Source organism: Trichosurus vulpecula, chromosome 3 (genome assembly GCF_011100635.1).
Source record: "Trichosurus vulpecula isolate mTriVul1 chromosome 3, mTriVul1.pri, whole genome shotgun sequence".
Classification (NCBI taxonomy): domain Eukaryota; kingdom Metazoa; phylum Chordata; class Mammalia; order Diprotodontia; family Phalangeridae; genus Trichosurus; species Trichosurus vulpecula.
The window spans coordinates 405,155,356-405,271,269 of NC_050575.1; the positions used below are offsets into that span (position 1 = coordinate 405,155,356).

Below are 115,914 nucleotides of genomic sequence, written 5' to 3' on the forward strand. Positions count from 1 at the left end.
CAGATTTGAACTCAGGTCCTCCTGACTCCAGGGCCGGTGCTCTCCTCACTGCGCCACCTAGCTGCCCCTATATGACTGATATTTCAGGTGGATCCTGTGTGTAAAAATGAGGATTTTATAAAAGACTCAAAAGACAAAATACACAAGAATTAGGTACTACAGGATACTCTATGTTGAGGTAAGACCAAGAGATTCTGTTAAGGATGTGCTCTATGAATTGTCAGACTTATTTGACTGTTACAAAATACCCAACGAAATTCAGACAGGGGATAGTCCTGGGAAATGGGCTTACAATTCCTTATCTCTGATGGACAAGCTCTGTACTAACCTTGTGGCCACACTGAGTTATGAAGATGGTAGCAGGACAGCTGAAATACAAGCCCAGAACTGTATCTGGGTCATCACCTCTATAGTAAGCTAAACCAAGATTCTTGCCACCAGAATCAGACTGTTCATGTGAGAATAGCTAGGGTGAGCTTCCTTAGATCAGATGGTATTGTGTCGACGGGGAGAAGGCCTAAAGTTGGATATACTGTATTGGAGATAGTCAACCAGAATTTCACAGAAGGCTTAGACCCCTGGGAGACAGATACAGACAACTACCCACCAACAGTACACAAGATTGAAATTAGTTGTTGTCCTTCATTCTTAAAGAGGACCAAAATGACATCACTATGCTAGAGTCAAGTTACAGTGCGTCCGACTGTGTCTGATCAGACCAATGTCTGTGTGGACATTTGGGATGGAGTCTCTAAATTTGCACATCTCATGTTTCTTGTGGGTCTATGAATTTGTCTTAAAAATATAAATATTTAGATAACTATATTTCAATATAATTAGTTTCTTTCATAATCCCTTTTATGTATTTGAAAACATTAAGAATAATGTTCTCAGAAGAGAAGGATTTACCAGACTGCCCAAGAAGTCCGTCACATGAAAAAGATTAAGAACCCCCACTCTGGAAGAAAATGATCTAAAGTTTTCAACGGATAAGCATGGACAACATTTCTGTCAAGTATGTGGGTCATAGGGTATCATAACAAGGCGTAAATACTGACTCAGACTAGATAGATCAATAGATCGATTGGTCGATAGATAGATAGATAGATAGAACCATTTATTAGTCACCTACTGTGTGTAAGGCACTGTGCTAAGTACCGTAAATAGAGGTGCAAGCCAAAAAACCAAGCAATTTTTGCCCTCTAGTAGCTTACATTCTAATGAGGGAAGATGACACGTAAAAGTAGGGGGAGGTAGTGGTGAGAAGTTTAGAGAGTGAGGAACCAAGCCCAGAGAAGTGAACATGGCTGGCTTGGGTACTTCCTCAGATGGAGGTTCCAAGAAATAACTCATTAATCTGAGGAGGCAGCAGAGACATCTTCCAGGGTGAGAAGACAACTTGGAAACAGGTAAGAGAGAAGTTGTCCTCACTTGACCGTGTTCTTTCAAAGAACCTTTGAGAACTAAGGATTTTCCTAGAATTGGGGAGTTATTACTCCAAATTTGTTAAAAATTTGAATGGCCTCATTCAAGCATCTATGACTAAAAAAGCACAGAGATAGAAGGACAAGAAAGGTAGAGATGAACTTGTTTATTGAAAGCTTTAGGAACAGTCCTGTATTAAGAGAGTAATGGTCACATGAAACCAGTGATGAAACCAAAAATTTGTTAGCAGAGGCCTGAGCAGCAGTAATACCCATTAGCCTATAAGCAAGCTGTAGTTTCTAGTTTTAACATGAGTAGTAACTGAGAAAGACCCTGTGTATGGAGTGAATTGGCAAATTTTGTTGTTCAGTCTTTTCTGTCATGTCTGACTCTTTGTGACCCCATTTGGGGTTTTCTTGGCAGAGATACTAGAATGGTTTGTCATTTCTTTCCTCAGCTCATTTTACAGATGAGCAAACTGAGGCAAACAGGATTGAGTGACTTGCTCAGGGTCACACAGCTAGTGAATGTTTCAGGCTGGATTTGAACTCAGGAAGAGTAGTCTTCCTGACTACAGGCCAGTGCTCTAACCACTGCACCATCTAGCTGCCATTACAAATGCAGTCTTACAAAAATCCACAGAGATTCTGAATAGTGCTAAGGTGGATGCTGTTTTTCCAGATGGATGGTGGCACTTACCAACTATAAATTTGGCATACATGATTAGCCAGGGGAGACTCCCTTTGCAGAAGGCCATGGGACACCCAAACCAGGACAACACCTGAAGAAGGAATAAAAGCAGTCGGTAACAATCAAGGAGCTGGATCGCAAACAATTGAGATCACAGCTGAAGCTTAGGACTTCCACCAGGGAGCGAGCCAGCAACATGTGTGAACATCGTTTCGTTGAACCAATCTTCTTTATCTGACTACATGAAGCGATGCAAGCCAGGAAGTGAGAAGACTCAAGTGTCAATCTCTCAAATGTGTTTTACTGTTGAGATAATGGTAGAAATTGGAGAGAAGAGTATCAGACTGTCATCGATCCCACATATGGTACCTGAAGGTAGTTGGTGCTTCCTAGGGCATGTTGCTCTCTGTCCGTGAAAGCTCTACATGATGACTTTGGACACAGTATTCAAGAAAGGACTCTACAGCTAATAAGAAAATTATTTTATTGGCCTAAGATGGCAGCAGATCTCAACTCCAAGTGTGAGGCTTGTGTTTGGTGTGTGCAAAGAAAAATGCATGCTGCATATTTAGGGAACATAAATGTCAATAAATCTTTAAAATGTCTGCATTGAATTTTTGCGTCTGAAAGGAAATAGCAAGTACATGTCTATGTTGGTAATAACTGACCACTTTATAAGGTCTGCATAGGGGTATCCAATCAAGAGCAAGAAAGCTTCCCTGGTTGCTAAAGTATTGTGGGAGAGAAAGTGATTTGTTTTTTAAAAAATTCTGAGCCTCTAAAAGAGCATCATGCCCCTAGACCAGGGGTGGGGAACCTGTGGCCACAAGTACAGCCCGTTGACAGAATCCAAACTTCACAGGACAAATCCCCTTAATAAAGGAATCTGTTCTGTAAAACTTGGGCCCAATCAAAAGCCCACACCCAGGGACCTAGAAGGCCACATGTGACTCAAGGCCCCGGGTTCCCCACCTCTGCCCTAGACTATTAATATTTGATGTGTGGTAGATAGGTAACCCTAGCCTAATATTTCTCTTGAAGAAAGCAAAGAGAAAGTTATCTAGCTATGGCTATCTTAGATCCCACCTGCCTCTTTCCTGGAGGTCAATGGTGATGTAAACATGACCACCTCCTACTCTCCACAAAGACAGAAATCAAAGTCTCCTTTGGACACAGGGTGGAATAGATCCCAGATTCAATATCTATCCAGGTCACACATGGGCTAGCTGGTCTGTATTAGATGTTCCATCCACACATCTTTCCACATTTATGCTTTTATATATAAGTATTTACTGATAGGAATGCCTGATTAAAAAAAATATGGAGGCCATTATTCTAGGATATCAACATCCTTTGAAATACTCAATCTACCATCTGATATATTAGCTCCCAGATATAAGTGCCTATAAATTTTATGAGCATGCCAGCTAAGTTCAACATCAACAAAAATATTAAGCAGTACAGGGCCAAGCATAGATCAGTGGGGTACTGACCTCCTGCCACACTGACGCTGAAGCATTAACAACTACCCTTGGAGTCTGACCATCCAACTAATTCTTAAGCCATCTAAGGGTATTATTGTTTAGGCCGTGGCTCTCCATCTTCAAAAGAATAGTTTGAAATACTTTATCAAAAGCTTTGCTAAAATCTACATAAACTATATCTACAGCATTCTCCTCATCTATTATTTAGTAATCATGTCAAAAAGGAAATGAGTTAAGTCTAGCTTGACCTGTCCTTGAAGAAGCCATTCTGGGTTCTTTATAATCATTGCTCTCCTTTCTAGATGTGCACCAATCATCTCTTTAATGAACATTTCTAGAGTTTTCCCAACAGTCAAACTCACTGGTTTATAGTTTGAGTACTGTTCTTTCCATTTTGAAATCCGGATATTTACTCTTCCCCAATTTTGTGGTACCTCTCTTGTTTTCTATGATCTTTCAAATATTTTTGATGGTGGTTTAACAATAACTGGCAGGGTTTTTTTTTAGGACCTGAGGACATGGTTCATCTGGGCCAGGTGACTTGAATTCATCAAGGGCTCTCTTATCTTGCAACTAATTTTGGGTATCAACTCCCTGTTAGTCACTTTTTGTTCTGTTTTTCTCCTTTGCAGAAAAAAATAGCAGTAAAATAAGAATTGGGCACCTTTGCCTTCTCTCTGCTTTTAGTTATTATTGTCCCATCAATAGACAGAACAAAGGCGCTATCCATTTTTTTGTCATCCTTTTTTTTTTTCTCCCAGCACAGCTAAACAAATTCTTTTTTCTTTTCCTTAGCTTCCCTCACCAGCTTGAGCTCATTATGTGCTATAGCATCCCTGTTACTGTTTTTTACAGGACCATGACATGTTTTTATATTTATTCTCTGCTGCTTGGTTTTGCTTTCATATTCTGTGCATTTCTATTTTAATATATTAGTTGTTGGTAAGTTACTTGCTAATCCACACCAGTCTTTTCAGACAAATCACATTTTTCTTCTGTATTGAAATTTTTTTCCTTTGTATCTTCAGAATTTTATTCTTGAGCATCATCCATCCTTTCTGGACTAACTTCCCCTGTACCGTTTTAATCCATTGGGATCCTATCTCTCTGTCCTCTGAACTCTGTGAAATTTGTTTCCCATAAACCTAGGATACACATCAGACTACATTGAGATTCCCTCTCATTTAACAGAGATAGTATGACCGAGTGGTCACTTCCCTTTAGGATTTCTGTCATTTCTACTCAAGCAACTAGTTTTTCTCTATTGGTGAGAATCACATCCAGAATAAAATTTCCACTTTTTGGTTCCTCCACTTTTGAAGTATAACCCAAGGCCCAAAGCTTATTGATAAGGGATTCTCTCCTCATTGGAGGAAATCAAAGAGGGCTGTGCTGGCTTGAGGTCCGGGGTAGAGTTGGGGAGAATGGGAGAGATCCAGGCTTTTCAAGCTCTTCTGGCTTCCAGCTCCGAGAGAGAAGATGGATGATATTGACCTTACTTCAGGTTGCTGAAGGGAGAAAAAGACTCTGGGAAGAAACCAACATGGGAGGAGCTGGCAGTCTTCATCATGTCTCTATCTCCAGCTTGCTACACTAGAGACTTTGGGGGAATTTCTTCTTTGGATAGGATCTGAGACTCTCTTTGTTCAGCTGGGTTATTGTCTATATTGTCCAGTATATATGCTTGAGTATATACTTTCTCTTATTTCTGTGTGTAAAGTCTCAGTGATCCCATGTTTTAACCTCGATTGACCTTTGAGTCCATGAAAAGCCAACCTGCAGGAAATGGTAGTGTACCTGCTCATTAATCCCATCTCCCTATGACGTTGTAATGAGGGAGATGCTGAGGTGGCACAGATCCCATCTCTTTATTACAGGTACCAATCAAAATACTTTAAAGTATTTTTATCCAAGGAGGTCAGGGCATATTTTCCCTATAAATGAGAGGGGCACTTTAAGAGGATTAATGGGACCCTCCAGCAGGACAAAGCCTCTGGCAGAAGGTGACATCCACAAAGTTATCAAAAGGGGAGGATGATCATGAAGAATCAGCCACCATGTGGAGCCCCTCCTCCACCTTTGCCTTGGCAACTGCAATTGCCAGGAACATCAAACCCAGTTGATGGTGGTATTAAACAGGGATTTCCTTTCACTGACTGTTGATTAGAATTTTGGTGGGAGGTGAGGAGCAGAACTGTGAGATTCTTTCTTTCTCTCTGCCTTCACGACCCTAGCCAGGTTGGAGATTGCAGAGATAAAGAAGATAAGAAAAGGAAAGATTTTTTTTCTTTTTCTCCTGGTTTTGTAGAAATTTGTGGCATTATGAACTTAGACACTATAATTTGAAACTCGCATGTAATAGTGTTGCTGTAAACTTCCAAATTATGGTTTAAAGATTTTGCTTACTGCTAAAACATCTTTGCGTAAGATTTTTATTCCATTTAGATAAAAAGGATTTGAGAAACTTTTTAGAGAAATGTCTGTTAGCAATTTCATATGGAAAGTATTTTATCAAGTTATAATGTTTACCAAATAGAAACTCTTAGAAGCAAATTAACAGCATGAAATTATTTGAGTATAGGGTACTAGTATTCTATCCTTGAAGGACCATTGAGAGGGCATGTCCCAATCCTTAGGGCCTCTTGGGCTCCAAAAGGAGGGGAATAAGAATGTGAGATCACCACCATGAATCTTTGAAAGTGAGCTAACTGAAAGCAGTGGTGGGTTCTAAAATTTGAGGTGCTGGCAGCTTTTGGCCCTTGGGAAAAGGGAGATTTTTGAATGCTACGATTAATAATTGTAAATTCAGATTTTATTTGATTTGTTTGGAGTTTGTTCTGAAACTAAATTATAATGTGGTCCTGTTTAAAGCAAGATGTGTTCTCCTCTTAGGATAATTGCAGTAAATCAGAATTTGATGCAAAATACATTTGATATTTGGCACTAAGACAATTTACTTGGAAACTGCAGGGATCAGGAAAACCTGAGTTCAAATTCAGTCTCATTTATTGGCTGTGTGACCCTGGCCAAGGCACTTGACCTCTGTTTGCCTCAGTTCCTCATCTGTAAAATGGGATAAAAATAGCAGGGTTGTTGTAAGGACCAAATGAGATGATGATTATAAAGTGCTTAGCACGGTGCCTGGTACATGGTAAGCACAATATAAATGTTAGCAATTAGTAATTTTTATTAAATATAAGTAGTGTATGCTGGGTTTTAAATATGATTGACACAGAATGCCAAACTGATAGATGGTGATTTTCTATATAAGAGGATTTGGAACTGTATTCAAATGAACTGATATTATTTGACTGGCAAAAAATATGTTTTGTGTTATATTTTAAAAATTCATAATATTATTTATATTATTTCTAGGCTTTTAATTTTTCTTATATTGTGAAATTTTGGAAACCATTGTATAAGAAATGCTGTTTACTTGAAAAATGACACCCAGAAAGTTTCACAATTGTATCATTAAGAAGTAATATCTCTTTTAATCTGGATACTATTAGATTATGAATTGAGCTGTTAAAGAATATAGTCACAATGTTTGAAAACTGTTAAATATTTATTTGAGTGTATTTTGCTTTAAAATGGATAGTAAGAACTTACTGTTTGGGGAAAATAATAGCCTTTTAAGTTGTCTTTATGTGAAGTTTTTAGGACTTTCTATTTGGGCACAAGATCCTATCAGATCTGTTGACTAGTGTGTTGTAAAATGCTAAAATAATGAAATTTGAAAACTAGGACCACTCCAAGTTGACTTGGGGGACTTATAGGTTTGCTTACAGTAAAGGGTGAGATTATTTGATCATCACTTGTGTGGCAGGTTTTGATTCCATTGAAATAAAAAAGATTTGAGAAACTTTTTAGAGAAATGTCTGTTAGCAATTTCATATAGAAGGTATTTTATCAAGTTATAATGTTTACCAAATAGAAACTCTTAGAAGCAAATTAACAGCATGAAATTATGTGAGTATAGGGTACTAGTATTCTGTCTTTGAGCGACCATTGAAAGGGCATATCCCAATCTTTAGGGCCTCTTGGGCTCCAAAAGGAGGGGAATTAGAATGTGGGACCACTACCATGAATCTTTGAAAGTGAGCTAACTGAAAGCAGTGGTGGGTTCTAAAATTTGAGGTGCTGGCAGCTTATGACCCTTGGGAAAATGGAGAATTTGAATGCTACCATTAATAATTGTAAATTCAGATTTTATTTGATATGTTTGGAGTTGATTCTGAAACGAAACTATAATGTGGTCCCATTTAAAGAAAGATGGTCCCATTTAAAGCAAAATTATTAGATCATTTTCTGTTAATAAATAGTATGTGTTGAAGTTACATGTTTGTACCAACTCAATGACAATAGACCTCAGATTCAAAAATTTCATTTTGTCTTAGGGGTTAATAAGCAGTACAGATTGGAAGTTTATTATAGTTAGCATTTTTCTGTGGTTTTAAATCAACTATCCTGTACTCACTGTATGTATGAAACTACAGAATGTGATTACTCTTAATTTATAAATGAAGGGTAAATAAGATGTCCTTATTTGTGCTCATTGTTAACTGTTGTTGCAACATGATAAAAATAAAAATAACTTATCCTTAAGCTGTGATGAATTGAATTTTGCTATTTGAGGTAAAATTCTCTTGGGACTGTAATTTGATATTATGCTAAGCTTTGATTTCAGGCATAATTGCATTATCAGCAAACCAACAGTCCAAGAGGGGATTCTGGAAAGATGGCAGAGTAGGCCAGAAAATTCCAAACTCTCTAGATTTCCTACACAAATAAGACAAAAACTTCAGGGTGAAAGTAGAGTGGCAAGGATTGGGACAGAGCAGTGGTCCATGTGGGACCACTGAGAAAAGATCCCAGGAGAGACTCCAGAAGGGAGATTCAGCCTGAGTGAAGTGCAAACATCTCCTGGCTATCTCCACTGAAACAACAAACAACAAACCTTAGGGGCAGCTGAGTTGGGAGGTAGCCTCAGCCACAGGAATTCTCACCTCACAGACAGTGTTGGGGGTCAGACATCTAAGCAGGGGAAGATTGAAGGACTCTCTGGTGCCTGCAAGAGACACCAAGCCTAGCTATGCTGCAACTGAAAGTGAGAAGGAATCAGCACAAGCTGGTGAGTACAGAAACAGTGGGGCAGGGATGCTGCTGGCTGGGAGCACTTACAGGAGAGCTAAGTTCTTGGTTTTGGTTCCAGGCCAGAAGGGACAACTGAAGGTTACAGCTACTGGAGGGTCCTCAGGGAGCAAGAGCATTTTCAGCAAAGTGTGCCGGGGAGGTAAAGGAGTGTAGAGGTTGGACCTTGAACAAAGCTAAAAAAATAACAGTAAGAAGGACCTGAGTCCAGAGGCCCCATCCCTTAAACTCCAGGGCTGGAGGTAATGATAATAACAAGCTGCTGAAAATAAAAATATAACATTTAAAAAATGAGCAAGCAAAGGAGAAAGAACCCAACCGTAGACAGCTACTATGGGAGTAGAAAAGACTGGGGTTCCTTTTCAGAAGAGGATACTAAAGCAAAAAAAGCCTCTCCTACCCCAAAGAGTAACATGAAATGGTCACTCACCCAAAAAGAAAAATGAAATAAGAGAGATTGAGAAAAATAAGAACAAACCAAAGAGACAAAGAAAATTATGAAAAGAAAGTCAGCCAACTGGAAAAGGAGATCCAGAATGTTAAGGAAGAAAACAACTCCTTGAAAACTAGAATTGGGCAAAGAAGAAGCAAATGACATTATAAGAGACCAAGAAATACTAAAACAAAATAAAAAGAATGAAAAAATAGAAGAGAATGTGAAACATCTCATAAAAAAAAAAACAACTGATCTGGAAAACAGATCAAGAAGAGAAAACAAGAATAACCAGATTACCAGAAAGCTACAATCAGAAAAAAGAAACTTGTTAAAATAATACAAGAAATAAAGAAAATTGCCCTAAAGTTTTAGAACAAGAGGAGAAAGTAGAAATAGAAAAAGATCCACCAATCATCACCTGAAAGAGATCCTAGGATTAAAACCTACAGGAATATCATAGCCAAATTCCAAAACCCCCAGGTTAAGAAGAAAATATTATGAGCATCAAGAAAAAAAGACAATTCAAATACTGCAGAGCCACAATTAGAATTACAAAATACCTAGCAGTTGCTACAGTAAAAGACTGCAGGTTTTGGAACACCATATATCAAAGAGCAAAAGAACTGGGGTTGTGGTCAAAAATAACTTACACAGCAAAGTTAAGTATAATCCTGAATGAAAAAAATGAATATTCGATGAATTGACAGACTTTCAGGATTTTATTGCAAAAAGACCAGAAATTAATAGAAAGTTTGATATGGAAGATCCAGGATAAATATAAGGTAAACATCAAAGATCAATTACAAAAGATTCAATAAGGACAAACCGTTTACTTTTTATATGTGGAAATGTAGACTGTATGCTTAAGATTGTCATTAGAAATTGGGTAGTTCAAAAGAAAGACTGAGAAAGAGATGAGTATGATGTGATTCAAAAAAGCAAAATCATGTAGGAAAAGGTAAAAAAAAGAGCAATTATCTCATATAAATGAGATGTGAGAGGAAGAACTGATATAGAGGAATCAAGTGGGGGTGGAGGGCTAGTAGTGCTGGAGCCCCACTCTCATCAGATTTGGATTAAAGAAGTAACAACACATAGATCTAGAAGGGTATAAAAGTCTTCTAAATTTATAAAGAAATAAGAGGGTGAGGGAACATGATATGAGGTATGTGTAGAAGGGTATGTAGATTAAGATTTTGGAGGGTGGGGGAAGAAGAAAAGGGAGGGACCCTTAGAGGAGTGGGTAGAACAAGGAAAAGGAGGTTAAGTGGGGAAGATAAGGGAGAGATTTTTTAAAAGGGTGTGGAATAGGGAGGTAGTGGTTACAAATAAACTAGAGAAGGGAGAGGGTAAAAAGAGAGTCTGAGAAGGACAATAGTAAGAATAAATGGGATGGAGAGAAATACACAAACAGTAATTATAACTTTAAATGTGAATGGCATGAATTCACCCATAAAACAGAAATGGGTAGCAGAATGGATCAAAAATCAGAATCTGACGATATGCTGCTTACAAGAAACACATTTAAAAATGAGAGATATACACAGAGTTAAAATAGAGGGCTGGAGTAGAATGGATTATGCCTCAACCAATGCAAAAACAGCAAGGGTAGCAATCATGATATCAGAAAAAGTCAATGCTAAAGTAGATTTAATTAAAAGAGATAAAGCAATATCAATACTAAACTTATAGCACCAAATACTATAGCAGCTAAATTTTTAAAAGAAAAATGAATTACAGATGGAAATAGTAGTACAATAACAGTGGAGGACTCTAATCTTCCCCTCTCAGAACTAGATAAATCTAACCAAAAAATAAATAAGAAAGAGGAAAAGGAAGTGAATAGAATTTTAGATAAGTTTGATATGATAGATATCTGGAGAGAATTGAATGGAAATAGAAAGGAATACACCTTTTTCTCAGTGGTACATGATACCTTTACAAAGATTGACCCTATATTAGGGCATAAAAATTTTATATCTAAAAGCAGAAATATTAAACACTTCCTTTACAGACCATACAGAGTGCAGTAAAAATTATATTTAATAAGAAATGGAAACAGAAAAAACTAATTGGAGACTGAACAACCTAATCTTAAAGGATGTATAGATTAAAGAACAAATAACGGAAACAATTAGTAATTTCATTAAGGAAAATGACAATGATGAAACAACATATCAAAACCTATGGGATAAGCAAAAGCAGTAATCAAAGGACAATTTTTGTCTCTAAGTGCTTGTATCAATAAAAAAGAGAAAGATCAGACCAACGAACTGGGCATGCAGTTAAATAAAACTAGAAAAAGAACAAACTAATCTCCCCCAATTAGACACTAAATTGGAAATCTTAAAAATTAAAGGTGAAATTAATAAGATTGAATATAAGAAAACCATTCAATTAATAAATAAAACTAGGAGTTGGTATTACAAAAAATCAATAAACCACTGGTTAATGTAATTTTTAAAAGAGAGAAGAAAACCAAATTACTCGTATTAAGAATGAAAAAGGTGAGGAAGATGAAATCAAAGCAATTATAAGGAGTTATTTTGCCCAATTATATGCCAATAAATTTAACAACTTAAGTGAAATGGAAGAATATTTACAAAAATGCAAACTGCCCAGATTAGCAGCAGAAGAAACAGAATATCTAAATAGACCTATTTTAGAAAAAGAAATTGAACAGGCCATAAATGAGCTTCCTAAGAAAAAAAGCAACAGGAGTAGATGGATTTACAAGTGAACTTTATCAAACATTTAAAGATCAACTAATTCCAATATTAAAAAAAGCATTTGGAATAATAGGCAAAAAAGGGTCCTACCAAACTCCTTTTGTGAAACAAATATGATAATGATACCTAAGCCAGGAAAAATAAAAACAGAGAAAGAAAATTATAGACTAATTTCACTAATGAATATGGAAACAAAAATCCTAAATAAAATACTAGTTGAAAGATCACAACAGCATATTACAAGGATTATGTATTATGATGAAATGGGATTCATACCAGGAAGATAAGGATGGTTTAACATAAGGAAAACTATTAACATAACTGATTATATCAGTAATAAAAGTAACAAAAATCATATGACAATATCAATAGATGTGAAAAAAGCATTTGATAAATTACAACACTCATTTCTATTAAAAACACTTGCAAGTACAGGCATAAATGGACTACTGCTTAAATTGATAAGAAACATTTACCTAGCATCATTAGCATGCATTATTTGTAATGGGGATTTAAAGATCAGGTGTGAAACAAGGATGCCTACTGTTATTTAGTATTGTATTGGAATATACAATATTAGATTACAAAAACCAATATTAAACCAATATTATTTAATATTGTATTGAAAATCTTAGCAATAGCAATAAAAGAAGAAAAATGTAATCAGAATAGGGAATGAGGCAATAAAACTATTTCTTTTTACAAATGATATGATGATATGTTTGGAAAATCCTAAAGATTCCCTAAGAAGTTAATTGAAATAATAATAATCTTGGCAAAATAGCAGGATATAAAGTAAATCACATAAATTATCAGCATTACTATATATTATCAACATCTCTTCCTGCAGGAAGAGATGGTTAGAGATACCTCATTTAAAATACCTCTAGATAGTATAAAATACCTGGGAATAAACCCACCAACATAAACCCAAGATCTATATGAACAAAACCGTTAAAAAAAAAAAAACTTTGTAAACAAATAAAATCAGATTTAAATAAATGGAGAAATATTAATTGTTCATGGGTAGGCAGGGCCAATATAATAAAAATGACAATTTTACCAAAATTAATCTATATATTCAATCCCATCCCAATTAAACTACCAAACAATTATTTTATGAAGCTAGAAAAAATAACAACAAAAACCCATTTGGAAGAATGAAAGGTGAAGAATACCAAAGGAAGTAATGGAAAAAAATGTAAAGGAAGAAGGTTTAGCAGTATCAGATATTAACCTATATCATAAGGCAGTAATTATTAAAACTATCTGATACTGGCTAAGAAATAGAAAGGTAGATCAGTAGCACAGAGTAGATGTACAATCTACAGCAGCAAACACAGATAGTTACCTTGACAAGTGTCAAGAGTTAAGTTTTCGGGATAAGGATTCATTATGTGGTAAAAATTATTGTGAAAGGTGGAAAGTAGTCCAGCAGGAAATAGACAAATATTTTATATTATTTACCAAGATAAGGTCAAAATGGATACATGACCTAGATATAAAGGAAGATATTACAAGAAAATTTTAAGAACGTGGAACATATAACTTATGAGACTTATGGATAGGTAAACAATTTATGAACAAACAAGAGATAAAGAGTGTTGTGCAATGTAAAAAGGATAATTTTGATTACATTAAATTAAAAAGTCTTTGTAAAAATTTTAAAAATGTAGCCAATATCAGAAGGAAAGCAGAAAATTAAAAAAAATGTTTATAGACTGTTCCTAAGATTAAGGTCTCATATCTCAAATACATAAAAACTTTTTTAAATCTATAAGAATACAAGTCATTCCCCAATTGATAAATGGTCAAAGGATATGAACAGGCAGTTCTCCAATGAAGCAATCAAAACAATTTATAGTCATATAAAAATGCTCTAAATCATTATTGATTAGAGAAATGCAAATTAAAACAGCCTTAAGATATCATTTTACACCTATCAGATTGGTTAAAATGATAAAAGGGGAAACTGACAAATATTGGAGGGGAGGTGGAAAAATTGGGACCTTAAATCATTTTTGGTGGCTCTGTGAGCTAATCCAACTATTGTCGAGAGAGATTTGGAATTATGCCCAAACAGTTATTAAACTGCCTGCCCTATATCCTTTGATCCAGGTATACCACTATTAGGTCTGTTTCCCAAGAGAATTAGAGAAAATAGAAAAGAAGATACATGTTCTAAAATATTTATACCAGCCTCTTTGTGTTGGCAAAGAACTGGAAATTGCAGGGATGCCTGTCAATTGAGGAATGGCTAAACAAATCATGTATATGTTTGTGATGGAATATTACTCTGCTATAAGAAATGATGAGCTCAATGATTTTAGAAAAGCACAGAGAGACCTCCATGAAATACTGAAAAGCAAAATGAGCAGAACCAAGAGAACATTGTATGCAGTAACAGCAGTGTTGTTTTAAGAACAACTTTGAGCAACCAAGTCATTCTGACTATTATGAATACCCAAATTAATGTCGAAGATCCTATGAAGGAAGATGCTATTTGAATCTAGAAAGGAATATTGTTGTGGTATAGTAAACAATGAGCTGGTTGATTTAGGAAAACATGGAGAGACTTGGACTTATGAAGAAAGATGCTATCCACCTTCAGAGAAACAGATAATAGGAGGAAATAAGCATAATACAGCCTTACATATGTGCGTCTATATTTGTATATGTGTCTATTTTTATAGATATATATGTATCTGTGTGTATGTATACATATATATGTATATGTGTATTGTGCATATATATGTATGTGTGTGTGTGTGTATATATACACATCCATCTCCACACTTAATTTGTGGCCTTCTTTAGGGTGGGGGGGGAGAGAGGGGGAAAAATAAAGTAAAAAGCACATAGCAGAGAACAAAAGAAAACCAACAAGGAAGCAAAAAAAAAAAGCTGGTCAGCTTTGAAAACAATGTGTAGTATTTATTACGTAGGTTTTCTGGAAATGGAAATTTGTTGTTTTATATTGAATCCTCTCTTATGGTCTGACATGCTTTTTTTTTCTTTTCTCATTTTGTATTTAAGTGTAAAATTAAAAAAAAATTGCAAAAAAAAAAATAAGCCAAGATTCCATTATTCAAGAGAATCTATGGGCTGTCCAATGGGAGTGTGGTCTATGAACTGCTACAGGTGAATGAATGTCTTTGTCTGGCAAAGTTGAGGGGACAACCCTGTGTAGGTCAAGGCAGGATATTCTTGACTTGATTTCCCCGTCATACTATTTCCTTTCTAAACAGAAATTTTTCCACCCTGGTTAATTCTGGACCTGGCTATGATATCCTGTGAATAATGTGGAACTTTTCCATATGATTGGCTGTTAATTATGGAATAATCACAAACCTTAAGAATGAGGACATTTTAAGGATATTGGGCATAATCGTGAAAGGATTGGAAGAAGGTACAATTTGGGCCAAGGATATCAAGGCACATGAGTCAATTCAGGAAGTTTTTCTAATTCTGCCTGAGAATTTTGACCACAGAGATATACCTGAGGAATTGCCAGTAGGGAGTTATTCCTGGAAATTTCAGATCTGCCCATCCTCTGAGGATGAGGACTTGCTTAAAGAACTGGGAGCCCTATTAATCAAAGGAAGCATTCCTCCAGAGAGACTGAATGTCACAATTAAATCCAGGAACTCTATTTCGTCTGCCAGTAAAGTAGAGGACATAGCCCTTGTGAAAGATACCATAATACGCAAATTACCATTTACTCTGGATGTGAACCGTGTCCCTAGGAGAACAATCCTAGGAGACTTGGGTCAGACAGGCAAGAAAGAGCCTGGGACCCTGAAGGCCCCTGAGCCAGACTAAATAAGAATGAAATATAGTCTAAAGGAGGTAGCTGCAAGGGCAGTGTAGAGGCCAATACAAACTTTAGCTGAGATATTTGAGGAGGAATGAATCCAAAGATCCCTGTGCTACTTCTATCTCTAATACTGCACAGCAAAAGGGAAAAAGCCTATTGAGTTCCTCCTCATCAGTGGAGCAATGTGTGTAAAGACTGAGAATGTAGGAAAAATTACATTGTAGAGGCTGTCCCTGGGTTTGGTATGTGACCCTCATGCATCTGAAGCCATCGGATCCATGTAGACACAGAAACCACTGCCCCAAAGGGCCGAGGTATTCCCGAGCATCGAGGATCAATATAATCCACGGGGCTCTGCCTTAGCAGTTTCCAGGCCTTCTTGAGTCTGGGCTACAGAAGCCAAGCAGGACAACATTGTCACCAGTGCAGAGCTGCAGTCACAGAACCTGAGACAATCAGGTAAGAGACAGAGCAGGCTGCACCTCTATTCTCCTTGGAGAGGTAGAGGACCAAGGAGGGCATGAAAGCCTTCCTTCACTTTCATCAGGTAATCATCAGAGTAATAGATCCACCTTGTTATAATAGTGGATTAGACAGACATATTTATAATGGAAATACTGGCAAAGTGAATGCAGCCTTGGTCAAGAAGAGGTTCAAACCTTCTGATTCAGCTTCAGGAAACTGGAATAGGGTTAGAGAAGGAGGACACATGGGCCCTCAAGGACAATGACCTCATCATCAATTCTTATGGGTCTATTCCACCTCAACTCATTGGAGCTTGTACAGAGGTGATGGTAAAAATTGAGAATGTTGTCCCGAACAGTGGATCTCAATTTACCTTCCTTTTCCAATCTTTTTTATGATAGGTATTTGGGTGAAATACCTTTAAAGCCTATGATAGGAATTGCTGGTTTGAGAGATAAAGACTGTCCGTACTTAGCATGGCAGCTAGGTGGTGCAGTGGACAGAGTGTCTGGAGTTCAGAAGACTCATCTTCCTGAATTCATTCTGTCCTCAGACACTCACTAGCATATGACCCTAGGCAAGCCACTTGACCCTGTTTGCCTCAGATTCCTCACCTGTAAAATGAGCTGGAGAAGGAAATGGCAAACTACTCCAGCATCTCTGCCAAGGAGCCCCCAAGGGGGTCATGAAGAGTTGGGCATAACTGAAAACAACAGAAATTGATGCTCACTGGTTAAATTGATGTTGGAATACTAATTACTAAGGCAATCAAATAGGGGAAATTATTATTGGTGAGTGATATTGAGGAGAATGCCATGGAATGGAGGCCTGAGTTGGTGGTATTTAGGGAATCTCTAGAACCCAGAAGGGGGAGATGAAGCCAGTTGTACTCTGAGAACCCTATCTACTAGCACAGGCATGCGGGTCATGTTGTTGTTCAGCCCTGTCCAATTCTCTATAATCCTGTATAGTGTTTTCTTGGCAAGGATACTGGAGTGATTTGCCATTTCCTCCTCCAGTAGATTAAGGCAAGTTAAGTGACTTGACCAAGGTCACACAGCTAGTAAGTGTCTGAGCCCTTATCTGAACTCAGGTCTTCCTGACTCTAGGCCCAGCACTATATATACTGAGCTCCCCTCTACCTCTAGATTGTCAATATATATATATACCTATTCTAAATGGATTCCTGTTTGACTGCCAGGAGTCAAATATAATATAAGCATAATTGCTTTAGAAGTAGTTGACACTTGCATAGCTTTTTAAGGCTTACAATAAATTTGGGAGAGAGGTAGTTTTGTTATCCCCATTTTAAGGATGATAAAACTGAGGTACTAACAGGGCAGTCGGCAAGCATTTAACAAGTACTAATTATGTGCCAGGCATTGTGCTAAGAACCAAGGGATTTAAGCAGCATAGCGTATAGTGGGATAGACAACATGAATATAACTAGGGGCTTCTAAGCAGTCTATGGCACAGACAGAAGGATCGTCTGAAAGGGGAGTCACCAGGAGCTGGGGGAACCAGTTGAGTCCTCTTGCAGAAGGCAGGGCAGAGGAGGGGTAGAGCATCCCTAGCCTGAGGGACAGTCAGAGTCCTTCACGCAGATAAGAGATGGAGTGGGAGAAGCAGGCCAGCATCCCTGAGGTGTAGAGCGTGTGGAGGGGAGTCAGGTGTAGGAATACTGGGAGGGACCAGGTCATGAAGAGCCTTAAATACCAATCAGAAGACTCCATTTGATCCCAGAGGTAATTAGGTGGGACGGTATGATGAGGTCAGATCTAGACTTTAGAAGAAAAAGTGACTTGTGTAGGGTCACATAATGTTGGAGACAGGATTCAAAGCCAGCTGGTCTAGTATTCTTTCCATTATGTCGCATAATCTTGTAATTATAAATTCATATTTGCCTAAGTAGTTAAAGAAGCATTGAATGTCAGAGCTCTAAGGGACCTTACTCATCCCCAACTATAAACCTCTCCTTTAAAAAAAAGGAAGGTGTAGCCCAGGGAGCGTAGGAAGCTTGCCAAAGTTGCATAATTGGCAGCACAGTCAGAATTCAGATCAGGAGGGGAGAGGCTGACATCCAGAGTTACCCAGTCAGGGCAAAACACAGCTATCATATGGCATATAGGTGATGAGGGTTTATCAGATACTATTTATTATCACGGGTGCTGGAAGCCATTTGGTTATGTCAATTAAAAAAAAAAAGAGTGACAAAGGCAAGATGCCCAAGAAAAAGGGAATTCTGAAGGGTCATTCTGGGGCTTGAGGGTACAAAAAAATGATGCTTGTGAACCCAATCAAGGATGATAGGATTAAGAGGGAAAGCACTACGGAAGGTTCTAGTTTGGATTGAGGAGATTACAAATGCCTTTAGGCAGTCAGGGAGGGCAATTTTGGCTTAAATTTTGTGTTGGGAAGACAAGAATATGGAAGACATTCTATTGTTGCTAAACTTGTCTAACCTGTGGCTCAGCTTTGGGCTTACATAGAACAGGTCCAATTTGGGGGCAGCCCTAAGAGAGCAAGAGTTCTTTGGCTCATTATGCCCCTACTCAGGATATATTCTGGGAAAATCACCTAATATCATTCATGTCTAGGTCTCCACAAAAATGAGCAAAAGAGAACCCTAGCTCCCATACAAGCACTCAAGGTAACAATGGCATTGGATAGAGGGTAGCTTTTATTTCACCCCACAGAGGATGACTATTGATAATCAGTGTAATTCTCTTTCCTCCCTGGTGAGTCTTACAGGGCACTCACAGTCTTCCCTCAGACTTGTAGTTACACTGTGTCATTTGGACTCCTCCTCCAGGAAGTACATTTTAGGGCTGCTAGTCACTCGGTGAGTGTCGATTATTTACTGTCTTCTCCTCCTCAACCTCTGCCAAAGAATCTCTGAACCCCTGGAAGGCAACTGGGTTGCTTGGCAATCAACCCCTTTGTGACTTTACCTGTACTGTCTGAATTTTTTTTTAACCTGGCATGTAAATTAATTGGTATAAGGAACAACCCAATGAGGAAAACTTCCTCTACCAATGTGTGTCAGCACCTTCTCTGCAAATTATAGTCTTTGAAAATTGCTGAGAGCATTAAGAAGTTAAATAACTTGTCCAGAGTCACATAAGGCAACTCCCAAGGTTGGCAAGGTACAGGGAGTCCTGGATCAGGTCACAGAGGGGCACTCAACCCTTTCAGCTCCATGCCTCTCTGTTGCTCTGATTGGTGAATATTTCATAGTCCGCTCTCTCTAGGGAGCGGCGGGCCAGGCTTCACCTTACACTGCGGTCAACTTCTCATCTACTGTCCCAAGTATAGATTGAGCATTTATTAAGCACCAAGTCCTGTACTAAGTGCTGGGGATGCAAATATAAGCAACAAAACTGTTCCTTCTTTCAAGAAGATTGCATTCCAGTTGGGGAAGAGAGAACATAAAGGAGAAGGGATAACCCTTTACTTGCCTTATAATAATAATAGCTAGCATTTATACAGCACCTACTATGTGTTGGTTTGTGACTTGCCCTTGACACTTCCACCTCCTGCTGTACCTGTCTCACCTGTGAAGAGGAAAGAGAAGAGAAATCTTCTCTCTGATCATGGCTCCCATCTTCTGAGGTTACCTGTACCTTGAAGGTAGAGGAAGGGAGAAGTCAGCTGGGATTATGACTTCTGTCTCCTGCTTTGAAGATTTGACATCCATCTCTCTGAATCATCTCCAGCCCCTCTGGGCTGAAGAGTGATGTTGTACATTCAGTGATTAACATACTCACACCTGGTCATACCTGACACATCCCAGTGACTCTGAGCCTCTGTAGGTCGTCATTCAAACCCTATTCCCCATTCCCCCACCACTCAATTCTTTATTTCCATGCCTCTCAACCCTTCCACCCCAAAGTCCTAACCAAACACTATCCACCCCTTCCACTGTGCCCTCTGGAATGCCTGTTCCGTAGGTAAATTTGCCTTGATCTTAAGTCTCTTCCTTTCCCACTCCTTCCATCTTCTAGTAAACACCAAGACTGGCTCCCCTCTGATGACACAGCCTCCCTGGCCACCCTTTCCAGTTGTATTAGGAGGGCAGAGTTTATAATCTCAAAGAGGATCATAAACATGTCTGAAAGGTTCGGAACCGCCGGATATAAGAAACTCTCAAAGTAGAAGGTAGAAGAATCAAAACATATATTTAGGCTCCACAGTAACCAACCCATGAACCAGCAACCCCATTTTGATATATTGATCAAAAGCTTCCAGGCCCAATAAGTACGCCTTGAAAGAGTAACCAGGAGGCTACAGAGAAGCATGATTGCGTAAAGCAAAATCATGCTTCCCCCTCTATGGTAAAAAGATTACCCACTGGCCTGAAGTCTTTGTTCAGCTTCCTCCCGTAGGTCAGCTCTGCTACTGGCAGCTCCTGCTTCGGCTGTGGCTGTGGCTGTAGCTGTGGCTGTGGCTGTAGCAGCCTCTGGCTCCAACGGGAGCTGCTTTTAACCATCCAGCTTCTGCGGGGGTGTAAGGTACGCCGGGGAAAGCACAGGTTCTTTCAATCTGCTTAAGCAAGGTGAAGGGGTTGACCGGGAAAGCACAGGTTCTTTCCATCAGCTTAAGCAAGGGAAGCAAGGTGAAGGGGCCGACAAGCTTACTCCAGTCCAACATACAAACAGCATTCAGTTCAGGGGAAAAAGCCAAACTAGTCAAGGGCACTTGTTGACTAAGTGCTAAGGAGCCCATTTTTGGTTGCCAACACACCAGTATAGGCTGTACTTTCACTTATTGGTTGAGGTAGGGGAGTTAGAAACCTCCTGGTTCCTCACTGCCACTTCCAGGTTCTCCCTCTCTCCCATCTCTCTAACTTCTCTTCCTCTGAGGTCCATAAAATCCACGTCTCCTACCCAATCAAAATCCTGTTAGCCATTGTCTATGGACTTCCAGGACATTCTTCCTCAATGAATTCAGTACCTGGATCCCAATCTCTCTTCCCCAACTCTTGCCCTCATATCAGAGGACTTCCACATATGTATTGACTCTCCCTCAAACACCCTAACCACTTCATTCCTCAACCTACTCACTTCCCATGAGCTCCTCCTTCACCCTCCCTCAGCCACATGCAAAGATGGCTATATCCTCCATTTTGCCATCACTCACAGATGCACCACCTTCATGTTCAAGAATTCTGAAACCCCTTTTTCTGGTCATAATATATGGGTTTTCCACCTCTCCTTTGCCCTCTCACACCAAACCCTACTCTGTCCACCCTAGGACCTCCAATCCCTTGCACCCCCTCAGCTCTCTCCCAGGCCATCACTCCTGCACTAGCCACTCTCTCCTCTTTTCCCCATCTCGACCCTTTGATGAACCAGTTCAACTCTATACTATCCTTTTCTCTTGAGTCTCTGCCCCCCTTAGTATATCTCTAATTGTGTCCAGCCAAGCCTCTGCCTTGTAAGACTCCCATCATTGTGGTTAGTTAGTTAGTCATCAAGCCGACCTATATCTAGCCCGGCTGTGTTTGTTATTGCTTACAGAATTCTGGTCTCACTTGGGAGGATGTGTAATCACGTGCCCTATATACAAAAGATTAGTAAAATAGCAAAGTAAAAGAACATTTTTAGTAAAATAATAAAGTAAAAGAGGTGAAAAAAAAAGCAAAGTAAAATAGTAAAGTAAAGGCAGGTATTGCAGAAAATGTCGACTGCGCCTCTATCTGAGATCACTTTTCTTTTACGTTGTAGTGTACAGTTATTTGCTTGTGTTTCCCCTTAAAACGTGAGCTCCTTCTTTGGAGTTCTGAGGCTTAGTATGGCACCTATCGAGTAAGTAAGTGATTAATAAGTGTCTGTTGACCGACTGACTGTGATTCGGGAGCATGGCTGATACAACTTATAGAAATGCAGTAATCTATCAGTTTTTAGGAGTGCCTGGAAGGTGGGAGAGCCGAGTCACAGGGCTGGCCGGGAAGAGCTGTGTCCTGTAGCTCAGTCCTCCCAGGCCTGGAGGCTAGTCCCCGAGACACTGTGAATGGCAATCACTCAGTCCTACTCAGAGAAGTGGTTATAAGGAGAGAGGGGGAAAGATACAGAGAAGACTTTCTAGGGGTGGAGAAGCAGGGCTTGGAGGGGAGAAGGGGAAGGGCTGGAGAAAACGACTTCCCTCTGGGTGAACAGCACAAAACTACTCTCAAATCAGCTGTGTAATTCATGGTGGAAAATAATAGTAGTAAGAAAAACAAATTCAGTTGAGTGGGAGGGGGAATTAGTTATTATAGTGGCACAGATGGATGTTATTAATGCTGCTTCCATCTGGCAGTTTCCTATTTTAATTATTTATTATGCTTGTTAACTAGGAGCTAAATTCATGCGCTTCTTTCACTCTTGTAGACAGAGCCCTGGGCCTAGAGGCAGGAAAACCTGAGTTCAGATCTGGCCACAGAGGCTTCCTATCTGGCTGTGTGACCCTGGGCAAGTTGTTTACCTCTCTTTGTCTCAGTTTCCTCATCTGTAAAATGGGATGATAATAGCAGCTGCTGTGCAAGGTTGTTATGAGGATCAAATGAGGTAATGACTGTAAAGCACTTAGTGCAGTGCCTAATACGTAGTAAGCACTGTATGTTAGATATTATTGTTATTGTTGCTATTAAAGTGTGTTTGTTAAATTTTTGCAGCCTCTAAATTTTAGCGCACTAGGTCAAAGATCCTATTGCCCTACACTATTTCTAGCTCTGATCCTAGGTAGCATTTCTTTGGTGTTTCTTAGGGCATTTCCCTTGTTCCTGGAGTGTTTCCTTGGATGTGTGTGTGTGTGTGTGTGTGTGTGTGTGTGTGCTGGGCAGGGGGGGGGAGTCTCAGGCAGCTGGCTACACTACAGAGCTGTCCAAGGTCCTAAAAGCATTTATATTTGCAACTAGGTAGTATATTGGGTAGAATGATGGACTTGGAGTGGGGGGAACACAACTGAGGCTCAGAGTGGTTAGTTGACTTGCCAAGGTCACAGAGTTTAGCAGAGTCAGGATTTGAACTCAGGTCTTTTGACTCCAAGTTTCCAATGCATCCCATTGTCTTCCTCTTTTTTAAAATTAAATTTTACTTTTTAATTGACAGAAATCTATTTTTTTCCTCCCTCTCCACCTCTACTTTATTGGGAAAGAAAAAAAGGAAAACAAAATCTTTGAAACACATTTGTATAGTTAAGCAAGACAAATTCTCTGGCCATGTCTGATCAATCAAGCGCCTACTATGTGCTAGAGCACCGTAGTAAGTGGCTGTCCAAAAAATAAACATCTCCTTCTGTACTCTGAATGGATCGCCTCCCTCTCAGGAGGTTGGGAGCATGCTTCATCATTTGTCCCCCAGAATCACAGATGGCAATTGTGTCGATAAGAATTCTTTTAGCTTTCAAGGGGCTTATTTTTACAGGGTTGTTGTCATTTGTTCTCCTGCTACTAACCATTTCATTCTTCAGTTTATACAAGTCTTCGAAATGGTTTCTTTTTATGGTATTGAGTGTGACCTCAGTCCCAAAGCCCTCTGCTTTGGGACTCTCTCCTTATTGGTGGAGATCAACGCCTGGGTGGGATAACCTTTTGGTTCTGTTTCCTTTAATTAATCAATTAATCAGTAAACATTTATTAAGAGCCTATTGTGTGTCAGTTACTGTGTTAAGTGCTGGGGATAAGAAAGAGGCAAAAGACAGTCCCTGCCCTCAAGGAGCTTATATTCTAATAGGAAGAGAAGCCGAAAGGGGATGGGGAGCAGTCTGGAGGCATTGAGGAACAAGAAATCTGGAGGGACAGAGAGGAATAAAGCAGTGATCATGGCTGGCCTGGAGGCCCTTCTTTCAAATGGAGGTTCCGGGGAGGAAACATCCAGTCAGAGCAAGAGGCTGCAGGGCAGAGGGATTTTCTAGGCTGCTTCCTCACTCTCAGAATTCCTATTATCCTTCAAAGCTCAGTGTGAGGGCAGCTTTGTTCATGAATTTCTCCAGTTCTTAGATTTCTCTTCTGTGAGCATACATCAAAGACCGGGCCTGGAATGAGTAAGACCTGAGTTTGAATCCAACCTCAGACACATACTAGCTGTGTGACCTTGGACAAGTCATTTAAATCTGTTTGCTTCAGTTCCCTCATCTGTAAAATGGGGATAATGGTAGCACTTACTTCCCAGAGCTGTTGTGAGGATCAAATGAGATAATATTTGCAAAGCACTTACCCTGGCACATAGCAAGCACTATATAAATGCTAACTATTACTACTACCACTACTAGTACTGCTGAAAACTACTAGTACTGCTACTACCACTGTCACTACTACCACCACTACCACTATTATTACTACTACTACTACCACCACCACCACTACCACTACTACTACCACTACTTCTACTACTACTACTACTACCTCACTTAAAATTCTCAACCAATGGCTCAGTGTCCCCACAGCTCTGGACTTACAAGATGGGGCTCGGTTTCTGGGTTTCTGGGTATCCTCTGAATAATACCTCTTTGGCTCATTTTGCCCCAGTCCAGATTTTCCTCTAGGTCTCCTGAATATGCATCAGAAAGCACGTATCTACGCCTCCACAGATAGAGTCAAAAGGGCTCCCAGCTCTTATGCAAGTTTTCAAGGTAATCGGCGAATCGGTCGATTTTATTAAATCTATTTTTATCAAATGCATTCTTATTTATTTGTTTATATTTATTAAGTGCCCACTATATGCCAGGCACTGTGCCAATGCCTGTGGATGCAAAGACAAAACCAAAACATACCCAAAAAGGAGTTTATACCTGAATAGGGGAAAGACAGCAGGCGTGCAGATGGGTATAATTGAAAAACGTAACCTTACGTAACCTAACGTAAGATCAGGAACAGGTTTCATTCTACAAAGCAGTGCAGAAACTCCAGAAGACTCACAATAGCCTGTAAATCATCTAAGTCTTTTTTTCTGGTGACTTTGCTTTATCCCTGGGGATCTATACCACCCTCCTCATAATGGCATTCTGTGGTTTAAAAAGAAAACTACACCATCGGAATGATTTCTGGTAGTAGCAGAGGGCAAAGGCCAGCCACAACTTTTGCTCCTCCATCTTACTCCTGCTCCTCTTCTCCCCAAAGGCTGGTACTGCCCAGGAAGTCCCTCATTTTCTTTCTAGAATATTAAGTGCTGGAACTCTTGAAATTGCCACATGGTTGCCCCTCTTCTGGGGCCATTGTAATGAGCTGGTGTGCCTGCAGCATGCCCCTGTTGCTTGTAAGGGAGGCACTTTGCAAACCCTGATATGTTTTCTGAATGTGTGAAACATCTATTAAGCACTTACCATGTGCTGAGGACAGAAATAGAAAAGTCAGAAAGTCTCTGTCCTCAAGGGGCTCACATTCTAATGGGGAGACAACTCACAGGGAAGGTTTCAGTTGCAAGTCAGATCATAAAGTCCCATAGTCCTTAGCATGTAGTGGCTGCTTTTAAAATGTCATTTCCAGTGATAAAATATAAGTTTCTGATATGAACCACTTGACAGTGCCAAGGACTTGGATGACAAGAACTTTTTTTTTCCTGGGTCTTCAATAAATGGGACTGTCCCACCTGCAGGAGCAGTGGCCGGGCTGCATCCCCACAGAGGCTGCTTCCCAGGAGGATGGCTGAGTGCCCTGGGCTGGAAGCATTGCTATTCCCAAGGCTCTCTGGTTCAGGGTCCTGGGCTGTCTCATTAGAGTCTGACTTCCCTAGCAAACTAGGCTGACCTACCACTTCTGTGAGTGCCAGTTGGTTGGCACTTGGTAGGGATGGCTGGTCTCATCTCCATAGGAGTTGCTTCTTGGATCATGGCCAAGAGGGCTGGGCTAGAAGCAGGGCCAGTAGTCTGGGGAGGGGGGTGGGGTGTACTGCCAATCCTAGGGTTCCTGGGCTTATCTGCCTCTTGGTGGCAGTTGGTTAGCAGTTGTTGCTGGTGATGATAAACATTTGTAAATGTAGACTTCCACCCAGCTCTTGTAAGGGTTCTCTGTGTCTCTAGTGTGAAATGGCATAGTCACACGCAGTCACGGAGCTGAGAGATGTATTTGCACTTTCCCTTGAGTACACACAGAGGTCAAATTCCTTTAGTATTTATTTGTAAATTTCCTGGAAAAACTAGAGGAAGCTAGGTGGCTTGGTGGATAGAATGCTAGGCCTGGAATCAGGACAACTTGTCTGCTTGAGTTCAGATGCAGCCTTCAGATTCCTACTAGCTGCATGACTCTGGGCAAGTCACTTAACCCTGCTTGCCTCAGTTTCCTCATCTGTAAAATGAACTGGAGAAGGAAATGACAAACCACTCCAGTATCTCTGCCAAAATGGGGTCATGAAGAATCAGACCCGACTGAATGACAAAGAAAAACTAGGACAAAAACACTTAAAATAAAATATAATCGCAACATCATTGTAGTTTATACTTCAGCCCTGTTGGTTAATCTAACATCAGGAGAAGATTAGATGCTTTAAACAAGCAGTTTAGAATATTCATGCTCCTTTAATTATAAATCCAAACCTAAGTAGACAGGATAAGCTTTTGTTACTAAACTGAATTTGGGCTGAGACTCAAAGAAATTAGATACTCTATGTAAAAGTCCTTGAGAAACCTTGAAGAGCTATTTTTATTTATTTGTTCTTATTCTTCGGATAATAATAGCTAGAATTTCCATAATGCTTTCACAGGTTTGCCAAATCTTTTACAAACATCTCATTCGATCTTCATACCAACACTGGGAAGTAAGTGCTATTATCACCCCCATTTTATAGATAAGGAAACTGAGGCTGTCGGAGGTTAAGAGAGCTGGCCAGTCACAGAGTGAGCAAGCATCTGAGGTGGGATTTGAACTCAGCTCTTCTGACTCCAGGTCCCGTGCTCTATCCACTGAGTCACCTAACTTCCTCCTGCCCAAATCAAGGGTGAAAATTCAGTCTCTTATAAAAACTTTAGAAAGAAAAAAAAGATTTCCATTTCCATTCTAAATTTCCCCCAGCACCGGTAAGCAAACTGAATGCTAAGAGAGGGCCAATTCTTTGCTCTACCATATTATGTATAGTGTCTTCAAGTAGGGTGTATGGGGTGTTCCAGGAGGACTAGAACCTCTGGTGTGAGGGCTGCCATCCCCTTTTCCAGGCTGCTCAACCACCTTTGGTGTCCACAGGATTCACCCAACTCTCACCTGTGGCTCCAAGAAACTGCAGCATGTGCAGTGGCTACACCCCAGTAAACCATCTCAGCTGACTAAACCGAGTTGAGGGTAATTGACAGACCTCAAACCCACTGGTTAGTTAGGGGGATGCATACCCCAAGACTTCCTCTGCAGAATGGGCAAATGAGGAGCATTCATTCCAATGGCCACGAAGGTGGCTGAAGTACGTGCTGTAGAGCGCTTAGAGCTTGGTCATCCACTGCAACCTGGGCCATTGCTAGCTGCCCTGACTTTTATCCTGCCATTGGACTTTGATGACTCTGGAAGAAAAAATGAGACTGATGACTTGGTGCAACTCTGTCTTACTTCAGTCCAGTTCACCCACGAGTCAAGCCAGCACCTGTCACGTCACTGGTCCTCTTTGAAAACGAAGAGCAAACAACAAACATCTTCATGTAACTTAAGACCCAAGCACACACCATTCTGTATACTATACTTGTGAATTTTCTCTGGCAAAGCTATTATTATCTCTTTTTCTTATCGTAAAAATACTGTCCCTTTCTACTACTTGTAGTCATTTATTATGCTCCTTTTTAATATTCTCAGTATCAAACAGTCCCACCGTTTTATTTTCACCAGTAAATCTCACCTTCTCCAAACTGTATGGTGCCATTTGGCTTTTTAGAATCATAATGCCTGCTTTTTGGCACTTGGTACATCAACGGGGACTTCAGGAGGACGAGTGAGTAAAGCAGAATAATTACCTCACTTGTTTCTCCACGTGATACAATTTAGAGAATTATTAATAGAAGCATTTATCTTTTGTTGCAACAGCAAGGCATTGTTCACACATCCTCTACCACACATAGCATCATGTCTAACACACACAATGCCATCAGCTTCTTTGGGGATGATTAAAGATCAGTCACCAAGTCTCAGACCCACAACCAAACCACTATATGTAAAAATAATTTTGAGTGGCCTTGTCCTAGACTGCAATGATCTCATGTGCTGGAAGATACCCTGTGGGAAATGGTGCTGATTTCCCCAGGCAGTATGGAATGGGTGGAGAAATGGAAGCAGATCTTCCATTTTACTAAACACACATTCTGGCACAGCCTTTCATTCGAAGATTTCAAAGCTCTCCAATCTTGTTAGTTACTTGGGGGAAAAGGAGGCAAATTAACAACAAAATGGGAGTTTTTGAATGCTTAATGAAATGAATTGGTGGGAGGAGAGAGAGAGAGAGAGAGAGAGAGAGAGAGAGAAGAGGAAAGATGGAGAGGGGAGAGACTAGGAGAGACTGAGACAGTAGACAAAGACAGATAAGAGAGGAGAGAGTATATGACAGAGACAGAGAGAGAAACAGAGCGAGATAGATAGAAACAGAAAGACAGAGATGGAAGAGAAGGTGAGAGACACAGAAGAGAGATAGAGAAGAGAGAGAGAACTAATTGGGGAAGGAAATCTTTCCTTTTCATCATCATTATAAAAAACCCGCTATTTCAGAGAAAAATTAAAAAAAGACACTTTGTACAAACTGTTTGTAGCTTATACTCTGTATAATATTTAAAAACTTGAAACCTAAAGTGCCAAATGGCTAAGTGGACTAGAGTGGATTAGAGATTGGAGATAGTATCAACCTAAATAAAAGCAAGTATGGAAAATATTCTGCAATGTGGAAAAGTCTGCATGAAATAATGCAGAGTTAAAAAGCAGAGCTACAAGTCACTGTATGAGTATACAAGTGCCAATTCTAGTCTGTACCACTCCCATGGGCTTGGGGAAGTGCCCCCTCCCCCAGCTCTGTAAAAGGAGGGGACTGGACCATATGACATCTGAGGTCCCTTTTAGGCTTCAGGTTGAGATCCTGTGATTCCCCACCCCAAACATGAGGAAATTGGGGCTCAGAAAAGGAGTGAAGGAGCTTGCCCAGGGCCACCGACTGCTCAGTGGCAGAGCTGGGGCTTCCACCCTTTTTCTTTTTGTGGACTTTCCACAACCCAAAACAAGCATTTCCCATCCCCCAAACCCCATGGACGGTACTAAAATCATTTTCCCCATAGAGCTAACAATATCCTTAAAAGAGAGTCTGGTTTTTTCCCAAAAATCTGTGCTCCCCAAGTGAGCTCTTCAATTAAAGGTTTGCTTTTACATGTTGAGGTCAAGAACTTTTAGAATGGCCACACTCATTCTCACAGGATCCTGCTTTTGCATAAAAGTCATAGGATCTTCACTGGAGAAGGAAATGGCAAACCACTCTAGCATCTTTTCCAAGAAAACCTCAAAATGTGATTGTGAAGAGTCAGATACAGCAACTAAAAAACCCTGGTAGGATGATAGATCGAGAGCCATTAGAAGTTGGAGAGACCGGCTAGAGCAACCACCTGATTTTACAAATGAGGAACTGAATGGAAGCAGGATGGCGTCATTGGTCTAGTCTAGTTCCCCATGGCAGGTGCCAGCTCTGTCTTCTGATCAAGGACGTTTTCCTTAGGAATTCTCCGTAAGGTGTTCTGGGTGCTTGTAAAGTAAAATTTAGACTTTCCCCTCTGTTATAGTAATCAGTGTGGGGCTTTTTGCTGTTCTCCTTTGGAATGCCAAGGTAGTTAAATACCTTTGAGGAGTCTTGCCTTTCAAATGCAATGGCCAGCAAACTGGGGTTTTTCCCTGTTCTTTGTTTGAATGCTCCTCAGGTATATAAGATCCAAGGTTGGCATTTGACCTTTGGGGCTCACTCATGGAAGGAGTGCTGAGACTCTGGGTAAGATGTTGTTAACTGCCCCCTGGCTTTGTAACCCAGATAGATGTTGGTGATTCTCTGTTAACTATGAATTGTGATTTGAATCAGACAAGGTCTGTCGATTTCTGTAATTTGTTTGTATTTGATCTGAAGTTCAGGGTGCTGGCTTTTCCTACTAAACCAAGTGAATGATATTTGTATGTTGGATTAAAGTAAGATTGTTAACACCTTAAAGTTGCTTTCCTTAGTTAAACAGATTAAAGAATCTGTGCTGGCAGCTCTTGTTGCTGGTCCTGTTGGATCTTACACCTCAACAGCTGCTGCTAGATGAATTGTTACTACACCCTCTCACCCGGCTTTCTAATTTCTTTTATTCCAAGACTGACTGCATTCATAACAGTGAAGGAGAGGGTACGTGAAGATCAATTAGTTAACATTTCAAAAAGACCCTTCCTTTAGAATAGTATTTCCCAACCTTGGTAAAATAAATTCTAATTTCTCTAGTTCTCCACCCACTGAAGCTTTTGGTGAAACAGGGGCCTGTGGACCGAAGTGGGCAGAATGGGCCAAAGAGGGCCTAGAATAGGCCAGAATTTAGAAAGATGGAGAGGAAAGGGAAGACATTCTTGGCAGAATGGACACAGTAGGGAAAAGGTGTAAGGCATGGTGAGGGGAAAATGATAACTATTTTGTGCTGGGGTGTCATGGGAGACAGATTTGGGATGGTAGAATAGGGAGGGAATCAGCCAGATTTCATGAGTTAAGAAGGGAAGGCGTGGTAAAGGAAGTTACGCAGAATGAATGAGAAAACACTGTACTAAGTCCTGGGGATACAAACAGAAAGGCAAGACAGTTCTTGCCATAATGGAAGAGATCACACTTATGGGAGGTTTTAAGGGCAAGTCAGCTGGAAAAGTCCTTGGGGTGCAGGAGCCAAACAGGTGGTGATTCCTCTTCTTTCATGTTGCTTCCACTGATAAAACCTTATCCATTTCTGATGTTGAACCGCCAGGGAATGTCAGAGACTTTCTTTTCCTTGTCTTTTGTAGCCGAGGTCTCCTAGAAGGCTTGCAACAATTGCAGAAGCAGATGCCAGGCCATATCTCCCTAAGAGATGATTCCCTGGGTGATGGTGCTTTGGGCTGGGCTGGAAGCAGGGGCATTCTGCTCTTCTTGAGGTCTTTAGACTCTTCCCAGCAGCTTGTAAAACAATTTCCCTTTAAGAAATATGATAGGTGACAAAGTCCTAACTGGGGTGATCACAATGCAAACCAAAAGAACTGACTGGAAGAAAAAGTGAAATGGGAGAAGCCGCAGGATTTGGAGACTTATGAGGGCCAGGGAAACAGCTATCAAGAAAGACGAAGATCCTATCCGCTGTTGAGAAACAGGGAAGACAAGGAGGGTGGGCTTTGACAAGGGTGATGTTGGTTTGGATAGATTAAGATCAAGGTTAATAATGGAGTATATATATATATATATATATATATATATATATATATATATATATATATATATATATATATATATTTAAAATATTTAGCATTTCCCCCCAATTACGTGTAAAACCTATTTTTAACATTTGTTTTTAAAATACTGAGTTAGCAATGGATTATTCTAAAGGAGATGCTTAGGTAGGCATTTGGCAGAAACTAGTCGGGGACATAAATTTGGGAATTTTCTTTGTTTTTTGGCAGGGCAATTGGGATTAAGTGACTTGCACAAGGTCACACAGCTAGTACCTGTGTCAAGTATCTGAGGCCAAATTTGCACTCAGGTCCTCCTGACTCCAGGGCTGGTGTTCTACTCACGGTGCCACCTAGCTGCCCCAATTTGGGAATTTTCTACATAGATGATGGCAAAAAGCTATGAAAATGGATGAGTTGTCCAACAAAAGAGCAGAGATGGAAGGTCTGAACTTTGGCAAACACCCAGGTAAGAAGTGGCAGGCCAGAAAAGGAGCCAACAAAACATGCAGAAAAGGGAAGAAAAAAAGCATTGGGGTAGTAAGGTACCAAGCAGCCTCCTGGAACGAAGGGGGAGGAGGTCCTGGGAGCTCCTGGTCACTGATGCCAAGTGCCGCACACAACGTCCAGGAGACTGAGGACCTAGGGGACTGAGTGACACTGGACTTGGCAGAAAGTGCCCTGGAGCCCTTGGGTTTCAGGTGGGAGAGACTTCCTGACCTAAGCCCTGGATGTCTAGTGAGGAAGCAGGTACAGATCTATTGTGTGAGAGTGTTGACTGGGAAACAAAGGAGAGGATGAAGACAGGATTTGAGTGAAGTGGGGTCAGACTAAGGCTGCACTTGCTCAGCCTTCAAGACATCTGACCAGGAAGGAGGGTGCAAAAGATGCAGGAGAGGGGCTGATTGTTGGAGCAGGACCCCAAAGGAGGCGAAAAGGGCTCCAGAATGTAAGAGAGCCTGCGTAGCTAATCATCATAGCGATTTATAGAAAAGATCTCATTTAATCCCTAAACAACGCAGGGGGGCATTATTTCCATTTTACAGATGAGGAAACTGAGGCAGAGGTTAAGTGACTAGCCCAGGGTCACACACCTAGTGAGGATGGATTTGAACTCAGGTCTTCCTGACTCCAGGTCCAGCGCTCTAGTTACTAGGAGAATGGGAAGGGATACATTTAAAATGTGTGCGTGTGTGTACATATATATACATATATATACACATACATACATACACATACATATATACACACACACGCACATATATACACATTTGGAAACTGGCTGAAAAAGTTAATTTGGAGAAAGCGAAGTTTAAAAGCAAGAGCACTGAACCGGCCAAGCAAAGGACACAGCTTATGCAAAGGTTCAGAAGAAAGAGGTGGCACGCCCTGGGAACGCAGGGGCATGAGGGTTGGGTGGGTCCACTCAGTACCGCTGGAAGGCAGGATCCCCTTCTTTTGGCTCCAGCAGCAGCAGCTGAAGCCAGGTCTAAGACATCTCCCCCTCCCCCTCCCCGTCTCCGTCCCCGTCCCCCTCCCGGATAAATACAAACACACATACACATGGAAACCACAGTAGCCCCGCCCTCCCTCAGCCGCACGTGCGGGAGCCACGCGCCCGCTCGGCCCCGCCCCTCGCCTGCGCCAGCGCCTGCGCCCTTCCTGCCTCCTTGAACTCCCTCCCCCCGCCCGCCCAGCCAACTGGGTTCTAAGGTCACTAATTAATCACAATGACTAATAAAAGCCATTGGCTTGCTCCCGTGGGGGAGCCGATCTCGAATTGTCCCTTCCCATCCCAGGACGGCTGACAGGGTCTATCGGCTGGCAGAGCCTCTGCCACCAACGGGCCTGGTCAGCTCGGCCATTTTCCCCCTGGCCCCGGGGAGGTCGGGGATAGGAAAGGAGCGGGGAAGTGGTGCGCAGGCTTCCTTAGGCAAGGGTCGGATTTTCTATTGCCTTCTCGAGAGTGGTTCCCCCCTCCGACAGCGAGTCGGTTGGTTTGGCCTGCTCGACTCGGATTGGGGGAGGTTTGATGTTGAGGTTCAGGATTGGAGAATATTCCCTCATGACGTAGAGCCTTCTCTCTAGCCGTCCAGCCATAGGCTCGCTTTCGGGACGTCCCTGGGGGAGGGGTTAGAGGCAGTTTCCCTCTGGATTCAGTCAGCTTCGGAGCTTCCCCCCCTTTCCCTTCACACACATCCCTTGGCCGGGCGGCGCGGGGGTGTCCGGTGGTTTCTTCCCGCTCCCCCCTCGGTGGCCTCCGGTGGTACGGCCCACGCTTTAACCGCGGCTGCGCGCGCGGCCGGCCCCGCGCTCGGCGCTGCTAGAGACCCGGGCCGCGGCACTCGCTCGGATCTCTGGACCCCCTCTCTTTTTTCCAGCCGTCCCGCTTGGTACGGCCCGTGTCCCGGCGCTCCCTCCCCGCCCTCCCCCTCGGGCCGGAGGCTCTTGGTGCGGCCCGGGAGAGAGAACCAGGTCATCTGTCGGTTCCTGTGAAAACAAAAACAATCGGCGGCGGCCACAGCAGCAGCAGCAGCAGCAGTAGTAGTAGCAGCAGCAGCAGCGGGCCGGGGGCGAGGGGCGAGCCGGGGCGTCATGGAACCGGGGGACGCGGGCAGCCCGGGGCCCCGTCAGCGCCGCCGCCGCCGCTGAGCCTCCCCAGCCGCCGCTTCAGCCGCCGCCGCGGCCGCCGCGAGGAAGACGCTGAGGCCCCGGAGCGGGCCCCCGGGCCGGAGGGGACTGGGAGGGGACTGGAAGAGGACGCGGCCTCGGGACGGCCCGGCATGGATCAGTGCGTGACGGTGGAGCGGGAGCTGGAGAAGGTGCTGCACAAGTTCTCGGGCTACGGGCAGCTGTGCGAGCGTGGCCTGGAGGAGCTCATCGACTACACGGGCGGCCTCAAGCACGAGATCCTGCAGAGCCAGGGTACGAGCGCCGCGGGGCGCCCGGCGGGGGCGGGACGGGGACCCCGGGGAGGGGTTGGGGAGGAGGAACTGCGGCCCCTGGGCCGCCTCTCTAACTCTCCATGGGGCTCTGGCGGTCCTTCCCAGGGGCCCTGCCCGGAGCCCGCGGGCTCCCCCTGCCCAGACACCCCTCGGCCTTGGGGAGCAGGCCCGGGCTCCTCCTGATTGCGTCCCCCTAGGCCTCAGTTTCCCCATCTGTAAAGTGAAGGATTTGGCCCGCCGGGACCTCCGCCTTCTCTTCCTGCTCCAACTTTGTCACCTCGGAGTCACCTCCGGTCGGGGTCTCTCTTCCCTCCTAAAGATGGGTCAGAGGCCGGACGGAGCCGGAGCTCCGGTTCTCGTCCTCCCTGTTTCTGGGGAGGAGTGTCGGTGCTGAGCTGGGCAGCTCCCGAGCCCTTTGGTTATACGATAGTCCTCCTTTTTCCCTCCTCCTCCCCTGGTCGCCGGCCTGAGCCGGAGCTCTGCCCGCCAGCGCTCCGCCGTGCTGGCTCGGCTTGGTTTGGGTCTCTTTGCATCCAGTTACTGGGAGGTTCTGACCCGTTCTAGGTGAATCCTCTGCCCTCTTTTCCCGTTCTAGAGAGAGCTCAGCGCTCAATGCCTCGGGTCCCTGATGGGCCTTTTGGCAGCGCGCGGACCGGGACCTGGTAACCCATCCAGTGGCTTCTTCCTCCTCTTCTCTCCCTTTTTTCCCCCCTCTCAGAGGGCTCCACGTGGAATCCGTCCCCCAGAGCTCCTCCGTTATTGGGATTTTCTAATCGCACTCTCCTCCTTTCCCCTCCTTTTCTAGCCGGAGGTTAGTGTCACTTGCCGCTGGGTCTTTAATCCGCTTGTAGGGAGTGTCCCCTTCTTCTTCCCTCTGGATGCATTGCGCTACCTGGCCTCTTCCTTCATTCCCATTAGGTCCCACAGACCAGCACCGCCTGGGTCTCTGCAGCCCTGCTATGAGCAGCTCCTACCCCTGCCACTGATCCCCAAAAGACTACTCGGAGCTCCAAGGGAAGGGATCACAGCCTGGCCTCTGCTGGCCTTTCCTGGCCTTTCCACCTGGCATCTACAGCCTGTGGCCCCAATCCTTCCAGGGGGACCCGGGCTTCAGTATCCCTAGGCTGGAACCTTTTGGCCTCCTGGGTCCCTCTCCTCCCACTTGACTCTCCCCCTCTCCATACGAGTGTTATTAACCTGCAGTCATGTCTGGCGTTGAGGGGACGGGTGGTTGAAGTTTTTAGTCCATTAAAGGGCTTCAGAGGCTGAAAATGGCTTGGAAAGGGCTGGCTTCTTGGAACCCCTTGGATAATGGCATGTATTCTTTAAAGTCAGTGACTGAGCTCTGAAGTTTAGTAAAGCGAGTAAACAGGAGGGAAAGAGGGATGGTTTGTGTGGAGAGGTGCCACCTGGAAATTAATTGTGTGAATAATAAGGGCCCATCCCCTCCTGTTTTAAGGAAGAGACCAGGACTGGGTGAATGGGAGATTGAACCGATTGTCTTTGGAGGAGTGGTCTCAAGTGGGTTGGTGCAGGTTGTCTTGAATAATGGATGGTGTTTGCAGTTGGTTTTTCTTTAGAAAAAGCAAAACATTTGGGATTTTTATTCTTGTTTGCTAGCTTAACTGTAGCTTTTGGGGCTCCTGTGGAAGGCTCTCATTGTGAACGGCAAAGGCATGATGATCTTTCTTCCAGGAACGGGCTGAATTAACTTGGGCTCTTGGCCTGCCAACAGAGCACGTGAGGAAATGTGCCCTTTGCCCATTCGCTGCAGGTGTTAGGGGGTAGTGCGGGGTATTTTCTGCCCAATCACTTTGCCTCCCAGAAAGCAGTTTTTCCCCCCAGAGTACTCTTTCCAAAGAATGTGTTGCCATCAGTTATGCTGGTAGATAGAGATGGTTAAAAGAAGCCAGAGTGCACCTGCTTTGTTAATGTTAACTTCTTTGAAAGTGGGGCTTGGTCAGGGCGGTTTGTTCCTTGTGGATCTTGGCGATGGAGCCACATGTAAATGAAGGCTCCAAATTAGTGAGGGCTTTCTGAGTTGGGTCAGCTCAAGCTTGTTTGGATCAAGGCCAAACTCTCCTGATCTTACTCCCTACTTTCCTTGGTGGGGACAGGGCAGGTTTCTAAATTTTGTACTTCTTTTCGAGGCTTTTGAGCTAGTCTAATTCAGGAGCTCTGACAGCAGACTTGGGTGGGGTGTGAGGGTTCCTCACTAACTGGTAGCATCTAATCTTATGTCTCCTGGCCTTGCCAGCCCTCCTAGTCTCCAATACTGCTTTCCAGGAGTGCTAAACACATTCTGACTTTTTTGATAGTTATGTTTTTAGTTATTTCAGTCGTGTCTGACTCTTCAAGACCCCATTGGGGGTTTTCTTGGCAAAGACACTGGAGTGGTTCGTCATTTCCTTCTCCAGCTCATGTTGCAGATGGGGAAACTGAAGCAAACAGGGTGAAGTGCCCAGGGTCATATAGCTAGTGAGTGTTTGAGGCTGGATTTGAACTTGGGAAGAAGAGTCTTCCTGACTCTAGGCCCAGCACTCCATCCACTGAGCCACCTAGCTGCCCTAGTTATTTGTAAACTTGACTTGTTTCCTTGCTACAGCCTGTGTACAATTTTGTAGTAGTGTTGAATTTTCCTTCTGGGGCAAGGATCTCTCTTTTCCCTCTTTGGAATCTGTGTGTGTGTGTGTGTATTTGTGTGGTGCTGTGTGGTGGCAAGTATGCCACAGGACGGGTAACAATATGGTTAACTTCTGGCTCTGTGTGGCTGTAAGGCCACCTGCTTTTGACCTGTGGAAAAGAAGCTGTAATAGCAACCTTGTGCCCTGTCTGCCCCTACACCTGGCTTCATCATCACAGCTGTTAGACGCCTTGGACAAACTGGGTAGTAGTTAAGTGTTTTGAAATTCCTTTTGTGAGGCCACCATGGAATTATTCCAAAGTTGCAGCATCACCCTGCTTGGCTAACCCTGTAATAAGAGTCAGGTGGGGTGTGAGGAAGTCTGGGTTGTGTTTTGTGAACCCAAAGCCATTTCAGCTTAAATTGATGTTGCTGGACTCAAATAAAATATCCTGAGGTGGAAGCAAATTGTGGAGCTAAATCCTGCGAATAATATTATACTGTCCTGCACCGTGGCATTTCCAGGAAGGTTTCTATAGGGATCTTGCTCTGACTCATCAGATTATTGTCTCTTAGAACAGTACTTGATGTTTATACAGCCAGAAGTTAACCATATTATTACCCGTCCTGTGGCATACTTGCCACCACACAGCACCACACAAATACACACACACACACAGGTTCCAAAGAGGGAAAAGAGGTTGGTGACTTAGCCCTGCCCCAGGTCCCAGTGACAGGTGATAAGGTGCAAGGAGCACGAGATCTGACCTTAGGTGACCATGGTTCCAACCCTGCTCTGGGCCTCGGTTGGTCAAGTTTGCCACTGTGAGTCTTGGACTCTGCAAGGCAGGATGTTGGGACTCAAGATGATTTCTGAGGTCTCTTCCGTCACTAATGTTCTGTGGGAACACACTCAAGTTTTTTACCTCCAGGGTCTTCCCACAGAGAACATCCAGATGTGCAAGTGCCTTCTTTAGCTTTACTATAACTATGTAGATGGCTTTTTTTTAGGTGGGACTTTATGCTGTCCTAAGTTGAGAGTTCTCTGTTTTATTTATAACTTCTGGATTTAAGATGATTTAAATTAATCATTGATTTTTATTTCCCCAATCGTATAATCATTTCTCCCTTAGGTTTTTGTAGTATTACAGGTTATTTCCCTAATTAGCACAGCCAGGTTCCAATTAGTGTGACTAATGAATCCCCCCAGCGGCTGTATTATTCAAATTCATATGGTATTTTTCCATTGGGCTGGAACCAGTTACTGTATTTTATATAATTAGGACTTCGATTAGTACAAAATTGAATACATCTGATAATTTCCTTATTGCACTGATCAAGACCTAGCAGAATCTAATTTAAGGCATGACTCTTGGCTATCTTGGCCCTCTCTGCTGCAGTGAGTTTGCCTAAGAGGGCTGTGCTGTGCCATGTGTTGGGGGCCCTCCTGGAGCTTTCTGGGTATCTTAAGGATACCAGTGGCGGCCCACAGGCCATCTTGGAAGTTTTTCCTCACTTATCTGACCAGACTGTGACCTTCTGGTTTCATTTATATTGACAATGTCCAGATTTGCTGACTCCACTGCCTCAGGTAGTACTTGTATTGAGAGCCCCAGGAGCTCACTTCATGGTTTTAAAAAAAAAAATTCAACTGCATTTTATTTTCAGCTCTGACTTTTCTCCTTCCCACTCACTGCCCTCCCCCGCTTGAGAAAGCAAAGAAAATAGGACCCCTGTTATAAACCTGTATAGTCAAGCAAAGCAAGTAAATGTCTGCAGCAGCCAGATTGATCTGTCTATCTCTGCCTTAAACTGCCCTCTGGAGGCCTTTTCCCTTCTATCTGGAAGTGGGCTAGCTAAGGTTATCTTTATGGATGGTGCCCAAACTGGGATGCTTAGTGCCCTCTGCCTCTCTTTCCACTCTTTGCCCTGTCACTGAAGAAGAGGAAGGCGCATTTAGTTGTGTCTTTGCTTCATGTGTTCCCACAGCCGAGCTCATCCCCAGTGGCTGGCCCATTGGTGACAAGCTTCTGTTGGGACAATACTTAAAAACCTTTCTAAGTAACCTTGGGCCCATTATGAGATGTTAGAGTAGGATTTTTTAAAAAAGGAGTTTAAGGAAAAGGTAGCTAAGTGGCACAGAGTGTGGAACTTGGAGTCAGGAAGACCTGAGTTCAAATGTGACCACAGACACTTACTAGCTGTATGATCCTGGACAGGTCACTTAACCTCTGTCTGCTTTGGTTTCCTTATCTGTAAAATGGGAAGAATGATGCCTACCTCTTGTATCAGTAATTAAGGTGAGACTTTTTGCTGTTCTTCTCTTAAGTGCCTTTAATAATTCTGGCCTTTGAATGGGATGTTGTCTTGGAATGTTTCTCCATGTTAAGACAATCAGGAGTCATTGACTTTATGTGGTGGAACTAGGGATTAACTTTCCCACACCCTAAAAGGGATTTTTCACTGTTTTTTGCTTGACTGCTTCTCAGCACTGAGGTAATCAAATGCCCCAAGGGCCTTGATAGGGTATATAAGATCCTAGCTTGGTGTTTGACTGTTGGGGCTCTCACTCACTGTAAAAGTGGTATGTGACTCTGGGCAAGCTGTTGTAACTGCCCCCCTGCCTTTGCTAACCCAGATGTTGGTTTTTCATTTGGTCTGTTTATAATGTATGTTTGTAATTTATTTATATTTGCTCTGAAGTTCAGGGTACTGACTTTTCCTCCAGAACTAAGTGAGTTATACTTGTATGTGTGATTAAAGTGAGCTTGTTAACCCCTTAGTTACTTTCCTTAGTAAAGCAGATCAAAGAACTTGTGTTAGCAGCCCTCCTGTGTGCTGGTGTTATTGGTCCTACACAGCCACAGTAGCTACTAGCAGAGTTGTTGCTACACCTCTCAGGGTTGCTGTGAGGATCAGATGAGATATTTCTAAAGTGCTTTGCAAGCCTTAAAGCATTTGTTTATTAAATAGGGAGAAAATCAAGATGGCTTTTTCCTTGAGAGGAACCTTTTAAATGTCTGGACAATGTTTCAGACATTTCCCAGAATATACATATTCTCTGCTATTCATTCATACGACTAATAATGAGCCCTTTGCTTTCTTTCCTCTTGAACACCTTACTGGATGCCATGGTGAATACAGAGATGCATAAATGATACTACCTGTACTGTGTAACTGGGGAGGTGGAGGCAGAGGGCCCCCAGAATGAGGGCAGTACATGATAGAATTAAGTGCACAGTTGTTAGCATAAATGATTACTGGGAGCTCAGGGAGGGTGCCTGGGCATTGGCTGGAATGATCCAGGAAGCCAGTGAGTCAGTCAGCCTTCCTGGAGGGTGGTGGGGCAGTATTGGAGGAGGCTAAGCAGTGGGGCTGGCAGAGTGGCAGATGGAAGCGGGCTTAGTGAGTGGATGCGAGTGGGGAAAGAAAGCCTAGGAGATAAACTCGCAGAAATGCTTTTCCATCATGCCATTGACCAAAAAACAGCAGGAGGTGGGGGAATCAGGAAGGGCTGCTTCAGTTTGGGGGAAAAGCACGATGAGCTAAGTTGAGTTTGAGGTAAGTGCAGGTGTTAATGTCCAGGAGACCGTCAGAGATCGTCAGGTGCATCTTTAGAGTCACAGGTGTAGAGCTCAGAGGTACGCCAGCCCCTTCCTTTTATAGATGAGGAAACAATACCAGAGAGGCCTTCCAGATGCTTTGCTCCATTTGGAGGAGGGCTAGAGATATAGATTTGGGAGGTGAGAGTGAGGGCTGTGACAGAGAAGGTGGGAAGCAGAGATTCTTGACCTGAGGTTCATTGAGCCCCAGGGATTCCTGGTTAGAATTCAGGGGAATGCCTGTGAACTTGGTTTTTTAAAAAATATTTTGTCACCTATTTTAGCGTAATTGAGCCGATGTATTTTATGCATTTAGAAACATGATTCTGAGAAGGGGATCCATGGAGACAGACAGAAACACACACACACACACACACACATTGAGAGAAAAACTTGAGGGGCTGAGGACAGACCTGTGCTGTGCCCTCAGTAAAGAGAAGGCAGAGGGATGCTGTTGAGGAGAAAGTTAACTCAGAAATTAAAAGAGGAGATCCAGAACAGTATGTCAGAAGGAGAGTGTTCAGTAGGATCCAAGACTTTTTGATTTGGTGATGAGGAAATAACTGGCCTATTGAAAGAGCAGTGTCTGCAGTGTCAAGGACTGAAGGCAGATTGGAAGGAATGGCAAGGAGCACTTAGGAAGTGAAAGGTAGGAGAGACGGAGGACTTGGTTTGAGGGGGAAGGTTGGAGGTTCCTCAGGGTTGGGCAGACATGTGTATTTGGAGGAGAGGAAGGAGCCAGTGAAGAGAGGGAAAGGATCCAAGCTGATTTGGAGAAGAGAGTGTAGGTCTGGTACAGGAGTGTACATTGGGAGGACAGTGCAAGAGAGGGGTAAAATGGAGTAGGAGGAGTTTGAGACAAGCCTCCTCATGCCCCTCCCCTTCCTTTTTTGGGGAGGGAAAGATAGGAGGAGGACATAATGGGAAAATCCGGCTGTGGTCCTGCTCATGAATCAGCAGAGATAGGTGGAAGGCTGCATAGTTGCATGGACCTAGACTGGTGGCCCCTGGTTTGGCACAGAGCTTTCTAATCCTAGAGGTAAGGTGGTTTGAGAGGCACGGTGCAGAGGGTGGAGGGTGTGCCAGCTTGGACATCAGGATTGCATTTATTGTGTGTTGATAGTGTAGACTGTAACAAATGATAGAGAAATGTTAATCATGCAAATTAAACTTAAAGGTGTGTTGTTTCTGCAGTTTTTTTTCTGGAGAGTCAGCTAAACATTTCCCAGGACATCCTTGATTCAAATTGTAGTAATAATAGATACTAACAACTTAAACTTATATTTTTAAAATTAGTTTTGTAATTTTTCCTTATTATTAAAGGTTTTATTGATGCCTTCCGTCTTCATTCCCCCCCCCCCCCCCTTGAATTCTCCCTTGTGACCAAAAAGAACAATTAAACAAAAACATGTAATCTGGCCAAATCCCCACCTTCCTTGTTTAGTAAGTGGTCTTTGCCTCAGTGCTTGAGGGTGGAGTGTATTTTATTATCTGGTCTCTTTGTTGGTTTTTCTGTTTTTTGGGGGTAGTTGGACTTTACTGATGTTTTCTTTTACGTTGTTGGCATTGTGCATATTGTGCTCATCTCTGCTTATTTTGTTCAGCTTCAGTTTGTATATATTTTATCCTGTTTTTCTGAACTTGTGTTTGTCCTCTCTTACTTTATTTTTAGCTGTTTTACCCAGAGGAGGGGGAATTTACTCAATTTCAAGTTCATTACCGCCACTGTGGTTCACTTTGGTGTATATTGGACTTGGCCTTCTGTCTTTGCCTTCCTTGGGATGAGTAAGCCCATAGTGATCGTATTGATGAAGGGATACTGATGATTCAGTCACTTTACCTGCAAAATTCCTGTGGAATCTCCAGAGGGGCTGGGCCATTTCACAGCTTCACCAGGGGTCGACCCAACTTCTCTGGCACAGTTCCACTAGCATTGATTAGTCTTATCTTTTGACATCTTTGCATGGTTTGAGGCAAAACTAGAGTTGTTTTCATTTTCATTTTTTCTTAATAGTGATTTGTGGCATGTTTTCATATGGTTGTTTATAATTTGCAATTCTCTTGAAAATTTAACATACTTTGACTCCTTAATGTGAAGAGCTCTACTGTTTTGTATATAAGTTCCAATTCCCAATGTTTTGGATAGGTGACTTTGGTGATAAATGATGCAAATATTTCCCCTTCTACAATTTCTCTAATTTTACCTTCATTGATTTTATTCTTGGAGTTTTTTCCCCTTAATTTAGTCAGAATTGGCTATCTTCCAATATCTTGTCTTTCATTTGTCATTGGTCATTAGATGCAGTTGTGAAAAAGGCCTGATTGTCCTTTTCTCTTTGTGTGACATTTATGTGTGGAGGTAACATCCATTTTGAGTGTATTGTACACAGTGTAAGATGATGCCCTAAGCATGGTTTTTCCAGAAGTTTATAGTATTCCATTTCTTGTCTCAAGAGGAGTCCTTCCCTAAGAAATGCGTGTTCTTGGGCTCATCAAACACTGGGTTGTTGTTTTGGTCCATATCTATTTTTCCCTCATCTAGTTCATTCTACTCTTCTGTTCTTTATTCATCCATCTATCTGTGTCTCTTAGTCATTGTTGGCAAGATTCTGGCCAGAGTCCTGCTCAACAGGCTCATCTGGCACCTGGAAGATGGTCATTTATGCGAGAGCTAGTGTGGCTTCAGAAAGGGTTGGGGAACAGTTATATGGTGTTTGCTGCCCAACAATTCCAGGAGAAATGCCAGGGGCAGAACAGAGGTCTATACACAATGGTCATTGATCTAACTGAGGCCTTTGATGCTGTCAGTCATGAGGGCTTGTGGAAAATTAGGTTAGAATTTGGTTTCTTGGAGAAGTTCATTGGAATCATACATCAGTTGCATGATGACATGCTTGCCTGGGTTCTGGATAATGGACGGTGCTATTGAGCTTTCTCAGTCACCAGGGGAATGAAGCAGGGCTGTGTGCTTGTTCGTTTGCTTGCATGATGTTTTTCTGTGATGATGTCAGATGTCTTGACACTGACAAATGACAAAATGGTACCAAGTTCAGCTACCACATTGATGGTAAATTGTTTAACTAGAAAAGGCTACAAGCCAAGACTAAAGTGGAAGGAGAGTTGGTGTGTGACTTTCTGTTTGCAGATGATTATGCACTCATCGAAGGCTCTGAGGCTGAGATACAAGAGTATGGATTGATTTTTCTGCTGCTTGTGCTAATTTTGGCTTAACAATCAACACCAAGAAAACAGTTTCTCCACCAGTCAGCACCATGCCATCCATACGTGGAACCATCGGTTACAACAAATGGAGAAATTTTGAATACTATGGATAAATTCACTTACCTTAGCAATGTGCCTTTCAGGGATGTCCACATAAAGAGGAGGCCGATGCATGCATTGCCAGAGCTAGCTCAGTGTTTGGGAGGCTCTGAAGGAAAAGTGTGGGAGAAGAGAGGTATTACACTGTCAAACTGATAGGTCTGCAGAGCTGTGGTGCTGACATTGTTGTATGCCTGGGAAAACTGGACTGTGTACCAACACCATGCCAGGAAACCGAATACTTCCATTTGAGTTGTCTTAGGAAGATTCTGAAGATCACCTGGCAAGATAAGGTGCTAGACGCTGAGGTCCTTTCTTGAGCTGAACCTCGAAGCATTTGAACTCTTCTTCAGAGAGCGCACCTCTGATGGGCTGGCCATGTTGTTCGATTGCCGGACATGTATTTGCCTAAAAGACTATTTTCTGGAGAACTCACACTCACAGAAGGCAAGCATTCACATGGCTGTGAGAAGAAGCAATATGAGGACATTCTCAAGGTTTTTCTGAAGAACCTTAGGAACAATTGTGAGACATGGGAGACACTGGCCCAGGACCACCCTGCATGGCGTACCTGCATCAAAGGTGGTGCTGTGCTCTGTGAGCAGAATTTACTATAGCTCAAAATGAATGTGAGATGTACAAATTTAGACACATTCCCACTTTACCTTTTGGAGAGTCTTCTGAGGTCATGTTGGTCTGCTCAGCCACAGTCAGACACACTGTACCTTGACCCCAACAAAATGACAACAACATAAGATGTCATTTTGGTGGTCTTCAAGAACAAAAGATGACAAAAAACTGTCTGGCAATCTGTTTCCCAATACCTAAAGGGTTTTACGATTACTGCTTTATGTTGTAATTTGAGTCCTGGTGATACTATTCATACTTTTTCTTATTATTCTTGAAATTCTAGACCTTTTGTTCTCCAAGTGAATTTCATTTTGTCTTGATAATGTAATCATGCTATAGTACCAAATCTGTAAATTAATTGAGGTAGCATTGTTCTTTCTATTATAGTAGCAAGGCCCCACCATGAGCAATGAATATCACTTCAATTTTTAAAGTCCTCATTTATTTCTTGTACAAAGAGTGTTTTGTAGGTTTATTTACATAAATCTTGCAGATGCCTTGCTTTGGTTACGAGATAATTTTAATGCATTTTGTAGTTATTTTGCCTACAATTTCTCTTTGTATTTATAGAAATGTTGATGAGTTCTATTGATTTATATTGTATCTTAAGGTATTAATAATCTTAATAGTTTTCTTAACTGATTCTCTGCAGTTTTTTTCCCTAAGGATTTCATGTCATCTGAAAATGTCTTTTTTCTTTGAGGTTCAGACCCTTAATTTTGTTCTCTTGTCTTATTGCTATGACATTTCTATGTCAGATAATAGTAAGGGGTGTGGGGCCATTGTTGTTTGACCTCATGTTTACTGGGAAAGCTTTTAGTGGTTCTCCTTGGCAAATAATGTTAGTGCTTGGTTTTGAAATTTATGCTTTTGATCATATTCAAGTCCTGCCATACATATGCTTTTTAGGATTTTTTAGCAATTGTATTTTGTCAAAGCAATTTTTCCTGTAACCATTAATTGAAGAAAGTACAAACCTTTTGTGTTCCAGGCTATTTTCCTTTTTTTTCCTCTCCTTGTTCCTTCAGTTCTTAGAAGAGAGAGAGAATGGGATTGAGTGGGGTGACTGAACACAGCTGTAAAACAGGAGGCAAAGCCCACTGAATTATTAGAGTTTGGGTGGTGAGCCTGGCTTGTGTAGGAGGAGCCCAGCTTTTGACTCTTTGATGTGGTTAAGTAGGAAGACTAATCCTTATTAGCTGAAGGATGATGACATTTTTAGAAGCATTTTTAAACAATGAAAGGTGCCAGCAGGTGACCTGGAGAGTTGGAGTCTTTTTCAGAGATGCTGCAGTGAGCTGTAGCTTCATGCTCTTGAGATGTGGACCTGGTTAAAGCCTCATGTGGAAGTTTAAAGTGTATTTTGAAAGGTTTCCTTTTACAGACAATATCCAGAATAGGGCCTGGGGAGGCCTGGAGGCCCTCAGGAGGGCCTCACCCTTTAGGTCCCAGGACTGGTAGGAGAAGGATCTTTGAGATGATAGGATTTGAGTGTGTAATACAGACTTGGGTGCTTGGACCTCCTTTTGAAGGGTCAGTGTCATTTGTGTGACCAGTTAGCATGGGTACCGGCTCTGTGGTCCTGGGCAACAAACTTAGCTTCTGCTTGCTTCAGATAATGACAGCACGTGCCTTCCTCCCAGGGTTGTTGTGAGGATCAGTGAGATCATAAAGCTCAGTAGACAACATACAAATGCTTGTTGCCTTTCCTGCCCTGCAGCCTCACGATACCAAGTACCATGGAAGTATGGCAACCATCTTCTAACTTGGATCCAGCAATGTGGGAGGTGCTGTGATCTCATTCGCTTAACAAATACAGAACAACTTGCCGTGTAGTTGGTTGGAGGCATCCAGGCCGGGAGTCTCCTTCTGTGCTGACAGATATTGGGGCATTTTACTTTTTTACTACCTCTACCGGGAATGGGGCCAAGGGCTTGTTTATAGGTGTATCAGCTTTAAGGCTGATCAGGCATTTTCTTCACTGCCCTTTGAAGGTGAGAAATGGAAACTGAGATGATTTGTTTTTGCTACATGAAGTGAGTTCAGATTTTGGTAGAAGAGGAAGTTGGGTTCAAATATGGGAATGCAAAATTTTGTGGCCTGTGAATTTCATTGATCTGTCTCCATAGTAATAGAGACAAAGTATAAACATGATTTTTGGGCAAAACAGTTGTGGGAGAGCAGAGATTTTGTAGTATTACTGACTTGATTTTTGGTTTTCTTTGGAGGACCTTTGAGGAGAGTCCAAACTTCTTGAAAAAGTGACCCCAGGCAGTTTTGAGGATATTATCCTTGTTAATATTGTAGTATTTCCTGCTTAGGCTTGCGTAATATAACTCTGACTTGGGCATAGCATTATCCTAGTCTGGGTTGGAAAACCTGTGCTGACACCTGACACTTTTTTTTTTGTAGTCTTTGATTCCCATCATTGGTCTTAAAGCTCCCACAGTCCTCTTGGGGCAGGGCTCCTAGCTGCCTGTGATCTGACTAGTCTTCCTCCATTCCTGAAGGAAGGCCCTTTGGTAAATAAGGGAGCTGGTTGTTGAAGAGCTATGGAGTTCTCACCTGTGCAGTCACTCTCTTGTGGGGACATCCGTGGCAAGGTGCCAAACAAGGTAAGGAAGGAGGTGATGAGTTGGGCTGGTTAGCCTGGAACAGAACCAGGGTGAGTATGCATTATTTTGTGTATAGAAGTTTTCTATTCCACATTTTGAGCACTATCCTAATTTAGATGTCATGTTAAAATGGGCATATACACCCACATGTGTGTGAGGCAGGATGTCTAAAAAGTCCACAGGTGGCTTACCCTCAAAATGGCCTCTTCCTCCACTGGGTAAGGAAGGAGGTAGTTTTTTAAATTAAAAGCTCTGGGCTTATGGTCTAGTGAGTTGAAGTTTTTCTCTTGAAGAAAAACCTAGGCAGCTAGATGGTAAAGTGATTAGTTCTGGTTTTGGAGTCAGGAAGATCTGAGTTCAAATTTGACTTAACTGTATGACCCTGGGCAAGTCACTTAACCTCCCTTTGCTTCAGTTTCTTCATTTGTAAAACAAAGGTAATAATAATACCTTTCTCCCAGGTTGTGGGGATCAGTGAGACAGTGTATGTGAGTGCTTTACAAACTAACAAACGCCAGCTCACCTCATCCTCATCATCGGATGTCACATCTGTCCTTCTCACTGCTTAAAGATGGTAGGCGATGGGCCAGACGGTTATCATAATGGCTCTTGTCTGTTGAATCTTTGGTTCAACTGTATTTCACAAGGGTGCAGCCTACACCGCTCATTGTCTCCCGTCTGTTAACTCTCCTTTTGCTAATGGTGAGTAGTCGTATAGTACCATGCTGCTTAAACTGTGGGCCCCAACCACATATGGGGTTGCTAAAAACTTGGCAGCAGTGAAAGGTTTCTGAATGTACAGCGACCAAAAATTAATTAAAAATCAAACTTGTAACGAATCCAACGTGTTTCTGGTAGCGCTTGCCCATCCCTGTGCAGCCTTGGTTTTGGACACAACGCATGTGCACTTTGCGCTGTGCATGCCCTCAGGCCTTGAATTGAGAAGGAGTCAGGATGGGCCATAGAGTTGTGTATATTTTGATGGTGTGCTTGTCTCCCAAGATGGAATGGCGGTTCCTCAAGGACAGGGCCTGGTGCTGGCGTAGGGTAGTACCGGGCACATTGTTACTGTTGTTCAGTTGTTTTCAGTCATGTCTGATTCTCTGTGACTCCATTTGGAGTTTTTTGGCAGAGATACTGGACAGGTTTGCCATTTCATTCTCCAGCTCATTTGACAGATGAGGAAACTGAGACAAACAAGGTTAAATGACTTGCCTTTGAGAGGGTCACCCAGCTACAAAGTGTCTGAGGCTGGAATTTGGACTCAGGGAGATGAGTTGTCCTGACTCCAGGCCAAGTGCTCTGTGCACTATGGTGCCACCTAGCTGCCCATCTGTCTCATAGTAGGTGCTTAAAAAATACTCGTTGATTTAGAGTTGGGGTATTGAGCAGGATTCCTATAACAGCAGCTTTCTGAAATAATTTAACTGTACTTGACCTTTGCAGGGCATTGCAGAAAAATGAGACCAGATATAGTTGGGTTGAAAGTAACATTTTATTCCTTTCTTTCTTGGCTTCATTGCATTCAATAAATTGGGAAGACCTGTAAATTCTCCATCTATGATCTCTCTCAATTCTATTCTCTCTTCATTCCTACTAATTCAAATTAGAGGCCTTGAATGCCAGGCTAATGAGACACTCTACAATAGTGTTGAGGAACCTGTTAAGCTATATCCAGTGAAACACTCAATACCCAACACCTAGCTAATGTTCTCTTTTTAGGGTGTAGAATCCAATCCTCTGCATGTCTAGTTCCTTTAACATCCATTTTTCTCAGTTGAAATATTGCCCACTATTTGGTTCCTAGTCTAAATGCAACCTCCTTGTCTCCAGCCAGGTAGGATCTCTGATCTGTGAAATCTCATAGAATCTTGTGCCTTTCCTGGACTTGAAAAAAATTGTTTTATTGATAGATTTTGTTTTTATATTGTCTATATTTCCTCATGTATCGTTTGTTCCTTCCCTTCCCAGAGTCATCTCTTATAACAAAGAAGGAACAAATGGGGGGACAACCTTAAGCAAAACTAACCGACATCTTGACAAAATCGAATATTATAGAAAGAGCTTTGTGCCAGGATGCCACATCTGCCCAAAAAAAGTGTTAGTTTCTCCTGTGTCTTCTTTAGGGCTTAGCTGGCTCATTACAGTTTCATAGCATTCACTTTTGATCAGGCTTTCTGTGGCCTTGGCATTGGAATGCATTGCTTCCTTGCCTCTGTTTACTTTACTTTGCATCAGTTCAGAGAAGTCTTTTTGTGCTTCTGGATTCATCACCTTTCTCATACTTTTGGGATTGTGTTTGTGAAGTGTTTTCATCTTTGTATCCTTCCCAGAATTTAGGATTATGTCCTAAATATAGTTGAGTGGTCAATAAATAGTGTTGGAGTGCTTATTGTTTAATGGTTCAAAGGCCTTGGGCAAGGGCCAAGATCACCCACCAAGCTACTTGGTTTGTTTTTTTTTTTTTTTAATAACCTCTTTTACTTAACCTTTCTAGCTCACTCCCCCTCCCTGTTCTCCACCCTCTTCCTATTCAAGACTTTGCTCACCTGCCCTTACCTGATTATCTCCCTGAAATCACCTTGTATCGATTTTGTATCTCCCCCCCCCCCCCCCCCCCCCCCCCCCCCCCCCGCCCCTTCCCTCTCTCCCTCTCTCTCCCCCTCCCTCCCTCCCTCTCTCTCCATCTCTCCCTCTCCCCTAGACTGCTAGAGCAGAGGCCATTTTTGCTTTTGTCTCCATATCTCTATCCCCTGATGCTGGGTCTGGCATATAGGAGACCATTAATAAATGCTTGGTTTAGTGTGGATACTCAGGGTAACTTAGCAGACCGTCTGTGGTGGTATTTTCACTAAGTCTGGGATCCAAGTTAGGAAGAAGCTGATATCTTTAGCAGCTCAGTCTTGACTGCCCTAGAATGACGATTTTGCTAACTGTTGTCCTTGTATTAGTCAAAATAAACTTGTCCTGATGACAGAACTTTATTTTTAGAGGGGGAATAGCATCATTTGGCTTATCTTTGAAAACTGAATATGAAATAGTTTTTAAGATGTGAACTTAATAAAACTATGTTTTTAAGACTATTGTCATTCGTCTGTCATTCTCGAAGAGGACCAATGACATCAGGGATATGTCTTCACTTGCAAGCGAATTGGATTTAAGTGAAGCAGAGCTATGCAGAGTCATCAGCCTCACTCTCTCCGGTGACATAGGCCAGGATGACTGGTGATACCCTGGGATGCAGTGGGAGACCTTGGCCTTTTTAAACTAAGGTCTTTTCCAGTCTCAGTTGGTTTGAGGCAAGGCCCATCCAGTAGTAAAAGGCCAGGTAGGAACTGAGGTAAAAGAGGTCTTCACCAAAGATTCAGTCTGGGAGGGGAACAGAAACAATTGCTATTTACACTCAGTCTGTACCATCAAACCCAAACAATGAGTTTTTTAAAAAGACTGTACCAATTACTTTAAAGCAGAGGTGGGTGAGGCACTTGAACTTGTTGAAAGATTGGCTTTGGGCTGGAGAAGGAAAAACTAATCAGTATATTGCCAGTACTTCTGTGTCATATGGTGAGAAATGAGTTTCCTTATGGATTCCTCAGAATCTCAGTTACTGAGCTTGTGAAAGTAGCAGTTTAGATTTGGGAGATTAGGACTTGTTGTTGACGCTTTCTCTGAGTTGTCACTTGGTAGCTGGGACCCTTTAGACAGTATTTGCTGTCAGACTCAAGGGGGGATTTGGGGAGGATACCAACCTTATCCAGAGAGAGAGATTTGTAGCTCTGGGAATCATTTGCATAGAGATGCTTGTTAAATTCTTGGGAATGGTCATCCAGAAGGTGAGGAGAGAAGAGGGCCTGGGACAGATAGAGCTTTGGGGGGTACCCATAGTTATGGGATGTGGATGATCTAGCAAAGGAGGTTGGGAAGAAACACAGGGAGGAGGAGATGAAGTGGAGACACCTATTATAGAGAGACACTTTTTCAAGGAGTTTAACTCCAAAGGGCAGAAGAGATATAGGAAGATAGTTATCCGGGATGGAAGGATCAAATGAGGGCTTTTTCAGGATAGAGGAGACCATGTTTGTAGGCAATAGGAAATGAGCCAATAGAGGAGAGATTGAAAATAAGTGAAAGAGTGAGGATAACAGCGGGGATGGATGGAATGGGGTCACTTGAGCAGGTAGAGGGGTTAGTCTTGGGAAGGAGTAAGGCCATCTTTTCATGTGAGACAAGGTGTGAAGGAGGAGGGAGTGGCTGAAGGCGCCTGAATGATAGGAGATGAGGGAGCTTACGGTAAATGAATGGCCCCAAGTTTTTCTACAGAATAGGAGGCAAGGTTCTCAGCTGGGAGAGTGAGGATGGGAGGAGCCATGGGAGGTTTGAGGTGGGAAGAGAAGGTTTGAAGAGTTGCAGTGGAACGTGCGAGAGTGAGTTGATAAAGGAGGTGGGGCAGGATTGCCCAGCAGCAGTGAGCACTCAGTTGAGTGGACCTGATGTGGACCCAGTCAGAAGAGGTGATGGACTTTTCTCCACCTTTATTCAGTGGCACAAGCGTGGGGGCAAAGACAAAGAATGATGGGTGTCACACCACACCAAGGCTGAGGGTTGGCTGGGTGTTACTGATGATATGATAAAGGGGGTGGGGATTCAGGAGAGGAGCACTGAGGAGAGTTGAACTGGTTCACCAAGGGGTCAAGATGGGGAGAAGAGGAGAGGCCAGTGCAGGGGACATGGTCTGGGAGAGACCATGATTTTCAAGGGGGACTGAAGGTCATGGTGAGGATGAAGAGTTGGATTTGGTAGGGAAAGCCAAAGGAGAGCCAGTTTGGGCCTTTAGATAAGGGGATTCTTGAAAGGGGCCTTTGAGATTATCAGGCCAGGTAGGAAACTGATACCCTGGGAGGTTAAATCATGAAAGAGGAATTGTCTGAGTAGAGTGTCTGACTTCCTCGAAGCCTTGGTGAACTCTGAGCTTGTTGGCGTCTCCCTTCTCTGAAGCTGGAGGACTTGGTTTGACCAAAACAGTTTAGCATCCAGTTAATATGAATTGATGCTATTTTTTACATTAAGCATATCCCCAAATACATCCTTTCCTTCCTCCCTTCTTTACCCAAAGAACCTTCCCTCGTACCAGGAATGATGAAGCAAAAAGTGCACAGCCCTGGATAGTTGTGCAGAACCAAAGACCCGCTTGCCTGTGGTTGATAGAGATAGCTGTGGAGCATTTCTCACTCCAGGGAAACAAGGGTTGGAGGAGCATTTTCTCTTTCCTTCTCTTGAGCCAAGCTTGGCTCGTCCACTCGCCACCTTGGTTTTGTTCTCTTCTTTCCTTCCACTGTGTTAGGGCGTATGTTGTTGGCCTGGTTTTGCTTACTTCCCTCTATCCCTTCATATCACTTTTCCCATGTTTCTCTGAATCCCTCGTTTGTTATTTCTTTCAGCACAGTGGTATTACATTCTCTTTATGTTCCACAGTCTCTTTCTCTGTTCCCAAATTGATGGTGACCGACTTTGTTCCCAGTTCTTGGCCACCACAAAAGGGTCATATGGAGAACTGGTGGTGGGCTAGAGGTACAGAATGAGGCACGTGTTTTCTGAGCTGCCTGTGTCTAGTTATGCTCCTTAAAAGTGAGAGGGGGAGGGAGAGTTGGGAGGATTTAATGGGACGTGAGAGAAATGCCGAAAGAAAAAAATATCAAGAAAACAGAAACACTCAGAAGAAAATTTCAGAGTTCAGAAGGGGACACAAACGGCAATTTGGTTACCCCCATATTACATTTAATATTCACTTTTTAAAAACAATCTACATAACAAGTTCATTGTTTCACATACAATACTTTTTTGTTCTTTATTTTAAGGGAAAATGTGGCTATGAATATTTTTGTATATGTGGGATCTTTCTGTCTTTGACCTCCTTGGGTCCTATTCCTGTGGGTTGGGATTCCTTGGTCAAAGGGCTTGGACATTTTTTTCAAGTTGCTTTTGGTGGGCGGAGTGGGGGGAACGGTTCCAAACTGCTTTCCAGAATGGATGGACTAGCCATAGCTCCTAACAGTGAATCCGTGTGGTGTGCCATGCATCCTGTCATCTTGGCCGGTTTGTAAGAGACCCACTTTCAGTAGTAGAACAGGTTTGCTGAGTTTTCGGGTAGCTGCATTGAAGCCACCGTTGTGGGATTGAAGGGACAAAATTGATGACAATAAGACTCCTGAAAGTAGCAGAGCCCTTGTACCCAACCCTAGATTCACTGTGTTTTCAGAACTGGATTGCAGTTTGTGTGGGTTTATAGCAGTATGTAAAGAGGTGTCCATGCGGGAAAGCCGCAGTTCCCCATCCCAAGCTAACACTTGTGGTTACTTGAAGAAAAGTAGATGTTTTTTGAGGTGGAGGTGATGAGAACATTCCAGACATAGGGGTTAACCATGGAAGAGGCATTGGTGGGGTGCCATGAGGCCAAGAAGAAGAAGCAATTGGCAGGACCATAGTGGGCTGGAAGGGTCGGTAGGGCAGGACCACATTGTGAGAGGCATTACAGGAGAAATAGACAAGTTTATCTTAGGGAGTCACTGGAGTTTGTGGACAAGTGGAGTGATGTGGCCAGACCTATGATTTAGGAAAATCACTTTGGTAATATGGGGTGGGTGGACAGGGGTGAGGAGAGATTTGAGGCAGGAAGACCAATTAGGAGGCTATTGAAGTAGTTCAGGTAAAAGGTGAGAAGGGCCTGACCTCAGAGGTGGCTGTGTGAGTAGAGTGAAGAAGACATAGTGTGGGACAGTGTTTGGCAACTGATTAGATACTTGGGGTGTGGGAGAGTGAGGGGTGGAGGGGGATGCTGGGTGACTGGAAGGATTGGGGGCCACCCAAGACTGAGATAGGGAAATCTGGAAGGGAGGAAAGATGAGTTGTGTTTCAGGTGTATTGAGTTTGGCATTCAGTTGGAAAAGGCCAGCTGGCAGTAGTTGATGTGAGACTGGTGCTCCAGAGAATCACTGCGGCTGAATCTGTAGGTCCAGTGGTCCTTTATGTAAAGATGACAAATCCTTGGGATCTGATGAAATCACTGAGGAAAGGGAACCTATGACAGTCTTCCAGTATTTCCACTTAGGGGCATGATATAGATCAAGAGTCAGCAAAGGACACTGGGAAGCAGCAGTTGGACTTGTGGGTGGAGAACTAGGAGACAGTTGTTTGTTCTGGAAGAGGACCATTGACCTCAGGAAGGTGATGTCATGACTTCAGGTGAATTGGATTTAAGTGAGGCAAGGCTGTGCAGAGTCACCAGCCTCACCCTCCTGAGTCATCTAGGTTCAGTGGGAAGATAGAGATCAGGTGACTTGAGATGGCCCTGATGCAGTGGGAGACCTTGGACTTTTTAAGCAAAGGTCTTTCCTGGGTCTGTTTGTCTGAGGCAACACCCATTCAGTGGTTAAGGCTAGGTAAGAAATGAGGGGGGCAGCTAGGTGGTGCAGTGGATACAGCACCGGCCCTGGAGTCAGGAAGACCTGAGTTCAAATCCAGCCTCAGATACTTGACATTTACTATCTGTGTGACCCTGGGCAAGTCACTTAACCCAAATTGCCTCACTAAAAAATGAGGCAAAGAATGGCCTCTTTTACTTAGTCAAAAAAAAAAATCAATCTGGGAGGGGGAGACCCTCAGGATTTCTGACCAAAACAGAAACAGTTGCTATTTACACTCACTCTGAGCCATCAGGGCCCAAACAACGACCAAGGAAGGCTTGGACTGGGACCTGTTGTTGGCCAATCAATGAGAACTAGAGTTATTTGGGTTTAAGGCACGTCTTCAAAAAAGAAATCAAGCCTGTAGACCCCAAGATACCTTAGGAGGTTTCAGGGATCAGAATTTAAATTCCTTTGGGCGGAGCACCCGAGATAGTAGTGTTCTGGAGACTCCAGACAATTCCGGAGACCGTGGGGATTCAGCGGAGTCATGGGCTGCACAGTCAGATTTGGCAGTTTAGAGAGAAGTGAGCTTCACTCTGCATCCCTGAAGGGGACTTGTTTGCAGGGAGGCTGGAAAGGTTGGCTCGGTTGGAGCTGACTTGTGAAGGATCTTGTTAGCTGCTCTGTAGGCAGCAGGGAGGAGTTACTGGAAGTTTTCGAGCAGGAAAATAACCTGACCAAACCTGTAAATGAGGCATAGAATGGCAGCAGCTGTGTGAAGGACATATTGGAGAAGTGCTGAGCCCCTGGGAGTGGGGCCTTGCCGAAGGAGAGAACGGACCTAGGTTGGAAGCAGCCATTACAACTCCTGTGGTGATGAGTAGTGGGGCTCTGGTGAACAGTCCAGGCATTTCTAGCCTGTACAAGATGGGGATACCTCAGCTTTAAAAAGCAACAAAAAAGTAATGGGGATTGGAGCCAGGGTCGTAATGGGAGTGGATGGAGGGAGCAGATGTGAGAGATTCTGTGTAAGTAGGATTTATGAGGCCTGATAGCTAATGAGATGTGGGGGATATGGGAGGAGACAATCCAAGAGGAGGAAGCGGACTTTAAAAGTCTGGGTGACCTGGAGAATGGTGGGGCCTTGAGTAGACCCAGGCAAGGAGGAGCAGCCCATTTTGGAGGGAAAATGATGAGCTCAGTTTTGGACAGGCAAAGTTTAAGTCCTGGTGGGGCATCAAATCACAATGGTGGGGACTGGCCATCTGTTGGAGATGCTGGCCTGAACGTAGAGGTATAGGAGTCATTCATATGACTGAAGAGGATTGAGGAGGAGGTTTGGGGGAAGGCCCCCACATGAAGTTAGGAGGAAGAAGAGAGAAAGCATAGGAGGAAAACCAGCGTTCCAGCAGCTGACTAGGGAAGAGAGAGAGTACAAAGGTCGACAGAGTTGGAGGGTGTAGGAAGATCCAAGAGAGGGCCGCCGAGTTGTGGAAGGAAAATTGTTTTCTTCTAAGAGAATGTGAGCTCAATTAGAGGGGCTTTTTCCAGGGTGTGGGCCCTGTGCTTCCTGATTCCTTAGGCATTATGGCTTCAGTTTTTAAGCATGGTTCTAACTCTTGGCTTCACTCCATTTAGTCCATCTAAAAATGTAGTAATGGGAGCTTTGTCTGAACCAGGCTTCCTGTATATTTTTTTCACTTGGTTCCACTAATTTTTGTTGGTCAGCAAACATTTATTAAGCACTTACTGTGTGCCAGGCATTGGCTTCTTTTTGGTGTTGTGGATCCTGTTGTGAAGTCTTGTAACACCTAGGAGCTCCTTTTTTTTTCCTAAGAAAAGCATAAATTAAGTAATTTATATTGAAATAGTTATTGCGGGATATTTTAAAATTTCACTTACTCCAGGTAAATAATTCTTGCTGTAAATGTTTATTTAACATGGCCTTTCCATAGAAAAACACAGAAAATCTTAAATATGAGTAAGATACCTAACAGCATGTATCCAACATTAGCAAAAAACAAAACAAAACGAAGATGGGGGAAAAACAAGTGTAGAATAGTTAGGAAAGCAGACTCGAGATGAAGTGTCACTAACATTCTTTGGAGGTATTGGTCTTCGAGGAATGCGGCTCTACGTGGCCTCTCCAAGCTCATTTGTAGCCTTTCTCCCCAGCCTCAGTGGCCGGTACCACTCACAGAAGCAGAGCCAGCCAGGGACCCTCAAGAGTAGCTGGTGGGGGCAAGAATTTGAAAGGATCTTCGATTGTCCTCGGAGAATCTTGCTCATGAAGACAGCTGCCCCTCCTCCGTGTTTTCATGGATACTTTCTAGGAATTGCTATGGCTAGCGTTGTGGTTAGGAGCCTCCCAAGTATTAGGTAGCCTGGCCTTTGGACGATGAGGACGGCGTCCAGGCTTGTCCTCAGAGTCTTTCCTACTTGGTAGGATGGATCAGAACTGTTGAGAGTCACTGTTACCTCCATGACATCGTGTTGTATTGGAGTGGCAGGTTCCTTTGTCTTCTCCTTGACTAGTTCCCTCCATAATTAGCATTTGAATGCCTGCTCTGTGCAAGGGCAAAGCAAGGCCTCTGTTGGTGTAGGACCTGTGATTGATTTGGGGGGGACCAGACACAAACAGGGAATCACACAGTCAGAAATTTGGTGTAGAACTAAGTGAGTACATCAGGCATTAATGGGTGACATGGGCCGGCGCTCAGGATAGGAAGGCTTCGTTTGTTCAGGTCAGCTTTAGGTTGGGCTTTCAGTGATGGGGAGAGAAGAGGCCAGTCCCCCTGAGTGGAGGCAGGAGCAAAGGCCAAAGGCAAATGTACATTCTGTTACCTTGGAGTCTGTCTGGGGAGCTCTTGGCAAAGATTATTTTGGGGGGGAAATGAGCAACAGAGGCCAAAAATCTCCAAGAATACAAGTTCTTCATTTATCGTATGAACCGAAGAAGTTATTGGAGGTGAGAAGTGGTTCATAGATTTGAGTTATATCAGGTAATAGCAGATGTAGCAGTTTCACATTTTTACCACTCAAAAATAATGGTGTGTGTTCTAAAAGTCATTGTCCCCACCCTTCTTTGTGTTTTATTCTGTTTAATTTAATCAGCATTTATTAAGTACCTAGTACATGCATGCAGGGCACTGAGCTAAGTTAGGGATACAGAGACAGAATTGCCTCTGCTCAGAGTCACTGATATGTCAGCAGGAGAGACAGCATATCCATGGCTAAGTAAATGCAGGGTCAGCTGTTGAGGGAGAGAGTACAAACATTTGGGGTGATTAGGGAAAGCTTCATGGAGAGGAGCCTTGAAGGAAAGTAAGGATTTTGAGAGACACAAGGGCATGTGTGGCTGCAGGGATTCAGAAGGGGCCCCTTGAGTGTGGGGAAGAGCTAAGTATCCGGGTGGACTGGATCCCAGAAGGCACAAAGTGGGAGGGGACTGGTTCTAGATCTCATGGAACAGGTCTCTTGCTCCACACTCCATGTTTGTTGATAAAATAGAAAACTCCAGGTGGTTTGAAAGATAGGAGGCTCTATGTGCTAGTCAGTTTTGCTGGGCTGCTCTCTTGGTGTCTGAGAGGCAGAGGAACAGGTGTGGTACGGTGGTCTTGGTGAGCAGCCCTGCCCAGAGTGGCAGTTCTCTTTGGAGGGGACCTGGTCTTTAAGGCTGAGGAGTCTGGAGTCCATAGGGAGCCACGAGTGACTCTGGTAGACCTGTGCTTTGGCACATGTGTACCAGGGAGGCCAGTCAGGAGGCTGTTTTTAAATAATAGGTAGGTAAGAGATGATGTGAGAACCTCAAGTTGAGTGGTTGTGTGGGCATGGTTGGGTAGAGAGAAAGGCATCTCTTTTCAGAGAGAGAGAGAGAGAGAGAGAGTGAGTATGTGTGTGTGTGTGTTGGGGGGAGATGGAGCTGTATTTCGCAAGATGTGTGAGTTGATGGTAAACTACCTTCCTTTGGTCTAGGGTCCCTTGATCTTAATTGCATACGATTGACCTTGAGAATGTACATTCTTATTCCCCCAAATAAAATCAATTTGTATAAGGTTTTGGGGAAGTGGGACATGTTTGGGATTGATCAGGAATAACTTAGTTGTTAAGTCTGACCACAGATTTCATGATGGTCAGAGGAGCTTTGGTTTTTGTGATGCCTTTTGCAGGGCCACAGAGATCATCAGACCAAGCCCCTCTTTCAGGGGTGTGAAGGCATAACAAAGGCTTCTTGTAGTAGACTTTTCTACAAAATGATACATTAGATGAGGGTTTGCCAAAATATTTTGTGATTACTAATTAGAAAAATGCTACAACATGGAAATGGAGCATAAATCTTGTGACTTCTAATTTCAAAGACTAATTTTGTTGATAGGAACACATGAGAAGGACTATTGCTTTCCTAAGCATGGGGAACTCACTGTATGGGAGTTTCTGCTACTAGGTCAGGACAGATGACAGTTATTTGTGACTTGGTCTCTTAGCTAGTAAGAATCAGAGGTGGGGTTTGGGGTTCCTTTTTCTAAGCCTAGCCCATGATCCACCAGACTCTGTGTCCTTCATCCTATTCATAGGTTAAAAGAAAACCAGCCTTTTCTTAGAGTTGTTGGCCTTTATTTAAAAAAGGATGCAGTAATTACGTTGTTTGCTATTTTAAAATGGCAGCTCCCCCTCCCCCTTCCTCTTGCAGAATGCCATTGATGATTTGGGTTAATTGTTCTGCCCTCATTAAGTTGAGGGAGTTGCCACCTTCATTTGGTTTTGCTTTAGTAATTCATTTTCTCTTCATATAGGCCAAGATGGTGAATTATCAGGGACACTGTCACTTGTTTTGACACAGTGCTGTAAAAGAATAAAGGACACAGTCCAAAAACTGGCTTCCGATCACAAAGACATCCACAGCAGTGTTTCCCGGGTTGGAAAAGCCATTGATAAGGTAGGTTATTTACTCTGTGCATTAGTAGCTAAGAGTCCTGTCATTGGTTCCAAATGAGAGGCCCTAGAGTGTGGGGGAATGGCTGGCAGGGGCCTCCAGCAGTGAACAGTGGGCTGCTGCCTTCAATTCCAGCTGCGCCTTGTAAGCCCATTCTTTCCTGCTGGCCCCTTCCCCTCCAGTGGCCCTTCAGGTTTCTAGCTGCTTCTCCCTTCCCCTTTTGGACAAGGGTGCTTTATGTTAGCCTTCCTATGTAGAAAGGGGCCAGGCCCTTTCTGTCCTGTATACTCCTCACCCCCACCCTCCCAACAACCCTTTTTGGCTTTTAGAAAGTGGGAGTCTGCCACAGGGAGATGATACAGGGGAGCCGGACACTGATGGACCGCTGTAGTTGGAAGACATTTTAGCAGTGAAGCCTTTTCCTTATCTTATGTGCAAATATACTGGGAACTAGACCTCTTTGTAAAAAAATTTCCACTTCTCAGAGTTCTTTCCCTCAAACTAGGAGTCAGCTTGGTCCAGAGCTTATGGCCATTTCATGATCTTTTGTGTTCATTTCTTTTCTCCCAGTTTGCCCCTTGCAGTAGATCCAAAAGTTTCCTTCTTGTGCTCCCCACTCTTTTACCCCCTTAGCGGTAAAACCTGGATCCTGGTAAGTAGTCTGACTGTCAGACTTAGCCTTCCTAGTATGCATTCACCTGGTGAGCCCTCAGATGAACTTGGCCATCTTCTTTTTGATGTGTTCCGCCTTGGCCTGTCTGCCCTTCTCCCCCTCAGGCTGGATGCCGTTCCCCACTCCACTGCCTTTGCCCAAGCTGTGGCCTGTGGCCAGCAGGCTCTTCTTTTTCCTTTTGTCTTGTAGCTACAGTTGGATTCAAGATTTAGTTGTTGCTGCCTCCTTCAGTGCCCCCCCAGATTATCTCCCTGTGCCTCCATCACACTGGCTTATCTGAGCTGGAATGTTTTAATCCCCAGTAGAATGTATGCTCCTTGAGGACAGGCACTATCTCCCTTTGGGAGTTGTTATCTTGTGCCTAATCTAGTTCCTGGCAGGCACAGAGTAGGCATTTGACTCATTGGCAGATGGAGGGTCAGAGTTCAGAGATTTGGAGCCATATTTATAGATTTATAGATGAGGGAGCTACGGTTGTGAGGAAAGGTGGCCCGCCCAGTGTTTCTGGGGTCACTCGGGGAGGGAGCAGTAGAGTTGGGTTTGGGCCCCAGGTCTTTGACCCTGACCTAGTTGTAGCTTTTGAGCCACATGTTAGAGGAGAGAGAGAAGGATGGGACAGAATTCATGTGTCAGATGGCAGAAGGGGGTGCCAGAAGCCTCTGGCCAAGAGCCAGTATCCTGGTACTTCAACCAGGAAGGAGCCTGGTTTTCTGGTTTGGCCAGGGGGGTTTGTCCTGGAGGGAGATTCCCCAAAGAGGAGGCCTAGAAAGAAAAGCTTTGAGCAGTAGCATTAGCATTTGTGGATGGGAACGTTGTAGCTTCACAGCATGTCCCCACACACTTACACCTGTCCATCTATCTCTATGAAGGTTATCTGACCAGAGAGGGCCTTAGCAGTTAGTGGGGAGGTAGGGAAGGCCAGGCCTGCAGAAGGTGGGATTTGGGTTGAGTCAGGAGAACATGAGGCAGAAGGGAAGGGTCAGAGCCTTCCAGATTGGGGGAAGAGCCAGCAGGAAGATGGGAGCAGCCTGTGGGCTGGGGGTGTTGGTACTGAGTGTCTGTAGGAGAATAAGGCCTAGCAAGAGTGGACAGGTAGGAAGGAGCTGGGCTGTAAAGGCTACTTAAAGGGAGGAGCTCAGTGGCCAGGTGGGCTGGAGTCAGGAAGACCTGCACTCAGATCTTCAGCTGTGTGAGCCTGCGCCGCTCACTTCTCCCCATTCCACCTCAGTTTCCTCCGCTGTAACATGAGATAACAGTGCTACCTCCCAGGGTTGCTGTGAGGATCAAATGCCATTTTTCCTAAAGCTCTTAGCACAGTGCTTGGCATCTAAGCAGGCACTCTATAAATTCTTATCCCCCAAATAGAGGAATTGCTCTTTGTCCTTAGAGGTAGTAGTGAGCCACTGAAGCTCATTGAGGGGTGACATGGTCATCTCTGTATTTTAGAAAAATTGACTTGGCATGTGAGTGGGAGAGACATAAGGCAGGGAAACCGACAAGGGACTTTCAGAGCCGTCTGGGCGAAAGGCAGTGAAGGCCTGGCTTAGGCCTGTGGCTCTAGGAGTCGAGAGAAGGAGACGTCTATGAGATGTAGTGAAGGCTGAAACAATAAGCATGGGGACACATTGAGGACAGTCACTGTGGAGAAGGGCAAAGAGTCTTACCTGGAGGCCTCAGTGGAGATGAGGTTGAACATCTTTGTAGTGAATAGTTTTGGAATTTCCTCTAGCTCCATTCGCCAACATGTGAGTAGGAGTGAAGGAAGTAGATGGTGGGAGTAACCCAGGGTTGGGGCTTAGCGAAACACAGTGGGTGTTAGGACAAGAGTGCAAGACAATTGAGGGGAAAGAGTAGGGGGCAGTAGAGTTGGTTCAGTAAGGGATCAAGATAGGGAAGGGAAGAGAGTGCCACCAAGTAATGGCCCGGGAAAGATGGGAGTAACAGGCGGAAATGGAAGTTACAGTGAGAATACAGGATTAGGCTTTGTAAGGAGCCTAGGGAAATCTTTCATAAAAAATCATGACCAGGAAAAGGAATTTTGGAGTTCATGACCATGGAAGTGGAACCTGGTGGACAATAGCAGGGTCAAGGAGGTGACCGTCTTTGTGTGTAGAGAGGGCATAAAGGAGGAGACTGGGTGCTGGAGAAGACTTTTGAGAGTCCCTTGGACAACAAGGAGATGAAATCAGTCAATACTTAAAGAAATTAATTCAGGCTATTCACTGGAAGGACAGATACTGAAGCTGAACTCGGCCACATAATGAGAAAACACAGCTCAGTTGGAAAAGACGCTGATGTTGGGAAAGGTCGATGGCAAAAGAAGAAGGGGAAGGATGAGGATGAGATGGAGAGGTGGTGTCATGGAAATGACAAACATGAGCTTGGACAGACTTTGGGAGATAGCGTAAGGATCATGATGAGTCAGACACAACTGAATGACATCAGGACCTAGGATGTTAGAGTATTGGAGGATGTATCAGTGAGTGTGTTGAAGTTTCCCTTTTTTGGGAAGATCCATTGTTCTGTATTTATTTTTTAAAATTAATTTATTTTTAGTTTTCAACGTTTGCTTTTACAAGATTTTGAGTTCTAAATCTTTCCCCCTTTCTCACTCCCCTCTCCCCAAGACAGCCTGCAAAAGATATAGGCTATACATGTATGATCATGTTAAACATTTCCACATTAGTCATGTTGTGAAAGAAGAATCAGAACAAAAGGGAAAACTACGAGAAAGAAAACAAGCAAAAAAAAAAAAAACCAAAGGAGAAACAGTAGGCTTCAATCTGCATCCAGACTCCATAGTTCTTTCTCTGGATGTGGATAGCATTTTCCATCATGGGTCTTTTGGAATTGGCTTAGATCCTTGCATTGCTGAGAAGACCTAAGACTAACAAAGTCAGACATCAAACAGTGTGGCTGTTACTGTATACAATGTTCTCCTGGTTCTGCTCCCCTCACTCAGCATCAGTTCATATATGTCTTTCCAGGTTTTTCTGAAGTCTGCTTGCTTCTTATTTCTTATAGCACAATAGTATTCCATTACATTCATACATCACAACTTGTTCAGCCATTCCTCAGTTGATGGGCATCCCCTCGATTTCCAGCTCTTGGCTACCACAAAAAGAGCTGCTGTAAACATTTTTGTCCAGGTAGGTCTTTTTCCTGATTTGATGATCTCTTTGGGATACAGACCTAACTATTGCTGGATCAAAGGAAGTTTCCTTTTTTGAAGGCAGGAGATGGTGAGAGAAGAGACTGTAAGCCAGGCACTGAAAACTCCTTAGGGAAGGAGGCAGATGTCTTAGGAGTGGATAGATAAGAGCCACCAGGATCTGAATGGGTGATAAATTTGGACTTCGAAGGAGGAGAGGTTGATTAGTGAGGGAGTAGAAGTGATAAGCACAAAATAATTCCTCTGTCATGCCTCAGCAGGTAGGAGAGAGAGAGAGAGAGAAGCCCATATTTTAAAGCATGTAGAGGGAAGCATTGTCTTGGGTCCTGTGAGAAGACAGCCAGGGAGGACCAGAAGATAGAAGATGGCAGAGGTTTAAGATGGAAGCAAGTTTGTTACCTATGGAGCAGAAATTCCAGAGCCACAGTGGAAGAGGTGGATACATCTGGAGTGGGACATTATAGGGATGGGGTCGAAGTGGTTAGGCATGAGGGGTGAGTGGGGGTTGGGGAATGCTGTTTTGTTCAGGTTCCCTGGGAAGGGCATGGGAGCAGGCTGTGCTGGTGTGGCATCATTGGTCGGAAACAAATTCACTGAGAGAGGCATGATATCAGGCTGGATGTTGTTCATAGAAAAGTTTGCAAGAGAGTGGGCAGTAGAGAGACATTTTTTTCCTATTATTTTGTTTCCATTTCTTTTGACTGTTCCCTGTACTTTGAATGCCAGAATATCCTGAGATCTGAGACTGCATTATCAGATGTCTTACTCGTGTTTGAAAGATGGATGTGTGGTGCATTATAAATAAAGATTTCTTTTAAAAAGGCAAGCCAGGGATTACATTTTAGCATGTAATGCATTTTTCTTAAATTTTAAAAATGTTTGGAGAAATGATTGTGATTTGAATGGATAAAACACCAGGTGATAATTGTGGAGGCATCTGCTGGTTAGAGCTGATGTAAGTGTTTCAGCCCACAGGGGAGGCTGGCTGAGGGGAGAGAGCTGTGCTATTTAGTTTAAAACTGTCTGCTTTCCTCATCTGAAAAGAGGGGGAAATCTGCCTCATGTGATGATGATCTACGCTCAGTGGGTTAGAATGGCAGGTGTGGGGGTTGTTTTTAGCTTGGTTGATCCCTTTCCACTGGTGTCTCCGATCTGTGGAGGCTCTTATTAGTGTTCTTCTCAACACTGACAGCGCTGTGTAGACGCTCTTTTGGAGCCAGATTGCCTCCTTGGTGATGTCTTCAGAGGAAAACCGTGTCATCTTCCTACTTGTGAAAGAGCTTTTGGGTGTGAAAATCAATCTCTTGTCAACTTACAGTTCACCCGCCTTTGAGAAGGGTTTTTCTGCAGTGTTTTGCTGAGGTTTCAGCAGAATCGGAGAAATAGGATGAAGACCCAAGTGAATACAGTTAATGAAGAGTTTGGAGGACCCTTTGAGGGGATTTCCACTGAAAGACTCACCTTTCTTGTTTACTAGATTTTGGATTAGAGTTCAGAGCTGCACAAGTTATCCTACGAAGCCATTCAGAACAGGTGGTGAATGAGCTGACCCCCATCAACCTTTGGAATAATTGTGTAACATCACTACTACAAATAATGGAACCAGTTATAGTAACAGAAAACAGATGATGATTAAAGGGAATTTTATGCCAGCATGTTCTGCCAGGTACGATTTTTAGCTTGAAAGGCCACCTGGCAATGAGTTCTAAAAGGCACTTCTCAATATTTGGTTACAGAATTCCTGATTCCCCCCCCCCCCCCCCCCAAATGGAAGACCTGGATCTATTTTGCAGGAATGACTTCATCCGCCCATTAATGGCTTAGGCTTTGTACCAGCATTCAGAGCAGGGAAACCATATGGAATTATGTCCATGAGCATTTATTACCTACTAACTGCCCAGTCTTTGACCCAGCAGGGCAGCCTTGGCCCCTAAAACTCAACTATTTCTTATTTAAGCCCTTCAGGTGATTCTTATGGGTTTGGGCATTGGACTTAGTTATCAGTGTGCAGAAAATAGAATTGTGTCTTTGAAAGAAAATGCCAGATCAATATATATGTAACATGCAGCCTCCTAAAAAATCATAAATCTGTATCTTTGATTGTTTTTTGGTCTTCATTCAAGCAACAAACATTTTTTCAGCACCTACTATGTGCCAGGCTATTTAGACACCGGAGACAGAAAAGACAAAACTGCATCTCTGCCATCAAGGAGATCACATGGAGGTGAGGGAAACAAGTAGATACAAAATATATTGACCATAAATTAGATGTTATTAGGTGAGTGTCATTAGCAGCTACAGGGTTCAGGAACAACTCTGGTAGGTGGAGGCAAGTAGGGGTTTCAAGAGGTGGAAGTTAGGAAAAGGAGGATATGTGTGTAGAGGCATCCAGATGGTGCCATGATGCACGTGAGAAACAGCAGGAAGGCCAGTGCACCAAAGGGGGGGCAGTGTGTAATAAATCCTTACAGGAGGGGGGAGCCAGGTTGTGGAGCTCTTTAAATGCCAAATGGAGGGATTTGTGTTTAATCCCATAGCTAGTAGGGAACTGATGGGGTTGGCTTATAAGAATGCTGTAGGGAGACCTGTGCTCTAGAAATATGGCTTGGCAGCTGTGGAGAATGGACTTTACTTGGAAAATACAGTGTTCTGAGTTATCGTCCCTGCTCTCCCCTCCCCTAAAGTCATAGGCTTTTGCAGTTTGTTTAAAAAAAAAAAAAGATGACTACAGTAGTCCACCTGAGAAATGATGAGGACCTGAAGTAGTGTAGCAGCTTTGTGAGTAGCCACAGAGTTGTCTGTGGGTTTCTGAGTTTGAGGTGTCTGTGTGACATTTGGAGCTCAGAAGACACTGTGGTCAGTGGTTAGATCTAGGAATCATTTGTCTGGTCATGATAATTGAGGTCCACAAGATAGACGCTGTAAGGTGAGAAGAGAGAAAAGCCCAGGGCGAGAGGCCTTGGCTCCACATCTTGTGGTTGCATTGTGGGGGCTGAATCGGTGGAGGACTGAGAAGGGGCTGTGGGATGGTAGGAGACAGAGAGTGTGAGGCAACCTCAGAAGAAAGAGCACCAGGCCGAGAGGGCTCTTGTTCCAGTTTCCTTTTATGGAGTTAACATTTTTATAGTTCTTCAGAATTAGAAGGGCTTTTCAAGTAACGGGGTTGTTGTCCAAAATAAATGAGTTAATGAGAGGTTAGTTTTCTGAATTCTAGCCCATTCCTAGAGGCTACCTCGGTATTGTACGTGGGTATCCAGAGTGTGCTGGTAAACTTTTAAAAACTGGCTCCAATTACTCAAATAGTCTTGAAATGAAGTGGAATGTAATCCTCCATGCTAGTAAGTGAGTGAGGACCAGGCTTCTGAGAAAGGCCATGCCCCCTGGGGTCCAATGAAGAGCCAAAGATGGTTTTCAAAGCTGGCTGGCTTTTTTGAGTGTGGCAGTTTGCCAGAGTACAAATGAAATGAATTTCTATTCCTTAGTAAATGTTTGGCTTCTTAATTTACTTCTTTTCATTTACTCCTTTAAATTATTTTTGTTTTCAGTGTCATTTAGAAATCCTCTAGGCAATTTTGCCCCAAAGTAAGAAGCAGATGAATTTTATGCTGTGCACCAAGGCATTTCATGATCTCTAATTATTCTAAAAGGGCCATAAAGCACTGTGTAGCTATAATTGGTGCCTTAAGGTGTTGGCTGTTTTGGAACAAATCCGATCGTGGCCAATTTGAGTTTTTTAAGTAGTCTCTTTTACTGATTGTGGAGACATTTTATTTTTAAATTTCTTTCTAGTTTTTCAGTATTCACTTTTATAAGATTTGGTAATTCAGAAAACAGGATGCCCAAGGCAAAATAGTAGGCTTGGGTATGTTGACGACTTTGTTATCCCTAAAAGATCAGTCTCAGGTTAATTGACGCATGCCTTTGGACTCAGCCAATCAAAACACTCTTGTGTTAAGGGGACTATTAAAAATATCCAAAGTATACTCACTATTCTAACTTTTCATAGCATTTCATTCATTCGCTTATCACTTGTTGAGAGGAACTTTTCCAGTTAGGAGGAAAAAAAGCAAGGGACTAAGAGAATGAGCATGTCCTCTGATCCTTTATGTTAGGGAGGTTGACTTGGATCTGGAGCCTATGTTGGAGACTCTTAAGAGAGACAGATGGATGGATAAAACGGGCCTTGGAAGCTGGGCATAGGACTTTTGATGTTGTCGGAAGGAATGCTTCTTGGTGTGCAGCCAAGAGTTTGTCCAAAGAGTCTAGTTATGGGAGGAAAAGAAAAGGGAGAATTGTAATCTGAAGGTGACATCGAGTTGGTACTCAAGCTAGGGAAGACTTATAAGTGTTTGAAGATAGGAGAGAGAGTCATGGGGAAGGGAAAGATGGAAGGTGAAAGAAGAAATGAATATAATAGTGAGAAGATTGGGAATCCAGATCACTGGTAGAGATGAAATTAGTTTTACAGAGGAGAGGAGCATCTAGAGGAAACAATCATAGATTTCTCAGGAGGAATGTGTGGAAGTAAAGACATGATAGTGGAGGTCATTTGAGATGGTTTCTGCTTTTTTGATAATGAATTTAATTTAAGGTTAGGATTAGAAACAAATTTTATTTGGTCATGGCAAGAGGGGCTTAAGAGAACAAGTCCAGATGAAGGATTAGAACAATTTTCAAGGAGGGGATAAAGTTACATGGTAGCTTTACCTTGTAGATTATAAACTCATAGCATTTTTGATCCTTGATTTAGGTACAGAACTACATAGCCAATGGTAAGACTCTAGGAGTCTTCTCACTAAAATCCTTGTACTGTAGGCTCGGGTAAAGTCTCATCAATGGGCTTATTTCCTCCGCCATTGCAGGTAGAAACTCCACTTTTCATCTGTTTAGAAATAAAAAGGCATGTGCAGCGCATTAGTTGTCAGTGTCTTATTTTTTTAAAATAAAAGTGCCATCTATGATTTCTGCCTTCCCCTTCTGTCTGTTTGGAATCTTCTCCACTTTGAGATTTCTTAAAATGTTTAATTTATTATTATTTTGTTCCAGCTGGGTGGTACAGGAGATGTTGGACTTGGAATGGGGAAGACCTGGGTTTGAATTCAGGCTTTACTAGCTTGGACAAGCCACTTATCCTTCCTTGGCCTCAGTTTTCCTCATTTGTGAATGAGGATAATAGTGATGCCTATCTCATGGCGTCTTCTTCAGGATCCAGTGGGATAACATGTCTATACAAAGCACTTTGCAAACAAATCTGAAAGCACTATGGAAATAATAGCTGTTATCATTTCTCCTGTCACTGTCATTACTTCCGGTGACTTCCCTCTACCCCAACAGAACCTTCACTTACAGCTAAGAAATATGGTTATGCAAAGAACAATCCCACACATGGGCCATGTCTGACGTTGGATTCTTCCTCTGTGTTCACTCTCCTTACCTCTGGAAGATTCATGTTTCTCCATCAGCAGTCTGAGATCCCAGTTGCTCCCTGCATTGGCCAGAGTGAGGATGTCATGGGATCAGGGCGCCACGGCTAAACAGGCATCTTCCTCCTTCTCTGACAGACCGCAGGACGGAGGCTTGGGGAGGCGGCCTGAAGTCACAGGGTCATCAGCATCCAGGGACTGTGGGCCTTTAAAAGAATCAGAGCTACTCTCATGGTTTCAGCGTTTTCTAAACTTTTCTTTTCCTCTCTCCGATGTTTGTTTTGACCTTTGTTCCAGCCAGACCTGGCTGTATACACGGAGTGGGTTGGGAAATGATTCTCAATTTTGTGTGTGTCTTTATATTTTGATGTCATTTGTTAGTCTCTATGTTAAGACTTTTGAAGACACTGTTCAGATGGACAGGTGAGAGCATCTGACAGACTGAGAAACCTCTTTTGTTCTTGCATCTAAGCCATTTCCGACATACTTTTCACCACCCTGCCCAATGCCCCCACCTTCTCATTGAGGTCACTGAGTATCAAGCTCTATGTTGGGTTGATATTGAGGACCTTGTGAGATTTCTCATGTTTCTTTAATTCTTCACACTTTTTCATTTTAGATTTAGAGCTGGAGAAGGACCTTATTAGAGGCCTTAGGTCTTACCCTTCTCATTTTCAGATGAGGAAACTGAGGCCAAGAGAAGTTAAAAGACTTGCCCATGGTATTGATAAGGGCAAGCTTCAGTTTTCTTTATCATTGTCTTCATGTCTTCTTAAGTACACCAGTCAAACATCAGAATATTTTATTTCTAGATCTTTGATATTGTGAAAAGTGCTGCTATAAATATTTTGGTGTGTATGGGATGAATGTGATTCCTAGTGTCCTCGGTCATCTTTGAGTATATCACTAGCTCTTCTGAAAGGGGCCACACCATGGTGAGCCATAAAATGAATATAAATTATAAATCACCAGCTGGCCAACTTTATGATGATACGAGGATTTTTTAAACATAATACTTTTTTAAACATAATTTTTTCACCAAATATTTATCTAGTGATTTATACATTCTATGGATAATATGTTGCCTTCTAATAAATAATCAAATAATTGAATGAATTGTTCTTTTGTGGCTTTCGAGTAAATTTCATATGTAAGTAAATATACTTTATGCAGCTGCTAAAAAAAAAACCCAACTGTAATTAATTATTTCTTAAGCCTTTGGGATCATAGGATCATAGCTCTAGAACTGAAAGGGACCTTAACTCATCTAGTCGAACCTCATCCGTTTGGTAGAAGAAGCTATGGCCTAAGGGAGGGCGTGAGACTTGGCCTCAGATCATTAACTACCTCTGAGGTGGGATTTGAATGGAGGTTTGGCCATTTTTATGAAGACTCTGGTGAGAGGCTCCTGGCAGATGGGGGCTGACGGAAATCCATGACGGAAGAATGATGAAGAGCAGAATAACAGGTATCATCAAGGAGATGTATAATGGGAAATGATGGTGGGCTCATCCTAAGGCACAAGTTAAAGAACAGATAGGGACATAATATTGAGAAAAGAAAGACAAACAGCCAAGGCCTCTGGCACATTGGTTGGATCTCTTCTTTGGCTGACTCGTGGACAGACATGGTCAAGAGTACTATGGGATAGGCAGGTGTAGGTGGGCTTCAGTCTGTGTTGTTGGAGGGAATGTCCAAGCCTAGAAGACTCGAGCAGAGGCATACGTGGCATGCTTGTCAAATTGGAAGGAATGGCTAACAAGTGGGATGACAGAGGAAGAGTCCAAATGGGTCTCAACAGTTCAGAGTTTGGTGCTAAAACAAATGCAGCAGACTTGAATGGAGAAAATGTCAAGTCTTAGTATTCCAGAAATCAGCTTCACAGGATTGGGGGAAGACAAACATTAAATAGTTGGCTGAAAAACATCTGGACCACAAATATGAAGGGAGGCAAGAGTGTGATGGTAACCAAAACTAATGCGATCTGGGGCAGTGAGAAGAGAGGGAACGGCGGGGAGAAGGCTCAAAGGGGGTATGTCACCTCTTCCCTTCCTTCCCCCGCCAACAGCTTTGGGCCTTTATGGTTCAGTGATTTCATCATTGGAGTATTACCTTATCTGATGACAAAGTACAACCAGTTATTATTTTTGGAGATGATTTCTTGAGTTGCCATGACCAAAAATACTTTGATTCTGGTTATGAAGTTTTCCAAACTCAGCTAGGCTGACCTTTAGTTAGCAGTGCCATTAGACCCTTACTGGTGAAATGGAAATAAAATTTTGATCTGTCAAACAACTGGACATTTTCTTTTTATGTTATTAAAAAATACCTCAAATTTATTATGGTACATGATAAGAAGTATTGAGGAAGGGATCAAAATTTATTTTTTGTCATTGCTATTGTTTTCTTAATAGTGTTTATTAAATATTGGTGACCTTCCCCACTGTTTGCACCTGTATATGATCCAGTATAATTATAATGTGTAATATCATATGTGTTGGGTTCTACTTTCAGAATCTCTATAACATTTTACAGATTCTTATGTATTTTTGTCTCCTACCAGATAGTTCTGATAATGACTGCTTTCAAATTTGCCCAGACTATCTTTTATTATGAGTGATGTCCCTGGAAAAGCAGGTTGGGGAGGGATAACATCAGGCAATGTGGGTGATTTAAAAACAAAGATGATTAAAAATTTATTAAAGACTGCTAAGGTAAGCCCTACATTGACTTTTTAAAAAAGTGTTTGGCCCTTTTTTCATATACATTTGAACTCATTGGAATTTTGAATTGTATTAAAATAACAAATTTAGGCATTTCTAGCATAGTCAAATGTTATTTCATAGACTTTTCCTCGAGCTAATCAGGTCTTCCTTTGTTTTACAGGGTAAGATATAAATTAATTAGTCTAGTATTTATTGCTCCTCCACAATCTGACTCGACCTCTATAGGTTTTTTCCTTCAGTTCTGTTGATTCTTCAAAAAAAATTCATATTACTACCCTTCTTGTTCTATATTTTAGCTAAATTGGACTGCTAGCTCTTTCTTGGTCTCAGCATGTATCCTCTCTCCCAAATTTGTATGTGGGTTTTTCTTAGATTCTAGAATGTATTCCCTTCTCGTTTTTGATATCTTTCTTACTAGTCACAAATTGGCTAATGAATTTCTTCTCATTTCCTAATAAAATATTTCATTGTACTTCAGAATTTTTGAAAACAGTTGATTTGTATCTGAGCCCTTTGGTAAGGATTGTTAGAAATATATACATGGTTTTACATAAGAATCTTTTCATTATGTATTTTTAAAATTCCATATTTTTCTTTTTATCTTTCTTTTAGATTTGGCCAAGTCTGAGAGAGGAATATCAAAGTCTCCGTTGTTGTTCAGTTGTTCAGTCATGTCAGACTCTTCTGTGACCTTGTGGACCATAGCACCCCAGACTCTTCTATCCTCCGCTCTCTCTCAAAGTCTGTCCAAGTTCATGTTCATTTTTTCCAGGATACTATCCATTCCATCTTCTTCCATCCCCTTTTCTTTTTGCCTTCAGTCTTTCTCAACATTAGTGTCTTTTCCAATGAGTTCTGTATTCTCATTATGTGGCCAAATATTTGACCTTCAGCTTCAGTATTTGACCTTCCTGAATTAGCCTGAATTAATTTTTTAAAGCTCCTTGCTGTCCAGGGGACTATCAAAAGGCTTCTAGAACTAGCCCCACAATTTGAAGGCATCAGTTCTGTGGCACTCAGCTTTCCTTACCATCCAACTCTCAGAGCCATACGTTGCTGTTGGAAAAACCATAGCTCTAACTGTATGGACCTTTGTCACCAATGTGATATCTCTGCTTTCTAGTATGCTGTCCAGATTTGCTATTGTTTTCCTTCCACGGAGTAAGCATCTTTTAATTTCATAGCTGCAATCACCATCCGCAGTGCTCTTTGAGTCCAAGAATATAAAATCTGACACAGCTTCCATTTCTTCTCCTTGTTTGCCAGGAAGTGATGGGACCAGTTGCTAAGATCTTAGTCTTTTGGATGTTAAGCTGGCTTAAAGCTTACACTCTTCTCTTTCACCTTCATCAGAATGCTTCTTAATACTGTTGACTTTCTGCCATCAGAGTGGTATCATCTGCCTGTTGTTGTTATTTTCCCCAGCAACCTTAATTCCAGCTTTTGATTCCTCCATCCTGGCATTTCACATGATGTACTCCGCATAGAAGTTAAATAAATAAGGTGACAATATACAGCCTTGTTGTACTCTGTTATATAATTTTTTGCTATCCCTTGTCTTGTAATTCAGTTAACTTTTCTTTTGTTACTTTTGATGCTTTGGCATTTGGAACACATAAATTTTGTATTGATTTTGTTTTATTGTCCCTAGATTCTTTCAACATATCATAATATCCTTGTTTATCTCTTATATTGTAAATTTTGGGTATTTATTTTGTTTGACAGCATGATCACAAGACCTACTTTTTGAGACTCACTTGATCCATAGCAAATTTTGTTCCAACCTCATTTTTATTCTTTGTTTTTTAGATGTTTCTTGTTAGATTGGGGTTTTCTTATCTAGTCTTTTTCATTTTATTGGATTGTTTTATCCATTCACATTTAAAGTTGTGGGAGTTGGGTTTATATTTTTCTTCATTTATCTCTTCAGCATTGCTTTTTTTAAAAATTAGAATTTTGTTTTGTTTGTTAGTCTTTGTCCATATAGTACTTTGTCCATACAGTGTTTTTTGCTTAATCTACCTTAGAGTAGCCTGTTCCTACTCTCTTCTCCTTACCCAAAGACCTCCCCTCCCCTCCCCTCCCCTGTCCTCTCCTCTCCCATTCGTCACCTCTTTCCTAGTCTTTGAATTTTACTTGATTCCTTTTTTTTCTTCCTTTCATTTAGTTATCTATTTTCTTTTCTCCCCCTTTTAAAAAAATCTCTAATTAAAAATTGTCCCTCTCTTCCCTCCCTTCAACTTCTTTTGTCTGTTGTTTTTAAAAATTTTAACCTCTTTTTTTCTAAAAAGTCTTTCATTACCTTTTTCACTTTCAATCTATTTTAACCTCATATTCTGTGATTCATAGCCTTTCCTTCTTTGGGGCAGCTAGTTGGATCAGTGGACAGAACAGTGGGCCTGGAGTCAGGAAGACTTATTTTCCTGAGTTCAGATCCTGCCTTAGATAGGTCATAGCTGTGTGCCCCTGGGCAGGTCACTTAACCTTGTTTACCTCAGTTTCCTCATCCATAAAATGAGCTGGAGAAGGAAATGGCAAAGTACTCCAGTATCTCTGCCAAGAAAACCCCAAATGAGATCCCAAAGAGTCAGACATGACAAAATGACTACACAACATTCTTTCTTTAGTCTGTGTTCCTCATGGAATGAAGGCTTAAGGTGTTTCACTTTCTCTTATTCTTAGAAAGAATGTTGTTCAGAGGAGGCGTGACACTCTCATAGGGCAACAGCTTCTATCTCCCATTACAGAATATTAGTGTGTTCTTCAGTGGGACTCCCTCCTACCACTAAGCTGGGAGATCCTTTTCAGACCCTCCCTTTGCTATCTCATTCATGCTCCTGAAGTCCCTCTTCTTCCTGAGAGGAGACCAAAGAGTTATTTTCTCTTCATCGTTCACTCTCTCCTTTTATGAGCCTTCCCTTTCTGCACTTTAGTCCCACAAAGTGCATTGGTTCACCTGTGGAGAGCTTGTGATGCTTATTACAGGTCTCTCCCTGTGCTGTCATCTCTCCTATTAAGGTTCCTCCAGATCACCTTGGGAGAGGAGAAGCACAGCCCTTCTCACTTGATGGAATGTAACCGCCTTCATTTTTGTCTCTGTACAATACCTCTCACGTAGTGGACCCTCCACAAATGCATATGGTTGCTCTGTTAATTGTCTGATTTCTTCCATCCTCCCATGCCAGTGTCCAGAGGCCTTTCACAGTCCCTGTTAGTCTCTGGAGAGGCTGTCTTGGGTCCCTCATTCCTACGGTGTTTCACTCGGAACTGAATATCAAACTAGGCAGTCGTGGCTGGGTCTGGTGGGTTCTGCTAGGCAGCCTCACTTAAGGAAGCCCTTAATCTTTTGCCTTTGCTTTCGGGGCCCTTCGTGATATACTCTGGGCCTTAGCATAAGGGTTTGCAGGCTGCTAAAACCACCATCTCTTTTCCTATGTGATTTATTGTTTAACCATACATTACCCATGTGCTAATGGGAAATTGAGTTTTTGAAGCCATTTGTCCAGTCCAGCGCTGTCTCCTCAGTTTAAGTGACCCTCAATTTATATTTTGGGTTGTGCTTTCACATCCAGTCGGCTGAATTGGCAAATGGCTTTAACCCTTTTAATCCTTCATTTCTCTATCTAGAAAAATGGGGATAACCCCTACCCTGGAGAGCAGGAGATTTTGGTGGGAATCTCTGTGCACTAATGAAATGCAGTGCCAGTGTAAGATGCTATAGTTCTGTGAAAAGGCAGGGGGCAATAACTCTGGGACATAGGCACTTGACCTGTGATCTCCCACGAGCATCTCGACCTATTCTAAGCTTTGGTTTCTGTGGAGGTCAGTTCTCCTTTGCCTCCACAGCGTCCGTACCATAATCACCCTAATTTGGGCCCTCGTGGGCTCTCCTGTGGACCATTGCAGTGCTTCCAGATCGTTCTCATCGCAGTCTGTTCTCTCTCTCCAATTCATCCTCCCCAACTGCCAGATTGATATTCCTCAAGCACAAGGATGACTCTCTCCTAGATACTTTGTAGAACCTTAATTTTGATTTCTTTTGCTAGGTAAGTAGAGATTGAGCTATATACAAATGATCATTCTCTCTAGAGAGTGTAAGGTTGAATGTTAAATAACAGTGATAGGATCTCAAGGGCTCACCTAGTTCCCTCCCTATCCATGCTTAATTATAGCTTAAATGACTAACTGCCAAAGCAGTGGAAAAGTTGAATAGTCTAAAAGTCATCCGAAGGATCAAAGGTTTTCCCATTTTTACATGTATACACAATCTAATAATTAGAGGATTTTTTTTTGGCCTAGTAGTCCTCCCCTATTCACATGGTAGATGCCTAATAAACATTTGTTGAATTTGCTTGAATTGGTAGGGAGCTATATAATCTGGCTTAAAATGTATTGTTGAACAGAACGGATTGGTCCGTGACCTGTGCCAGCTGTTGTCACTGTGAAATTTATTTTCTTTCATTCTCATGGAGCAAAGAACTTTTACACTTATTGGAGGAAGAGAGAGAACCTTTTTCTTGGATTATTTACCAGAAATTCACATTTGGTTTGGCTTGGATGATGTTGGAAGACAGTTGAAGAGTCTCTCTGCCTGTCAAAGCCTAGGTCTGTGATTGCTGCTCACCTGATTTTTTTGGGTGGGTTTTCTAAATCACTGCGTCCCTTTGCAATACATGCCATTGTTCCTTTCTAGACACCCACTCCTTGTTCATTTGAATGGCTCTTTGTCTGGAGGCCGGTTGGGAGAGGACTTGGGGGGAGAAGCGGGGCTGGACTGTGATACCATCTTTCTCTGTTCCCAGCACTTGAGGATTTGGGGGGCAGGGGGAGACTAGGCTGTCAGAAAACAGAAAGATGGGACAGTGTGCTTAAAAGTATTGAACTATTATACAGAATCTGATAAGCTGGAATGGAGCTCAGCCTTGGCCCAGCACTGCCAGCCGCCCTCCAGGCCTGGCTGACAGTAACTGCTTTCTCTCCCATTGGCCGCTGGGTGCTTTGTGTTACTCCTTTTCATAAAGTGAATTAATACTGAACCTTTGAGAGAGAGAGAGAGAGATCTGTGCAGAGAAAACGGATAAACAAAATGAAGCAAATTGTGTTTTTCCATATTCTGCGTATGATTCTTGCAGTTACGTCTTTTGTTGTGTGCCACTGTTGTCTTAGGCTACTGACTTGGCAGTTCTGTTTAGGGCAGTTATTTCTTAGTGTGTGTGGTTTTTTTTTTATCTATATACTTTTAGAGAAGAATGAACTTTTGGGGTTTTTGGAGTAGAAGACTTCTTTACCACTCTGATGTTGAAAACGGCCTTTTGTAATCATTTGTTGTCACTGGACTAGTTCTTGTTTTCACACGTCTGCTTTTAAAAATTCTTTACTAACTCGACTTTGTCTTCCAGCAAAGGGTTGGATTTGTAATTGGCTAGGGCTGTAAATCTGCAGGGTGCGTCCGTGTGACCCGGGAAATGAGACTGGTTGCAGGAATGAGACAATGGAAGGATGATGTCCTAATGCAGCCTTCTAGACCTTTGGAGTGGGTGATTGGATGGCTGGGTAGGAAACAAATAAAAACATCTGAGCAGCACGATGCAAGTGACTTCTAAGGTGATGTTCCCTGGCCAATTGAATGTTCATTTCTGCCTTTCAGAACTTTGATTCTGACATCAGTAGCGTGGGAATTGATGGCTGTTGGCAGGCAGACAGCCAGCGGATCCTCAATGAGGTGATGGTGGAGCACTTTTTCCGACAAGGAATGCTGGATGTAGCTGAGGAACTCTGTCAGGTAACTGGGAAACCAGTGGGCATATGATGAGAAAGGAGCACAAGCAGAATGTGCCCAGCACTCGATCACCCTGAAGTAGGGGGCGAGTTTTCTGCTGGTCATGGTTGTCTGTATTAGCTATTTCTACTTTCAGAATCTGGGTCATTACTGGAGGATAGTTTTTTTTTGATGTTTAAAAAATTGCTCTCGTAATTGGGAACCAAATTTTCCATGTTCCTCCAATTTACTTGGGATATCACCTTTTATGTGTTAATCATGCACCCATTCTGGCCTTACCTTGGTATATGGTTTGAGATGTTGGCTTATGCCTAGTTTCTGCCAAACTGCTTTTTCCCCAGCAATTTTTGTCAAATGTTGTATCAGTGGAACAGATTAGGTATCCAATACACTGTAGTAAATGACCATAGTAATCTAGTGTTTGTTGAGTAGTTTTAAAGAATTATCATTCATGATGAGAATTGCTTTTCTCTAGGCTCTTCTATTCACAAGGCCTTTCTTGTCTTTGCTGTCTGACTCGACAGAAGGACTGAGGCCAAAAAGCAGGGTTGGATTCAGGCCTGCTTTCTTTTCCATTATCTTTTTTTAACAGGCAAGGTGAATGTGGCATAAAAGAGAAAGATAGATGCAAGTATTGATCTGTTTTCCCCAGCCTCTGGAAATATTCCTGATTAAAGAGATCTGAAAATGTGCCCCAGAATTAGCAACCCCACAAAAGATACTTTAATGTCTTTTTCAGGCCTTTTGATATATAGCACAGTGGTTTTCAAAGTTTTTGGTCTCAGGATTCTTTTCCACTCTTAATATTATCAAGGACTTCCCCAAGAGCTTTTGTTGGTGGGTTACATCTCAATATTTCCCATAGCAGAAATGAACATGTCTTATTATTATGAAAATGTTTTTGACCTTATGGACCCCCCTGAAATGGTGTCTGGAGGAGTCCCTAGACCACAATTTGAGAACCACTGATTTAGGGACCTCAAAACATTTTACAAGCTTTGGTATCTTTTGTTTTTTGGATGAGAAAAGTCTAGACTAAGTAACTTATGTAGAACGAGGCTACAAAGTGAACCTCTGATCTGAAAATGGAATGTCACATTTCAGTCATAGCTCAAGCTGAACTTAAAACCATCCCTTCAGGAACTTGGAACTTGTGTTTATTCTGTGGAATTCCAGAGGGATGCCTTTTAGACAGAATTAATTTTAAATTATTCCAAATTTCCAATGCTAGTTTACTTTTCTTTTTATGCTATTTTATAGTTCTGACTAAAAGTGACGAAGGAACTTTTCTGCATTTCAGGAATCTGGATTGTCTATAGACCCAAGTCAAAAAGAACCATTTGTGGAATTAAATCGAATATTGGAAGCATTAAAAGTCCGAGTTCTGAGACCTGCTTTGGAGTGAGTTACTAAGCTGGATTTCTTTTGAATATCTTGAACAGAACGGGAGAAGAAGGGAAGAAACATTTATGTGGTGCCCACTACATGCCAGGCACTTGTTAAGGGCTTTTTTTTCCTTCACAAATACTGTCTCATCTGATCCTCTCAACAACCCTGGGAAGTAGGTCCTATTATTACCATCCCCCCCCCCCCCCCCTACCATTTTATAGTTGAGGAGACTGAAGACAGAGATGAAGTGACTTGCAGAGGCTCACACAACTAGTAAGGGTCTAAGCAAGATTTGAGCTTGGGTCTTTGGAGCCCAGGCCTAGCACGCACTCTCCACTGTGACACCAGCTCAGTGCCCAGAGGATTTGGGGTCTAACCTTCTTCTCTAGTAAAAACTGGCTGTGTGACCCTGAGCGCACTCTGCGACTGTAAATAGCAGGGAAGGTACCAATCTACCTGGGTAAAATGAGAAGTTCCTTATCTGGGAGTTCTCTTGCCAATAGAATCGCAGGCCCAGCCCTGTTCCTTCCTGGAGAAAATTTATTGGGAGAAGCATTGGATGCTAAGCTCTTGGAGGGCAGGGATGGTTTTAATATTTCCTTGTATGTCCCCGGATCTGAGACCAGGGCCTACCACACAGTAAGCCCTTACTAGGCATTGATTGATTCAGATAAATGGACATTTCCCGGGGCAACTTTTGGAGACTTTGATCAAAATGAACTATTTTATTTTAACTGAAATTTAGACAGTGTATGGTGATTTAATAATAAAAAAGAAAGCAGCCAGGCCTATATTTATTTTTGGTTTTCATGAGAAGAAAGGCATTCTTGTACATCCCTTGGCTTCCTGCTCTAGGAGAGTCCTACTCCCAGAGTGCTTGTTGACTCTCTGGGTTCCCCACAAGGTGCTGGGTCATAGGCTGCCCCTGAAGGCATTTGCAGACATTGTTCATATTAAGTGATGCAGACCCAGCCAATCTGAGGTTGTGGTGTGCTTGGGGGGTCTTGATTCCCATTAGCATCATCCTAATGGGAATTTGTTTACATGCTCTCTTTCCTTGTGTCCTTTAACCTGTGGGTCACAGCCCTTTGTAAATAAAGGGCTTGTAAAATGGAGAAGATGGAGGCAGATGTGGGGAGATGGGGTTTGGGACCCTGTCTGCCCCTCAGCATGGAGACAGCAGCTTTCCTTGGAGCAGGTCAGTGCCTCAGTGCCCCATGACTTCCACGTGCTGGCCCCTGAGCCCCAAGCCTAGCCCTACCTCACCTCCCCAGTGCTCAGAACCAGCTTCATTTTATCCTTGAAATTCCTGTTTTCCTGCAATGGGCGTTGGAGTGCCTGTCCACCTGGATGCTTCTCACCTTTGGTACCACTTTTCTGGCAGTTTGTAATTTCTCCTTCTCCTCCTCCCCCCTCTCTCTGTCTCTCCACTTACTCAAAATGTGAGGCTTAATTTCCTGACTCAGGCAAAGAGTGCTGGAAGTTCTGGGAGAGGCTCAGCTGCTCCATCAGAGCAGAACTGTAGGATGGCTGGCCTTCCTCCCTGACTCTCCTTCCTTGTGCACATCCCTGGGGACCTCGGCTCACCAAACATAGCAAGTGGAAATAAGGGTCCAAGAGGCCTCTCTAGCCTGTGGGCCTCTGAGACTTGCAGGCTGGGCTTATGAGGGTTGAACCAGATGAGAATGGAACTGGGAAATCTTTTAACAAAATAAATGAGATCTGTCTTCTAATTGTATAATAGTATGATATTTACTATTAAGGTCTTGTATCTGATGAGGTGCTAATGATGGACCCTGGACTTTCCAATGCGGGCCCAGTCCCTGGTGTTCCCCTGAGGCATCTGGCCCACCCCACGCCACCCCACCTCCATTACTTTAGTTTACTTCATACTCCTTAACCCCATTTGGACCCCTTTCTGTGTTAACCTCCAGACAACCTCAGGCTGCTTGGCCTTCCTAGATCTCATCCAGAGCTTCCCACAGTCTTTCTGTATAAAAGTGTCCATCATGCCCCCATTAAATTGCACAGATGTTTAGAATCTGCCCTGCTTGTATTAGCTTCAAAAATGCGTAGACTCACTAGAACTCTAACCCACCCAACCAGTGGCATAATAAACTAGCTACTTGGACTAGAAAGGCTTGAGTGATTGAATTCTTTTGAGGCAGACCCGCCCTGCACCCTTGCTTTTTGGGGTTCTTAGCACTCCTAGACTGCAACATATCTATGTGTTGTGGAATATGGTGTAAGGTTGTTGGTCTAAGCCCAACTTCTGCCAGAATCCTTTCCAGTTTTCCCAGCAATTTTTTTTTAAATCAAATAGAGCATTCTTTCCCAAATAATTTATGTTTTCTAGTTTATTAAATATTGGGTTATTGAGTTTCATTGTTTCTGATTTTCCCTTGTTTAGTCTGTCACATCACTCTACCTCTCTACTTTTTAATGAGTCTATGATTTTAATATCTGCTTTGTCATATTGTTTGAGGTCTGGAAGCACTGGTTCCCCTTGTCCCTACTTCTTTCCACCATTTCCTTTGATATTCTAGATTTTTTTGCTTTTTCCCAAATGAGTTTTGTTACTGTTTTACTGAGTTGTATATAAAGCAGAAAGGTCAGATACCCTCATGCTGGGGAATCAGGTTAAAATGTAATTTTATTTTTTATTTTTAAATTTTATTTAATTAAATTAATTAAATTAAAATCTAATTTTTATATTTTAATTTTATTATTTAATTTTTAAATAAAAATACAATAGGACATAGATGATGTTAATATATGGTTTTCTAAGTTAATATGAAGCTTGCAGGAAAATTTATATTTTGGTTTAGTGGCCCTTGTTTCTATTTGAGTTTGATGTCTCTGCCGTAGAGTATCCCTGGAATACTTAACAGCGTGCTGCCCCTTGGAGCTTGGCCTGAAGGCCTCCACCATATTCATGCTCCCTGCTCCCAACCCTGCCTTTCCACATTTGCTGGCATCCCTACCTCCATCCCACTGAAGCCTTGGACTCTGCCCCTGGAACCAGCCTGGCCTCTCAGGTGGCGCTAGAATATCCAGAGTCCCGGGCCTGGAGTCACCAAGACTTTGGCTGACACCAGCTGAATGAACCCTGGACAAGTCACTTAACCTGTTTCCTTTGGTTTCCCCCAACCTTTAAAATAGGGATAGTGATAGCATGTCCCTTCTGGGGCTGTTGTGAGGATCACATGAGATGATAATTGTAAAGTCCTTAGCGCACAGTAAGCATTGTGGCAATGTTAGATATTATGAAGCTCTTACCATATCTGAGAGTAATGATCACTTCCCTTTGCAGACTCAGCTTGTCGATTTGAGCACAAGCCTCACAGTAACACAGCGGTTGAGCTTCATGATCGGCCTGCCGTGTTAGAGCTTGGATACCAGGGTCAGCAGCAGCACTGAGCTGTGATTGCCTATGTGCTCATTAAGTTCCATGTGTCATTTCATCCTCTCTGCCTAGTCCAAGATTTGGTTCCCTCTGATTTCTAAGGAAATGAATCAAAGTTGCAGTTTTATTTGCAACTTTAGAAAGGGGGAGGGAATAAACATTTGCATAACCCCTAATGTGTGCCAGATACTGCACTAAGTGCTTTACTAAGTGTTTAATTTGATAGCCACAGCAACCTTTTTGGGTAGGTGCTATAATTTTCCTTATTTTTACATTTGTAGACACTGAGGCCAACAGAGGTTGAATGACTTGCTCAGGGTCATACACTTTGTAAGTGTCTGAGGCCAGATTTCCACTCAGGTCTAACTGATTCCAGGCCCAGTGTTTTGTCAACTATGCCACCTTACTCCCACCAACTTCCTCACGTACATTTTTAGTATTGGGTGATTGAGCAAATTTAATATCTAAAACTTTTTAAAATTTCTTAGGATGTGTGGTTTTGAAGTGGTGTGCATGTGTGTGCATTTAACGTTTTATATACTGACATTTGCCTCTTGCCATTTTAATTCATTAATTTACTTGGAGTACAGATCTCAGGTTTTCTTGACTTGTTCTTAAATTTGGGTCAGGGAGAGCAGAGGGGGAAGTGGTAATGAAACCAAAAAAATGACAAGGAAGGAGGAACACTTAATATCTGTATAGTAGAGAGAGGGCAAACGTGAAGAGGGGACATAGACCAGGAGGGCAGGTAGATATTACCATGTTCATTTTGATGTTATCAACCATTTACCAAAGGTTTGGTCTAAAGAGACAAATAGAATCAGTTTCCCTCTTAACCAAAGGTTTGTCATAAGAACAAATGGAATGGGGTCCCCATCGTAACCAAAGGTTTGTCCAAAAAACAAACCAAATGGAGTTCACCCTTACCAAGGGTTTGTTCAAGAACAAACAGAATGGGGTTCACCTTACCAAAGGTTTGAACAAAGAACGAACAGAATCAGACTGTACCTGTGCTGTAACATGCTTATTTATTCTCATTAAGCCAGAGAATCATCCATGATGGAATCAGATAATGATTCTGAACTTAGAGGTAAACAAGCTGAGGGAGACCCTTTATATACTTAGAGCAATCCTAACTCAGAATGCCTGTGTCAACCAAAATTATAGTCTCCATATGTGTTAACCATAATATGAGAAAAGAATATCTTAATAGGATAGATTATAACTACAGTAAGATAAGAGAAGTGTCAGTGTCAATAGATTCAGGATGTCTGTGTTTCTCTTATTAACATGACTACATATAGCATAACATGTGTCCCTAAAATACCTATTCAGTATTCTTCAAGATAGTGTCTGGTTCAAGGTGCCTTGTCCTCAGTAGTCATAAACAGAACACTGCTCTTGGTCAGCTTCATCCTTGTAGTTGCTGACACAGGAGGGGGCATTTTGATTTCATTCCGAGAGCAAAACAAAGCATGTCTGTTATGCCAGAGCATGAAAGGCATTGTGGTAGGTTAGGTTCAGAGGGGGCCAAAGAAGTCTTTCTCCTGATTGGCCAATCCAGATTTGAGGCCTTTCTCAGGTGATGGAGGATTCAAAATAGTTCACAATTTGTACTTTTCAGAAAGTTCCGTATGGTAGCTTTATGGTTTCACACACAGTATTTTTCTGTCCTTTGTACATGGAAATATTAATATTTGTAAAAGTTCATAATAAAATTTCTTTTAGAACATGGAAAAATCTATCTTCATCTTGTTAAGATAAATGTCTAAGTGATAGGAGAAAAGAGAAGAATTCTTATTAACTTGTGTTCTTGTCTAGTTGAAATCCATGGCCAGGTCCACATGACTTCCCCTTCAGCCAAGCAGCCCTGGAGCTGCTGTCTGTTCTCTAGAGGTTCCTCTTCCCTCATTCTCTCCATGGCTTTTTTAGTCCCTCGGCTATTAATTCTGGTCGTGTTGCCCACATTGTAAAATGGATTTCATCACCATCCATCTTGTTAGAGTCTAGAAAATAGTGTTGGGCCTGGCAGTGGTGCTTATGCAGCACTAGTAGAGAAATCTAGGCCCTTAAGAGATGGGGCACCTTGCCCACGTGCTGGGAGAATCCCTCCTGTGGCCTGCTGGCTTTTCCAGGCAGCCCCTTGGGAGCAGCTCGTTGGGTGGCAAGTTTTCTCTGACATCCAGTGCTGCCTCTTGCTCCTAGGCCTGCCCTGTGGGGGAAAGCCCTCCTCCCCACAATAGAGAGCTCTTCAGATACTCCAGTGAGCCCTGAATGTTCCCCTCTCCAGGCTCAACATGCTCAGGTCTGATCCTTGTAGGATTCGGACTCAAGATGCTCCTTCACCATCTTTGTTGCTTTCTGCTACTCCCAACTTATCAACGTGTGCTGCAGATGTAAAATTAGAAAGCAAGGTGAGCAGGGTACAGCATCTATCGTCTCCTGGGTCCCTGGCGGATGGTGAATTCTGATGCCCTTTCCAATTTTTGAAAGATTTCCCACGACTTCAGCAGGACCATTCCGTCTTCCTTCTCATCAGTCTCTTGATTTAGGTACTCTTCCAATGTGAAAGGCCTTTTTTCCACTTAGCCTCTAGTAGCTGGGAAATGCAGTTTTTCAGTTAAGGTCACTTGAGTTTTCATTTTCGTTTTCTTTTTTTATTATTTAATTCCTAAGATCAGGGTTATGTAAGGTGATATCGCTGCAATTAGAAATCTTTTTATAGCAGATAAGGGAGACCAAAGAATTATTCACTAAGGCTATTGGAATGCTGGAGATTAGAATGATGAGACTGACAGCCTCAGGATTATCTTTAAATTAACTCTTAAAAAGTATTTTACTTATTGATTCATAAAGATCAAATGGTTGGTGTGCTCTAGACTTAAAACAAAGGTAGCCATCTTGGAGTAGTTCAAGAGCTCATTATATTGCAAAGACTTTTTAAGTTAAATTTTATTTTATTTTATTTTCCTTCACCCCACTCCCCTCCCATCCCCTTTTCCCTTTCTTTCTTGTAGGGCAAGATAAATTTCTATGCCCCATTGCCTGTGTATCTTATTTTCTAGTTGGATGCAAAAAACCTTTTTTGTTGTTGTTGTTTTTGAACATCTCTTTTTAAAACTTTGAGTTCCAAATTCTCTCCCCTCTTCCCTTCCCACCCACCCACCCTCCCTAAGAAGTCAAGCAATTCAACATAGGCCACATGCGTATCATTATGTATAACCCTTCCACAATACTCATGTTGTGAAAGACTAACTACATTTTGCTCCTTCCTAACCTATCCCCCTTTATTGAATTTTCTCCCTTGACCTTGTCTCCTTTCGAAAGTGTTTGTTTTTGATTACCTTCACCCCCATCTGCCCTCCCTTCTATCAACCCCCGCTTTTTTGTCTTCTTCTTCCTCCTTTTTTCCTGTGGGGTAAGTTACCCAATTGAGTATGTATGGTATTCCCTCCTCAGGTCAAACCTGATGAGAGCAACATTCACTCATTCCCCCTCACCTGGCTTCTCTTCCCTTCCTACAGAACTGCTTTTTCTTTACACTTTTATACGACATAATTTACCCCATTCTATCTCTCCCTATCTTCCTCTCTCAATATATTCCTCTCTCATCCCTTAATTTGATTTTATTTCTTTTAGATATCTTCCCTTCGTCTTCAACTCACCCTGTGCCCACTCTCTCTCTCTCTGTGTGTGTATATATATATATATGTATGTATATGTATATGTATACACACATACATATATACATACATACATACTCACATACACATATATATATATACACACACACACATATGTGTATATATATATATATATATATACACACATATATATATATATATATGAATATTCCCTTCAGCTACCCTAATACTGAGGTCTCATGAATCATACACATCATCTGTCCATGTAGGGATGTAAACAAAACAGTTCAACTTTAGTAAGTCCCTTGCAATTTCTTTTTCTTGATTACCTTTTCATGCTTCTCTTGATTCTTGTGTTTGAAAGTCACATTTTCTATTCAGCTCTGGTCTTTTCACTGAGAAAGCTTGAAAGTCCTCTATTTTATTGAAAGTCCTTATTTTGCCTTGGAGCATGATACTCAGTTTTGCTGGGTAGGTGATTCTTGGTTTTAATCCTAGCTCCACTGACCTCAAGAATATCGTATTCCAATCCCTTCGATCTCTTAATGTAGAAGCTGCTAGATCTTGGGTTATTCTGATTGTGTTTCCACAATACTCAAATTGTTTCTTTCTGGCTGCTTGTAGTATTTTGTCCTTGATCTGGGAGCTCTGGAATTTGGCAACAATATTCCTAGATTTCTTTTTGGGATCTATTTGAGGAGGCAATCTGTGGATTCTTTCAATTTCTATTTTGCCTTGTGGCTCTAGAATATCAGGGCAGTTCTCCTTGATAATTTCTTGAAAGATGATATCTAGGCTCTTTTTTTGATCATGGCTTTCAGGTAGTCCAATAATTTTTAAATTTTCTCTCCTGGATCTGTTTTCCAATGGTTTTTCCAATGAGATATTTGACATTGTCTTCCATTTTTTCATTCCTTTGGTTCTATTTTATAATATCTTGATTTCTCATCAAGTCACTAGCTTCCACTTGCTCCAGTCCAATTTTTAAGATAGTATTTTCTTCAGTGGTCTTTTGGACCTCCTTTTTCATTTGACTAATTCTGCCTTTCAAGGCATTCTTCTCCTCATTGGCTTTTTGGAGCTCTTTTGCCATTTGAGTTAGTCTGTTTTTTAAGGTGTTGTTTTCTTCAGTGTATTTTTCAGTATTTTTTTGGGTCTCCTTTAGCAAGTCATTGACTTGTTTTTCATGGTTTTCTTGCATCCTTCTCATTTCTCTTCCCAATTTTTCCTCTACTTCTCTCACTTGCTTTTCCAACTCCTTTTTGAGCTCTTCCATGGCCTGAGACCAGTTCATGTTTTTCTTGGAGACTTTTGTTGTAGGCTCTTTGACTTTGTTGACTTCTTCTGGCTGTATGTTTTGGTCTTCTTTGCTACCAAAGTAGGATTCCAAAGTCTGAGACTGAATCTGGGTGTGTTTTCGCTGCCTGGCCATATTCCCGACCAACTAACATGACCCTTGAGTTTTTCAGTGGGGTATGACTGCTTGTAGACTAAAGAGTTCTATGTTCCAAGCCAGCTCTGCCACACCAGCACTCCTCCTTCCCCAAGAACCCCCAACCCAGACTGGGCCCAGATCTTCAGCAGGCTGTGCACTCCTGCTCTGATCCACCACTTAATTCCTCCCACCAGGTGGGCCTGGGGCCGGAAGCAACTGCAGCTGTAGTTCTGTAGCTACCCCACCTCCGTTGCCCCCAGGGTGGTAGCCAAACCAGGAACTCCTTCCACTCCCACAGCTTTTCCCACTAACCTTCTCTGTTGTCTTTGGTGTTTGTGGGTTGAGAAGTCTGGTAACTGCTGCAGCTCACTGATTCAGGGCACTAGGGTACGCTCCACCCGGCTCCTGGTCTGGTTGGTCCGAGCCACCCAGGCTGCCTCTGCTCTGCTCCCAGCTCTGTGCAGGGTAGACCTCACCCAGAGACCATCCAGGCTGTCCTGGGCTGGAGCCCTGCTTCCCTCTGCTCTTTTGTGGGTTCTGCAGTTCTAGAATTGGTTCAGAGCCATTTTTTATAAGTTTTTGGAGGGACTTGGTGGGGAGCTCATGCTAGTCCCTGCTTTTCAGCCACCGTCTTGGCTCCACCCCAGTTAAATTTTATTTTCTTAAATTATCAAGCTTTTATTTTTTTTTTCCTTTCCCCAATGCTCCCACTTCCCATCCCTCAACACCCCCCCTCCCCACCAAAGAAAAAGAAAAGAAAAAAGAAAACCCCCTGTAACATAGCCAGGCAAAGCCCTGGGAATGCTAAGGAAGACCAAAAATGTTCCTGTTTGTGAGCTCACAATCTATGGTAAACCCAGCATGAAATCTATTGTGTATGAATAAGATGTGGACAATTGGAGACAGTATCAGAGGGAGAGCAGCAAGCTTATGGAGGACTGGGAAAGGCTTTATGTGGGTTGTGTGCATGAGGTGAGACGAGACAGGAAGTGAAGGTGAAGGAGTAGCGAGTTTTAGGTGTGGGAGACCTGTGGGGCCTGTGAAATTTAAACCTTGATTTGAGAGATGGGAGGACATATTATGAAGGGCTCTAAAAGCCAAGTAGGATTTTATATTTGATCCTGGAAGCGATTTGGAGCCACAGGAATTGATTGAACAGGAGGGATTGACATGGTCAGGCCTGTACTTTAGGGAAGCTGTCTTTGACCATTCAGTAGAAGTGGGGAGAGACTTGAGGCAGAGAGACCTACTGTTGTAGTAAGTCCTCCTCGGGGTTGGGGGGGGGCATTTCTGAGAGATTAGAGTAAGGTAATAGCAGCAGGCTTTGGCAGCAGATTGCTGTGGGGGTGAGGGACAGTGAGGAGCCAAGGATTACACTTGGGTTAGGAGCCAGGGGATGGGGAGGATGGGGGGCCCTTGGCAGGGCTAGGCAGGTGAGAGGGAGGGGAGACTTTGGGGGCAAGAATAATGAGTTTATTTTTGGACATGTTGAGTTTGAGATAGCTACAGGACTTCAGTTGAAGATGTGGGGGGCCAGTTGGAGATACAAGACTAGAGGTCTATAAAGATTAGAGCTAGACAGATAAGACTGGAAAATTATCTGCCTAGAGATGGCAGTTGAATTCATGGGTAGCCGATGAGATCAGCATGTGAAATAATCTAGTGGGGGAGGAGAAGAAAGCCCAAGAAAAGACTTGGGCTACTTCAGCTGTTATCAGGGAGTGTCTGCTATGGAGGGGAGCAGCCTGTGTTGTCACGAAGACCTAAAGGGTGGAGCATCTCCAGAAGAGGGTGATGGATAGGGTCCAAAGCTGCAGAGGTCGGGCAAGAAGGATGAGACCATTAGATTTGGTACCTTGGAGAGAGCAGCTTTGGTTGAGTGAGGTTGGAAAGCCTGTCTACAGAAAATGAAGAGAGGGAGAGGGAGAAAAGTGAAGGTGCTCATTGCACATGTCCTGCTCAGAGAGTCAAGGCACAAAAAAGGAGGAGGAACACTAGATGATAGCTAGTAAGCATGAATGAATCAAGGAGTGGTTTTGGGGTGGGGGAGGAGTGGATGTGCTTGTAGGCAGCCGGTAGATAGGGAGAGGTTGGAGAATAGTGAGGTGTGAGGGAGGAGATGAGGGATTGCTTGTGCATGCACAGGGCTAGCCTTGGCAGGGAAAAGGGTCACCTCCTTACGAGAGACATAGAGGAGGAGAGAGTGACCCAAGGCATCTGAGTGATGGGAGATGAGGAGGGGGCAAGACGAGGGAGCTCTCAGTGAATGACCTTGAGGCAAGGTTCTCAGCTGAGAGAGTAGGGGAGGGATGAGAAGGTTTGGAGGAGCCCTTGTGAGGTGTAGGAAGGGAGGTATAGAATGACTGCCTTGCCATAATGAGGGCCCAGTTGAGGTTATGTAACAAACTTGTAGTGGACCCAGTAGAAGGAGTAATTCAAGACTAAATCTTGCCCAGGGGAGGTCTTCAACAGAATAAGACGGCACAGTTGAGTGATTCACTAAGGCATCAAGCTAGACAAGGGAGAAGGCCAGCGCAGGGTGGATGGCCTGCAAAAGACTCTGGGGGAGGAGGGATTCAAAGTTACATAGAGGATGAAGAAAAAGTTTTGGGGTTACAGGGCAGAAGTAGAGGTAGAATGATAGACAAAGGAATTTCAGAAATGGTGCATATTGAAGATGGCGGCAAGATCACCCACCTCCCTTTTCTGTGCAGCAGCAGTGAGGTGGGAAGCCTAAGTTACAGGAAATGAGTACTAAGTTAAGGAATGGGAGTTTAGGGTGTTTGAAGGAGTGCACGAATGTCGACATTCTCTTGTTTGAGGGCAAGAGTTGAACGTTGGAGTATGAGCCATGCACTGATCTCCTTGAGGAAGGAAGGAGAATGTCCTAGGGGTCAGTCAGCAGATTCTTGATTGGGTGACAAATCTGGTTTGAATGAACCTCAGAGGAGAAGAGATTGCTGAGTGGTGGTTGAAGACGGATAGCCTTAAAGTGGTCGGAGTAACCAAAGAGTCTTCCAGCTCCCCATCTCACCAGTGAGTGAGTCAGGGTGGGGCAGAGGAGGACTGAGAACGCAGGATCAGTGGAAAGCAGGCAGGGGAAGCCAGGTCTCAGGGAGAGCCAGAAAAGGGAGAAAGCAACAAAAGAAGGTCTAAGATGAAAATTAGTTTGTTACCTCTGGAGCCTACGTTCCAGAGAGCCCAGCAGGAGTGCTGGGTGGCTTTAAAATGGGATGTTGGTGGGGTTGGTGTGAGCGCAGTGGGAATAAGGGAGCGGTCATTGGGGCTCTGAGAATGAGGTTTGAAGGAGACAGCTGGGGGTTCAGAATTCTTGGCCTGGGGTGGAGCATGTTATTCTTTGAGGAATGAGTTCAAGTAAGCAAGCATTTCCCCTGAGGGCTCAGCCTGGGGCTAGGATTGTCCCAGGGTCTCTTAGCTGGAGAGCAGGAGAAAGTGGGGGTGGGGAGGGAGAGAGCCAGAGAGAGAGTGCTTGGAGCCCGGTGCACTGGTTCCCCAGGGAGGTCCTGTCCTCCTATATTTGGCAGAATCCAACGACATATTACCTGAAAGAAGGTAACCTAATGTGTCCTTTGGGATTGCTAGAGATAAAGGAGATTCTTCTGTCACCTTTGCATTTCTTCTGTGCTTAGGATTTGGTGTCTGAATTATATTCATGAAGGTTTGTTTCACTGTTAGTTTGGATTTTTAATACTCACAATTGATTATCATCAAAGTCCTGATTTGCATCATTCTCCATAGTGGCTATTGGATATAAAAACATGTACAATAGCTTTGAAAAGGGGACAGAAATAATGGTGAATTAAATGGGTACTGGCTATCTTACATACTCTTTAGAAACAATGAATTGATTGTGTGCCTTATGTCATCTTCAGTGTTCATTGGTTTGGGCCCAGTGAGCCAGGTTTTTAGTCATACCATCAGTTTTGGCCAATCAGGAATGGCCTTCCATTTCACCTTGATGCAGCACTGTACCAGAAGTGGACTGTGTGCTTGTCTCTGTGTGGTACCTATGTGCCTCTGGTACCAGGCTTTCTGGGAAAGCTTGGCCAAGAGTGTTCCTGGAGCCCTGAAACAACAAAGTGTGGGAGAGAGCCAAGGGGGAAGGATTTGGGGGAGACAGATTAGGAAAATGGTGCTCCCATTATGGCGGCCTGTGGCATTGCTTACCTTCTGGGGCTGGGACTTCCCTCAGACTTGTCTAAGATTGATGAGAAGGCATAATCCTGAAACTTGTGAGAAGAAGAGCTAGTCCTCAGGCAGCCTCCTCTCCTCCCTCCTTTTATCAGTGATCCTGCTTATGCATGGGATGGGGGGGGGTGGGTGAGTGCTGGGTGAAAGCCTTGCCCCCTCCCAGGTAGGAGCACCAGGGTCCTGAACTTGAGATGAGTAGCCCTCCCTGATGCTTGATGCAGGCAATGTCTTGGGCTAGATAGACTGGCGTCAGTTTGCATACAGATGTCTTTATAAACACGGGGTGGGGGCGGGGAGGCAGGGGGGCAGAGGCAGGCATTTTCCAAAGTAGACCGGGGTAGTAGATTCTTTGATCTGTTTGGAAATCACAACCTACTGTTGTACCAGAAGCGAGCGAGACACACCACAGAGTATAAGTTTTAAGTGGAGAATTTATTAGCCGGCGGCCATTGGGGTACGGCACCACAAATCAATGGCAATGTGTTGGGGTGATGGCTTGGCTTATATAGGATATAGGGGTACAGAGTGGGGGGGGGAACAGGAACAAAGGTCCTGGCTGATCAAAAGATTCAGTCAGGTTATCGTACTAGTGGGATAATCTCATTTACATTCCTTGGTGGAATCACGGAGCCCCAGGGATATCTGCTGGAAAGAGTCTGCCAGGTTATCCTTCAGTGGGGATGGTCCTATCTGTTGACATTCCTTGGTGGAGTCTGTGGAGTCCCAGGGGGTTTGCTAAATGCCAAAGATATCTGAGTCCATTCTTTCTAGGGGTGCTTGTCAGTAGCTAGGGGTTTCTCAGGGGTTCCTAATTTTCCTTGTATTACACTACACTCCCTTCAGAGAGCTAAGGGGGAAATGCCATATAGCTCCCCTGAGACCCAGAAAGAGGGCCAGGGATCATGGCCCACTGTTGTTGGGTGCCATCTGTGCCAGATGGCAGAGTGTTTTGAAGGACAGCCGCTGTCCGGGGCCCTGACTGCTGAGGAGGACCAGACCCCGGTCACTGTACCCTCTGCTATGCAACTTATGGATCTCTAATTCATGGACGCCTTGGAGACGGGTCTTCTGGAACTCCAGAGTTCAATGGAGCATCTTTTGGAAAAACTGTGCTAGGAAGCTCCCAAGAATAGGGTCCTAATAAGGGCTAGAAAAGGGGGTCTTTGTGAGCCCTTGGTGTAAAAATTGTTCCAAGAGACTCAGTAAAAGGCATTTGTTTATTTCAGTGTTGGAAAAACCTCCCTCTTAAAACTGAGAGGAGGTGAGATGACTGTCTGACTCAGGCTCTTGAGAGAGCAGGTGAATGTGGGGCGCGTCCCTGGAGGGCGGGGAGGAGAGGCAAATGGAGATTCCTCGTATAGAGCTAGAAGTCTCCTAATGATTTTAGGATCTTGGAAAATTGTGATGATTAACCCTTAAGTGTCTGTGGAGCTTGTGAGTTGCCTTGAACTTAGTCATCTAAACATGAAGTGTTTCTTTTCTGTCTTTGGGGGAAGCATGTGTTAGAAGGATGAAGAAGCAGTGAGCAAAGCTAATAAATTGTGACACCACCGACGTCCTGAAGGTAGTTTTCTGGCTCTGAGGCCGCTTTGGGGAAGGCCCTGACCCTGAGCTGGTTGGTCTGCTTGGGGCGCTGGGGGATGTCGGCTCTTTGGTTTGGAGTTGTTGATTCCAGTAAAGTCTATATTTATTCAGAAACCCCATTTAGCAGGAGGAGGGCTTAAGGGAAGAACCATATTAAGACTTAAAGGGAAGAAGGAAAGGAAGGAACTTTTTTTTTTTATAGTTCTGGCTGTGTGCCAGGCACTGTGCTAAGCCTGTTACAGAGATTTCATTTGGTCCTCGCAGCAGCCCTAGGAGATGGGGGCTGTTATTATCTCACTTTACTTACAGTTGAGGGAGCCAAGGTAGAAATAAAGTGGCTTTCTTGAGGTTACACAGCTAATATGTGTCTGAGGCTGGATTTGAACTCAGGTGTTTCTGACTCCAGGCCCACCGCTCTATCCACTGCTACAGCTGATGTGCAGAGGTTGGACAGGGTGCCTGGGTCCATTTCAACTCTAAATACTAGGGTTCTGTGGATGGAGTAAGACAGGACTTCCAGGTTAACCCCCAGGGGATGGGGGTGTTAGAAACATACTTATATTGTCTGGGAATAAACAAGACTCTTTGGGAAGCCAGGAACGTTTTAATTATAATTTACATTTATTCCCCCTGAATAAATGGGTACCTCCCCTGCATAGAGTACAGGAGAAAGTACAAAGGACTCTGATGGATGCCAGTCCTTTAATAGACCCTCACCTTGAATCTCCTGCCAGGCTCTTCATTGGCCAGATACAACCCCCTGACTGCCTGCGTCATGCCTTCCTCAAATGGCTCGTTTAATCATTGTTAAACCTGAAAGTTTGGTTAAAGGAGGCAAACAGAGCTAGGTGTTAGAAAAATTCATATTATTTATTTATTCTTTCCCTTTCAGCATAGCAGACAGACATGATCATGGGTTGAGCCAGACAGAGTCTGACTGACTTGTGCAGAATAATGAACAGGTTTTTATATTTTTAGAACAGTCACACTTCAGCTTGTTTTTGTGTTACTCCATTTTATGATCCCCATGTGTGTTTAACCATGATACAAGGCAAGGATTTTCCTTAATGGAATACCTTGTAAATACAGTAAGATGAGAGTGTTGACAAGGGTCAGTTAAAACTATAACCCGGCGTTTCTGTGTTTAATTTACCATTAACATTCCATAACATAGTATGTGCCCACAAAATATTAAGCGAGGTAGTCTCTCAGGATTAGGGTCTCATCCTTTAATGGTTAACAGGGGAAGGAATGTTCTTAGGTCAGCCGGATCTGGCCTTGTTGACAGAGAAAAAGGTATTCCCTGAGCAAACTTCCGAGAACAAAGAAGCCCAGGTCCAGGCTCTTCTTCCAGCTGATCCTTAATTCAGGCCCTGGCCCTTACTGAAATTACAGAAATGATATAAAATGGTATTAAATTATGCTCAGCATGCATTCACCCAACCGACCAGAGGCCTGGTTTCTGCTAAAGCTGGGGTGGGGGAGGGGGAAATGGACACTTTCAATTCTGTGGAAACAAAACCTTCCCCCCCACCCCAGTTTCTTACAGGGGGGTGGGGCATATTTAGTTCTGATCTTGTCCCTTTGGTCTGTAGCTCTGTTATTAAAGGGAAAATCATTTGGAGTGGTGACTCAGACCATTAGAGCCAAAAGAGCTCTTAAAACTCCTAGGCTACCTCCCTCCCCTTTAACAGATGGGGAAACTGAGGCCCAGAGAGGTGAGGCAGAGTGTGACTTTAGGGTCACAGGGAGAACGGCAGAGCTGGAGGTCAGACCCGAGTCCTCTGATGCCAGGTCTGCAGTGCTTTCCATTCCACCACCCCATTGATCTCTGACTGTGAACGAATGGGTTCAGCTGTAAAGGTCTAAACTTGAATGTTTCTTCCTTACCCCCCCCCCTCCCCCCCTCCCCCACTAAGCTGCCTTGGTGGTAAACCAGGGCCTCCATGTCTCTATTCATCATGCCACTGGCTCTTTCTGATGTGACTCCTTCCCCCACTGCCTCTCACTTAGGTAGTTGTGGCAGCCCCGTGTTGTTTGTGGCCGAGACAGAGGCTCCTGGGACTATTTTTGACTCCAGGCCCGTGTCATTGCGACATTGGTAGTAATCATCATTGAGGTCACCTAAGGCAGTCAGTCTTCTGCCTCCTTCTCCCTCCCACTCACTCATCGCGTGCTTTGAGAGCTGCTTTGAAAACAAAAGGAAACACTCTAGGACGTGAACGGTTGCCCCAAGACGGAAGGCTTGCTGCTCATGGCAGCTCCCTTCTCGTTTTTTTCAGTATTTAGGACATGAAGATCCAGCTTTAGAGTCAGCACTCAGTCCTGGCCATCATCTCGTATCTCGTAGGTGCAGCAGGTGGGGTGGGGCAGTGATCCATCCCCAACCCCCTTCACTCCCCTCATTCCCTGCCTTCCTGCAGGCCCTCAGGCAGGATCTCAGGGGGCCGTATTTGTATGTTTCATTATCTCCTCCCTTAGGGGGCCTTGTCCTCCCTGCCTGCATTTTCCCTCTCACATGCCGCCCTCCTGATCCACTACTTCTCTTGTCCCCGTTTTCCTTACAGTCACTGCACCCCATGCTCCTTTGCTCCTGGTCCACCTTCTTCCACTCTGCTGAGCTTTCTGTCGTGGGCATAGTCCCTTTTATCTTCGGGGTTTGAATAAAGGTCTTGCTTCTACCTTCTTGTCTCGACTCACACCTGACTTTGACTTTTTGACCTTTGCACCTCTCCCCCACCTTCCATGGGCCATTTAAAGGCCGTTTTATAAATCACCAGGATCATATCTGGGCCTTGGATTCCTCACCTCACCTCACCTGTAAAATGAGGAAACCGGCCCAAATGTCCTGTCAGATTTTCTTCCAGTTCTAAAACTGTGATTCTGTGATTGATCCCTTCTCTCTTGGGCCTATTTCTCTGTTCGAATTCTGTCAATCTCTTCAGGAAACTGGGGCAGACAAAGGTTAGGTGACTTGTGTAGAGTCGTCACACAGCTAGAAAGTATTTGAGGCTGAATTTGAACTTGGGTCTTCCTTACTCCAGTTCTGCTTGGCCAGCATTTGTGTAGCACTTGAAGGTTTGGAAAACGCTTGACCATATGTGTGTTCTGTTCATTTGTTCCCCATCATGGTGGTATTCGTTGGTATCTGCTTTGATCAGTCACTGTGTCTAGTGAGTGTGCCCGGCCCACCAGACTGCTGGCCTTTGCTTTTCAGCATTCTTGAGCATAAGAGAGGGGGTACAGAGTCCAGCCCCCTCGTGTTAGGGGTGGGGGATAGCTTGTGTCTGCCTGAGTCACCCGGTAGAAAGCAGCAGAGACAAGATTTGAGCTTACTCATTTAACAAGCATTTGTTCAGTGCTGTCTACATACCAGGCCCTGTACTAGGCACTGGACATTCAGAGGCAGGAGTTCCTGTGTACAGTCTCGCCAGGAGACAGCATATGCCGCCAGCCCACTGCCTTACATTGGTGGGCAGGCTGGCCTGGCTGAAGTGCGCAGAACCCGGAGGCAGCGTGTGTCACTGGACCATCAACTCCCCTCTGTCTCTGATAGGGACAGCTCAGGCCTTGGGAATGGCGCTGGACCTGCTTCTGGCCCAGCCCAGTAGCTTTTATTGAGAGCAAAAACTGTTGTGGAGAGTGGGTCCCACTTTCTTACTGCTGCCAGCAATACATGCTGCGGCCAGGTGGGCAGCACCCCCAGCCCTCACCACCATCAGCCAGGTCAGCGCCAGAAACCGAGGGCATTTCATCAGCAGAAATAACCATAAAGAGGAGTCCTCTCCATTGGCTTTGCCGCTGTACCCTGAAGACCATGAGACTGAGCCACCTGACTGGCACCTAAACACGTGGAAGGGGAGCCCCTTGGGAGCAGGGACTGGCTGACTCTTCTGTGGCATCCCCAGCATGTGGGCGGCATGGTGCTTTCTACATAAGAAGGGCCGAATAAAAACCATACTCATTCATTCACTATATGTATAGGAGTATGTGGACAGAAGCCAAGGCTCCTGACTCCAAGTTTGTTTCTGTTATCCCACAGTCCCTGTTCCTCTCTCCTTACACACCATCTCCTCCCCTGCCCCCCAAAACCCCACACGGATTGCAAAGATTTCTAGGTCTGTGCCTTAAAACCCCCTCATTTTACATGGGCATATCTAGGGACCTGAAAGTATTTGGGCTGTGGGTGGAAATGTGCTTTGGTACATTCAATCAGTGAGCACTTATCAAATGCCCACCATGTGCCAGGCACCCGTAACTGTTCCATTTGTTCTAACAAGTCTGTATAAAGTAAAGGTGAGGTCTTTGTCTTGAGTGATGTATTTTCAAAAATGATAAGTCTTCATTATGTTTGGAGTACTCCCTATCATTTGTGAGCAGGCCTGCTGATGAAAAATCTGGATGCCCAGCTACTCACTGAACCTTCTGAAGGTCTAGATACCCAGGGTGGGGCTTCTAGTGCTTCAGTCTGCCCCATCTGATATCACAGCAGAGATGTTGGCAGCCGTCATTCTTCTCCCCATCCTCCTGGGCCCGCCCAGCCTCTCGGCTGGCTTGGAAAGTCTCACTAACCTGTCCCGATTGTGTTCTGGTTCTGTTTCTCTGAGTTTGGTTTTGAGTAGCCTCTGCCTTCTTTGGGGTTGAGAAATCAGTCCCAGGAATTGGCATCACTACAGCAAGCCCACTAGGTGGCAGGGCAAACCTTTCCCTCCTTCCTCCTTCAGAAATTTGTGGCAGGGACTTGGCTATTTTCAAGTTGCTATGCATGCGACTAAATCAGAGTTTTCCTTTTCTCCTCTTTCTCTAGATGGGCAGTATCAAATCGGGAAATGCTCATGGCCCAAAACAGCTCCTTGGAATTTAAGCTGCACAGATTGTATTTCATTAGCTTATTAATGGGTGGAACTGCAAACCAGCGGGAAGCATTGCAATATGCAAAAAATTTTCAGCCATTCGCCCTAAACCACCAGAAAGGTAAGTGGCCTCATACATTCCAAGTATGTAGAAATGTAGTGGGTCTGAGCAAGAAATGGCTTATTTGGAAGCTGACTTAGACATCCTAAATTATTTAATAATAAAGCAAAGCAGTAGCATTTCATACTCACTGAAGGAGTTGAGGCCCTTCACCTGCAGGCACTCCCTGTTCTCCTCCTTCACCTCCCGCTGCTCGGCTGTCTGCTGCTGCAGCCGTCTCCTCTTTGTCTGGGCTCACGTGGAGAGTTGACCCATCTTGCCAGTGGCATTCATCCGCTCGCTCTAGCTTCAGCTGACCATTGCCCATTCTATCATATCTGTTCTCTCCTGAGAGTTTTCAGGCTCTACCTGCTGAATGCTTCTTTGCTACCATGTGGTCTTGTTGCCCAGATTCTTAGATCTTGTGATCTAACCATCAGTGTTACACGGCCTCTGTCTGTCCTTTCTTTCATGGCTAAAGCTCTTTGACAAAGCTGTCTACCTCTGTCTACCCTCACCTCACTGTTCTCTGAGCCTCTGACCTTATAATTCAGTGGACACTGCTCTCTGCGGTGTGGCTGTTGATCTCTTCCTTGCCAATTCTGATGGCCTGTTCTCAGGCCTCTTCCTTCTCTACTGCCTTTGACAAGCTCACTCACCCTCTTTTCTGTGCTTTTGACCCTTCCCTGACTCCTCTTTCAGCCTCTGTTTAATCTTCATCTAGATGGTGCCCCCTGCATGTGAGTGTCCCCAGAGGCTGAGTCCTGCACTCCCTTCTCCCTCTTTACTATCTCCTGCTGTTGTGGGGTTGTTATCTTTATGCAGATGATGCTCAGACCTGTGTAGCTAGCCATGCGCTGTCTCCTGATCTAGAGTCCTCCATAGATGCCTGTTGGATCTCTTGAATTCAACATGCCAAAAATAGAAATCCCATGCACAGACCTTCCTGTCTCCCTGGCACTCCTATTACAATTGAGGACACCACTGTCCTCCCTGTTCCCTAGGCTTGAGTCTTCACTCACCCTCACCTTCCATATTCAAGCTGTTGCTTCTATAGTTGTGACATCTCTTCTGTATGGCACGCCTTACCCCTCTGATGCTGTCACCACCCTGGTGCAGGCCTATTGCAGCTGCGAGCGGGGGGCCAGGTGGGAGGCTGTCTACCTTGTCTGGGTCAGCTGCCAGAGTGCCCTTCCTAAAGCACAGCTCTGTCTGTGTCATTCCCCTATTCAACCACCCTGAGTGGCTCCCTTCAGGATCAAAGATAGATTCTCTGTTTGCCTTACGTTGCTCACCATGGCCTTGCCTTTCTGTACCTTTGCAGGATTCACGTGCTTTATGTTCCGCCGTGAATCCAGCAGCACCGGCCTCATTGCTATCGTCTCCTCCATCTCCTGACTCTGACTCTGCACATTTTCAGTGCCTGGCCCCAGCTCCAGGAACGTCCTCCCTTTTCCCCCTCTTCCCCTCTGCCTTTTGGCTTCCTTCAAGACTCGGCTCCAATTCTGCTTAGCACAAGAAGCCTTTCTGGTCCTTCCTCCTTCCCCCTTAATGCCAGGGCCTTCCCTCTGAGATGATCTCCATTTACAGTGGGCACATTGTTGTTTGCATGTCTTCCCTGTCCCCCACCCCCAGTAATGTGAGCTTCTAGAGGGCAGGGACTTTGTTTTTTGCTTTGTATCCCTAGCGGTTAACGTGGTACCTGGCATGTAGCTGGTATTTAATGCTTGTTGACTGAGAAAAACGACACTTTCAGGTGTGTCAGAAAGATCTGGACAACCAAAATCCCTGAGATTGGGCCATAGAGAAAAAAGTTAAATATTACATTCCTTCTAAAAAACATTAAAATTGAAGTTGGAAGCCTTTTTGACCTGTTGGTCTAAATTGGACTGTTGGGGTAGTCAGACATGTGTCCCCTGGTCCTGGCTGCTCCTGCTCCATCTTGCTGCTAAAGCAGAGCTGGGGCTAGAAAAGAAGGTGGTCTGGGAATCTGGTGGTGCTAACAGCCTGGCCTTAACACAGTGTGTAGCCAGAGACAGCTTGACTAGCCTCCAGTCTAAAGTGTAAACGTCGTGATTCTATACAGTGATGTGCAAATTTCTTTCCTCCTCTGCCTGTTCCAGGCTCATTGAATCACATGGGAGTTGTTTTTTGCATAGGAAAGGGAGGAACAACTATGCATGAGCAGCACAATCATCATTATTGTCATCATTACTATTACTTTGGTGTGGCAGTTGGGGTTAAGTGACTTGCCCAGGGTCACACAGCTAGTGTCAAGTGTCTGAGGCTGGATCTGAACTCAGGTCCTCCTGACTCCAGGGCCCATGCTCTTATCTACTGAGCCACCTTGCTGCCCTGAGCAGCATTATTTTTGAAAGAAATGACAGAGCAATTTCAGAACACATTGATTAGAAGATTTGTTTTTTTGGTCGGTTGGTTTTTTTGTTGTCTCTCTTCTCTCCCTGTAGCTTTCTTCCCATAAGTGAAGAAAGCTTGAACCCGTCACAGAGTTAAAATTTTAGTTCCAACCACCTTGCTGCTAACTTTACTTTATCCTCCAGATATTCAGGTCTTGATGGGGAGCCTCGTGTATCTGAGGCAGGGCATCGAGAACTCGCCCTACGTTCACCTGCTTGATGCAAACCAGTGGGCAGACATCTGTGACATCTTCACTCGGGACGCCTGTGCCCTGCTGGGGCTGTCGGTGGAGTCACCACTCAGTGTTAGGTATGACTGAGTTACGGCAGCAAATGCGGATCAGCTTCACTTGCTGGCCCTTTATATGTCAAGGTGAAGGTCCCTGGATGATCCTCTGCCTGGCCTTCCCCTCAGTGCAGAATTAGAATAGCTTCTCTCTCTGCCCAGCCCAGTTGCTTTTACAATGATGTATACAAAGCTTCTGATCCCAAGAGCAGGCCTGCAGACTGAATTCTTCATTCACAATTATCAGAGGTACTTGCTGCTGCAAAATAACTTCCTCAGGCTTGCAAATATGATTTGGAGGAGCAGAACTTTTGAAGAGCCCTAGGTTTGGCTTCAGAACATCAGGGTTTGAATCCAGGCTACCTTTTTTACTATCTTTGTGACGTGGGAAGTCACTCCCGCTCTCCTGGTGTTTTTTTCCTCATTTGTAAAATGAGAGGGTTTGAGCCAGATGACCTGAGGGAATGTTGGGATTTTAGTTCCCTGTGAAGTCTGACCTGGCTCCTTCCTGATAGCTTGACCCCCTGAGCAAGCTGATTACAGAAAATGAAGGTGGTGTGGCCTAGTATGATCTGGTTAAGGAAGACATTGGCATCTAGTGGAAGATCACTTGGTAAAGGCTTCTTTCGTAGCAAGCTGTCCTTCCTTTTGTGTCTTGGCTGGTACAGCAGAAGACAGAGCTCCTTCAAAGCAACTGTTCTTCTTGCCAAATCTTTGATGTATTCCTTTCTTTATGTTTAGACTGGTGGTTTCAAATTGAAATCAAAATAGGGGTCACCAGCCCATACTATGTAGGGCCATTCATTGACTCAGTGATAAAATGAAATGTTATGTATGTTTTGTTGTATTTTTGTTTTGCTAAATACTTTCCACTTCCATTTTAGTCTGGCTTGAGCTGCTCTTGGGAGTGTTGGGGGCTGCATGTTTGACACCTCTGGTTTAGACCCCTCTGTTTTCTTTAAAAATGGAGTTAGCCAAGGTGTCCTAGTAGTACCCTCAAAGAAGTAGGACTTGTCCTTGTGCAGACCTAGGCAGGCTGGATACCAAGGAGCTTGTTGGTAAAGGAAAGGTGGGCCCAAAAGCAAAGGTGCAGATTGCTCCCTCCCTCTGATGCAGCTCATGGCGGGGAAAGAGAGTGTGACAAATGCAAATATAGCCTGATAGAGATGGATTGGTATTGCTTTTCAGTAGCTGGAGAAAGAGTATCTACAAGAGTAAGTGAAAAGGATAGTGTGGGGCCCTGGGAAAAGCCACTGGCTTGGGAGGCCTGGGTCCCAATCTTAGCTCTGCCCCTTAGGACAAGGTCGCTCACCTGTGACCATCTTCTGTATCATGTAGGGGTTGGACTATAAATGCCCTTCAGTTTCCTTCTCTGTAAAATGAGCAAGCAGGACAGATCTCAGAGGGTAACTATGAAGATTAAGTTAGCTGCTGTCAATTACTTTGTCACTCAGAGCTATTATCGTTAGGACTGTTGTTTCTGTGGTTACAAATCTGGTTCTGTTCAGTGGTTTCCAAATCCAACATGAAGACTTGTAAGAATTCTGTATTTCCTTGGGTTTCCTTAGTATTTTGATCAGAGATGACAACAGTGTCAAAAATCCGACTGATTTGTGTTCTCTCCTCTTCTCCCTGCCAGCTTCTCAGCGGGCTGCGTAGCCCTGCCGGCTCTGATTAACATCAAGGCGGTGATTGAGCAGAGACAATGCACGGGCGTTTGGAACCAGAAGGACGAGCTGCCTGTGAGTTAAGGGTCAGGGAGCAGGATTTTGGTTGGATCTAAAAGATTCCCTGCCATCATAAGCTTGGGTAGGGATGGTGAAAGGCAGATGAACACAAGAAAACTTGAGTGATAAGGCACGGCACGGAAGCCTCTGTAAGATGAGGGTCAGGTGGCAAAGTGCCTGGTGTGCCCATGTCTCCTGAGCTGTCACAGGCTCTGAGCTGCCCCGGGTCACATGGACTGACAGTCACCATCTGGCCATCCAGTTCTGTTTTCACAGTCCCCTGAGCCAAGAGATTTCTGCGGTCACTCTGAGATAGTCCTGGGGGAGGCCCCAGAGTCCCCTTCCTGTCCATCTTTGCTCTCAACTTTCTCAGCTCCTTCTTAGGTACATCTTGGGAAAGTGTCTTCTGGGCCTGCCCATGAGTGATTAGGGCCATTGCTAGAGGGGCCTACAGCCTGTGTTTTGGCTTATTTTTGGACCTCACAGGTAATAATAGTCTTTATGACCAACTGAATTCAGCTTTATGTTATTAGGATTGATTGAAAGAGAAGGTGTGGCCCAAGGGGCTCCCAGCTGTCTTTTCTCAAGACTCATTAGGCTGTGCTTTTTAAGGTGTCTTTGAATGGCGAAGTTCTTTTATTTGTGGAACTTCAGGTGTTAGTATCTTCAGGTCAGCCCTGTAGACAACTTTGTCAGAGGTGGCACTTAGACTTGGGTGCCTTCATTTGGCCTCTCAGATCCCCTACTTTCAGGGTCACTTTCTTCGCTTCCTTGTTTGGATGCTGCCCTCTCCTGGCTCCCCTCTACCTGTCCAGTTGCTCCTTTTCCTTTGCTGGTTTTTCATCTGAATCACTTTTCTCATCCTCTTATCTCCCACCTCTAGGCTGGTGTTGAATCTACCTTCACAGCATCTCTTGCCTACACTCTCTGTTCCTACTCTGGTCCCAGTTCAGGCTGTCAGCCACACTCTTCCACCGTGCCAGTCTGGTCCATCCTCCACTAAAGCATGTATCTGACCGCACAGGCAGAGTGTGTGGAGAGAGCAAAATTGTGCCCCCCCCCCCAAAAAAAAAACCATTTCTTTTTACTGAAAACTCATCTCTTGTGATTACTTTTTTCTCTACAGAGTCCAGATTGTAGAAATTTTGCCAATTTGATATCTTTATCGTGGACATTGGCTTGGCTTTATATCCTTATAGGTTGGCATCAAAAGCAGTCACATGCTTTTAGCTTTGAAAGTTAATTAAAACTCCCAGTAACAGTGGGGGCTGAACCTGAAGAATATGTGTCTCAGAGTTGGAGAAAACAGAGGGAAAGTCACATTTAGATACTTGATAAAATTTTCTTTGCTGCATAAAGCAGGTAGACATTTTAGAATGGTAGCTAGCTACTGGTTTCAACCCTCTCCTTATTTGTTCATTCATTTATTAATCAACTTGTTTCTTGATATTTATCTACTTATTTTTATTTTTAAAAACAGATCGAAGTGGACCTTGGTAAAAAGTGCTGGTATCACTCTATATTCGCTTGTCCCATTCTTCGTCAGCAAACAACAGATAATAATCCACCTATGAAGTTGGTCTGTGGTCATATTATCTCAAGAGATGCGCTGAATAAAATGTTTAATGGTAGCAAGTAAGTGTCATGACATTTTTAGCAGTTTGTTTTCCAAAAATGCTTTTAGAACTTGGAACATTTTGGTATTTGGTGGCAGCAAAGGAGAACAATGAAAGTTAAGTGTCCACCTTAGTATGGCTAGACTTAAATGTAATAGGTACATTGCAGAGAGGGCCAGTCTTGGCTTCAGGAACACCTGGGTTCAAGTCCCACCCCCATCTCTTGTCTGAGCCAGGCCATTAACCTGTCATTGTCCATATCCATAAACAGCTCTCCAGGTATGTGGAGTCACAGAAAGGTTGCTGACCTGCATCTTGGGAGGCAGTTTCTATATTGGGTGTTCACTTGTGGTTATGAAATCACAGATCTGCCCTCTTCCCCTTAAAGAACAAAACTAAACAGACTCCCTAACCACTTGTCTGTCTATCCGTATAAGATTCTTTTGGTCCAGTGTATGCATATAGAGATATAAGTGGTCAGATCTCTTAAGCAGAGGCCACGAGCACCTGGAGAGGATGCTCTTTGTTGAGATCTCTCCCCATTCGTTGAATTGGACAGAACAAAACATGGTGTCCATTCAGAATGGAGGTCTGGCTGTCAGCGTGCAGCATTTTTTCTTTGAACTTAGTCCTGGACCCATTTCCACCATGTCAGGTGAGCTAGGTCAGGGGTGTTTCATTTGCAGGGGTGCCCCCCTCCACCTCACTCCTTTCCAAACCCTGGGAACAAAGGAGCCTAAGGCCAGGCCTAGGCTCATTGTCTGTATCTCTTCCATTGACCTTTGGTGGGAATGTTCTACACACTTTTCCCCTTAGTACTAGGGGTACCAAAATTCAGACCTTTTTGAGTTAATCTTATTGCTTTGTTTATAAAAAAAAAAAATCCTGACTTCTCCTTGGTGGTCCTTCCCCCAAGCTACGTTGCATCTATTTTGTTTGAGAGTCAGTGTGGCACAGTGGTTAGAGACATTATCTCAGAGTCAGAAGTGCCCTGCCACTCATACATATTGGTGGTTTGGGCTCAGCCGAGGCACTTGGACTTGATTAGCCTGTGCTCTGAGAGGGCAGAGATTGCTTTGTGCTACAGTCTTTGGCTCCCAGGCTCATGAATGATATGTGTGGATTGATAGTGGTCCTAGGGTCCTATGGTTGGGAACTGAGGAGAGAAGAGTGCAGTTTAATTATAGTATCAGCCAAGGGCAAAGGAAGGCTGCTTCCTGGGATTGCCCCCCGGCTCCTGACAGTCACAGCGTTCCAGCGTCTTCTCTTTGTCTCTAGGTTAAAATGCCCTTACTGCCCGATGGAACAAAGTCCGGGAGATGCCAAACAGATATTTTTCTGAAGAAATAACTTCAAACGCCACTTGTAAGTGACCCTCGGATTGCAGGCGCATTTCAGAGCACCAGACAGTACTCGCTGCATTTGCTGCCACAGACTGTGGACACTTCCGAACCCTGGTCAGCGTTTGAGTGTGCCCACCCCGAGGGCGAGTGCTCCTGAATTTACCTTACCATAGGGCTTTATTATACTCTTGGTCTTCATTTCTGATCAAGTAAACACACCAGCAGTTGTCATTCAATGCCGGTTTTTGTACTTAATTACGTGGTGATTTTTTTACTTTTTAAGAGCAGAAATGAGAAATCGCCCTTCCCCTGTGTTGAATATTTCTCCTGCTTTTATTCTGTCGTCCTCTTCTTGATGATTTTCATCCTTGAAGAACGTTTGTGAAAAAGTTTTATTTCCTGTTATGTGTACATAATTAAAAATTCTTCAGAAAAAGTTTGATAAACTAAATAGTGCTATAGAACTAATTTGTATTTTTTGCTTAAAGAAGAAAACAAGCTGTGATGTATTCTGAGTCTGCTTTCAGAAGTTTCCCTCCGCCCCTTCTTCGTGCAGCTCTTGAAGTCAGACATACATACGCCCAGATGTCTGTCTGTCTGTGGCCCTTCCCCCAGGCTGGCTGGTGGAATGGCCGCTGAGCTGAGGGTGCATCTTCTGCCGGAGAGAATGGAATGGGCAGCCGTGGGTGTTGGGGCTTGTTTCCAGAGAAGGCTTGGTAAAGGGGCTGTGGGTGGCCGGCCTGGGCCCGGAAGCTTGCTCCCTGGAGAGTTGTCGTTTGAGTACATTGTTGTATGTGACAGACACCAGCGCCGGGCTGTTGGATTCTTTACTGTCTCTTTGAAGGGAAGATGCACGTTCCAGTCGTAGGCTTCACTGTTTTCAGTCCTGTAAAGGAGAAGCTAACTTAAATCAGTCACTCAGAATATGTTTGCTTGTTACTGTTTGTACTTTAGCTGTCACGCGCTCACGTTCTCTTCTGCAGTCTGTCACCTCATTGACTCCTGATACAGATCCTTCCCTTTTCCCTCTGAATGCACTGTCCCAAAGTTTGCCATTTGGCATGTCAAGGTAACTGTAAAGAATCTTTCTTTGTCTTGTGAACTCTATGGAGAAGAACTCTTGGGAGAGAAAACACGGCTTCACTGTATTGGTGTCACACATTGTGGAGAAGAATGTTATTGGGAAATCTGCGTTTTTGAAATCCTGTTTTTTTGGACTTGGAACTGGACACCAATGTCAAAACTCCTCAGGAGGAGTGAAGGAGGAGGAGGAGGATGATGACAACAGCACAGGAGGCGTTTGAGGTTTCAGGACATCATCGCCAAGGTTGACTTGGCTGTTAAAAGCACTTGGGGTGGGGTTGGGCTAGGCTGAGTGACCAGGTAAGCTGGTAGAATAATCTCCTGTGCAGCATTTGGACCTTTGCTGGCACGCGATGTTTGGCATGAAGTGTTGGATGGCCCGGGGAGAGAGAATGCCAACACATTCTGTTTGAACTTAGCCTGGGGCTCAGGGGTGAAACATGAGACTCTCCTGGGCTGGTTGAGCAGATTTTCAGAATCTTCAGTTTACTTGGTTCTCATGTTAATTTGGATAAGATCTGAAATAAGAGGGTTTTGCTTCTTTTGCCCTAAATGTTTGTGTTGTCTTCTGCTCACAGCAGAAAAACTCCCGCAAGTCACTTGACAACCACAGTCGGTGGGGGGGTGGGGGAGGGGAGCTACTCATAGCCAATGTAGGGAAGAAGCAGTTTAAAGGAATTCTAGGGTATTTGTCAAGTCTCTGCTTTTTCCCTCAACAAATTTAGCCCCAAATGTTTTCCCTTCCACCCCTGCCGAGCTAAATTTAGTTTTATTCTGACCATATTCTCTTCTTTGAACTTTCTATGCCTATATGACATTTAGAATTTATGGAAAACCTTAAAAATACCTAGAAAAAGGTTGTCGGTGCTTGGTGGACTAGACATTTCTGAGAGCAGACACATGCTGTTTGCAAGACCATAAGCCATAGACTTGCTTCAAGTTTTATTTATCCCAGTGCTAGAAATTTTGTTAGATTTGTAGCTCATAAAAAGTGTATAGAGAACATGACTTAACTAAAGCATCTGGATTTGAGTCCATTCCCCTAAGGCAGTGTTAGGGCCTTAGGATATGAAATTAAATTTTGGTGTAGGTGATGACTTAGTTTCAAAACCATTTTGAATGAAGATATGCTTTATAAAGCACAGCATGTGTTGTTAATTCACTTAAGGCTAGATGCTTTGGAGAAAAGTATTTGAAGAGGCTGCGGGCTGAGCTTTTGTATATGGTAACCAAAGAAGATGAAGACCTTCTGATTCTGGCAATACTTCACCGACATAGGAGATGTCCCCATGGCAGCTGATGCTCACACGTCCTCAGGGTGCAGAAGAGGGGCGTGGTGTCTGTGTGCAGGTGGGGGTGTGCAAGCGTGCCTGGGGCCTGCCTCTCCCCTGTCAGATGTTGATGGTACAGTCAGGGTTTTTTACAGGGTTAACAGCAAGCCACAGGAATACAGTGTGAAGTCAAAGCCGTTTCCAAATGGTTTCTCCAAGTTTTGAATTTGAAAGTTTTCTTGTGAGTCCTCATGGACATGGGCCACACTACTATGCTAAGCCAATTGAGACCTTACTCTCTAAACCTCAAGTGCTGGCCTGTGGCCAGCCTTGCTCTTTTCCCAGGACAGCTTTCAAGTGGCTCCAGTTGTTTTCACCATTTTCACTTGTATGCAATTCGTTCAAGGTGCCACTGCTTTTGCTCTAGTGGTGATCATCTGAGTTACTTTGAAAAGTGAAAGATTTGTCACATATAAATGAACGGGTATTGGTGCTTCTTGGGACACAAGAGCCACCTCACATTCATAGGGTGTATGAGTATATAAGTGTGCGAGTATTTAATTGAAAATATGTTGCTAGAGAAACACAGCCTTGGTTGTGATTCCATAGAGCCGCTCTCTACAGAAACACTAACATCCTCTATACGGCCGTGTGTGGGAAGGATGACTCCCTTTCTCCCAAAGCTAGTCTAGCAGAGCTGAGGCTGAAGCCGCCTGCTGCTGCTTGGGCCGCATAGTGCATTTCCACGGTTCTTCAGCATCTGAGCTGGAATGGGCTGTTTCTCAACCGGGAGAGTCTGCTTAGACAAGCCGCTGGTACAAGGCATTTGGGTAAACTGGCAGCCTGTCAGTTTGTCTAGTCAGCTGACTCCAGTTATCAAAGAGGGGGCAAGGGGTGGGGGGTGGGGGGCGGGGGTTGGGGGTGGTTTGCTTAACTTCATCAATAGGATGGAAGCCAGATCACTTGGATCACTCAGAAGGGCAGTCTCCGTGACTGCATTGATCACCAGCCATCTCCGGGGAGGCTGGGGAGCTGCCCTGAGGTGGAGTTCAGGTGTGGGCAGGTTTTATACATACAGTACATTCATGTTTACCTTAAGCAGGTACAAGATTCATGAAACCTTGGTATTGAGTTGTAAGCAGTTAGATACCAAAAATTGGTAGAATGACACATGCATTTGAATAGTAGATGAGTCATTTGCTTTGCAGTGTGCATTTTTACAGCCATTGTTCTTCAAAACCAGGGGAGAGACTGAGTTTGATTTTCAGAACATTCTCTGTCCCAACCCCCTCAGTTTTCAGCTACAGTGATCATATCATTTATTTTCTCCCAGAAGGGAATGAAAAAGGAGAAGATAGTTGGCTTAGCAACATTTCTTTTGTTAGCTCTATCTCATGGTTAGTGGGAATCTACACTTGCTAAGGCCTCTGCTTCTACAATTTCTCTTTTCCCAATAAGCCAGGTATGGAGTTCCCTAGGACGTAGTAGTGCCTAATCCTCTTGTGGGGAGAGGGTGTGATGAGTGTGAGAAACTGGGTGTATGTATTAAGGGGGGTGTGCGCATGGGTTTGAAATGGAACAGGAAGGACCTCCACATTCAGGTCTCTTGGGAGGGCCAGAAGTTTAGTGTATAGTTTCCTCAGGATTGCAGGCTGTGTGCATGTGTGGTATTTTCCCCCACTCTTAGGTTTTCTTTTTTAAACCTATGTTGAAAGCAATGTCATCCAATCATCTTGTTCATATGCCTCAGGATTGTATTTCTTTTGCTTCTTTTGTGCTGTAGGGTTCAATAGTATTTCTATAATTATGTAACAAAAATAGTGTTGCACTGTATTGTATCATATAGAGCTATATGTATGAAATTTGATCGTTTTTTAAAAATATATGTATCTTTGCAAAGGCACAATAAAGCTGCATCTTAGAGACTATAGGCAATAATAACAATAACATTGGCTAACAATAAACATTATTTAACACATGAATTGTGAAATATTCTGTCTGTTTGATGCATATTTAAATGACTTAAGGGAATCAATTTAATTCCATTTAAATGTATAAATTTCACTATGTGTGGCATATCGTAGATACGTTATTGGGAAACAAATGTGCAAAAAGTGCTTTGTTTGAGTTTATATGTAAAATATTGCTTCTTATGGGTGGGTGGTGGGTTTGGGTTATATGCTTAAAAAATTAAATTTTTCACCTTCCTGAGTTGTTCAGTGGACTAGTCCTATATTTATGTACAGAATGATGGGAGGGAGCCTGAAGATTCTGGTAATGTCTTTGGAAGCAAAGACAACTTGGATGCGCAGAAACCTCCTTCCCTGACAGCTTATGTATAATTTATTCTAAAAGCTTTTATTGTTGCCACTTTTCCATGTTCTGATGGCATCTAAAGTTCAGAGAAGATAAGGTGGCTGGGAATTGAGTGTTTCTAAGTAAGGAACATGATTCACACCTCATAGATGGCCTTCTCCCTTGCCCCACCCTTCCCTTTGCCACTTTCAGGGCTGATGATTCTACGGTTGTGTCTAACACCTTCCCTGTTTCCTGACCCACATCCCTACCCTGAGTTGTAGTGCATGTATTGGAGTAAGGTCCATGGAAGACCCATCGCCAAGCTGTCTTCTCTTCCCAGAAACAAGTGAGGAGTTAGGGACTTTTCAGAGACCTCAGACACATGGTCAGTTTCTCCCCTTCTAGCAGATTGATAGAGAATCCTGGTCATTCTCATTTTGCCGCTCACAATTCACTTGGTTCTACAGCTGTTAATATTCTCCGACCTTCTTGTTGAATTGTAATGATCCTTTGGGAAATTTCTTTGTACTTTCTGACAAACTGGTTTTTCTTGTGGTTTTTGGCCAAAATCTACCTACTAGTCCAACTTTCATTTCCCTGTAGTGAAGACCAACAATTTAATTTTGGTTCCTTTGTATATTTTTAGAGAGAGACAGACAAACATACAGATATTAAATCTTTTGAGGATTTTAGAATTTCCCTCATTCAGTGATGGAACACATAGTCCTAGTTATATAGCTAAAGGCCTGTGTGATACAAAGAAAACTTGATAAACCTGTTAGGGAAGCTGTCATTTATTAGAAGCTTTTGATGGCCTGTTTCCTTATTTATAAAATGCTTCCTTTATCACATTGAATTTGGGGCTAAAAATCTGCTTTGAGGTCTTAATTTGATTTTTGGTTTGCTGGTCCTTTATCTCTGCTGTTGTTCAGTGCTAGACTCCTGAAAGAGGTTCAAATAAATAAAAAGGCCCTTATTGTCAAGCAGCTTATGACTTAATTGGGAGCGATATGGTTATATAGGTTTTAAAATAGAAAAGAAATTAAGTCATAAGTACAAAAGAGTGCCTACCACTGTTGCTGGTACACAATGGATGTTTAAAATAAATACTAGATAAGGTGTATAAAGAGTGTTTATAAGATCAGATGAGGGAGAGATCACTTCTGTATTGGAAGATCAGAGAAATCTTTATAGAAGAAGTTTGCATGTTTCAAGACATTTGAAATAGATGATATTCAGCATTTTAAGGTTTTCAAAACCCATTACACACTTTGGAATTTTGATCCTCACAACAAACCTGTGAAATCACAGGTCATCGAAGTATTGTGCATTAATGTGCATTCTTTTCCCAGCCAATGAATCGACACCCTTCTGGAGGAACAGAACTGTGGCTATGTATTATTATAATGAAGCTTAGAAGATATTAAAAAAAATTACACAGCTAAATGGAACGAAAGGGCAGCTCACATTCTCCTCAGTTAAAGAAGTTGACAAAGGTGTTTCTATCATATTCCCCCAACAGCAAGAAACATCACTTAATGTAAGATTAGCATCTTGCCTTATGGGGTTCAGAATGAACAAAAACAAGCTGACCACCATAAAGATCATTGCCGCTTGTGAAGGATGAAGCAGAGAAATTCTATGAGTAACTTGACAATACTTTCCAAATTAAATTAACCTGACACTTGGATACTGATGACTTCACTAGTGAGCTCAGCTATATCGAAAAACCTGGTTTGGGATCAAGGCAGAAAAACAATAGTAACCAGGATTGTAGACTACTCAGGAACCTTGCCTGTACATCATGAGAATTTTCTTCAAGAAGAGATATGGAAGGCACCAGAAATCAAAAGCATAGGAGAACATCAGGAAAAGTGAAGTTCGCTGTAATGACAGAAGACAACTTAGAGCTAAAGTGGAAATCAAAAGATAATGAGAAAGGCTAAAGATATGACAAAAGTAATAAAGGTAGCAACCCCACATTACCTGTTGAAACAGGTTCTTCCTTCAGTATGTATATATATATACACACACACGCACACATACATATACATATATACATATATATATATATATATATATATCTGATTCAGAACATTTAAAAACAAGAAGGCCCAAAGAACCTAGAAATCTTTTCCAACAAACATTTGGATTTTCTTGTCAAGATAATGATGATTTCACCATTAAGGGTGACACTGTAGCTTTGGGTATGAGCTCATTAGCAAAATGCTGCACAGAAGGATGATGAAACATCATGGGAAAAGTATCATCTTGTAAAACAATGGAAAGTAGTGGAGGGGAAGACAAGACTGCTGAAAGTTTGCCTCGTGGCACAGGTGAGCCAGATGACTCTGAGAACAGTTGTTGAAACTGGAAGGACAACAAATAGATTGTAACTGGAACAGATCAGTTGGTGTTGATGAAATGAACTTCAATCCTATGCAACATTATTGGAAGTATGTACAAGTTAAATTGAAGTCTGACTTGCTGCTGTGCAGAAGGGGAACCAGAGGGTAGTAGTCAAGGTATGTAAGGTAGGTGACTACCCAGTTAACATGTAGGAAATTGAAGAGAACAGGGACCCTTTTAAAATAGTGTATTATGCACACACACTTCTTAATATGTATATGTTCAGTCATGTCCGACTCTGTGTTACTCCATTTGGGGTTTCTTGGCAAAGGTACTGCAGTGGTTTACTATTTCCTTCTCCAGCTCATTTGACAGATGAGGAAACTGAGGCAAATAGAGTTAAGTGCTTTGCACAAGGTCACACAGCTAGTAAATATCTAAGACCAGATTTGAACTTCAGAAGATGAATATGACTCCAGGCCTGGCATCCTATCCTCTGTGACACCTAGCTCTATTTCCCACTTCTGTGCATTCAACCCAGGCAATCTCTGCCTCTTAGAATCCCTGATCCCCTTTAGAAGTCAATTCGGCTGTCACCTCCTAAGCCTCTGCTGATTCCTTTAAGTGTTCCCCCACTACTTAAATAGTCATTTATATTTTGCTTTACTTACCTGTGCACCAGTGTTTCAAAGTGGGTAGAGAACAGGTAGAGGGCAGGAAACATGTACTGCCTCTAATATAATGAATATAATACAACCTGTTAAGGCTCTTCTTACTGGTGAATTGCATGTTTGCGTTAGTGGAGGGACATCCTTCACACAGGGAATTGGTGCCACGAGTGAAATTTGAAGCATTAAGTGCATATATGCCTGGTACTGGATGCAGATACTCATGTATTTATATGTTGTATCTTCCCAACCCCAATGTAACCTAAGCTTAAGACCAAGTATGGAGAGCAAGTTCATTTGATCTTTGTATCTCTGGGACCTAACACTGAAGGCTCGTTTCTCTTTTTTTTTTGGAGGGGGGAAGGCTAGGCAATTGGGGTTAAGTGACTTGCCCAAGGTCACACAGCTAGTAAGTGTGTCAAGTGTCTGAGGACAGATTTGAACTCAGGTCCTCCTGACTCCAGGGCCAGTGCTCTATGAGCCACCTAGCTGCCCCCACTGAAGGCTTGTTAGAAGAGCTTGAATACATGCTCACACAGCTGCCAGAAATACATAGATGACATGCTCATGCTCTGTTTGGTGATAAAAAAGGAGCCTCCAGCTATAGAATGAAATGCAGCCTAAAAGGCTCTTTTACAACAAGGTGTTTCCCATGCATATATTAACATCACATCAGATTCTCTCACAACTACAAGAGAGGAAAGAACATTCTTCAAAGAACTGCTGAGTAATAGATTTGAGCAAAGGAGAAAACAGGAATATCTGTTCCCCCAGAGACCCTGCAACATCACCAAGGATGCTCCACAGAGAGACCAAGTGGAAGTTTCTCCAGATGCTCCTATTCTCAGAGGATATTGCATTAACTGCATGGAGACTTGGAACACTAAGTCTCTTCAATGAACTCCATAGTGATGTAAAAGAGAACAGTCTAAACGTTTCCCTCGGATAACGAAAGTGGACTTAACCACACCAAAACCCTTATTGCTCATGTTGTAATAAGCAGTTCTTGGAGCCAATCTATTGAGTTGCTCCATCCTTATATCTTTCACAGATTTGACAGGGACCTAATGGCCAACCCAGTTCCAAAAGAAGCCCCATCTCTACAACATACTAAACAAGAAATTATCTGGCTCTCTGCTTGAAAACTTCTAATGAGGAAGAAAACCCACTTCCTTCTCAGAGAACCAATTCACCTTTTTTTTTTTTCCATTCAATTTTATTTTCAGTTCCAGATTCTTTTTCTTCCCCCACTCTTTCCCACCAATTGAGAAGGCAAGAAATACAACACCCATTAAAAAACTATGAAGTCATGTAAGACAAATTTCTGTATTAGCTATGTCCCTTCCCGCCCCGCCCACCCAAAAGAAAAATATATGCTTCAATCTACACAATTAAGTCCCTCAGTTCTCTGTTGGGAAATGGACAATGTTTTTCATCATGAGTCCTTTGGTAATGTGATGGGTCTTCATGTTGATTAGTTACTTGGATCTTTCACAGTTGATTTATTATAATTAGGTAAATTGTTTTCCTGGTTCTGCTCTCTTCACTGTATGTCAATTTATGTAAGTCTTCCTAGGTGTTTCTGAAATCATTTCCTTCATACAATAGTATTCCATCACAATCACATACCCTAAATTGTTCAGCCATTCCCTAATTGATGGGCATCCCCTCAATTTTCCAATTCTTTGCCATCAGAAGAAGAGCTGTTACAAAAGGTTTTGTACACATGGGTTCTTTCCTTTCTTCTTTGATCTCTTTTGGATATAGACCTACTTGCCCAACAAAACAAAAAACCTGGATATGGAATCAAAGAACCTGAGTTTCAAATCCTGATCCTGCTAAATCCTAAACTCTTAGATTTAGACTTGGAAAGGACCTTGAGTCCAAGTGCCTTGTTTTATAGATGAGGAAGGAAGTCCAGGCCTCTTGCCCCACTCCACACTGCCAGTTTAGTAAATATGTGATTCAGAGTTCCCTTCTCCAGGCCTAACTTCCAGTTTCCTAATCTATAAAATGAAAGGCCTATACTCAATCTTTAAGGTCCCAGATCTTAATCCCATGGATAAGAATTTTCTGGCTTTCTTCTGGTCACTCAGCGCCTTCCCCAGCTCCTGGGTGATGAATTTTCCCCACTGTATTCAGCACTTTGACCTAGGACCAGAGCGTGGTGACTTAGCTATTGCCCTAAGCAAGGTTTGACACCCTGTGGGGTCCCCAGCTGGGGCTAACTGGTGTCAGAGGACCTGGTTGTGACACATTTGCATGACCTTGAGCAAATCACAACTTTCCTGGGAATCAGTATTCTCATCTTTAAAATGAGGGGATTGGATGAGACTGCTTCTGATCCAGCTCTCGATATATGATCTTACAAAAAGAGGTCCTGGGGGACAGAGCCAAGATGGCAGAGTAAAGTCAGGGACTCACCTGAGTTCTCCCCCAAAACCCTCCAAATACCTTTTAAAAATGACTCTAAACAAATTCTAGAGTAGCAGAACCCACCAGAAAAAAAAAAAACAGCAAAACAAATTTCCAGCCCAAGACAACTTGGAAGGTCATCAGGAAAGGTCTGTTGCACCAGGCTGAGAGAGGAGTGAAATCTAATGCAGGCTGTGCCAACACAGACCGGGCCCCAGCAAAGCTGGAGCAGGCCTTGGGGCAACTGAATCACTTGCAGCAGTGGCAGTTTCTGGATCTTTCAGCACACAGACAGCTGGGACAACTTAGAAGGTCAGCAGGAAGGGTCTGTCATGCCAGAGTGGGAGTGGAGCAAAGTTCTACCCCCAGCAAACCCAGAGCAGACCTTGGGAGTGACTGAACCCGTAATGGCAACAGCTGC

At 43.3% G+C, this 115,914-nt stretch overlaps 1 protein-coding gene across 1 annotated transcript; it reads left to right on the plus strand.

Moving 5' to 3' along the window:
- Window positions 1-33,847: 33,847 nt before the first annotated feature.
- On the plus strand, window positions 33,848-109,753 carry RMND5A (required for meiotic nuclear division 5 homolog A). The gene is made up of 9 exons (XM_036750459.1): window positions 33,848-34,477; window positions 59,485-59,627; window positions 77,266-77,400; window positions 78,698-78,798; window positions 97,875-98,041; window positions 100,582-100,747; window positions 102,363-102,465; window positions 103,931-104,085; window positions 105,345-109,753. Exons 1-9 carry the CDS (start codon window positions 34,336-34,338, stop codon window positions 105,406-105,408), a joined length of 1,176 nt encoding a protein of 391 aa, XP_036606354.1. The 5' UTR covers window positions 33,848-34,335; the 3' UTR covers window positions 105,409-109,753.
- Window positions 109,754-115,914: the final 6,161 nt, after the last annotated feature.

What these genes read in the sequence shown, in the direction of transcription:
- RMND5A (XM_036750459.1), top strand. Translation starts at nt 34,336, where the DNA reads ATGGATCAGTGCGTGACGGTGGAGCGGGAGCTGGAGAAGGTGCTGCAC. An exon ending in CGAGATCCTGCAGAGCCAGG is followed by an intron (nt 34,478 to 59,484) that starts GTACGAGCGCCG and finishes CTCTTCATATAG; the next exon opens with GCCAAGATGGTGAATTATCA. An exon ending in AAAATGTTTAATGGTAGCAA is followed by an intron (nt 104,086 to 105,344) that starts GTAAGTGTCATG and finishes CTTTGTCTCTAG; the next exon opens with GTTAAAATGCCCTTACTGCC.